At 30.5% G+C, this 137,842-nt stretch overlaps 24 protein-coding genes and 1 non-coding gene across 39 annotated transcripts; 6 read left to right on the top strand and 19 right to left on the bottom strand.

Moving 5' to 3' along the window:
* Window positions 1–6,523: 6,523 nt before the first annotated feature.
* LOC113869610 (AAA-ATPase At2g18193-like) lies at window positions 6,524–8,205 on the bottom strand. The gene is made up of 2 exons (XM_027506033.1): window positions 7,178–8,205; window positions 6,524–7,008 (listed from the first exon to the last, which is right to left on the bottom strand). The coding sequence occupies exons 1-2, from the start codon at window positions 8,168–8,170 to the stop codon at window positions 6,592–6,594; spliced, it is 1,410 nt and encodes a 469-aa protein (XP_027361834.1). The 5' UTR covers window positions 8,171–8,205; the 3' UTR covers window positions 6,524–6,591.
* A 2,051-nt stretch (window positions 8,206–10,256) lies between these two features.
* Window positions 10,257–12,079, bottom strand: LOC113869791 (AAA-ATPase At2g18193-like). Its single transcript, XM_027506263.1, has 2 exons — window positions 11,038–12,079; window positions 10,257–10,643 (listed from the first exon to the last, which is right to left on the bottom strand). Exons 1-2 carry the CDS (start codon window positions 12,040–12,042, stop codon window positions 10,257–10,259), a joined length of 1,392 nt encoding a protein of 463 aa, XP_027362064.1. The 5' UTR covers window positions 12,043–12,079.
* A 4,589-nt stretch (window positions 12,080–16,668) lies between these two features.
* On the bottom strand, window positions 16,669–19,632 carry LOC113868989 (AAA-ATPase At5g17760-like). Of its 2 annotated transcripts, none has more exons than XM_027505049.1 (2): window positions 18,544–19,632; window positions 16,669–17,348 (listed from the first exon to the last, which is right to left on the bottom strand). In XM_027505049.1, the coding sequence occupies exons 1-2, from the start codon at window positions 19,531–19,533 to the stop codon at window positions 16,839–16,841; spliced, it is 1,500 nt and encodes a 499-aa protein (XP_027360850.1). In that variant the 5' UTR covers window positions 19,534–19,632; the 3' UTR covers window positions 16,669–16,838. The 2 variants fall into 2 exon arrangements, with proteins under 2 accessions (XP_027360850.1, XP_027360851.1); XM_027505050.1 differs by having other exon boundaries at window positions 18,550–19,632.
* Window positions 19,633–28,476: 8,844 nt separating this feature from the next.
* Window positions 28,477–29,162, bottom strand: LOC113869993 (heavy metal-associated isoprenylated plant protein 43-like). The gene is made up of 2 exons (XM_027506577.1): window positions 29,068–29,162; window positions 28,477–28,823 (listed from the first exon to the last, which is right to left on the bottom strand). The coding sequence occupies exons 1-2, from the start codon at window positions 29,150–29,152 to the stop codon at window positions 28,477–28,479; spliced, it is 432 nt and encodes a 143-aa protein (XP_027362378.1). The 5' UTR covers window positions 29,153–29,162.
* A 2,242-nt stretch (window positions 29,163–31,404) lies between these two features.
* On the bottom strand, window positions 31,405–35,579 carry LOC113869841 (salicylate carboxymethyltransferase-like). Its single transcript, XM_027506336.1, has 4 exons — window positions 35,505–35,579; window positions 34,879–35,283; window positions 33,151–33,405; window positions 31,405–31,844 (listed from the first exon to the last, which is right to left on the bottom strand). Exons 1-4 carry the CDS (start codon window positions 35,577–35,579, stop codon window positions 31,464–31,466), a joined length of 1,116 nt encoding a protein of 371 aa, XP_027362137.1. The 3' UTR covers window positions 31,405–31,463.
* Window positions 35,580–43,480: 7,901 nt separating this feature from the next.
* LOC113870294 lies at window positions 43,481–44,062 on the bottom strand. Its single transcript, XM_027506885.1, has one exon. It carries the CDS (start codon window positions 44,060–44,062, stop codon window positions 43,481–43,483), a length of 582 nt encoding a protein of 193 aa, XP_027362686.1.
* A 3,253-nt stretch (window positions 44,063–47,315) lies between these two features.
* Window positions 47,316–50,202, top strand: LOC113869396 (lipid phosphate phosphatase epsilon 1, chloroplastic-like). Its single transcript, XM_027505701.1, has 4 exons — window positions 47,316–47,797; window positions 48,403–48,625; window positions 49,212–49,285; window positions 49,904–50,202. The coding sequence occupies exons 1-4, from the start codon at window positions 47,459–47,461 to the stop codon at window positions 50,126–50,128; spliced, it is 861 nt and encodes a 286-aa protein (XP_027361502.1). The 5' UTR covers window positions 47,316–47,458; the 3' UTR covers window positions 50,129–50,202.
* A 1,101-nt stretch (window positions 50,203–51,303) lies between these two features.
* Window positions 51,304–53,698, bottom strand: LOC113869518 (mannan endo-1,4-beta-mannosidase 7-like). Its single transcript, XM_027505875.1, has 5 exons — window positions 53,283–53,698; window positions 52,976–53,170; window positions 52,623–52,745; window positions 51,948–52,150; window positions 51,304–51,835 (listed from the first exon to the last, which is right to left on the bottom strand). The coding sequence occupies exons 1-5, from the start codon at window positions 53,604–53,606 to the stop codon at window positions 51,379–51,381; spliced, it is 1,302 nt and encodes a 433-aa protein (XP_027361676.1). The 5' UTR covers window positions 53,607–53,698; the 3' UTR covers window positions 51,304–51,378.
* A 4,725-nt stretch (window positions 53,699–58,423) lies between these two features.
* Window positions 58,424–62,518, bottom strand: LOC113868967. Of its 2 annotated transcripts, none has more exons than XM_027505007.1 (4): window positions 62,109–62,518; window positions 60,795–61,496; window positions 60,136–60,570; window positions 58,424–59,353 (listed from the first exon to the last, which is right to left on the bottom strand). In XM_027505007.1, the coding sequence occupies exons 2-4, from the start codon at window positions 61,492–61,494 to the stop codon at window positions 59,175–59,177; spliced, it is 1,314 nt and encodes a 437-aa protein (XP_027360808.1). In that variant the 5' UTR covers window positions 61,495–61,496; window positions 62,109–62,518; the 3' UTR covers window positions 58,424–59,174. The 2 variants fall into 2 exon arrangements, with proteins under 2 accessions (XP_027360808.1, XP_027360809.1); XM_027505008.1 differs by having other exon boundaries at window positions 58,710–59,353; window positions 60,136–60,558; window positions 62,109–62,517.
* Window positions 62,519–64,852: 2,334 nt separating this feature from the next.
* On the bottom strand, window positions 64,853–65,315 carry LOC113869839. Its single transcript, XM_027506335.1, has one exon. The coding sequence runs from the start codon at window positions 65,219–65,221 to the stop codon at window positions 64,853–64,855; it is 369 nt and encodes a 122-aa protein (XP_027362136.1). The 5' UTR covers window positions 65,222–65,315.
* A 2,641-nt stretch (window positions 65,316–67,956) lies between these two features.
* TRNAE-UUC lies at window positions 67,957–68,028 on the top strand. Its single transcript has one exon. It is a non-coding gene; the product is annotated as a tRNA-Glu (tRNA).
* Window positions 68,029–68,361: 333 nt separating this feature from the next.
* Window positions 68,362–70,816, bottom strand: LOC113869244 (gamma carbonic anhydrase 1, mitochondrial-like). Of its 2 annotated transcripts, XM_027505477.1 has the most exons (5): window positions 70,563–70,816; window positions 70,313–70,456; window positions 69,436–69,561; window positions 69,194–69,345; window positions 68,362–68,957 (listed from the first exon to the last, which is right to left on the bottom strand). In XM_027505477.1, exons 1-5 carry the CDS (start codon window positions 70,675–70,677, stop codon window positions 68,679–68,681), a joined length of 816 nt encoding a protein of 271 aa, XP_027361278.1. In that variant the 5' UTR covers window positions 70,678–70,816; the 3' UTR covers window positions 68,362–68,678. The 2 variants fall into 2 exon arrangements, with proteins under 2 accessions (XP_027361278.1, XP_027361279.1); XM_027505478.1 differs by lacking the exon at window positions 70,563–70,816 and having other exon boundaries at window positions 68,377–68,957; window positions 70,333–70,447.
* A 1,979-nt stretch (window positions 70,817–72,795) lies between these two features.
* LOC113868775 (soluble inorganic pyrophosphatase PPA1-like) lies at window positions 72,796–75,715 on the bottom strand. Of its 4 annotated transcripts, none has more exons than XM_027504657.1 (9): window positions 75,622–75,703; window positions 75,134–75,326; window positions 74,929–74,957; window positions 74,576–74,641; window positions 74,305–74,412; window positions 74,138–74,203; window positions 73,513–73,633; window positions 73,224–73,305; window positions 72,796–73,086 (listed from the first exon to the last, which is right to left on the bottom strand). In XM_027504657.1, the coding sequence occupies exons 2-9, from the start codon at window positions 75,258–75,260 to the stop codon at window positions 73,044–73,046; spliced, it is 642 nt and encodes a 213-aa protein (XP_027360458.1). In that variant the 5' UTR covers window positions 75,261–75,326; window positions 75,622–75,703; the 3' UTR covers window positions 72,796–73,043. The 4 variants fall into 4 exon arrangements, 3 of the variants coding, with proteins under 3 accessions (XP_027360458.1, XP_027360457.1, XP_027360459.1); XM_027504656.1 differs by having other exon boundaries at window positions 72,805–73,086; window positions 75,134–75,270; window positions 75,622–75,715; XR_003505423.1 differs by lacking the exon at window positions 75,622–75,703 and adding an exon at window positions 75,377–75,503 and having other exon boundaries at window positions 72,859–73,086; window positions 73,224–73,633; window positions 75,134–75,270.
* Window positions 75,716–79,154: 3,439 nt separating this feature from the next.
* LOC113870293 lies at window positions 79,155–82,546 on the bottom strand. The gene is made up of 8 exons (XM_027506883.1): window positions 81,359–82,546; window positions 80,714–80,824; window positions 80,290–80,467; window positions 80,013–80,194; window positions 79,753–79,889; window positions 79,568–79,663; window positions 79,356–79,425; window positions 79,155–79,259 (listed from the first exon to the last, which is right to left on the bottom strand). The coding sequence occupies exons 1-8, from the start codon at window positions 82,544–82,546 to the stop codon at window positions 79,155–79,157; spliced, it is 2,067 nt and encodes a 688-aa protein (XP_027362684.1).
* On the bottom strand, window positions 80,727–85,946 carry LOC113869022 (isoflavone reductase homolog TP7-like). Its single transcript, XM_027505113.1, has 5 exons — window positions 85,725–85,946; window positions 85,500–85,634; window positions 85,155–85,392; window positions 84,858–85,061; window positions 80,727–84,182 (listed from the first exon to the last, which is right to left on the bottom strand). Exons 1-5 carry the CDS (start codon window positions 85,905–85,907, stop codon window positions 84,016–84,018), a joined length of 927 nt encoding a protein of 308 aa, XP_027360914.1. The 5' UTR covers window positions 85,908–85,946; the 3' UTR covers window positions 80,727–84,015.
* A 2,658-nt stretch (window positions 85,947–88,604) lies between these two features.
* Window positions 88,605–90,046, bottom strand: LOC113869189 (isoflavone reductase-like). The gene is made up of 5 exons (XM_027505395.1): window positions 89,831–90,046; window positions 89,606–89,740; window positions 89,240–89,477; window positions 88,947–89,150; window positions 88,605–88,768 (listed from the first exon to the last, which is right to left on the bottom strand). The coding sequence occupies exons 1-5, from the start codon at window positions 90,044–90,046 to the stop codon at window positions 88,605–88,607; spliced, it is 957 nt and encodes a 318-aa protein (XP_027361196.1).
* Window positions 90,047–92,146: 2,100 nt separating this feature from the next.
* On the bottom strand, window positions 92,147–93,899 carry LOC113868882 (isoflavone reductase-like). The gene is made up of 5 exons (XM_027504849.1): window positions 93,597–93,899; window positions 93,366–93,500; window positions 92,947–93,184; window positions 92,654–92,857; window positions 92,147–92,522 (listed from the first exon to the last, which is right to left on the bottom strand). Exons 1-5 carry the CDS (start codon window positions 93,810–93,812, stop codon window positions 92,359–92,361), a joined length of 957 nt encoding a protein of 318 aa, XP_027360650.1. The 5' UTR covers window positions 93,813–93,899; the 3' UTR covers window positions 92,147–92,358.
* A 7,018-nt stretch (window positions 93,900–100,917) lies between these two features.
* LOC113868434 (isoflavone reductase-like protein) lies at window positions 100,918–103,089 on the bottom strand. 2 transcript variants are annotated; one of them, XM_027504009.1, is made up of 5 exons: window positions 102,907–103,089; window positions 102,535–102,669; window positions 102,185–102,422; window positions 101,650–101,859; window positions 100,918–101,135 (listed from the first exon to the last, which is right to left on the bottom strand). In XM_027504009.1, the coding sequence occupies exons 1-5, from the start codon at window positions 103,087–103,089 to the stop codon at window positions 100,984–100,986; spliced, it is 918 nt and encodes a 305-aa protein (XP_027359810.1). In that variant the 3' UTR covers window positions 100,918–100,983. The 2 variants fall into 2 exon arrangements, with proteins under 2 accessions (XP_027359810.1, XP_027359809.1); XM_027504008.1 differs by having other exon boundaries at window positions 100,918–101,150; window positions 101,656–101,859.
* Window positions 103,090–109,721: 6,632 nt separating this feature from the next.
* LOC113868433 (transmembrane protein 53) lies at window positions 109,722–112,356 on the top strand. The gene is made up of 4 exons (XM_027504007.1): window positions 109,722–110,362; window positions 110,466–110,568; window positions 111,329–111,537; window positions 111,676–112,356. Exons 1-4 carry the CDS (start codon window positions 109,773–109,775, stop codon window positions 111,947–111,949), a joined length of 1,176 nt encoding a protein of 391 aa, XP_027359808.1. The 5' UTR covers window positions 109,722–109,772; the 3' UTR covers window positions 111,950–112,356.
* A 2,003-nt stretch (window positions 112,357–114,359) lies between these two features.
* LOC113869653 (syntaxin-112-like) lies at window positions 114,360–120,658 on the top strand. The gene is given in 8 exon segments (XM_027506095.1): window positions 114,360–114,559; window positions 114,660–114,731; window positions 115,722–115,781; window positions 116,781–116,875; window positions 117,222–117,291; window positions 117,414–117,555; window positions 119,521–119,523; window positions 119,736–120,658. Coding segments are annotated over 8 exon segments (1,485 nt in total). The 5' UTR covers window positions 114,360–114,439.
* LOC113869652 (pentatricopeptide repeat-containing protein At5g66520) lies at window positions 119,216–127,739 on the top strand. 2 transcript variants are annotated; one of them, XR_003505487.1, is made up of 5 exons: window positions 121,151–122,932; window positions 125,817–126,265; window positions 126,346–126,571; window positions 126,641–126,953; window positions 127,052–127,739. XR_003505487.1 is itself a non-coding variant. In XM_027506093.1 (1 exon), exon 1 carries the CDS (start codon window positions 121,023–121,025, stop codon window positions 122,787–122,789), a length of 1,767 nt encoding a protein of 588 aa, XP_027361894.1. In that variant the 5' UTR covers window positions 119,216–121,022; the 3' UTR covers window positions 122,790–123,056. The 2 variants fall into 2 exon arrangements, 1 of the variants encoding a protein (XP_027361894.1); XM_027506093.1 differs by lacking the exons at window positions 125,817–126,265; window positions 126,346–126,571; window positions 126,641–126,953; window positions 127,052–127,739 and having other exon boundaries at window positions 119,216–123,056.
* LOC113869651 (serine/threonine-protein kinase Nek8) lies at window positions 121,205–127,898 on the top strand. 2 transcript variants are annotated; one of them, XM_027506092.1, is made up of 5 exons: window positions 121,205–122,932; window positions 125,817–126,265; window positions 126,346–126,571; window positions 126,641–126,953; window positions 127,052–127,788. In XM_027506092.1, exons 1-5 carry the CDS (start codon window positions 122,921–122,923, stop codon window positions 127,540–127,542), a joined length of 1,491 nt encoding a protein of 496 aa, XP_027361893.1. In that variant the 5' UTR covers window positions 121,205–122,920; the 3' UTR covers window positions 127,543–127,788. The 2 variants fall into 2 exon arrangements, with proteins under 2 accessions (XP_027361893.1, XP_027361892.1); XM_027506091.1 differs by lacking the exon at window positions 121,205–122,932 and adding an exon at window positions 125,304–125,503 and having other exon boundaries at window positions 127,052–127,898.
* Window positions 122,848–125,825, bottom strand: LOC113869654 (putative glucose-6-phosphate 1-epimerase). Of its 2 annotated transcripts, none has more exons than XM_027506096.1 (10): window positions 125,693–125,825; window positions 125,489–125,605; window positions 125,297–125,410; window positions 125,146–125,197; window positions 124,727–124,864; window positions 124,502–124,600; window positions 124,129–124,226; window positions 123,560–123,667; window positions 123,391–123,472; window positions 122,848–123,177 (listed from the first exon to the last, which is right to left on the bottom strand). In XM_027506096.1, exons 1-10 carry the CDS (start codon window positions 125,749–125,751, stop codon window positions 123,112–123,114), a joined length of 933 nt encoding a protein of 310 aa, XP_027361897.1. In that variant the 5' UTR covers window positions 125,752–125,825; the 3' UTR covers window positions 122,848–123,111. The 2 variants fall into 2 exon arrangements, with proteins under 2 accessions (XP_027361897.1, XP_027361898.1); XM_027506097.1 differs by having other exon boundaries at window positions 122,925–123,177; window positions 125,489–125,624; window positions 125,693–125,763.
* A 360-nt stretch (window positions 127,899–128,258) lies between the features above and the next one.
* Window positions 128,259–130,413, bottom strand: LOC113869650 (laccase-11-like). Of its 3 annotated transcripts, none has more exons than XM_027506088.1 (6): window positions 130,307–130,413; window positions 130,068–130,265; window positions 129,756–130,000; window positions 129,537–129,665; window positions 128,523–129,446; window positions 128,259–128,389 (listed from the first exon to the last, which is right to left on the bottom strand). In XM_027506088.1, the coding sequence occupies exons 1-6, from the start codon at window positions 130,411–130,413 to the stop codon at window positions 128,259–128,261; spliced, it is 1,734 nt and encodes a 577-aa protein (XP_027361889.1). The 3 variants fall into 3 exon arrangements, with proteins under 3 accessions (XP_027361889.1, XP_027361891.1, XP_027361890.1); XM_027506090.1 differs by having other exon boundaries at window positions 130,068–130,212; window positions 130,302–130,392; XM_027506089.1 differs by having other exon boundaries at window positions 130,068–130,219; window positions 130,306–130,392.
* A 2,454-nt stretch (window positions 130,414–132,867) lies between these two features.
* Window positions 132,868–135,418, bottom strand: LOC113869649 (laccase-11-like). 3 transcript variants are annotated; one of them, XM_027506086.1, is made up of 6 exons: window positions 135,255–135,418; window positions 135,011–135,155; window positions 134,659–134,903; window positions 134,416–134,544; window positions 133,318–134,241; window positions 132,868–133,088 (listed from the first exon to the last, which is right to left on the bottom strand). In XM_027506086.1, exons 1-6 carry the CDS (start codon window positions 135,370–135,372, stop codon window positions 132,958–132,960), a joined length of 1,692 nt encoding a protein of 563 aa, XP_027361887.1. In that variant the 5' UTR covers window positions 135,373–135,418; the 3' UTR covers window positions 132,868–132,957. The 3 variants fall into 3 exon arrangements, with proteins under 3 accessions (XP_027361887.1, XP_027361888.1, XP_027361885.1); XM_027506087.1 differs by having other exon boundaries at window positions 135,258–135,418; XM_027506084.1 differs by having other exon boundaries at window positions 135,011–135,162; window positions 135,262–135,418.
* Window positions 135,419–137,842: the final 2,424 nt, after the last annotated feature.

The raw sequence follows: 137,842 nt of genomic DNA, 5'->3' as shown, positions 1-137,842 counted from the left end.
TTTTGAATGAGAAGAGAATTTCATATTTATATTATCTATACTTTATTTATTTTAAATAAGTTTGTGATGTAGAAACAATGTTCTCGGTTCCTTATAAAAGGGGTCGTGACACTCTTAATATCTTTTTTTATTTATTTTTTTCTAGTTAGAGTTATTTCACAAAGACTTGTCGTAGTAAGGAAAAAGGGAGAACAAACATACTTGGAGAGTGCAGTACAACGAATAGTTGTATGTTGCGTTTGAGAAGAATGAATCGCTTTCAAAAAGGAATCTATTGATTCTCTCCCAATCGGTTAGACTTTAGGTGCATTGTTTAAGTTGATCTAGAACATTAGGAACGGTCTAAGCTCCATCAAATGTATCAAGCTTATTCATATTTGTAGAAAAGCCAATACTTATGCTGACAACCTAGCTAAGACTGAATTAAAAGATTATTTGTATCTCTCTCCTTTTGAGTCTGTCCCACATAATCTCATCCCCTTCCTCTACTCCCTTGGTACAGGACCCTGAAAACTCTACGTAATTTTATTGATTTGGGCTTTTAGCCTCTTTTTATAGCAAAAATAAAATAAAATGTTATTGTTACATTGGGAATGAAGTTTCATAACTCCCATCACTCTTATTAATTAATTTAGGATAAAGTACTTATATATTTTTTACACTCATTTTCATATTATAAGTGTTTTATATTACTTCCTTTCATTTTAGATATTAATTCATATTTAAATTGTCTTTAGTAAAAAATACATGCAGTTTAAACAAAAAATTAAGTATTAGTTAATATTATAAATAAAATTTATTAATTAAATAGAAAGTAAAAAAAATGTTTCAAAAAAATATTTATATTCATAAAAATAATATTTTAAAAAATATGATATCAAAATATTTCTAATAACATTCACAATAATATTGAAGGGATATCAAACATATTTTTAATATCTTAAAAAAATGAAGTTCACAGTAAACATGGTTTCCAAAAAAAACATGATTTTTAATAACTTAAAAAGATTTAGTATACCAAACAATTCCTTAATTTAATAAATAAACTAATAAAATTCAATAGAATCATTAATCCAACTAAATTAACCAGAGTTATTCTTCGATAATTTATTCTTACTGTCTCTATGTCAAAACTTTATCTTTTGACATTTTAGAAAACTATCATTTTAAAACTTTAACATCTTCTTTATAATTTATTTTTTGATTAAATATATTTTATTCCTTCAAAATACATTATATTTTATTTTAATCTTTATAAAATATTTTTTATTTCCTATATTTTTAAAAGCTTTTTATTTTATACTCTATCATGAATGTGATTTCATATGTAAATATTTGAGTTAGTCACATAATTATTTAATAGTAATTAGAGGGTAAAACTAATAATTAAAAAATATAAAATAAAAGATTAATTAATAATAAATTTTATTAAAAATTATAATATTTAATATCTATCTATCTTCTCTATCTATCTATCTATATATATGTAAAATTTACTACACCTACTTATTACTGGGTGTATTAAATTTTGAAACATAAAAACTTATTTCTATATGTGTAACTTCATCTACTTATTACTCTACACATTAAAATTCAGAATGTATAAAGTCACTTGCATTAACTACACTTACTTATTACTTTGTGCATTAAAATTTGAAACGTATAACTTACAAATTAAAATTATATTCTATTCACACTTATTATGTTTGAATTGTATTTAAAAAATATTTATTAGTATTGTATATCTATATCTATACATATGTGTAAAATTGACTACACCTACTTATTACTAAGTGTATTCAATTTTAAAACGTAACTTCATCTACTGATTATTCTATACATTAAAATTCAGAATGTATAGAGTCATTTCTATTGACTCCACTTACTTATTACTCTGTACATTAAAATTCAAAACGTATAACTTACGAATTAAAATTATATTTTATTCACACTTATTATGTTTGAATTGTATTTAAATAATATTTATTAGTATTGATTGTTATATTATGTTAAAAATGGAAACATAAATATTTATACTATAAATTAACTTAAATTACCGTTATTAAAATTAATTATAATATTTTTCATAATTTACGAATTAAAATTATTATTTTATTTTAATATAATCTATATTTTATTATGTACTTCAAATACTAAAATATATTTTTAATTAAAAAAATTAAACTTACAAAATTATTAGTTTATAGTATATGTTGTTAAATTAAATTTATAATAAAAGATAAATTTACATATTTAAATTATTTTATTAATTCATTAAAATAATCTACATTTCAATATGTACTTCAAATATTAAAATGTCATTTGAACTTCAAATATTAAAATGTAATTTGAATAAAAAATACACATTTAAAAAATTATTTGTTTATATTATATATTGTTAAATTAAACTTCTAAAGAAAATATAATTCTACATGTTTAAATTATTTTATTAAATATTTTAATATAATCCATATTTTAATATTTACTAATAATACTAAATTGTAATTTAGTTTAAAAATACTACATTTATCAAATTATTAGCTTATAATATATATTGTTAAAATAAATATCTAATGAAAAGACAAGTTTACAAATTTAAATTATTTTATTAATTATTTTAATATAATATATAGTTTAATATATATTTCAAAAACTAAAACTTACATTAAAATTAAATAAATTATACTTACCTAATTATTAGTTTATATTATATATTGTTAAGATCAAATAAAATAATTTAAAATTATTTTTATAATTTGCATAATTTGTTTATTATTTTTGAATTGTATTTAAGAAAAATTTATTAGAATTGATAATTATATAATGTTAAAAATATCAATAACAAAACTACTGTAATTAATATTTAATAAAAAATATTATAATTTATTATAAATAATTTAAACGAATTTCAAAATTTTCTATATTAAATGTTGAAATTAGAAAAAAGAATATTGATTAAATTGTACAAAAATACTTTTAAAAAAATTTCATAAAGTTCTCGATTTATCTTTTAATTATAAATAAAAATGTATTTTTATTTTTAACTTCTATTTAACATTTGAATGTTAATTATTGTTTTATATTATATATTATTAAATTAAATTTTCAATGAAAAGATAAGTAAACTATCATACAAACAAAAAGATAACTTTTATTATATTAATTTTTTATTTTCTGACTTTTCATATATCATTGAGTAGGACTTCATCTGTACTTATATAAGTCATGTTTACACAAATTTTAAAAACTTGGCTCACAGTTCTTTCTATTGTCATATTTTTTCTTTGTATTTTGCAATCAGGTCAGCTGTCAAGAATTACCTACTCACGTAAGTACGTGCATTTTCAAGTTTGATATTTTTTATTTTATTTCACTAAATTGTGTTATATATTTTAATTTAATTTTTTAAGTAAGCATAAAGATGTATTTTTTTTAAATGATATCATGTATTGAATTTTATTGTTAACTGATTAATTTGTATCAAATTTATTACTATTTTTCATGCTTTTGTAGGAGAACAACAAGTTGCAATGAAGATAAATGAACTTTTCTTAATGATTTGAATTCAACAACAGATGATTGTATCAAACCTATATCTCCAACTGTGGAAACAATAAACCAAAAAAAAAAAGAGAAAATTAATGTATAAATTATAAATTTATAATGTATTGTTCAAATTTTTTAGATAATATAGTAATTTATGTTTGATATTTTCTTTTAGGTTATAACTTGAAGAAGATGAAGTAAAAAATGAAAAATAAAAGGCAACAATAGAAGATTTAGAAGATTGAACCATTTTTATTGCAATATTATATAAATATTTTTAATATTATGTAGAATTTGAAAAGTAAAATGTCATCAAACATTTAAATTTTTTATAAAATAATTTTATTATCTTATTATATATATTTCTCTTACTTTATTATTATTATGTATTGACTTTATTTTTAACATAAAATTTGTCTAAATTTTATATGTGACTCATAAACTTTTTATTATATCAACTTCTATAATTTTAATTTATATAAAGATTAATATTTATATAAAATAAAATAATTTTTCTCTTTTAGTTTCTACCTAAATCTTAATTGAAATTTTTTTAACTATTATCTTTTTCTCTTCTTCTATTATTTTTATTTTTTACAACTAATTTTATTTTAAAATAAATTAATTTAACAAAAAATAAAATAATCGGGCATATTTACAGGTTATATATTAAAATTTGTAAACATGTTACTCATCGAAATTTACGCCCGTTAAACTCTGGTACACGTAAACACACGGAAACAAATAAAAAAACACATTTTGAAAGGCATGTTGTGACTGCACATCTTCAGCGTAAATAAAGAAGATTTCGAGCAACTTTTTAACAGCATAAAGATTTTCCCTAGTTCCTAAAATTAATGTTTAAAAGTAGGTGGCCGGCAAAAATTAAAAGATTAATTTAATTTGGCTATAGGAAAAATTTTTACACTGTTACTCACTTTATTCGATTCATGCATGTAATGTATTGTCATTTTCAGCTTTACTCTGTGGTGCCAAAGTTGATGGACCCATGATCATATACACAGATTAGAGAATGATAACTCAGACAGATTAGACTAGAGAATGTTAAAAAGCATTCTTTTAAAAAAAAAATATTAATTTGGTTATTAAAATTAATATTCAGTTAATTTAACTTTTCAGTTAATTTATAAAATAATAAAAAACAAAAAGTAAGAAATTATAAACAAAAAACTAAAACATTTATTTTATTTAATTTCATATAACATTTTAAATTCATACTTTATAACGCCAATATCAATAAAATTAATCTAAAATGCTTTATTAGATAGAATGCTAAATGGATTAAAAGTTTTTTTTTTTCTAAATGAATCAAATTTTATTTTATCGTTCGGGACATTTAAATAGGTTGTTTTGGATGTTTATTAGGTCAAGTGAATTTTTTATTGTCAGCGTAATCGACCGTGTAATGTTTTTTTGCTTTTTGTTTTTTAAAGGGATTTAGTTATAGAAAATATTTACTGTTTTTATTAATTCTATTTCTTATTTTAGTTTTAGAAAATATTTTTGTTTTTTATTATGTTACTTATTTTTTAAATTTGTACAGAGAATATTTGAAGTAATACTTTTTTATAAATCTTTAAAGAAAGAATAAAAACAAGATAATACTTTAATAAATAAAAATGAAAACAAAAAATTACAGGATCTACACAACTTCTTAAATTTACAGCATAATTAAGGATGGGTATGGATTGAATTTACACAAAATCAAACTAAATCTATTTTAAATTCAATTATATGTATTGAAGTTTAAATCAATCTAATTTATTTTATTTGAAATCAGTTTAAAATTGATTTTAAAAGATAGATTTGGTTTAAAATTAGTTTTAAATTCAATAAAATATACTATAAATTTTTTTAATACTATTATTGAATTATTATACTTAAAAAATAAATTTCATAATAATTAATATAAAATTATATTTGCATATATTTTAATAAATTAATAATATAATTTTTTACATTCATATTATATTAAAATTAAATTTATATTTTTTACTTTTCATCATTTATCTACCGCACAAAAATTAATTATATAGATTAAATTTTAAATTATTTTTTTAAACTAGTTTTAAATTTTAAATTTAATTTAAAATCAATTTAAAATTTAGTTTTGGTTGAAACCAAATTTAAATTCAATGATTTGTGTTAAGGTAATTTTAAATCTATTTTTCCTTTAAATTAGTTTTAAATTTAATTTTTAAAGTAAAATTAATTTTTGATATATTTGTAAATTTAGTTTTTAATGTAAAATTACTTTATTGTACCGCATCGTTGTATTAAATTACTGTATTTTAAAAGAAAATAGTAATCTTTATTAATTACATTATAAAATATATTATTTTTAAAACTTATTTTCATTAAGAAGAGTTGATGATAAAAATTTAAATTTTAAAAATATTATTTTAAATATTTAGTCGTAATTATAAGAATTAAAGTTAAAAAAATTAATTATAAAATGTAGTTATGGAAAAATTTTGTGAGATATTTAGTTGTAAATTTTTTGTAAAATATAAAAAATATCACTCTTAAAATATATACAAAGTCTAACAAGTTAGGACATAAAATAATGCATAATACAGATTTGAATAAAAAAGCCTAACTTAAAATAATATATCTATGCACAATGGATTTAGATAAAAAAAAGATTTTAGAAAATAAATTGAAAATATTAAATCAATTACAAAAAGTAATTGAAAATATGGTGAATAAAAAAATAGTTTAATATAAATTCATTCTTTTAAAATTAATTTAACATTAACTAGTTATGGATGAGGCTTGTATTACTGAATATATTTAGCTAGCACTGAGCATAATGCACAAAAACAGCCTTGGATTCACGCAAACGCAGATTAAAATTTGAAGTGTTACACCCGAATGTGAAGAACAAAATGATGGGAGCTTGGATTCACGCGCAGGTGGGAGCATTGCTCATCTTATCATACATTTTTTCCCTCCTTATTTCACTTTTAATTACAGAGATGACTAAACAAAACATGAACAAGATAGAATTTTGTGATCAATTTATTAGGCTACATTGACTAGTCCCGTATTCAACTGGCATTCTACTGGATTGTCCTTGCATATTTCTTCGAGAAATTTGACAAGTGCTTCCAAAGCCTCGTTGGGATCCTCACTTCTCATTAGATGCTCTGCTACAACAGCAGGGGTGGCTTGTATTTTGTCCAATAGTCCTTCAATTTGTTCAAAGAGAGGATGATCTCCTTCAATACCCAAATAATTTGAAGCCAATATTCTAAATGCCTTGCCTTTGAGGAAGGATAAATTAATGTGCATGTCCATACGACCGGGACGCAGCAACGCTGGGTCTATTTTCTCTTTGTGGTTAGTAGTGAATATTATAATTCTCTCCTCTCCACAGCTTGACCACAACCCATCCATGTAGTTAAGCAGACCCGACAGAGTAAACCTCCCAGGCTTAACCTACGCGTTTATTTTGAGAAAATCACTGTCATTACTTGGATACTCACAAACATTAATCAAGCAGTAACACATAATGTTAACATGGTCTTTTAAGCACAAACATTTTAAGCACGTGTTTGATGAATAGAAGTTGTGTTAATAAAACGGTATAGCATGATATAAAACAAACCTTGGCATTGGCACCCTCGTCGTCAGAGGAATCTTGGTCTGGAAGATCGTCTGCTTTTGATCGAGCATGCACCTCTTTGTTGCAATCTATGTCTTCAATGACAACGATGGAACGATTGGTTGTTTCCCTCATGGCTCGCATAAGTTCAGAGTTGGAAAACACAGAACTAAGCTCCAAATCATAGACATCAAATTTCAAATAGTTAGCAATAGCTGCAATGAGGCTAGATTTTCCGGTTCCGGGAGGCCCATACAATAGGTAGCCACGCTTCCAAGGCTTACCCACTTTCTTGTAAAGTTCCTTCCTCCTTAGAAACCGATCCAAATCATCAATGATAGCTTGCTTCAACTCAGGGGCCAAGGCTAGTGTGTCAAACGTGGCAGGGTGTGATAACTCACTTTCGTTCCAATAATCAAATAACCTTGAATAGATTTTCACAATTTTTTGCTCAGCTTTCATGGCTTCGTATGTTTTAAGCACGTGGGGTATATACCTATCCAACACTCTCTCTCTGTGCTTCTCATTGAAGGTTAATATGAAGGTAAACTTCTTGTTGCTACTAGACTCCTTTTCGGATCCTTCATCAAGCATCCAAGTGAATTTGGTGCCTTCAAATTCGTCCACCACTTCTTCACTTCCATCCACTGCGAGCTCAAGATGTTTGTGGTTTTCTAATTTGCCAACTTTGAGGCTTTTGTAGGTGCGGGTTATTCTAGAGGGAAGGTACTCATGGGCAGCATAGAACAGGTCATTGCGTTCTCCAACAGATTCATCCCAAAATTGGTTAATTTTGAGAGAGATTTGGCTGTTTGACTGACATTTGGAGAAGAAAGCTTCTAGCTTTGAGGCTATGAAGGACCGAATTGGTTGGGGTATTAGGTCATTGATTGCTGTTCTTAGGAGCATCATGAATGTGGAGAAGGCAGCATACACCTCGAACCATGATGATGTCGATCTAAAAGAGGAAGATAGATTTTGCATATACGAACCCATGGTGTTTCTATGCTATGCAATATGGATTGAAATTGTTGTGTTTTTGCCTGCAGCTTTGAGATTGTTTCGAACTCATTTATGCTGATTTCAATCCTTGCAGGGTAAGATATCCATTTTCGTCTTTTTGTTTTAAATTATTGATGCTTGTCAGCGGAACATGATTTATTTACCATAAAATAAAAAAATTAATTCTTAAAATAATATTAAATTTAAACTATTTTTTTATCAGGCCATTGTAAAGTATGCACTTAACAGATGTGATAATTTTTTTGAAAAATAAATATCGCCTCTAACGTATGTTATATTTAATTTTCTATTATTACTTTTTAAAGTATCGTTTCTACAGAAGTATTATTTTAATATCGTCTTACTTTTTTTAAAAAATATATTGTTGTTGATAGACAAGCAGTTTGGATTTAGTATTTTTAAGAATTATTGTTTTAATTTTTTTGGTAAATAGAAACTTGCCGTGCACATATTTCAAATTTGGTCATGTGTTTTATACATGTAAGAAAGTCAAAGTCATCACTAATTTGTAATTTTTGAGATTAAATTTGAATAAAAATTTTCACGGAAGCAAGGCGCCGACATTACCTTAGTGAGGGTTTATGAAAAAGTGATGGGACCTTAATCTTCTTATTTTGATGTCTGTGGAATCTTGGCTGAGTCGTCGACAGGCCATTCATGGAATTCCTCCATTCACACATCTTTAGATAGGCGACAGCACATACACCATAACTTCTCAGCCAAGCAGGGTAACAACGGGAAAGCATTAATCTTTTAAAATTTTTAATTAAGAAATACAAACATCTTTATAATCAAATATTATTAATGCATCTTCATTTTTAAAAAGTTATTTATTTGTTAATTCTTCCATCAAAATCTTAAGACATTTATTAACACGCTAATTTTTTTAGAGGAACACGAATAGCACAATAGTTGTTTGCTTCTTGGACGATCAAATTTTGTTTGAAAAATAAAAAGTGATTAATAAAATAATTATTTGCATCACGTTTTTTTAAATTTTTGGGATTGGGTTTGATGTATATGGATAGAGACAAGTTGATTGTTTAAACATTAAATAAATTTAGCATTATAAACAATTCAACTTTCTCAATCTTGTATTGGCAAAATATTAGGTACAATTTGTAGCTTTCTTTTGGGAGAGGGGAGGGGGCACACGTCGGTTTTTTTACGCCAATTTTAAAATATATTTATTAATATAAGAATAAAAGAATAAAATATTATATTATATGCTAAAAATTAATACTTGAGTTCTATCTTTTAATGTTAAAATTAAAATTTTATCTTTCTTCAAACAAATACCTTGATTGTTTATGATACTCTACAAATACCTTGATTTTGTGACATAGTTGTTGTTAGTATAAGGCATTTGTTTCTAAAAGAATGTTATTTGTTTCTAAAAGAATCCGCATATTATCATTTGGTTTGAGAAGTTAATGTGAATAACATAAGGAATATGGTCCAAATTGTTTTGACGCATTGGATATTTGAAACAGATCAATACTTAATTTCTCATTTAATCTATGTGCTTAATAAAAAAGTAAATGATTGGATTAGCTATAAAAGGATAAGCCCGAAACAAAAAGCAATTCAAAAGATTCAAATATTAAACCCTCCGAGAAATTAACTGCTAATTACATCTCAGGTTCCTTATCAACATACCAAATATCAATCAAAAGCCTGGCGGGCATGTAGGAGCATATCAATGAATCATCTTGTTATAACAAAGAAAGTTGTAGACAGCAAGTAAGGATAGAGACGATCCCCCCACATGGGTCTCCCCAGCATATGAGAATGATCATGATCTATAACTTCAATATTTAAGCGATTTTTATTTAAAATATTTTTTACTTTAGTAATAGTAGAAATATTTTACTTAAAATTATTTTTAAAAATAAGATTAACAATAAATACATAAAATAGCATCCAATAAAACTTAAAAATAAAAAAATTCCCCTGTAAGCAGTGTCATATTTTATATTCTTGGAGCAAAGTGGAATTTTATTCTAGGCGTGGCCATACAAGTGCGAAGGCTATAAACATGCTGAGTCAGAAGTCTAATTCATGATTCTAAAAGTAGGGTGTTCACATACATTTCCTCGAGAAATTTAACAAGTGCTTCCAAAGCAACGTCAGGATCCTCATTCCTCATTAGTTGCTCTGCAACAACTGCAGGGGTGACTTGTATTTTGTCCAATAGGCCTTCGATTTGTTCAAAGAGTGGATGATCTCCCTCAATGCCCAAATAATTCAAAGCTAAGATTCTAAATGCCTTGGCTTTTAGGAAGGACAAGTTAATGTGCATGTCCATACGACCTGGCCGCAGCAATGCTGGGTCTATTCTTTCTTTGTGGTTAGTAGTGAATATTATAATTCGTTCCTCTCCACCACTTGACCACAATCCATCCATGTGGTTAAGCAGACCAGACAGAGTAAGCCTACTCTTAACCTGTGTAACAATCAATTTCACAAAGCATTCTAATTACTTTAATGTCTATAAAAATGAATGAACAAGTAGCATATATACAATTATAATTTTTCAATTATTCTGCTATGTCACCCAATTACTACATTACTGTCGAGCAGAGAGAAGAGTAAAGTAAAATAAATAAAAGGTATAAAAGAAAGTTTAAAATTAACTGTTAAGAAAAATAAAAAGAATTTCAATTGTAAAAAATAATATTGAGACTAATTTTAAGTAATTAAAAATGTAGTTCTTATATTAAAGATAGTAAAAAAAATATAAAAGTTCAATTTTTTGTTAAAAATAACTATTTTTTAATAACTATTCCAAAGATTAATGTTAATCTAGGTGATATTAGCTAGTGATACAGAAAACATACCTTGACAGGCTTGGAGTCAGAATCAGAATCTGGATCTGAATAAGTGTCTGTGTTTGGTCGAGCAAGAACCTCTTTGTTGCAGTCTATGTCTTCGATGACGACGATGGAACGGTTAGATGTGTCCCTCAAGGCTCGCATGAGGTCGGAGTTAGAATACACAGAGCTTAGCTCCAAATCATACACATCAAATTTCAAGTAGTTAGCCATAGCTGCAATAAGACTAGATTTTCCTGTTCCCGGAGGCCCATACAAAAGGTACCCACGTTTCCAAGGCTTACCCACTTTCTTATACAATTCCTTCCTCCTCAAAAACCTATCTAAATCATCAATAATTGCCTGCTTTTGCTCAGGATCCAATGCAAGCGAGTCAAATGAAGCTGGGTGTGTTAAGTCACTTTTCTGCCAGTGCCTAGAGATCATGGAATGGATCTTTATCGTCCTTTGCTTTGCTTTGATGACCTCGTGAGTGCTTAGAACATGTGGAATATACTTGTTCATTACTTTATCTCTATGTTTCTCATCAAAGCTTAGCGTAAAGGAAAGTTGCTCGTTTGACTTGGGATGTTCAGGATGATCCCTTTTGTAACTACTTTCAATAAGCTTCCACTTGAGCTTGATGTCTTCAAATTCATCCGCAACCTCTTGTTTTCCATCCACAGCCACTACTACGCTCTTATGCTTTGGTAGCTTGCCAACTTTGAGGGATTTGTAGGTGTGGGTTATTCTAGCTGGGAGATACTCTTGGGCCGCTTGGAAGAGTTGGTTGGTTTGGCCTTCCCAAAACTGGTTGATCTGAAGTGAGACTTGATGACTGTTTTGGCGGTCTGAGAAGAAAGCTTTTAGCTTTGAGGTGATGAATAAACGAACTTGTTGGGGTATGAGATCGTTCATTGCGGTTCTTAGAATCATCATAAATGTGGAGAAGGCAGCATACACCTCGAACCATGATGTTGCTGAACGGAAGTTTGTAAAGGAGGAAGAGAGACTCTCAATTGAAGCTCTCATGGTGGTTGGATCGATGCTACCCTTCGATGCAGCCACCGGGTTTATATAGAGAGTGAGACACACACGCTGATTAGTTTGATCTTTGGTTTTGATCGCTTTCTTTTAGATTATGACATCCTGTTCAAGCTTCTACTACTAAAGAGTTTTATTATTTTGCGACAAAAGTAAAAATGAATAAATAAGATAAGTTCTGACAATGACTAACAGAGAGGGAAACAGACTCACAGTGTCTTCCATCTAAGCATCAATTCAGACTACGTACAGTCACACTTTTTTATTTTTCACAAAAATGTAGAATAAAGCTTCAATGTATAAAAATCCTTCTAGATGCATATTACAAGACTAGGAATTTACTTATACAGTTATTGGATTTTTTAAAAAACGAAAACTCGCAGCTACACCCAATAGTTCCTTTTATGTTAAAAAGTTCTGCACAAATCCCTTTCTTAGTTTCCCAGTCAAATTCAGACTCACGTTCCTTCGCGGGAATTCATAGATAATTTGTATCATTGATATGTAGAGAGAGAAAAAATGCAAAAACAATTATAAGAGAATTCACCTGTAATTTCGTGAAGTACCACGGTTCTTGCTGCAGTGGGACTAATGCAGCCTTCCGTTAGGCATACAACACTGGGCCAGAAGCATCTTTTAGTTTGCCATTCACACGTATGATAAATAATTTTGTGGGCACATGCGTAGAAGTCTCATATTCATGGGCAAATAACGCGAGAACATGACCTTAATTGTGGGAGAAATTTCTAAGTAGCTAATGGTATGTAGGATTTTATAATCATGTAATATGATTTTCAATAACAGGAAGCAAGATTACAACATAGTTAATTCTTAATTTTCATAAAGATCATGTGAGAAAATGTTTACCTTTCATGAGAGATTGATCTATATATGAATCGTAAAGAAGATAAAAAGTAAACTATTGTGTCAAACAAGCTGACAATGTATACTCGCTGGTACAAGGAACATTCAGATATATAATGACTTGCGTAGCTCATCACCGAAAAAAAATACTATGTGATTCTCTTATTTGTTTACAAGATTTTAACTTTTTTTTTTTTATTAGATTTTTTATTTTACTTCTGATTACGTTTTTTTTTCTTTGCAAGGAGTGATGATAATGATAATACAATTCAGTTAAAATTACTTAAACCATTGATAAGCGTTCGTTGTAATATGCAAAACAGAATGGATTTTAGATTTTAAATTTAGATTTTAATCTTTAAAATTAGATTTTTTTTTAAAGATTTTAAGAATTAATTCCAAACAACCTAAAATTAAAGTATAGGAGGTAAAATAATATCTTTAATATTCTACCTTCCAAGTAATAAATAAAATTTATTAACTAAAAAGTAAAATATTTAACATTTAATGAGATGCACATAAAATACATCAACTAATAAGTATTATATTTTTAAAAAATTATATATGTTAATTTAAAGACAAAAATTAGAGATGAAAATAATTTTATTTTTATCAAAGATAAAATTAGAGATAGAATTTAAATTTAGAGATAGAATTTAAAATAAAAGAACTATGTTAAATGTATTATAAATGGATGATGGATATTTTGTTTATGATACAAACTCTCTAATTTTTTATTAAAAACAAATTTAATAAATAATTTATAAATATTTTATTTAATAATAAAAATGTATTTATAATTTTTTTTAAAAGACAAACCTACTTTACTAGCTACTTGGGCATCAATGCTTCCAAAGAATTAAAAATCATAACTTTGCTTTGAATGTGACGTTGCAATTTTCTTCCAACATGTTGAAAAGAGTTCGAGCCGAGATTTGTAGCTGAAAAATAGGACTTTGCTTCTCAATAATGTCTTTTATAGGAAGGAAACGTCTCCCCTGTGCAGATTGTGATAAAATATTAATGTGGGAGAAATTATTGTTCAATGACAAATTAACGTTGATTTACTAATTACACTAACTCCAATTGCATGTTTAATAAGATTTAATTTTAAAAATAATATATTTTAAAAACATTAACAATTGATAAAAATAATATTTTTTAAAATAAATTACCTCAACCATTTATTGAATGGTTAGACCAACAACGCTGTTTTTTAAAAAGTTTAATCATAAATTATTATACTATATATGAAAAAAGTATTAATTTGAATTGTTTAAAGAAATAACAATAGAGCTAAAATACTATTTAACTTTTAAAAATATATATAAAAAAAAAACATGTGCGTAGATGTTATTAATAAAGATAAAACTATTTAATTAAATAATAAATAAAATTTCTTAACTAAAATGTGAAATCTTTAACATTTAATTAGATGCACGTAAAATTTATCAACTAATAAGTATTATATTTTTAAAAATAAATTATATATATATATATATATATTAATTTAAAAAAACAAAAATTAGAGATAAAATTTAAAATAAAATAAAAATATATACCAAATGTATTATAGATGTATGATGGATATTTTGTTTATGATACCATTTCCCTAATATAGTATAATCATTAATAATAAGATTTTATTCATTAATTTCTTTTTAAAAATTATAGATATCTCTTCCATTAATTTTTTTTCTATATCTAGGGATGGCAATGGGTAAAGTACCCGATAGGCACCCGCAAAATTTATCCACAATGGGTAGGGTATTTACCCGCTATACGGGTACGGGTATGGGTGTGGGTAAAAACCCACAAATTTTAATGGGGATGGGTGCAGATATGGGTATCTAAGTATCCACCCCGCCCCATACCCGCATATATATATATATATATATATATATATATATATATATATATATATATATATATATATATATATATGCTTGAACTTTATTCTACAATTATGAATTAAATTTTTGTATTATTATATTACTTATGTGAAGTTATATAAGATTAATATAAAAATATATTTAATAATAAAGTAAACCAAAAAATTTATTTTGGTTTATATTTTTAATAGAAAAATTTATTTACTATTTTATATCATTTAATTAGGCTAACACAATTTAATTATTACATAGTTAATATGAGATTGACTTTTTTTTAAAATATTATTTATATATGACACACATAAAATATTTTTTATACAAATATTTTTGTTAATAAAATCATATTGATGTTTAAATCATAAAGTGAATGATAAATAATAAATATATTATAAATATATTATAAATTATTATTAACACATACAAATATACTATTATTTTTCACATCATTATATATTACAAAAAATGTAATGTTTTTTCCACATATATAAAATAAATATTCTCACCAAATATAACATCATCTTTCTTATTAAACAAGTTAATATAAAATATCTACTTACTTCTATAATTTATTTAACAATATTTAAAAAATTAATACTTATTTTTAACATACACAAAAAATATTTATTAAATATTTATACATTTTAACTGCCTCTATTATTTTAAATAATTAAAACATTTCCATTTTAATAATTTATTAATAACAAAATTTCTAAAAAAAATATTTAAAATTGACTAATCTTAAATTTTTTTTTAATCTTTAAAAGTGCAACAATATTTCCCAACAATGTTTCCCTTCTTCTTTCAATGTGCTACCGTGAGTTTTGCACTACCATTTTATATTTCATTTGTGTTGAATAAAAGGAGGCAGTGAAAGGAAGTTGACCAGTGGGTAATAATGGTTTTGTCTCAAATATAGGCGAAATCACATGCATTTCGTCTCATATGTGGACGAAATCAACAAGATGCACACACGTATCCACATCCTAATGTTTCGTCTTCTTTTGAGACGAATTATAGAAATGTTGACACGTGGCGGTGGTTTTGTCTCTCGTTTATGCAAAATTATCTGGAGTGTTTTGCCTCTATTTTAGATGAAATGATTAATTTAAAAAAAAATTGATTTCGTGTTGTTTGAATACGAAATTGCTGCTTACGTGACAAAAATTTGCTCAAGACTGGAAATAATTTTTTATTTTATTTTATTTTGGTAATTATTTTTTAAATTAATATTATTTAAATCATTTACCCTAGAGATTGTATTAAAAGAACTTAAATGTTCAATAAAAAAAAATCATGAGACAATAAAAAAAACTTCTAATTCCGATACGACGATGGTTCTTAAAAACATTGATTTCAGATTCAAGATTCATTTTATATATAGAAGCAAAATTTTAAATGATTTTTATCATATCAGAAAAAATAGTTATTTTAATTTTAAAAAAAATTATATTAGTACTAGTATAACACGTGCATTTATTGAAAGTAATATAAATGGTGATATTATTTAAGAATTTTTATTTGTAGAAATAAAAATATACAAATGATATTTTGTCAATAATTAAAAACCTAATTCTTTTTTTTTAAAATCATTAGTTCTTTTATCTATTCTTGTTAAAATCTGAGATAATAATTATAATTATTTACAAAAGAAATAAAACAGGGGAGGAGGGGAACCTCATGCTAAACAGACTCAAGCTTTCCGATCATGGAACAGAAGAAAACCTTGTGTTGCCATATACTGGCCAGTGACCATTGTTAAGTCCCATTGCCAGTGACCAGGGTTAACATAATTACATGTACTTACATATAGTTTCCACGCAGAGATACTTGCAATCACACTCTGCCCCTCATTTTTTCCCCTCCTCATATACATGAAGGAAAATTCAAGCACAGTTGGATAGAAATGTACCCTCTTAGTAATGGATTAAAACTAACAAAAGCCAAAGGCCTAGATCAGCAAATTTAATTTCTGGACACAATTAGTAGCTATAACAACTTTATTTTATGATTCCATGTGTGACCAGTTGATTACAAACTACACCCTCTCCTAATTCTCCTTGTCCTCCTTTGGGTAACTACACCATTCCCAACACCACGCTTTTGCTTGCAACCAACCTTGCGCCTTTTAGATTTTTGATGAGAAGGTTCTGCTTTATCTGGACCATAGTTTTCACATACATCACCCTCCATCTTTTTCCGCTTAAGAAGCTTCACGAAACCTTCAAGTGTGGCCTCTGAGTCCTCATCCTTCATCAATTCCTCTGCCACTTGAGCAGGGGTTATTTGTATGTCCTCTATTAGCCCCTCTACCTCCCCAAAGAGGTGGTGATCAGAGGAAATTTCCAAGTAATTTGAGGCCAAAAGCTTGAAGCCTTGGTAGGAACAATAGGACATGTGAATGTGCATGTCCATTCTTCCGGGCCTTAACAGAGCAGGGTCTAGCCTTTCTTTGTGGTTGGTCGTGAATATGATTATTCTTTCGTCTCCACAACTCGACCATAGTCCATCTATGAAGTTCAGTAACCCAGACAATGTCAACTGCACCCATCCATAACATGTACGATGAGTTCATGTCAAAAAATTTGCATTCTAGTTAAAAGTCTAATCAATGGGAAAAAGAAAGTGTGTGCGCAAAAGGGGTTATAGAAAATTGAATGTGTTAATTTCCCATAAAAACCAATATAAAATGTTGGGGGGGAACATCATGTGACAAAATAAAATAACAGCAGTACAGTAATCCACCATAGACTTTGAAGCTTTACACGGAAGATATCATCCTATTTGGCATCCACCATCAGAATAACATAATTAACATATAGCAACAACCTTTGAGCAACAGGTAATATACACTTGCTCTCGCTATTTATCAAACAGAAAACAACAAACAAGAGGAAAAAGGACTAGGAAGTGTCTGAACAAATTGTGTGGATTGATTGTGAAATGTCTTTTTGGATTTTTCCAAGTGGGGTTTTGATTACTATTGTGGGATGATGATGTGGCAAATGCTTTGGATGGTTTTTTTGTAGCTTTACACTGATAACTATTAAATTACCGCCAAAACCGAATTTCTTAACCAATTATTAAACTGCACAGTAGTCCAAAGGTCCCCCACTTACCAATTCAGGTGCTTTTATAAACGGCATGTTTCCACTTACAAGAGAGAAGGGAGAAAAGAAAGTTTCCTCACTAAAGAGAAAATGACTCTAAATACATGGTAAAGTAGTGAACCTGTCAAGCTCTAAAACAAAAGCACAACCGAGACTATGTTGTATCTTTCGCACTTCAATCAGAACCCACGTGCTTGGCTTGGCATTTCGAAAACAACCATTTTAGGCTAACAACTCGCAGCTTGCTACCAGGAACAGAGACACTCTGTCTCCCTTTTATTTGCTTTTTCTTCTTCCGCTCAAGACTATGTTGTATTTCTCAGCTTGATGTTTTCATTTTTAAATTAGAAAAACAAGAAAAGTTATAAATATAAAGAGAAAATATTTTGATATACCAAACTAGTGAATTTAACCAAATTTAATTTACCTATGTGCATATATATTTGATAAATGAATTTAGTTGTATAATCTATAAACTGTGCGCATAATTAAAATGACATCGATTTAACACAATAAAAAATAATTTTTACGTTTCATGAAATCAAACAAGTATCTATTGCTATGGATATATAAGAGGAAAAAATAGAACTTGGAAGAGGGTATGATAGTGACTTAGAATTACTAACCTGTACGTCAGCTTGTTTACGACCATGTCCATCTCCATGGCGACGCTCAGGCAGATCCACACTGCAATCAATGTCTTCAATGACCAAAATGGACCTATTTGCCGTAGCCAAAAGCAATTTTCTGAGGTCGGAATCCCTTACTATGTTCCCAAGTTGTAGGTCATAGATATCAAACTTCAAGTAATTAGCCATAGCTGCAATCAAGCTAGACTTGCCAGTACCCGGAGGGCCATATAATAAGTACCCACGTTTCCACGCCCTCCCAACTCTCTTGTAGAACTCCTTCCTCTTCACGAACCTGTTTAGGTCCTCTATCACAGCATTCTTCAGCTCTGGCTCCATAGCCAGCGTTTCAAAAGTTGACGGATGCTCCAGATTAATGGAGTCCCATTTTACCCCAGAATAACAAAAGGAAGTGTTCAGAGTGTGCATCTTCAACACCCTTTCCTCATCTTTCATCTCCTTGGCTTTGTCAAGAATAAAGGGCAAGTAAGAGTCCAAAACAATTTCCCTCTGCTTCTTGGGGAAACTAAGCTCAAAATACCGCTTTTCTGACCTTATGGAGACGTTGTTATGATCGTTGAGGCTGTTCTTTTCTGTTTCTGCACAAATGAATCTCCATTTGAAGCATGCCCCGTCGAAGTAATCAACTACCCTCTCACCCTTCTCGAGCCGAATGGTTAGTTTCTTCTCCTTTGGACTCTTGCTGATTTTCAGTCTTTCGTTGTCGGGGCTGACTCTGGTGGAGAGATAAGCCTCTGCAGCATCGAAGACTTGGTTGCGAGCTATGCCGGTGGACTCTTCGATGATGAGGGTGAGCGTAGGCGAACGAGGCTTGATGAGGTAGCGAAAAGCATTGAAAAGGTAGCCACGAATTGGTTGGGGTACGAGTTCGTTGGCCATGGAACGCAGAAGCATCATAGAGGCTGTCATGGAGGCATAGGCAGAGAAGATTGAGGAAGGAGAAGGCATGTCTCTTGGGGAAAACATTGTTTCGTCGTTGATTTATGGTACAGATAAACACACTACAGAGTGCAGAACACAGAGCTTGGAAGGGACTATTTTCTAATTCTTCTATTCTGTGTTTCTCTTCGCATTTGTCGGTATTTATTGGGAATCACAAGGACAAGGTGCATGTATATGTGGAAATCCTAGTGCGTGTGTGTGTGTGTGTGTGCCTTTTCCTTTTTCCTACTTTTGATTCAATAATGTCTTCTACACGTTTCCTTATCTCATTTTTATAAGTAGAGGGCAAGAGCAGATGCTCCTCATTTCTGGTCATATTTATCCCCTGTTTGGACTTATGTTCATCTTTAAATTCCAGTAAATTTGATAACATACCAGTTCAATTAAGACTAAGCTTGAGACATTTAGCATATAAGATAGTTAAATTTTGTACTATACGGATCTATAATATATTTAATATCTTTCTTTTTAGATAACTAATTGCTTATATTGTATTATTGATAGTATTGAATATTTTTTATCCTTAGGACTCCGGTTTTGGGACATCTTGCAATTTTCTTGAACTTGACTTGTTTCTTCATTATCCTTTTAGAGAGCAGCCATTTTTTATGAACAAACTAGCCCGGAGACATAACCAAGATTCATCAAAGGAGCAACAATGAAATCGAAGCCACCAATTGATATATCTTAAAGATGACTTTGGTGTGTTAATATTATGTTATTTTTATTGAAATAAAATATTATATTATTTTTATAATTTAAGTGTTTTATTTTTTAATTGTAATTTTATATATAAGATGCTTTAAATTAAATTATGTAAAAACCTACAATTCTTTTTAAATAAATATTCATCAGTACTCACCGGTCAAAATAAATCCATCTGAATGCCCACACAGGTATATATGGGAGAAATGAGGCACATTTGTGCTTGTAGGGTGGGTAATAAGTATCTAGTATTCGTGTTGTCATGTTATATTGTCATTTCTAGTTGTATTAGATCAGTGATCACTGCATACAACATCAAGATTTGTTAAAAATAAATATCTGTGCCATGAAATTTGGTGAGAAAAAAGAAGAAAATTGTAAAAAGGAAAGCAAATTTGTGATGAAATTCCTTTGAAAGTGAAAAAACAATGATAAAGAAGATGAGTGAAAAATGAAAAAGAAAGAAAGAATGTACTCTCCTAACATTGAATAAGACGAAAAACTCCTCATTGGAGATATACTAGAAGCTTTGATATCGTATTGAGAAATAAAGTATACTTTACAGAATAAGGAAAAAAAAATTAGAGAATAAAAAATTTTGGAAATGAATGAATAAAAAAAAAGTTGTACTTTGATTGAAAAAAATGCAACTAAGCTATTAACTAACTAAATGTCACTACTTAATCACCTAAGTAACTACAAGTTCTTAGTCAATTTCTAATTAATTTTAAGTAAATAACAAACAATAAAAGACTGAATCAAACATGGTGTTCATGTGCTTCTTTTGATTTTATTGAATGTGAAAAGCCTTAAATCAAAAAGCCTTTGCTCCACACAAATATGTTAACAAAAGACATAGCAAGTTAAGCACGGAATTACTCAAAAAGAAATGAAAAAACGCAATCACCAACTTTATAAACATAAAAGCGATTCATGTCAATTTCACCGCTTCTATGGCACCCTAAAAAGCAATTTATTTCTCTTTGTGCATGAGAAGATTGACGAAACTAAAGAGAGATGAACTTTAGTTTGTCACCCAGACTATAAGCATGGAGACGTTCTTTTTAATTGCACAAAAAAATTAACCAAACTTTCTTTTGTAGCATAGTATCATTATTTGACAGTGATTGCGAATCATGCTGATGCATGATAAATTTTTGGATTCAAACTTTATGTAAATTTTTGGTCTTTCAATAAGGTTAAGTGTAAGTTCATCTTAGCATGCATAATGTTCATCATATATTTTGTATTAATTTTTTATTATAAAATGCTTATAATTATAGTATTATGTTTTTTTTTTCTAACGTGGAATTGACTGGAGACTTAAGTTAAAAGATTGTTGAAATGAAGTTTTGTTACAATTTTTGGAAACTCATGAGATTCAAATGTGAAAAACAGGTGACTCAAAATAAGGTTCATTCAAGTGCAAAGTGTGCTCATGCCTTACATCCACACATACGGAAGTGAAGAAGATTTTGAAGTTTCAGTGTTGTGATGAGAGGATGTGAACCACTCAATCAATCTGAAAGATCTTTTGATTGATAAGCTATATATAAAGAGATATTTTAGAAAGATGTTATTTTGGAGATATCTTTACCCATAAAATATTTTATTTAGATTATTTGGCTCCCTATTCTTAGATATTATATTTTATTTTCATTAAGATTGACTTGTATTTAAAAATAACGTTCTCTAAGTAGGTTTCGGAATATAAAAGACAGGAATGTATAGGCAAAGACAAGCTAAATTCTTTGTTACTTTATAATTTTTGTAAAGATCACGTGAAATTAAATTCTTATATATTATAGTTTGAAGATAATTAAATTTTGATTATTCAATAATTGTGACATCTAAATATTTTTATGTTTCTCTTCTTTTTTTAATATTTATATTCCATCTAAAATATTTATTAATTACTATCTATTGATTAATACTACAAATCGTCAATTTTTTTAGCTAGCAAAGAAATGTATAGCCAATTGACACATTATACCCGTAACTGTCTAAATATTTTAATAATTAGCGGTAACATAACAAGGTTTAATACAAGGCATTTTACTTTTATTCTAAATTAATTGAGCTTGTAATTGGCTAAGATTGTTGATGTCTCTAAATTTTGATGTTATCAATACAATGAACCCTAGTAACTTAGGGTTGTTTTTTGATAAGTGAAGTAGTTAAACAAAAAAATTATTTTTATTGTTGAAATAACAAGGAGAAATAGATTGTTAGAGTTTATTGATAATCATAACCAATCTGTGAAAAAAAATTAAAGAGTGAATCTTTGTATCATTGATCAATTTTAAAAATTGACACTAAAACTATTTCTTGAACTAAAGGTTCATATGTTAAATTTAATTAATCTTGTATTCTTGAGTTTTATTTTATTTATTTCATCTTTAATTCAAACTCTCGTTTAAAAATCATTTTAATAATTTTATAAATGAATAAGTTTTATCAACTTCAATTCAACCCATTCTTTATTATATACAAATAATTCATGTAAAAAGAATTAAATCAAATTTATTAATTTCGAAACTCATCATCATTGATCAGAGTATACTTTTAGGGTAAACAGTTTATTCTTTATTGGGGGGGGGGGTTTCTGATTACACATTAAAACATTTTCTTCTGTCTTATAGTTGCAATTGTTTCCTTGTTTTCTAATAAAGTGTTAAAACTTTCAACTATAATATTTCTATTGGTGACAAAGGCCCTGCCACGATGATGGTTCACTCACCAAAATGAGCAGCAGTTTTTGATCAGCCAATCTCAAGACTCAAACCAATCTGCGAGCGACACTCCCCCAATGACCACGCAGAGCCTCAGAGTACTTAGGATTTTAGTTGATGCGTGCGGTACACTCGGAATTTTCTGTGATCCCATCAAGAAAATCTTTACCATGCCTCTGAACTTTTCTGAAAAGAATCACCTTTCGTTGATTTAGTCACCCCAAAGACAAGATGTGTGTACCAACAACCCCTGCATTACAATCCCATGAAGAAACAACGTTCCACTTCTTAAAAGACTAGCCCTGTCTCTTCTCTGGTATGGATGCACAAAATCCATGTAAAAGAATTATTGAAACCTTGTCGTCGCTAAACCTTGAACCTCAACCTTACAACTGTTCAGAATATATATTTCTAATCAAATTTTATGAATTTTAATACAAGGAATTCTTAAAACCCTATTGGTTATTGTTTCATACATGCTTGCTGAAATGTATTCACTTTCCCACTGCGTATTTTATTATGTTAACTTTATGTGCATGCTTCAGTGGTGCCACCTATACTTTATTAATTTTTAAATGCTCGTATCTGAATGAATAATGTCCCACGCTTACCAACTTTCGGCGAGTTAACTTGAAGATTGGCTCACTCTGTTTTTTATAATATGGCATACTCAAACGTGACCTAACCTCATTGTTTTGCAGATGTCACGATGGGAAACGTCCACTGAACTGATGTATCTGTTATTTGCATTTAACCCAACAAATAATAAAATAAAATAAAGAATACATATTTAATTCGTTATACTTTTGTGTTTGACGTTATAATTCTATTAAGGAAAACTATTGTTCATTAAATTATATTTTTTTAATGATATTATATAATGATAAAAACTAATATATGATAAAGTACTTATATATATTTTAAATATTTGTAAAAGAGTGTTAATAATAAAAATATTTTAACCTAAAATAAAATAGAAAAGAGGAGGGAGGGGAAGGGAAGCATGTGACCTCGTCCTTGTGTACTGTGACTGCTGTCTATTGTCCAGTTCTTGTTTGGTTTGAATCCATATTAAAAATTATTCCACGACGTGTCGAGTACTCAAAACTCACAAATTCCTCACGAAAACGACAGCAAAAGGACTCCGATATTACTTAATGGAACATCCTTTGTCTTGTTCCTAAGAAAAGGAATGGTGCTGATGTAAGATGCTTTGTGTAATGAGTTGCATTAAATAAATCATAGGGCCAATTCTACCCATTGTCACCTATTCCCTCCTTTCGTTCAACGAGAGAAATTATAAGAAGTAAAGAAATAAAAGTGTACTTTACCAATATCATGCCATATGAGTATGCTATCCAAATGAATAAGACCCAACGTGTCCATCAACGTCTTTAATTAAAGTACTATTTGGGATTGTATTTGTTTACAAAGGTTGCAAATGAGAAGTTAGAATTGCTAAAGTTCTCAGTGGGAGTATAAAGAACTACTAGTTTAATTTGAGTAGCATTTTTCTACCTGAAATCCCGTAAAGGCAAGGAATAATTGAAGAACAAGGAGTAATGCTTTTGCTCTCAAGAGAATAAACAAATTGCGAGTCCAATGGATCAGAACATGCCACTGGAACGAGACAACTAAAAGTTGATTTCAAAAGAAAGCAGATTTAGCTTCTCAGCTCGTTGTCATTCTGATTCTGTTTCTTTCTTTGGCCGACCTGTTGAATCACTCTTTATATGCCTCAACTTTGTTTCAGTATATTAATATAAATTTTCATTTAATAATTTCTTAATGCTGACAAGTAATTAATGATCTTGTATGACTAAGAAATGCTTATCCGAACCACGTCAAGACAAGAGTGTCATCAACAACTACAGAGCAAAACCACAATTATTTACTTTCTCTGACTTCATTCGGAAAGCCTAAGAGAATTTGCCTACGAGCTACCACCCACAACTACAGGTTTGGAATGTAGATGAGGTCAATTATTCGTCAACTATTCAACTTAACTTGCTCAATTTATTAAATGTTTGGTATATAAAATATTTTATTTTTAATATTCAGCATTAATTATTATTATTTTTAATATTTCAATATAAAAGTATTTATATGATACTAATTAATAAATAAAATTTTATTTTAAATTTATTAAAATATTAAATAAGTTATAAACTAGTTAATCATATATTATAGTTTTTTTAACTAACTTAAATGACTTATTTACACTTTCAGTGACTAGAAAGAACACTATTTTTTTACAATGCAAACTTAAATGATTTTTTTATATGTTTGTATTTCTTTAAAAGGAAAATGATTTAATTTAATTTAATTTTCATAGCAATTGCGAATATTTTAGGAACACAATAAAAAAAATTGTATTAGAAACACAAAAAAAGTATATCATAATTTTAATTTCAAGAAATAACTCCAAATCAATTTCTAGAAATCATTTTTTTTATTTTCTTATTTCGCAAAAACTCCTTCAAACAAAAAAAATTATTACTAAAATTATAAAATCTTCTATTTACATTATTAATTGATATAAAAATAACTTGACACAATGTTTTGTATTTTTCCTTAAAGAGTATTAACTTCTAAAACTTTTTAAATAGTGACCGGATGATTTTTTTTTCTTTGGCGAATGCTGCTCAATACATAGCTTTTGAAGAACATTAACTAAGAAATTAAAAAATTAAAGATATTAAAAAAAATATTACTACATTATTTTCAGTATTTTGTTGCTATATCTTAATATAATTTTTAATAAAAACTTTAACGTTTAATTCTAATATCTTTAGAGTATTAATTTTGTTTAGCACACCTCATTGAACTTCTTGTGTTTATTATATAAAATACAAAGCGTTAGTTCGAGTTGCTCACAGTGTTACCAGTAATACGGAGGAAATAAATATGGGCTAGCAGGCCCTGTGAAAGAAGTACCTTGTTCTTGATCTCATCAGGAAAAAAAAAAAAAAACGCTTAATAAAACAAACAATGTCATTTCCTATCAAAGAAACTAGTGAATTAGTTATCACCGATCATCAAGTATAAAAAAACTTTCTACAAATTTTTTTTAAAAAAAAAAAAATTAATATTGATTATCAAAATAATTAAAAAAAATACATCTGTTCTAACCGAATCGACGTAGAAATGAAACTTTCTGAAAAATGATGAAGCAAAAAATATAAATAAATTAAAAAATTAAGAAAAATATTAAAATTTTAGAAAATAATTTTGTCTAAGTCTCCTTTCTTTTGAAAATTTATGAAATAGACATACAATTGTATTTCTACATTAAAAGTTATATTCCTTCAAAATTTATAATTATAAAAGAATGAAAAATTATAGAATATTTTACATCAGTTGGTAAATAATTAATATAAAAATTACTTTTTATATTGATTATTTTTAAAATTAACATAAAAATAATGTAAATTTAATTTTTTACATTGATATACTATATCACTTTCTAGAGTGGTTCTTTCATAATCAAAATAAAATCAATTTAAAAAGAAATATTTCAAAAGCATGTTTCAGTAAATATTATAAATTGAAGAAAATGAACATAAATTTTACTTACATTTTTAAGTTTTAATTAGTATTTTTTGCTATCTAATTAATAAATACAAATTCTTACTTGCATTTTAAGTTTTTATTAGAATTTTTAAATTTTGTTATTTACAAACACAAACTCTTATTTATATTTTGAAATGTCTATTAACATTGTTAGTTACGATATTGATGAATTTTATACAACATTGATGAATATTATATATTTTTTATTTATAAACTTAATAAAAATTAAATATCAAGTAAATATTGATAAATATTATATTTTTTATTTATAGACTCAACAAATATTAAATTATAAATAAGTATTGATAAAAATTAATGTTGACATTAACAAGTATTAATATCATTAAAAAATTATTTGTTAAAATATAAAAAAAAAATTGACATTATTGATAAACATTTTCAGGAAGTGAATATATATAATCCATCAACAAATTAATAACAAGATCAAAGAATTGATGAAAAATTAGTTGCATTAATTTAAAATTAATTAGAAATTACTTTGAACTCTTTTTAAAAGAATTTATTCAACTAAAACAAATTATTAAGACACATAAAAATATTCATTCATAAATGTTATCTTTACTCCCATATGCGAAAGTTGAGAGAGATAAAAACAAAAGCATTATAACTAAAATAATATTATCAAATGGCTTTTTATTATTACTTTTTTTCTTAAGATATATAATTGATATTATCCCTTTATGTTAATATGAGATTTGATTTAGTTTTACTTTAAATTTTGAGATAGTTTATCACCTAATTATTTTTAAAATATAAAAATATATTTAATTATTACCTAACTATAATTTAATCATGGTCAGACCAGAGAATTGTAAATAATATATTTACAAGTTCAGCATTCGACGTTTCAAATATTGACTAATACACAAATAGTAAAAAAAGATTGACTAATACACAAACCATTTAAGTTTCGTGGTTTTAACAAAAGGACTAATGTTATATATTCTTTTATAACATTTTTATAATATTAAAAATGTAAGTATTAAACAAAGAGGCATAAAAATTGAATATTTTGAAAATAATAATTTTACAATTTAAAATATATTACACTTAAGATATTAACAAAATTTTAAAAAATGAGAGTGAAATAAATAGAAATAGTTGTTGATGATATAAATAATAATTAAACTTAAATGTGGTGTCATAAATGCTTTTTAGTATTCTTCAATTACAATTAAAATTTTATTTTTGTAAATCACGTTAAAGATAGAAATAAATTTTATATTATTTAATTTTATTCAATCACTGAAATGAAACTATAATTTTATTAAAAACAATATTAAAATATGATTATATTTCTTATAAACCATAAATATAAAATCAACTAACAAGGGTTAATTTAAGAAAAAATTATGCATATATTTTTTTGAAAGTAAAGACTATATTTCGAGCCTTGCAAATGGACTATCTCACTTTTTTTTAACATCATAATTATTAAATAAAATAATTTAACTCAATTAACTTGGTTACCTTTAAGTTCATTCTGCATCGTGCTTAAAACAAATTAACTTTCTTGACATAGACGACATGAATTAGACTGTTAGAGCCAAGGGGATAATTAGTTACTAACAAAACATTTGCAACTTGTTGATTTGGTCAAATTAGGTATGGAATTTTCAAATATAAATTTAGCTTAGACTAAGGATTATGATCGAATACTTTTTTTTAACTAAACTAATTTTAAAGACGGCTACTAAAAGAACCAAGGACAAAATTACAAATTTCTCAATAATTGGACATACAATTATAGTATAATCTCCCTACAACACAAACAATAGAAAACGGAAGTGTTCTTTTTCATGCGAAGGAGCACGCTTCACTCAGGTACATCGGCATTGAATCTACCAAGCTAATCATGGTTATACCTTTTATTTTTCTTCAAGCCCGAAACCCATTCAAAATTTTGAAATTTTGGGAGCCTATTTTAACTTGAGCGTCATAATATAGTGCAAGATGGATTGGGCTCTTCCCATCTGTTCATATGCACCACCGCTACCGGTTGGCATGGTGGTGGGTAGTACTGTGGCATCTGCATGTACGGTACAATAGATTTTTGATCGAGATTCGTTGGATTTGGATCAGGCTTTTTCTTTTCATCGGGCTTTTTCTTTTCATCAGGTTTCTTCTGAGCATCGGGTTTTGGAGGGGCCGGAGGAGGCCCAATACTCAGAACTTCTGCATGTTTGCCAGCTTTTCTTATGCGAACTATTATTTCATATGGGTCTGCATCTCCTGTCACAGTCAGCGTACCCTTCCCTTCATCAGCTTCAATTTTATCTACCCCTGCAATTCAATGAATCAATGACAATATTAAAACTCTGCAAGAGGTTAATTGAAATCATAAATGATGTGTGTACCACTAAGGATTGTAAATTTTAATTGGGCCCATCAAACAGAGAGAAAGTGGAGATTAAGCCCATTATTAGTAACAGAGAAAAAACGATCATAATAAATTAATAAAAATAAACAAATTTTTTCTCAAAAATAAGTTGAACCAATCGCGTATAAAGAGCAGTGTTGAGGTTACCTTGAAGGGAAGAGACAGTTTTGAGGAGCTTCCTTTTACATTTGAGACAATCGATATTAACCTTTAAGACGGTCTTCTTGACCATGGAGAAATAATCACTGTGGTTCAGATCGCACTACAATGGTAAGTAAATATTTCAGGCAGCTTTGTGAACAACAACGTTGGTGTTGGAATATTTAAGGTTTATTTCAGGTGAACCAAACGAAGTGGAAAAAAACAACCCGCTTTGACAGTTTCTTTTATGAATTATGGTTGTTCACCGTCCTTGGCAAAATTTCAAGACTTATTTGTCTTTTGTTTTGTTGGCGCTGTAACCTTACAAGAGATTTCTTGTGTATGTTGGCTTTGCCGTCTCTGATTTGTTGCAACTTGCATTATCCTTGTAAATTGTGACCTTGCTTAAAAATGATAGTCACTCTACAATTGGAGTTGTATATAGAAATCCTATGAAAAGAGATAGCTCCAATTGTCAACTGATTAAAACGGAATTCTACTTTAAAATGAAAGTTTCTTCAACTTAATTAGATGGAGTCACCAAGAACGTACCCATTATTTGTTTTTCTTGATATTTGGTGAACTATATTATTTATTTCACATTGTCAACTCAGGTTACGTCAATGAGCATGCAGATGTAACAAAGTCTTTCTTCCTTTTTTATCTTCCTTTTGGATACAGAAGTCTTTCTAAACCCTTTAATATTTCTGTAAAATGAATAGGCTGGCTTATTTTTCAAGCTATGGAGTGACAAGTTTTTTAAATATAGCAAAACAAAAGGTATTAAGATTGACTGCAACGATATTAGAATTGGTATATAATAAAGAAATTAAATAATAACCCAATAAATACAATAATACATCAATTAAAGTTCTACATATTAAGTACGTGTTTCATTTAAATTATGTCGAATAATATCTTACTTAAAGTATTTTTCCAAAAAATAAATATATATATTTTTAAAATTAAGCTTTATCAAATGAATGAAGACATCGTTTGGAAGGCCGTAAAAAGCAGAGAAAATTTTAATAAAAAGAAAAAAATATTCTCTCCATTTCTTTTTGCACTGTGAAAAAATATATTAGAAATTAGGATATATTGATTTATATTCAATCAACTAACTAATTATCAAACAAGTTAAAAATAAATAGTCCGGTACAAAATATTTTTTAAGAAAAAATTGTGTACTTGTTTCTATTTGATTAAGTTCAAATAATTAAGTTGTGATCTATTAAATTACAAAATAAATGAGAAGAGTTGAGCCATTCAATTCTGGATCGTTGTTGCCACGTATATAATTTCATGTCGATGTAAAATCTCATTCATATAATGTTTGCTGTCTCGCAATTTTTCCATTTTTTCTTCGGTGGATGCCAACGTAGCAGCAACCCAGAAAATTTCTTCGTGGGCCTCCTTTTCCTTTCTCCATTAACATTTCCAAAGCTGGTTTTACTCCATGACTATGAATAGCCTCCAACGTTTTCAAATGCTACAACCACACCCACCAAAGAGGAAGCATACCAATCTACAATCACGTTTTTTTTTCGTATCTAAATAGCTTTTTCTGACTTTCTTGATTATTGACAGCTTCTGCACTCACATTTTTAACATTATTGAAACGTGATCAGAGGGTAATAAAGACGTGATTCAATTAATGTAACCTAAGGCCGAGTCTCCATTCATCTCGTACTTGCTAAAACCTGTCAACCCTGCATCTAACATTATGATCATTTTGCCATCCGAAACAGTCTATCTCCACAAGCCTCTATTGCTCCTTTGAATCCTTGCATCTGCCATATTGGTGGTAGAGGAGCACCCAACTTCTTACATACATCTAAGATTTCACTATTAACCACTACCAAGGAGGCAAGGATAATTTGACTCATTATGAGTTTAATGGTACGTACATGACATATTTCTATATTAAGTATTTAAATTAAGGAACTAATTTTTGTACAATTTTAGTTCTCTCCTTTATTTCAGACGGGCCAAGGTTACTCTCGAAGTTTTATATTGATGTTCCACCCTTGCATAAATATCACACAGGCCATAAAATGATGCATGATTATAGAACATGCAGTTTAGTTGATATCGACTCTTAAAAACTTGGTATAAAATCAATATTAAAAGTTAGCTTTTGCACAAAACCATCTTTTAGCGAGCTACGTAAATGAAAAATAATTGACCAACTAATGATCATCATCTCCACAAATAATTATTATAGTATATATAAGTCCAAATATCACATATGCAAATAATTGACCAACATAATAAATATTAGTTTAGGATAGAACACTTTCAAGTAAAATACTTGAAAATCGCAGACACGGCAATGGAGGTGATGAAGGGAGCTTTATAGTTTTGGTTTTACTGAGAAACCACATACGCAAACAACTTGTTACTCATGCTCTCCTGATCATCGATATGCTCACATTAACAAATTCAGTTTTCTCCTTCGACATTCGTTCAGTTAGGATTTCTTGATACCTGCCAAAAACCTCTTCAATGATAGCATCTCCAAAGTGACTGATCAGCAATGGTTCCGCTACGGCCCTCATGCACTTTGTTACATTGTAACCTCCAATATCACTGGGTGATTTAGATAAACTACATTCGGAATCAAAAGAATTCCAGTTATCGTAAGCATTCCAAGGTACTGTGGATACCTCCAGGCCGATAATGGTGAATGAACCTTCTTTTAGAACCTCTAATTTCACTTCAGATGGGGATGGTGTGTATTGAGGGATGTTGAAAGTGTCCATTTGCTCTTCTTTTATGGTTCCCTGTAGGACCAGGAATAATATCTTCACATATTCTGTATAAGCAAATTGATCTATATGCTTCAACGAAGAATAATGAATATGTATTATATTTAAGGTAGACTTAAATTGACACGTTTTAAAAGATATTTAATATGTTAAGCCATGTACAAAAAAGTAGCACATATAAATTTTACCGGTATGATTTCCATGACTAAATCGGTTCCTATCATATTTATACTTAATGAATTGACAAAAACATAACACATGTCGATGGATAGTTAAGATTTTTTAAGCAGTTTAATCAGGATATTTCATTACTAATTATGTTTATAAAAAATAATTACTAGAAATAAAGTCCAGTTTGCATTTTACTGATCTGTAAGTCTAAAAGGGATTGGTACATCTTGTCGTTGAGGGAGGGATATTATTCAGGGAAAAATATATTTACACTTGATGAAATGATAGAGATTTTTTAAAATTTCCTTATTATGATGTAGGCAACTAATTGACAGATCAAGAAAACTGATACTTGAATCAAGCTTGACGCCTTAAAAAGACCCTCATATTTTAGCCTTAATTATCAAATAAAGCTAAAAGAAATCTTCTCATTTCTTTAGTAAAATATTCAAGAACGGGATGTTACTTTGTCCAATCCTTTTATTTTTTTCTAGTAAATTTTAAATTAATTATCCAGATTATATAAATCAAATATTTTTTAGTTTTTGAAAATTTAAAACTATTTTATCAGAGCATTGAATTTTGTATAAAGCTATTCATTTTATTTTTTATTCTTTTATATAAAATTAAAATAAATAAAATTTTAATATTGAATTAAAAACCAACAGAAAATTTTTTAGATCTAAGGGACAAAAATGTCTTAATCATATAATCTTGAGAATTAGTTTAGAAATTTACTTAGTTTTTTCCTTCTTTATTTTTTCTTCTCTTTTTAAAAACATTTCAAATATATCATTTTCATAGTGCATACGTTTTCTAAATTATTTCACACAAGGAGATTTTCCTTCAAATTACATAAGCATTTTTCGAATAATAATAAATATTCTTTTGTATAATTAAGTTCAAAAAAGTAATAGAAAAAAGTTTTTAAAATGAAGAAAAACATGTGTTTATATTAATTTTCCACTGTTATAGAACAAGTGGTCAATAATTAGTCAGGTTTAATTAATTTAATAGTGGCGTAACTGATGTATTTTTACTTTCTGTTTAAACATGTACCAATGTGATCAATCCATGCAGTAATGTGCTGCTCGAACCACCCAACCAATTTCTTATGTCCGTATTTGGGAGGAAAAATTAATGTGTGTACCTTTGACACCATGTCATTAAGAGCCATGGCCAAAAGCTCCCATATATAGCAACACTCTTTGCTAGATGGGTCGTCACTTCTTCTTCCCAAAAATGTCAGAACCATACCACCCCCTTCAACAATCTCTTCTGCACGGCACTTCAGAAATAACGAGAAATCACTTTGAAATTGTTCATGATAAGCCTTAAGAACATTGGAGGGGCTTGTCCTGGCCATGTAAATATTGCCCTTGTTGTTCTCCATCTCTTCAGGAACCTAATTAATCGCCAGCAAACAATAATCGTAGTGCATGCACCAATAATAATATTTTCACTGCTATGCAGCAAAGAGAAAAGGTATGTTCTCGGATATTAAAAGTTATTTTTATTTCAACTTTATCACTTTTATTTAATAAAAGGTTTATTAAAACTTTCAGTGTATTTGTTTAACATTTAGAAAATAAATAAAAATTCAGATTTTGATTTGTTATGAACTACTCCAAGTTGCTTTGTTTTAAGGAAAAAACAGCTACAATTATGACTACTTTTGAAAAAAAAAAATACATAATTATTATCAAATAATATTAACTTCTATTTTATAAAAAAATATGAGATTTGATACATTTTTTACACTTTCTAAAAACAAGAATAAACGAAGTCTAAGTTAAATCAAATAATAGAAGAACCGGACTAGGCATCTAGAGCAAGTGGTGGTAGGAATGAGAATATCGTTCTTGGAGCAGGTAGTGTTGCCTATGTTCATAATTTGGCATAATAACAATAATAATTGTTAAATTATAAGCATATATTTAGGAAATTAATGAAGCATTAGACTCTCAATAATATTCTATGAAATCAATATTGCGTAAATATTATAATACAAAAAAAATTATTTATTTTTCCATAATAAATTTAAATTATCATTTTTAATTATAAAATAATATCAATATATATATATATATATTATATAATTTTCACTTAGTCAATAGCTTTTTCTTCTTTGATTAATTAGTTATTTCTTTAAAAAAGTATTTATTCATCAAAAATTAATTTAAAGGAAAATACAAAATTTACAAAAAAGAAAATGTGTCAGGTTGAATCAGATTTAATTGACTTCAAACTTGATATCCAATCGGATTAATTGAGTTTAATATTATTTTATTTGATATGACCCATTAAATTAGCTTAGTTTATTCCTTAATAATTTTTTTAATTTTTCTAAAATTTAAGAAAATAAATTGTTTTTAATTAATAAAAAAATTATACTATTTTTTCTATAAAAATTTACCTAAACTGAAATTTTGTTTCAAAAATTTTAAAGCCTTGATTTCTTGAGAAGTGAAAATTCTGTAATTTTCAAACAATTAAACTCTAAGACGAACATAAAGTTAATGTGGCCTTATTAATTTGTTAGGGTTGAGTTAATTTGATTGTTCTGAACTTTGATGATTCTTTAAAAAAATATTTTCTCCAAAAAGATATGTTTAGAAAGGGGGTATATTTTTTAATTTTAAATTTAAATAATTATATATTATTATCATTTATGATGATAAATGTATGATTATTATATTAAATTCATATTAATATATTACTTTATAATTTTATTTTGAATAAATATTAATTTTAAATATTTATTTAAAATATTCCTCTCCTTTTAATTTTTTTTTCAAACAGTCCTTAAATGAATAGTATAACCACTGTTAAGGAATACAAAAATTTAAATTATATAATCATGATAGTTATCATATACCTTGGATAGCCATTGAAGGCTGTAAGAGGAATGGACAAAATGCAGAGTTTTATTTGGAAAGATCCTGCCATAAAAGGAACCGGGAACCCCAGTGAAAAAGCATGGACCAATCTCGGCTTCCATTTCATTACTTAGTTGCTCCTTGAAACTGCCAAGAGACTTGAAAATGTTGTTGAAATCGTTCCCAGGAAGATCATTCATGAAGATCTGGTATTCGGGAGATTGATGATTCTTTTCTCGGCAAAGTTTGTCTACCAATTTTATTGCTTCAGATATCACAAAGAAAGTGTTTGGTCCCGAAGAACAACCCAAGTCTGCAATTGCTAGGCATCTCGGGAGTTTGCTTAGGTAGATGCTGGTTATGGCTTCCTCTCTCATACCCTTTGTCAAGGAAATCACCTTTTGCTGTATACATAACATTATTCATTCAGGGTTAAGTTCGATGTATAGCATAAAATACAAATTAAGGAATTAATACGTGATGGTGTATAAACTTAATTTTGCGTAGCTTTTTACTATTATTATCAATCTAAACTAAAGTTCTAACCCTTCTAATATGTGTCGTAATAGAGGAAAAACAAAGGACGAGATTTTGCTTGTTATGTATATAGTATACACATTTATACCTGAAGTAAGGAGTTGCTTGAATAGCTTGTTTCTCCGGTGCCTCCATTCATGTGCAGTACTTGTGTCACTTCCATTATTGGTTATTCTCTTTTCTCCGTTTTAGTACTCTTTCTAATAGTTTAATTTCTATCTTTTTATTCTATGCTTCAATCGATCAAAACCCTTATGACATCCCTATATATAGAATTTAAGGATCGATATCGACAAGTTTTGTTCTTGAAGAAGAAATTGAATCTTGCTTTTCATGCATGGGTGGGCTCAGCGTATTTATTATTCAGCTAACTGATATAACAGAAGCCGGGCTATGTCAAAATGAAAATGAATTTAACAAACCCAAGTTAGGTGTGAAATGATTGGAGTTACGTCTCGCTCACACAATTAACTAAAAATAAATATTACGGGACTTTAAAAATTGTTTCAAATTGCTTAATCGATTAAAAATTTTTGGCCTTATCTAATAATTCACAAATAAGTTTTATTTTAATGTACTGTTTACAAACTGTAACAACATTATTAATTAATTACAAGAAATTTTTACGATACCTTGTAAATTAAGAGAATATTTCTTAAATATATAATAATAATTATTAATTTTATATTAATAGATAGTATAGTTAATAATTTAATTTTAAAAAAATATAAATACTTTTAATTTTTAATATATTAAAAAAAGTACAATCATCAATTTAAAGAGAATATTCAACATCCTCCTCGTAAGTCTAAAAATATCATAGCAAGGACTTTAATTAAAATTCATAGAGTATATACATTTTTATATTAATTATTATAAAAATTAATAATTTTTATTAATACAGTGATCTACGATTAAATGACAATATTAAAAAAATTACACTAATGATATATTAAAATTAATTTTTTAATAAAAATATATGAAATATATAATAGATCATTACAAATTTGTAATATATATATATATATATATATATATATATATATAAACAACAGGGATTTATTTATATTTTAAACATTTCGTTTAATGTTTTTATATAAAAAATTAAATAATTTTCTTTACCAATATAAGCAAGAGAATAATATTTATATTTTTATTAATTATTAAATAAAATTTTAAATCAAGAGACTTAATTAAAATAATTGAGAAATTAGAAAAATTAAGTGCCAATAATTAAAATTAAGAGATCCAAATTACATATAAATTAAAGTGTTGGACTAAAAATGTAATTAAGTCAAAAAAATATTATTAAAAATTTGTCAATTGAAAACAATTAAAATAAAAAAATCATATTTTCTTATGCAATTTAGATCAATATTTTTTATTTTCTTGTTAAAAACTAAATCATATCAATCCAATCTAACAAAAGATTGAAAAAATTTAGTTCAATTTTCATGTTATTTTACAAAAAATTAAATTAAATTACAAATTTTTAACAATTAGATCAAATAATTTTTTAACCTCAAAAACTACTGTTATTAAAGAATATTAAATAAAAAAATATCTTTTTAAATAATTTTAAAATGTTTTATTTTTCAATAATTAAAAAAATTAATAAAAATATCATAATGTCATTCTTTTACGGAAACGTATTAGTATCCTTCTTTTTGTTTTTGTTGGGGAGTAAAATAATGGTGATTAAACGTTGAGTACCCTTCTGCAGAAGTTGGTCCCTTTTAAATTAGTGACGAAATCACAAGTTATGTAAGCAATCCAAATGACCAGAGCAACAAATATATAAATGCGTCAACGAACAATTGAAGATTAAAATAACATACCTTTGAATTTTCCTCGAAAATCATTAGAAGCTAATGCAAGGCTTTGGCTAAGCATGATCTGAGATATACTCGGACCCTTTTTTAAAAATAAATTAAATTAAACCTCTAATAACACCCACCAATTAAACTCTTGTTTATTTAAGTTTTTCTTTGAACTGGTTTTATGATACAAATTTAAAGTATTCATATATAAAGTATTCACATTACGATTTATTTGTCCCTATTAGCTTCATAGTGAGAATACGTCAGTATTTAGTAATATTTTAATTTTCGTTTTATCTGTCATTTACGTATAAATTAAGAAAAAATAATCGATTTATTTATTCTTATTGATATTTCTGTAATTTTAAACATGTAGTTTTACTATCTTTTTTATTAAAATTTGATATTTTATGTACCATTATTTTTCTCTTTTTTCATTAAAACTTTTATTTTAAAAATAATAATGTCATCTTCTGTTCTAAAATGACAGATAAATAAAATATTTTTCTTAAAAAATAAATATAATAATTACAAACAAGTTTGTAAACACTCGATATATTGCCAAATTTTATAAATTTTAAATTTTAGCGAGAAAATATTTAATTCAATCAATATAAATAATAAAAAAATTATATTTATGTTGCTCTTTAAAGAAAGTGTCACACGATATATTACTTAAATATTTTTCAGCCTAAAAATTTCAATAATTAATATTACTTAAATAATCATATCAAAGCTCGATAGTCTCACTGTCAAACATTTAACATAGATATTTCTCTCAATTAAAATTTAGACCATGATTTATTACTTCGCGAAGGACTAAAAAAACTTTCCCTTCTTGTAGAGCAAACCTTGTTGATCATCAAAAGTCTAAAATATAAAGAATTTGATTTTATTAAATATATAAGATCTCACATTCAAATAAAAAAGGAAATGCACTACAAAAATTGCCCTCTTAAATAAGTTTATGTGATTTGATCATCATCTAATTCAAATTAGTTAAAATTTAATTTAAATTTTAAACATTGTTCTTGATCTATCTTGTAGGCTTATAAATCAATCTTCAATTAGGTCTCACTGGCTGACGAAGGGGAATGTATTCGTAAAAGTTCTCTAATATTTAAGTGAATATATACTCTTTAATTGCTAAATATTCTTTAAAAAGTTGGACATGATATGAAAATTAGTATTTAGATTCTCTACTTTTAAATGTAGAAAGTTCCATATGATGCAAGCCAAATTACTTAATAATCTCTGATGACTCACCAACTTAACAAATGAGTTAATTGTATAAAATTATATATCGTACGAAATTTTGTTGAATCAAGCTTAATTGTATAAATTTAGGATAAATCTTATTTAAAAAAATAGCACTATAATTACTAAGTCTAACTATGCTGTACTGAAACACAATAGAGAAGTTGACAAATAAGTAATTGTGTAGTTGTCAGTTATAAAATACATGCATGTGGCAACTAAATGTTACTTGTTAATTGATTTATTGTATGTCACCTTACGTTTGCAGTAATTATTATATAATTGTTTGAAGTGTTTTTTATTTATTTATTTATTTCCTTCCTTTTTTGATTACAGTCATGGTTCACGTGTTACTTGTATTATTTAATTTTTTTTTTCTGATTAAACTATTTGTTGGTATTGATATATATATTTAATTAATAGTCTAAATACTTATTCAATTACTTATGGTTCATGTGATAGTGTATTGTTTAATATTTTTATAATTAAACTATTTGTTAATTTCATAAAGGTATTGATATTTGATTTAATTCTAAGTATTAAGTTTTGCAGTTAGATTATTTTTTTAATTTTTTAAAATTATATTTTTTTGGTGAATTATGTGATTTGAAATTTTTTTATATGAATTTTTAAATTATTTTTAATATGTCTTAAATATTATTTAAAATATTATATATATATATATATATATATATATATATTTGAATTCTTATTTTTATGTTTGGTTTAAACATTATTTTCGTAGAAATATTAACGTGTGTGTATGTTTATAACTCATATGAGTAATTAGGAATTACCAAATGTTAATCATGATAACAATTTAAATAATCATTTATTATAATAGAAAATTAGATGAAAGATGACAAGATGAAGAGATAATATAAGCCAAATTCATGTTTAAGGATATTGAGAAGTATAGTATATTTTTATATTATATACAAAATTCTACCTTCATGCCACAATGATTATTATCTGACGACTATTGAAGGCTGAGAATAAGTGTGTTTGAATTTGAATTAGAAACTTGGAAAATATAATTTGAATAAAAATTTAATTTAAAACTTATAGAAACAGAAATTCAAACATGGTGGTACCTCCAAAACTTATTATTGAACACAAATCAATTCCTTGTGTAATATAGAATAAAAAATTCACTATTATGAATAACAGCAAGGAAACGTTGCTGAATTTTGTTGAATAATTAATAGCTTCATAACAGCGAGACAGATTCATAAAAATGTCAGCGGTCAGCATGCTATGCTCATATGGTTTTCACGTCATTAGCAACCGTTTGATTTACGTGAGATTGCACTATCTGTCGACTCTCGTTTTTGTTTTTATTTTTATTTTTATTTTTATTTTTTATGTGGAACATGCTACCACTTGCCCTTTATTAGTTTAAAGAGTCGTTCAGCAGAACACTTCTATTTTTAAAAATATATTTTTGAAGTTTATCGATTATTTTTATTTTTTTATACACTCTTGTTTAAGTCATCTAAATCATTGTAACTTGTATTTGAAAAAACTTTAATAAAAGTATGCGTTACAGGTAAAAGAAAATAACAAAAATATTATGAAAAACACGTTAGAAAACCAAAATCTGCAGAGCAAGTGGATAGTAAATAATTGCATGAATATTTATTTGGCTTACGGCTTAACAAACCTCGTTTTGTCTCTTTTCATAGCTAAAAGTGTTTGGAACACTCTGCAACCAAAATAATATGATAAATAAAATGTGGATCATCCTAAGACTAGGATATATCAAGAATAAAATAGTGAGTTAGAAGAAAGGAATGAGTAGAAGAAAACTTTAATATTTATTATAACATGTTTGAATTAATATTTAAGAAATCTAAAATTTTGATTTGATAAAAAAATTACACTGTTTTAATTTTTTAATGAATTTAATATAATTAAAAAATGATAAATAATTTTTTGGTCACTAAAATAAAAATATTGATTGCTATTGAATTGGTGACTAATTTTGAGATAATTTTTGTGAGTCCTTGAATATATGATGGCTAACTATCATTAATTAACTTTAAAAATTGATTTAAAATCTAATTTTAGAAATTAATTTAGAGATTCATAAACTAATTTTAAATGTTGATTCCATGTTTCTAGATTAGCAACTATTAATTGACATACAATAATCTTATATTAAAAAGGAGTATAAATTCTCTATAATAAACATATATATCATCATTAATGAAAGGAATCGTGTATAAACACACATGATAAACATCAAAGTACATAATGTAGAGTTAAGAACATCTAGCACCTCTTGACTTGTCTTCGAGCCATAAGGTGAAGTCTATAACTAGAGATGACAGCTGGTTAGATTACTTAGCAAAAGCCTATGATTAAGTACACATCAATCTCAAGTCAAATCTACTTAATTTAAAAGATTAAATTTTAAATCATTTAAAAAGTATTCTAGATTTAATAAATCCACTTATTTAAGTAAATAATAATAATAATAATAATAATTTTATTTTACATCTAGAATTAAGTTTATTAATTTTCTTAAAAGTATGTTATTTTCATTTTTAAAAAGTATTGTTACAAAATAAAAATTTGAATAAATCTGCAAATCCAACTGAGCTTATTAAAAGGTTAGGTTAAACATTAATCTTAAAGTCGAGAAGTAAGATAAGTTCAAACCTTATAAAATATAATATAACTTATTTTCATCCTTAATAACATTTAAACAAGTCAAATTTTAGCCTTAAATAAAAATCAAATTAAAATTAGACTTTACAGAATTTAATTTAATTCAACTCCTTTTCCCCCTCACCCTCGACGAATCCTATGATATGGGTATTCAAAGGGCTGTCCAAGATTAAAGGGCCAATTTTATACTGAGAAAAAAAAAGGGCATGAGGTTTTTTTCTTGTTCACCAAAAAGGCCTCAGATTCATCTCATAATGGTTTAAAAGCAAGCTGGCGATTTTCAGCTTTCGGTAAGAGGCCACTTACTAAAGGGGTGGAAGACCACTGTGCCAATGTTCATTATTTTTCATTTGCTTTAGGAAGATGTTTTTTGTGTTTTCTATTTGTACCCACTAAAAGTTATACTAAATATTTGTTTCTAAAACACAGCAAAGGTTTTAAAAAGTTGGTCTTTCTTCAATTCGGTACTTTCATTATGCATGATCCATAGTCATGCAACTCCCTTTCATTTTCATTTCTGGAATTTATCCCAATTATTTTAAAAAATTACTTTCTTTATATATTTTTCGAGCTCCAAGGTGACGTCAACCAGAGATGAAGATATACACAACATGCATTTCATTATTTTTTGGAAGTTTATTTTCAAAAATTCGTTTCTGCGATTACGGAAATTTTTTTTTCCAAAAGTTTTGTTGACACACCACTATTTTGGTGTGGAGGAAGATGACGTTTTTTTTAATTGAGAATGATGAAGAAGAGTTAAGAGAAATAAATGGGTGTTTTCGTTTGAAATATTGAAGGGTGATTAGGTTAAAAAAAACTTAAAAGGTGCAAAAAGTAATGGCCTTTGCTTTATCCCTTCAACCGATTAGCATTACACAAAGATGGATTGGATGATCAGTTTATTTTATTAACAAATTAAGTTTTGCTGCTGTAATAAGCTAGGGAATCGATTTACGTCTCTCAAAAAACCTCAACAATCAAGTGAATATGATGCTTAAAATTAAGGATTATGTTAACTATGTATACGCACTGTTTAAGTAAAAAACTGAGTCCATAGAAAAAGAAGATATTATTTTCAATGTTTATTTAACCAACATGATTTTTTGATATCCATAAAAAAAAGTAAGATAAGAACCGATTTTACTGTTATTCTATCTTACTTTTGCAATCTTTTATCCTATCATATATGTCAAGCAAGATATATTAATCATGTAATAGTAAAGAAAATTTTAATAATGTTTGAAAAATTAGTCTTATATTGATAATTAATCTAATTAGAAAAAAACTATTGTATTGAGGCTGCAAGTTTAGTACCCAGCTCTTCTCCCTGATGCTCATCAAATATAAACTTTAGTCCCAATTGAAGATGAACTAAAATATCTAATAATATTTGAAGAAATCATACATTATATACGAAGATGTTATCCCGTCGCATATATACTTTCCAGGTCTTACTTCAAACCAAATCAAGCATAAGCCATTCACGTCATATTCACAATTTAATTCTATCTCTTAGCATTACCTGCATAATCAAAAGTCATAAGCAAGTTCTATAGTTCAAATACATAACTAAGGTGCAGAATAGGATCGGTTCGGTATTGATTCCTTTCAAAATCCGTATTTTACTGATCCACCGTATCCTTAGAATATATTCCTCGCGACAACGTATGATTCCATTCCAATAGCATGTCATTGCAAATTAGCACAGCCTTTTGCTTTTATTTATTTTTAGTTTTTAAAATCTTAGTATCAATTTTAAACTTTTAAATAAAATTATATCGCTTTTAATTATTTAAAATAAATTTTAAGCGTTAATATTATAAATTAAATTTTCTTTTATTCTTTACCACCATAGAAATTAAAAGCTACAACCGCTGGCAGAGGAAGACGTGAATGGTATGTGTAACAGTAATTAAAGTGAATTTTCATTTTATTTTACCCAGACACTCATCAATTATTGACACATACAAGACATCAATAAGCAACGTAAAAACTGTAGATCGAGACAACAATTCCTCAAACCGAAAAAAGGAAAAATAATAAAGGCAACTGAGATTCTTGTTGTTTAATTTAATTTTGATATAGTATGAACTAAGAAGCAAGAAAGGGGGAGAAAAGGCAGAAATTAACACTGTAACAGCAGTTGGGAGGTTAGTTGGGGACATTAACGCCTAACAGTAAGTAACAATAATCTATGTATCTCTTATTTATACCCAGAAAATCTAAATAAGGGTAGAAGGGACTGTGATTTTGATTTGTAGAGCCCAATTTCCTATATGTTAATTGTATGTTTCAGTTAACGTGACTTGTATTAATTACTAATCCTGAGGGTTGGTTCTGAAGTTTGAACAAAAATGGCCAAGGACTCTTCCCGCAACAACCTCGTTTGTTTGGCAATGAACGCCTCTATCGTGCGCCGGAACTCCTCATTGCTCAGCTTATCTTGCGGATAAAAATTCTCCCGCTCCGTCTCCGATCGCCGAAGTTCCTCTCTCACCGTTTCGTTCCTCTCTTTCAACTTCTCCGAGTCACTCCGGCGATGAACATTTTGTAAAGCAGGGGAATCATCGTCCGTACATGAGTAAGTGTCCCTGATCGCCTCTGTCACCGGTGCAGCGGAATCGGGTTCGTCGGCGGGGAATCGGCGGAACTGGGCGAAGAGGGCGGCGATGATTGCGTTGGAGATGGCGAAGACGAAGAGAGGGCTGCGGAGGTAATGAGCGGAGAGTCGGAGAGCGAACGGGAGGCGCGTGAGGATCCATGATAGGAAGAAGAGAGCGAGACACAGTTCGATAATGCGAAGCGTCTTTGCAATGCCACCGAAGATATTGTATCTTGGCATGGCGGTGCTGCCTTTCTCTGCTTTTACGTTGCTCAAGTCCAATGCGTACATGGCGAACTGAGCAATACACAGAGAGAGAAAGGGAGAGAGAGAGAACTCAACCTTTTATTTTTGCTTCAGCTATTGTTATATACACTCTACTCTGCCACCTCCATCTTTTTTAGAAAAAAAAAAAATCTGCACGATATTGAATTTTTTACCAAATACCCAATCAAAATATAATCTTCACTCAAGTTTCTATGGATACGAGGGAGTTTATATTCTTATTCTACTTTTTTTGAACATTTAATTTATATTTTTATTTCGTTGTATATGTATCGAATAAGTTACTTTATACTAAATTCATCTCTCGTTACTTATCCTGGTCGACAACAACCTCTGTAGATTCTTTAACCACCAAACAAAAAGAGCTCAAATTAAAAAAAAATAAAAAACCTATATTTAATTGAAGTGATAACAGTAACATATTTATTGCTTAGTTAGATGACAAGGAAAATCACAGTTGCAGGAACAAAAGTTCGATTGTATAGAATGTTTGATGTGTGGCTCTTTGGATATATTTATTATTTATTAAATAAATATTTTAATAGACCTCGTTTATAATAAAAAAAAATATTTAAATTTATTACTAAATTATGAATATTAAATATAAATTAACATCGTAAACATCAATTCTTTTAAAATTAGTTGTACGCACACCTATAACAAAACACTTGAATGGTGATAAGTGGGGGTTCTACAGAAATCCACAACAAACACTAATTAATGATAATGATGGTAAGTTGGATGCAGAATCCGCCGCGGTCGAATGTTGACTGGTTCCTAGCATGCATTGTAGTATAAGAAAAGAATCAAAGCTTCTCTATAACTGGCGTACCAAAATTAAATTATCAGACCTGCTGCTATCTACTCTCCAGTATCTTTTATAATGTTATTTTCAATTCAGAAAGTGATCTTGTTCCTGTACATCAAACTTGTATGTTAGATTTTGTGTTGTTGCTGTGGAACATGGATTAATTACAAGTTGTTTTTATTTTTCCAAGTCAAGGAGGAAAAGAGGGAGTGAAAATATGCGTGAAAGAGTGGGGAGATAAGAAGTGGCATTTCACGTGAGCACGTATCAGAGAAAAGTACCATCGCTCGTGCGCACTCTGGTTTGTTTCTTGAAAACGTTACTTCTTCAATCATACACTCGGGAGATAGTGTACCCGTTCAACTTTATACAGTCAACTAACCCATTTGTTCGCGTCATGTGGTAACATTCTGCCCAAACCACGTTTTGTGCTTCTCCTCTATCAAGAAACTCGATTACTAATAGCATCAACAAACCTCCTAATTAAACCCTTTTTTTTTTAACAAATGATCAACACCCTCTTAATTATCCATGGAACAGGTTACAAATACGTATACAATATGTGAAATAGATGGAAAGAAGAGAGGGTACAAAAGGAAAAATGATCAACCACATTACTTGTGATTCTAACTATACTTCTGGTGTCATACACTCTGCTATTTTTAATGTTATAGCTGACATTGAATGCAAATTAATTTCAGCTATAATTCTAGTGCGCAGTAGTTGGGAATAGTAGGTTTTGCTAAACAGGAATCATGCAAACGCGCAAGACGTTATTTCCAAGTTGAACAATACGAGGGCACTAGATTTGCGGTAAAAAGATGGAGCAAAGCATTATTTTACCATGAAAAAAGAAGCCTTAAAACAGAGCTACACTAATATCACTTAGGCTGTTTGAGAGCCTCATTGGTTTGCGTTTGAAATTAATTTTCGCAGAATCAATAAATAATAAAAATCGACGAAATTATTTTAGATAACGTTTTTATTTTTATGAAAAGTAAAATCGATTTTAACAGTTTCACAAGCAGGCTCTTTATATAATCAAGATGTTCAAGCAAAAACAATAAGTCAAATACAAAATTTATGTTAACTTTTACGATTTAGGGTAAATGGATACAGTCTTACTCAAGAATTAAATACAAAATTTATTTTTGGCAAATTCGCAATGCGGCACTGTCGTGTGTGTTGGATGTGTCGACGAGGACGAACCCTATATTGGTGTGCCGACGGTGTTGCATGTGTTGGCTTCCATGGGGAACTAGCAATTGTAAAGGCAAATTCGAATTTTATAATTTTTTTAAGTATTTAGTTAAAAGAACAATCCTAATGAGAATAGGGAAATTTTTTTTTAGTATTCACTCAGTATCTATTTCTTCTTATTTTAAAGTAAGAGGTTTAACATATGCATGGTTATTTTTTAATTTAACAATAAAATAAATCAAAATTATTAAATAAATTGTATCTCGGTAAGCATTTCATAATCTAGCAAAACTGCTTCTGTATTGTGTTTAATGTCTATTTGGCAATCTTTCGTTTCGATAAAAGTTCTTAAATTAAACTGTATCCTGTGATTTTTATATTTTGATTTATGTGTGATTTTAATTTTAATTATTTAATTTATTTTACAAAATATAATAAAAATATGATATATTTTTATTTTATATAAATTGATAAAATTATATATTTTTGATAATTTATATAAATTAGTAAGATATTAATTTTTGTTAATTATTGATTAAATTTTGAAATCAGAAGCTAAATTTAAATAATAAAAATATATACACTAAATATTATCAATTAAAATTAAAAGAACTATAATCACATGTATATTAAAATAGTAAAACTAAAAATATAATTAAACTAAATTATTTTTAAAAGAAAAAACAAGCGAAAATTCCATTTAGTGTAGTAAGTATTATTTTTGAACTTTTATAAAATATGCATTTAAGTTTCATCTTGCCATTATTTTCAAAGAAGTATATCTTTTAAATTATAGATTTGTATAAAATGCTGCAAAATAAATAATAATAGTTAAACTTACATACGACATAACAATTACACACCGAGTAATAAAGCTCACAGACTTAAAAATTTATTATTTAAGTACATAAATTTATGTTAACTCAGAAAACTATGAACTTTCATTATTCAGTGATTTTCATAACTGTAATTTAAAAGAGACGGAACAATTTTTTGAGAGAACGCAGAATTTGGTCCTTTAAAAATGAAATCGATGATTTACACTTAAAGAGAATTATTAATAAAAGTACATATTTAGATTTATTTATTTTTTTAGAAAAAACATTTATTTTATTTTATTCACAAAATTCTTAAAAACAACGTTTTTTTCTCTTAACCAACCATACATTTAAAAAAAAAAAAAATCACCGAATAAACGTTTTATTTAAGGAAAAATCGTAGTCGTTGCTCTTTTGGATTTGTGGACACAGAAAGAAATCGTTCGTTGGACTTTTCTCAACCTATGATCAGAAGCATTTGTTTTCGTAGAACACCTTTCATAAATAAATAGCTGTTGGGTTGGGAATGACTTGTTTTTCTCATGGAATGTTTTTGTGGGAGCACCACCCTCTCATATGGCGGCAGCAACCACAATTTGCTACAATCCCTCTTTTTTTTTCAAGGGGTCAATTTTGCTTAGACAAAGATACTTGAAAAACACTTCCTTTGCTTATAGTTTATCTGCTTCAAGATCATCACTTTCAGGGGGGTTTGGTCCAAGGAAACCTGTTTTGGGAAGAAACTCGTTCTGGGTATCAAAAACCATGGACGAATCCGTTAGAACTTCTGCTTCCAGAGATGGAAACAGTGATGAACACATTCGAGTGCTTGAACAAGAAGCTTTCATCGATGGGTCGGCCCAGTTTCGGCCCAAGTTTTTGTCTGTTGAGATGGAATACACGCTCAATAAACTGGTTGGTATTCTTCCCTCGTCTCTTCCAATCTTTTTTCTGACATTGCAATTCTGAATTTCCACTCATATGCTATTTTCCCCCATTTCACTGCTCCTTAGTGCACACCTAGACTCTACGGCTAAGGGTGTGTTTGGGTAACACCTTAATTAAGTCAATATACTCTTGTTAAAATAAGTTATTTTTTATTTATGGTATAAATTCTTTATGCAATAAGTTATACCGAAGAGCTTATTAAAATAAAATAAGCTGAAAAAATCTTACGATAATCCTAAGCTATTTTCATAAGCTCTCCTTGAGCTCTTTTAAACGCACCCTAATACTACTTATAAAGTAGAAACGGCTTATCAGAAAGTATAACATTACTTAAATGTTAGTAATGCATGACAATCGTGATTCTTATAAAGGAAATTTATTTATTGATTATTTAATCATTGCTTTTAGACTTACAAAAATAAGTTTAAAAAGACTGCTTGCTTATTTGATACTTGGATTTCAATAATCTGTTTGAATTAACCATCTTAAGGAGGGATTGTTGTAAAATTAAGTCAATATTGAAGTGTAACTATACTTTTATAATCTATTGCATTTGGTGCTGTTGTCTACAGAGCAAGTGGATAGTAACGGCCCTCTTTGGTGGTGTCATTTTTTGGAGGCATGACGCAGAAGCCTTATGGTTTGCCGCAGGATCTATTTTGAATGCTTTGCTTTCTGTTTGGCTCAAACATATACTGAACCAGGAACGACCTTCAGATCTGAAATCTGACCCTGGGATGCCGTCTTCACACGCACAATCCATATTCTTCACTGTCTTCTTTGTTATTTTGTCAAGTAATTCCCTTACCAGTTGTTTCTTTTTGAACAAATTACTCAGAGAAATGGTTTACAAATCTTTGTTCAGTATCCATTGTTAAATATGAAAAAAAAATCAAGATAGCACTGAAGTGATAACACATAACTCTACATTAAGTGTTTTCCTTTTTTAGTATAAGCTCCTTGTTCTGGAAGTTCAAAAGGTTCTTGGGATCAAACTTAGGAACTCATATTGGATTTGTGTTTGTAAATTTTATGAAGCATATCTTCAATTTTCTATATTGTTAATCTTTGAAGTGCCTGGTTTGAAATTGCTGGGACAAACTTAATTGCTTTCTCTGTTTTTGAACTTTTGTATTGCTTCATGTAATGAAAATTTTCATCATCATAGTCACCTTTCTAGTGGTTATAATAAAAAAGTGATTACCACAGCATTCATCTGAAAGATTCAAATGCAAGCAAACTTTTTTTATTAAAATTATGTCTTCTTTCTACCTCATCAAGGGGTTGATGTTATTTTTGGATTTCTTTGTTGTTTTTAATTGATAATGTTATAATTGTATAGCTTTACTATATAGATTTGTTTATTTCTATGATGCTGCAGTTGTAGAATGGCTCGGGCTAAATGGATTCACCATTGCCATGGGTGGACTGGCCTTGGCATTTGGTTCTTTTTTTGTAAGTAAACAGTATTTCCATTTTAGGTCATTGGTATAGCTTTGTTCCTGGTTTATAGGTAGTGGTACCTCAAATTTCTCAGTATGCCATATCTTCATTATCATTTGCATTATGTGCATCATTCCATAATTACTGAATAATTTTCCGGACTTACTCATGGCCTTGCGCCATTTGACAACTTATGTGATGTTTATTGTTCTCAAAGTACTCTGATCTCATGCTGGAAAAACAGTTCATAAGAACTATTATTGACTGTTAAAAGCAAAAAAATTTGAAACTGTTCAGAATATGTATATAAACGTGTGCTGTGTCACATTTATACAAAACAGTAAGAGTGATTGGGTCAGACATGAATATCTTGCTCACCTGTTCAATAAGATCAGTAAACTAATTTATCAATTAAAAATATCACTGAATTCTAAATTTGTCTATATGAGCTGTTTATGAGTTAGCATTGTGTCACATACTAGACATTATCCTAGCATCTTGAATTAATCAAAAAAATTTCTCCACTTATGAAATAATGAAAAACTCCATTACTCTAGGCAATTGATGCTGTTCATAGAATTCTCATGTACCTGGCATGGAAATTTATTATATTTATTTAATGTTTTCCAGTCATACCTAAGAGTGTCGCAACAACTTCATACAATGAGCCAAGTGATTGTTGGAGCTGCTATCGGGTCCATTTTCTCAATCTTATGGTATTGGCTATGGAACGGTTTCATGCTAGATGCATTTGTATCTTTTCTGTGGGTTAGAACCGTTGTTGTTTTGGGGTCTGCAGGACTTTGCTTGGGTTTTGTTTTATTTGCAATTCGTTATTGGCTTCAAGACGACTAGAACTTTAAAACGTGTACAACATTGCAATCTGATTTAATGGCTAAGACATCTCCTTTTGTTTCTTTCAAGATTGATGTCTTATGTTGCCTGGTTATCAAATGAAACTTGGTTGGGGCAATGCTGCGTTAAGTAATAAGAATTGAATCCGACATCAGATTAGATGCTGCCCTAGGAAGGTCAGTGCCATTACATTAGGTTATTGACAAACCGAAGATTAAATTAGACTAAAATAGTAAATCTTTTTAAATTGAATTCAATACAAATACTATAAACTCTTAAGGAATTATAAATAGTGGAATGCTCATTCACTTGAAGCATTTCTTGTAACGAAGAGCGAAATGAAACGTACCTTTCGGTTCTATCTTTCAAAACACGCCTAGAATTTTTCTCTATTAATCAGCCACGCCCTTTGTTACAGACTTTGTATATGTTTTTATTTTAAATTTGTATAGATAATTCTATGTAAACTTAATTTAACATAAATTTGTATGGATTTTGTTGAGAAACTGGATCCTACTAAGTTTTAGGGAGGCTTCGCCACTTCAGGGAAAAGGGGAACTTGACATGGATCTTCTATCAAGGAGTGTTGTATCGCTTATTGAGAATTTGAAAGCATTATTTCTCGGTTCGTGAATTTTTTGTTACAGAGGCCCAAAGGACAAATCCATGAATTTTGCTATCGTGATGTAGTTTTGAAAACACAAAAACTAAAAACTAGGCACAATTTTATGTAATTTATATTTTTTACAGCTAACTAGTTACTATAATTAAACAAAATGAACTATAATTAAATCTTATCTTTGGCCCAAATTCATTATGGCACGGGACCTATTGACCTTCATACAGTGCATATTTAACTTAAAACATGTTCAGACCAAATAAAAAAAAAATTACAACGCGTTTCACTTTTATTATTCGGATAAGATTCTCTAATGTTAGTAAAGATCGTGATCAAAATCATGTTATGAGAGATAGAGAGAATTAGAAAAAAGAAAGTGAAGTTAGCAATTAAAGTTTAGTAAAGTTAGGCCAATAAATACACGACACAGAAAAACTTACGAGCTGCTTTTGCTCTGTATAAACAAACAAACAAAAAAAAAGCCATCCTCCACGCCGTATATTGGCGAACCTTCCACCCAAAGGCTTATCAAACTAGGTAGAGAAACTGCTATACAAAACAAGTTATGACTGTCTGCACGTGTGGTTCACTTTCACACACTAATTGAGCAACAGGTGCGGTAGTTCCAATTTCAGTTGCCAATGTGGCTGTGGCGGCGGCGACCGTTTCCACCGGAGGCGGAGAACCCTCTCTCTCTCCTCCATCGGCGCGCGTCGGCGAGCCTCCCAAAGATCTTCCGAATGAGGAAGAGCTTGTGAGATTGACGAGCAATGACATTGGCCGTAGAAGAACTCTGGCCAAGCGTTATTCCGTAGCCGTCTTGGAATGACTCCATGCCCTCCGTCAGAAGCTGCCAGAAGAGTGCTCCTCCCGCTGCTCCTCCTCTTTTCGCCGACAAATATATCTTGTAGTACACTGAATTGAACACCTCATCCCTCTGGTACGTGCTGTAACCTGAATCCTTAAATGATTTCCCAAATTCTCCTACCATTATTGGCTTCCTTATAGCACGTTCCGCGTCTGCGAAGTGAGCGCTCAGCCAGTTGTTCAAAAATGAAACCTGATATTGCTCGCTTGAGCTTGATACCCTGTTTGTTACGTTTTTCAAATATTAATATAATTTTCAATACAATATAGAATAAGATTATAATTTAAATAAAGGCGACAACATTTGGTTGCATGTGGTGAATTTGGAGTTACCATTGATCAGGATAGCAGTGAACTGTGGCAAAATCAATGTTGGCGATTCGGTTATTTGCGATGAAGTCTGTGCCAACATCAAAACCAGGATTGAGTCTCTTTCTTTGTGGTGTTGATTGTCCATAAAACCCTTCTAGCCCAGCCTCTAATAAGTGATTCCTGTCTATGTACTTTACAACAGAAGCCATTTCCCTGATCCAAACCTTTGACGAAAAACAAATAAGTGTGTCAGTCGTGATCAAGAATTGCCTAGTACTGATACAAGTAGGTCACTGTGTGCTAATTAATTTGTCCAGATACATAATCCCAAAACATTTTAAGTCTTCTTCTACCAATAATAGTAGAATTCATACAAGTATTCTTTCACGAATAAATATTTTTTTTTAATTTAATAATTCTAACAATTATTTTTCACTGTTCCCTTTTCTCTATCCCTCTCTTCATTGCTTAGTACCATCGATTACATCTCATGTTTTCTCTCTCTTTCCTACTTCCACCTCACACCCAACAAAGGCATGTCAAACTAAAATTTTTCAAAGTTTTTTCGGTGCAAGACTTACGGGGAGCACCATCTATGAAGGGAGAAAAGCGAGAGTCCAAAGTCAAAAGAAGAAAGGGAAAGGAAAAAGAAAAGATAAGGGGTGGGAAAGGAACAAACAAGTAAAGATATTTGACCTGAATAGTCCTTCCTGAAGGATCCGAGGTGCACCTAGGCTCATTCATTAACTCCCAAGCCATGATTGTTGGATCATCTTTGTAATGGACGCCAGTAAAACTGTTGTATCTGTTAAGAACAGTCTGCGGATGATGTAGATAATCAGAATTTGAAATTTAGTTTCCCAACAAACAAAAATATATTCTTCCTATTCTCATATTATTTTACATTAATAAAATTCTCAGCAGAACAAGTGCAAAAGTAATTATAAATAAGAGAACTTGTGAGATTAAAGGAAGCAAAATTCATTACCAAAGGTTTTAATCGCTGCATATAAAATTCTACCAAACAAGACAAGAGAAATTATACTAACCTTGACATGGTTTATGTAGTAACCCTTAACAACAGGGCTCCTAAAGAAGTCATCGTCTGATGTCAAATACTGCCCGTGACTTCTAGCCCAGTTCACATACTGCTTCTTTCCTCCAAAATTTTCATAGTTGTTCACCAAGCTCAGTATGAGCTTAATCCTGTACTTTCTGGCCTCAGATATTACAAAATCCAACCCCTTCAAGACACAACAAACAGAGAGAAGATCAGAAAAATATGTCCAACAAGCAGATGAAATGTTAAAAGGCAAAAAATTCAAGGTTTTTGGTGTTGGAAGTTCTGAGAGATACCCTGAACATTTGCTCATTATAGAAGCCAGGGGAATATTGTAGGGCACCATAACCACCATCACTGAATGCCCAAGTTCTAGCAACAGTAAGGCCATGACTGGTTGCTTCACGGAAGGCATTTGAAACCTTGTATCTCTGAGATGGGTCAGAAGCTGTGTACATTAACCAGTAGGCATTGAAGCCATTTGCATAGAAAGGGTATCCGTTCAACATGAAGTGAATGCCTCTGGTTCTGACAAAATCATCCGTTGCTTCCACGCTGACATGGAAACACTCCTGAGGGACCAAAATGGCCAAAAGAAATGCTAAAGCAAAATGCTTCATCTGTCGTTCAATCTCTTACACACGCTGACTCACCTAATGTGTATGGATTATGGAGGGGTGTCCTCTTGTTCTTGTTTATATACTTAGTATAGAGATAAGAGAAAAGGCAAAAGTACGGCTCTTTGGCAGTTGCTAGAAGCCCGGAAAAGTGAAAAGGTTCAGCAAAAAGAAAAGAAAATAATTTGAAATTTTTAATCAATCCTATTCTAATAAATATTTCTATTACATTTTTATTCATATTTCATTATTTTTTTAATACTTTATAAAAATAATTATTTAAACATTTTATTTTAAATTTTTCATATAAAAAATTATAACAAAATTTTTAATAAAAATATTTTTAAATATTAATATATTTTATAATTATAATTTTTACCTAAAAAAAAATTTTAATTGTAAAATTATTTTAATGAAATTATAATAATTTAATATCAAATTTTAATATTATACATAAAAATATTTTTAATTTGTAATATGTATATACATATTAAAAATTATATTAATTAAATAAAAAACTAATATTATCATTTAAATATGAATTTTATTTTATTATTTTTTGTTTATCTTAAACATTATATATATATATATATATATATATATATATATAATATTATCTATTTTATTATTTTAATGTGCATCACATATATAATAGAATAAAAATTTATTATTCTCTTATCATATATTATGTTTATGCATCCTTTGACTTTTTTTTTCTTGTTATATTTATCAAACAAGTGAGTAAGATAATATAATTACTACAAATGTAAGTATAGTTGATTAACATTTTGTTTAATAACTTTTATTAAATGAAAATATATTCCTTAATTTAGTTATGTATGCCATTAAAAAAATTGTTTTGATTTAATAATTTTTAATATAATTTATTGAAATAAAATTAAAAATTGTAAATCAATTTTATATGTTTAAATGAGTTTCATAAAAGGTTTTTTCAATGTTACTTTGATGAGTGAAGGGGGAAAAAAGCAGGATAGAGAAAAGTCAAAGCAAGCAGTAGTCTTATAACTACCGACACAGGATTGGTTTATTGTGAAAAACAGGTAAACCAACTGCTACACTTTGTAACGAGCCATTATGGAAGGGAACAGTGATACCAACTTTTGCAATGGAAAATGACAAAACGAAACGGGAAAAAGGTTTCTTTTTAACTTTTTTAATGTATTTTTATTTATCTATTCATGTAAAATTTGAAATAATATTTATCAAAAAATGACTATAAAATTAAAACAAATTGATATTTATCAAACTGAATCAATTTATCATCATTCCGGTTCTCCGATCATCATGAAAAATATAGTTAGTCATGCATCCATCCAATAATAATAGTTGGTGCCGTGTAAATGACACCTAAGCTTGGGAAATTAATTGGTTCTTTGTTGGTCCATGTGCAATTAATTGGTCGAACTGCACCGACAGTAACCCTATGTGCTCAATGAATCAAAAAGATATGGAATACATGCATGCTTCAACAGACATTAGATTCCAAACATCAAGAGCCACTCAGAAACGCTTGTCTCCAAGTTGAAAAAAATATAAAAGGGAAAGCAATGGTTGAAGCTTTCTACCCAAGTTTATGATACACATCAGAATTGGAAGTAAGAACAAAAAAGTTTAGAAGGAAATTTCCACTCTTCATGTGAATAATTTTGGGCTCTTGGTTATGTTTTGCAATCTCTGTGTAGCATCTGATCCACCACGCGGCATGGTATGGTTAGTTAGACTTGGACCCATATCTTGCAGCGTCCTTCTCGGGAGGTCCACCCCTCCTTGTAGTATATAATGCAACCTTTGCTTTCTGTGTCCTGTCCCAACCATTTATGTTGCCATACTACGAATTAGACCTCGGAGTCGGTGGAAGATGGGATCATTAATGTCTGAGATTCAGTTTATCAAATGCCAACATTTGGGTGTAGGAATTTGGTTTTCATAGAATGAGAAAAAGTTCATATAAAGAATAGAAGGGTGGCACAAATTTAAATTTTTATTCACTGTAAATCAATGATGCTTTATTTTCTTTTTCTTTTTCATTTCATTCATTTAAATAAAACACAAGGTAAATGGAATCATTACTGGTACTTGTTTATTACAGGTATGTTGGTGTGGGAACAAAATTCGATACCTACTACTGCAAGAAGGTGCATTGATTGCAGGAGAATGTTAATAGATAGTAGTCTTCTTTAAAACATTAATTATAATTTGAAATTGATTGATTAATTAATTAACATTTAACAAAGCATCTTATCATGGTGTAATCACGGTAATGGATGGTGAGAGAGAAGTGATGTATAAGGAAAGTGTGGGTCAAACAGAGGCACGAGTGAGTGTGTTTGGGAGGGATATCTCCACGATTGGCGCAATAAATCAGCAAATCTAAAACACACTTCACGACACCGTCTCGTGCCTTTGTCTGCCTTCCTCGTGAAAGACACGATTACACGAATACCCTTTTTAACCAAATAAATTAAAACTTAAAATGTGAATTTGCAAAAACGAAAATATTCCAAACAAGACTTAGAGCCCACAAAATGAGTTACAATTTGTGAGTGAGCACGACTCGTTATTGAGTTAGGTTGTAAAAATTTAGAGTTCTAACTTTTCTGAGTTTTTATAGCTCTACTTATTCAACTTGTAAGATGAGTTAGTCAACTATTATAATAATAAAAAATTTGTTTCTGAAAAATTTACTCAATTAAATTAAGTTAAGACAATGGTAGAAAAATTAAAACTTTTAAAATTAATTAGTTGTATAAACTACTACAAAGTATTAATAAGCAATGGTAGAAAATAAAACTATCATTTTAAAAAAAAATTATAATTTTCATTTTTTATTTAGTGAGTCAACCTAATTGGATTAGTTAACTTTAAGCTCAACTCACTTTAATAATAATAATAATAATTGTTTTCTTTTAACTTTAAGGAATTGAAAGTAAGACAACATCGTATTTGAGTGACTTTCCTTATTTTGAAATGAAACATTATTTTAACTAAAATTTTATCTGTTAAAAAAATCTTATTATTCGCTTTACAATAAATTATTTTGAAAATTTATAGATGTGCTGTCTTCATAAGTACATATATATTATATTTAACTTATTTACATTTATTTAATATTTTAACACGTATAATTTTGATATTCTTAGTTTTAATCATTCATATTTAGTGTATTTAATCTTTTAAATGCTCAAATTATGTCATTTATCATAAAATTAAGACTTTTATTGTATTTTATATTTTTATTTAAATATTATATATATTTTCTTCATTTATTTGTATAAATTAATAAAACATCATACGTCTATTATATTTTTATAATTATTAGATAAAATTTTAAGCTAAAGAACTTAATTTAAACATTTAAAAAATTAGAGAGGATAAATATTAATAATTAAAGCTAAAAAACTAAAATCACACATACATTAAATATTGAGACAAAAACTGCAATTAAGCAATATATTTTTGTTATAAAAAGGCTATATAATTATTTAACACTTATGGTTATATTTTTAAAAGTTTTATTTGGAAAATCATAAATTGGAAAACAATATTCAAAATGATATTCGTACAGAAATATAAGTTAGAAAACAAAACTGTATTAAAAGTGAAATTAATCAGTTAGTTTGAATTTTCATCAAGGTTCCTATGATTTGAACTTTCCAACTCTCTCAAACAACAATCTGAGGAAGCTCTAAAGGCTACCAGCCGTTTAAACTACAGTAAGTTTCTGTGGTTGACATGCGTACAATAGACAACAAAGGCTTCTTTTTCCTTAAACTATTACGATTGCATTTAATGTTTTTGTCAATCTTAAATAAATTGGCATCACCATGAAACCCACGACTAATCCATTTTGATCAATGCCTTAATTGCTGTTCCCATTCATAACCCTTGCACAGCTGACCGAAAACGACATTATCTGACTCACCTTGGCCCCCTACGCCTTCAAATTAACTTTTTTTTCAGTCTTTTTTTTGTGGTAGAATCTTTGTTTCCGATTGGTGGAAGGAAAATGAGAAGATAGAAAAAAAAATCAATTTTAAATTGTCAAATATTAGAAATATCCTTAAATTGATTTTAATAATAAATTTCATAATAAAACGTAAGCAAGTGTAAAGACAGTCCAACTTCCGTGCAATAAAAACTGAGCTTCAATGATTCCACACACCGAAAGACAAAAAAATATCCTCAAACAGTGCCCCTTCCTGGCTCCTTTTAGGCTGCTACCGAATTCCTAAGGAAACACAAACCTTGAACGGTTGAACCCATACAACACACGACTCCCATCATTTACGCCACAGAAGCCCTTAGCCTATGCAAAACACCAAACCTTCAAACCTTAGTATCAGTCAAGTCTTTATTCTATTTCGAAAGCCCAAATCATTGTACGCGACTATACGCAGACATGGGCTTTTGTGAGACTACTGCAACCGAACTGCTTCCACAAAAATTGTCTTCAGCTAAACATGCCACAACAAGATAACCGAGGCTTAAGAAGTCCCTGGGTCTTATAGATAACGTCTAAAATAGTATATGCCTGCTTAAAATTGTTTAAAACTGTGATGTATTAAAAGTTGGATAAAAATATAATTACTCGATAGTAATTCAACAGTTAATTTATCGATGGTTTATCCTATTCAAACTTTGTCTACCTCTGGTTATGGAAAACAGCAAAGATTGAAGGCATTCACATACCAAACTTCAGTTTAATACCTAAGACGTTCAATTACATGGATTATGGAGGTGACATTCTAATTTTGATTAGAAAATAACAACGGCACTTGAATATTGCATTTGAATTTTGTCCATTCAACAAAAATTATATAACTAAAAACCAAAATTTATAACTTACCTACTGCAATAAGATGAATAAGCATTCTTTTTCCAGTGCAAGGTTCTGGAAAATCCAAATACTAGAATTGACTAAAACAGGAAAACCAATAGTTGATAGGGTTATTATTATCAACAATGTTTTATCTGAAACCCTAAAATAATGCATCTGTGACATATTTCGACCTGTGGTGTCAACGAATTACTATAATAAGTATTTTACTAATACACTAATTCAATAATAAGTATTTTACTAATACACTAATTCACCAATAAAAAAACCAACCCAGACAGCTCAAATAAGCCAGAATTCCACATTCTTCATTGCTCAACCAGATTACCCTTATCAGATGTCAATTCAATTCTATCTTGCTGCATGAGAATGGTGAGAGGAACGGGCTTGGACAATTTATTATAAATGCACAATGTGCTAGAGGTATGAGATGGCCAAACATATACTCCCGGCCTCAGAATTTCCATGTGAAACAGCTGGTAGCACAAATGCATAAGCTATGGAATATTTTATCAATACGAATCAAAACACTTCACTGAGCTACATACCAAGATTTCCAGCGGAAAGCACATGTTCATTATATATCTAATTTATGCACATACTCTGGAAAATTACACCTGATCAAGAGATAAGTTGACTAAACAGTGACGTGTAAACCTTTATTGTGCTGTCCTACGATAATACGCCACTGCAGTTAGTGGTGATGTACTAAATTACTTGGTTGTATCATCATGTTCTGGAACTAGACCATGATTGACAGAGGATGATCCTTTACCCATTGGGAGATAAGACCATGCTATTGCTGCAGTACCAAGAGCAATCACAGTTGTGATGGAGCCCCAAATCCATTTTTGCCTCCTGCTCCTTCTTTGCCTCTCACGCCGTGCCATCTCTAAACAAGACAGTAAAAAACATAAATAGATTAACAAGTTGATCAGGCTAAATATACTGGGCCATATTGACAAGGACGCATTTCACTGATGTATATAAATAAGACACTATGTTTCCATATCCTTGTACAAATAGAAGATAATCTAGTCAGTGGAGAAGTCACGGGAACACTTTCATCAGGAAAATTCTACCATCTTGGACAATGGACTCACTAAAACAAAAGGGGTTTCAGACAATGCAGACTTTTCTAATTAGTAACAGCTGTGGTTTTTTCCTCCTTTGTGCAACAAAGACCAATAAAAAATAATACCTCCCAAAAGACATCACATCAAGGAAAAAATAACTTTTAAACTAATAACAACCATCACACCTAAGAATGTGTTATTCCATCCAATATTCCTTTTTCTATTAGAAGCTTCTACGCACCTAATATGGAGAAGGCAATTGAGAAAACCAAGTACAAGTTAAAGCTTCAAACGAACATCAAAAGCATGGATATACAAATTTGAACAGTCAGCTAAACAACCACACCGCAGTCACAGTCAATGACCAGATCATACAAGATGCTCACTCAACATATATACACGTCCATCCACCTCTGTCTAAAATCATAGATAATTGTGCCAATCTAAATGCACAGCAGCATGATTGTGCAATGACAAAAATAATTTGACAAATCAAATTACCATGGCTAAATGGATATATATAATCTAATCAAAGGTAAAGAATTCCTTTGTTTAATAGATCAAACAATTCCAGACCAATTATATGACAAAGTCTCACCTACTGCTTCCTGGTTCCTCTGAGACATCTCCCTATTCATGGTCTCATAGCAGTGGAGACGTTCCAAGAGTCTAGCAATCTCAAAGTTCTTGGCCTCCAGTTGAGCTTCCATCTCTGTCTCTACCTCTGCCCTGGCAGTTCCTCTTCCAATGGTATTTGATATGAACCTAGCAACATAAACTTGCTGACATAGATCTTCCACAGGATCAAATTTCAGCTGCTCAACCTCAGCAACAGCAGTAAGATCGGCAGGCAAGATAATTCCTGCAGTATACAACCCTTGCCTAATACTTTCCCATTGGCTTCTCACATTGTTAAGGGATTCTTCAGCTTGCTTCCGTTTTTCTATCTCCATCAATAGGCTTAACCTCATTTCACGCAGTTCAGCTTCAACATCATATGTAGAATTTTGAGTCACACCTTCTGAAGATAATTCTGCAAGAAAAGAAAAGCTAAGTAAGCTAATCTAAAACGTGAAATATGTCTAAGAGACCTCATAAAAAAAGTAATATTCCTCACTTCATCCCATATATGATCAGTCATGATTATGCAACAAAAAATCAGGTTTTCGCTAAAATCAATAAAGTCCCATAATTAATTATGTGAATACATGTTCTGTTGTAACAGAAAGAATTAGAAGTAAAGTTAACCCAGTTTACCTTCCCATGCATCATAAAACTCCCCACCAGGACTACTGAATTTCACAGACAGTTCTGTCCCTGCATTGTCTTCACCATCTGTGTTACTTGTGAAACTCATTGAATCTTGAGGATCAAAAAAGTCTTCAGCCTCTCTATCTCTGTTCAAATTCAATGCCAGGGGCTTTTCCCTGAGTAAAGCATCGGCTAAGCTACTAATTCCAGTTTCTCTGCGTCCATTTTCATGGTCAGCATCAATGCTGCTATTAAGTTCGCCATCACAGACACCATTCACCTGCTCCTCTTTAACAAGTTCAGGGTTTGTAAAAGTGACATGGAGATCACCAGCTGAACTAGCGACAACAGTATCTAAGCACTTATCATTAACAATTTCACCACCACGAATATTCACTTCAGCCAGTACACTGGCCTCTGAAGAACTCTTGAGCAGGCGAGGGCCACGACGTTTGTGGTTGATGATGTATGGTGAAGGAGGGAATGAAGAAGGTGAATCTGGAAGCGGCGTCACTTCAGGAGTGGCATAAAGTGCTGGTTTTAATCGCGGACGAGGAACCTTATTTTTCTTGGCCGGTGCACTAGTACTCCTCTCCAGATTCTGTGAGTTTTGAACATGCATTGGAGTTGGAGCAGATTTATCAACTGGCACGGAAGCTCCAGGCTCTAACAACCTATCCAATGCTATGGCAGTAAAGGTCGGCATTGCTGTAGAAACCATAAGGAGGTAAAAACATGAATACTTTATACTTAATAACGTTTCCCACTCAAGCATACTTTTTAGCATTCTATCCACATCCCAAATGCAATAACTACCATTACTTCATGATTGAATCATTGTATCTAATCTAAATCGACCAAATTAATATTTGCTTTGTTATTCTGGGGAACAAGGAGACAACAAAGAGAAGCAAACGAAGAATGTTGCCCTTAAACCACGACCATGGCAGTAGAAATTCAAATTCAAGAGAGAAAAAATGGAAAATTTCTCAGATAATCCAATTTGATGCAGGTCGGAAAAATACAACTTTTATTACTATTATCCCTCTCTTGTTAGAGAGAGATTTCCAAAAACAAAATTTCTTGTAATCTTCCTCCTTCGTTAAAAAAATACCATATATCGTAACAATATTTACATATCGGTTTTCCTAGAAAACTCGGGAAATATTCATGAAACAGAAACCTAAACTAGTCCCAGAATTAGAATTCAAAATAATCACTATGTTCCCCCGCTCTCTGATAAGGCAAACAAAAACTAGACTAGGAAAAAAAATGTACCAAACAATCAATAGAAAGAAAAAAAAAAGAAGAGGAAATTACCTGGCAGAAGGAAGAAGAAACTGAGAAGTGAAAGAGAAAAGGAAGGAGAAGGCTAAGCGAGAAAGAGAGTGAAGAAGGAAACAGAGGTAGCGGCCTGAAACAGAGGCGTATGAGGCTGCATATTTTGCAAATGTTTCTTAACGTTAACGTCGGCGAGTGTTGTGTTCGGTTTTGAGTGATATATATTTAAAACAGTTAACACCCAACCTAACCTCTTCTCCAAGGAATCAAATCGGCAATTTCTTCGTGTTGTGTGTGTTTTTCTTATTAATTAATATTTATTTGAAGGGTTATTGCAATGACCGCCCTCCCTGTTTGAGTTTTGAGTTGTCGAAATTTCTCTCTCTTTCTGGAATTTGACGCAACTTTTCCTCCGCATTTGTTTGGGTTATTCTGTATCGCTCTTTCTCTCTATTCTTAGCTGATTTTAACTTTTATGGGTTCCTTCTTCTGTGGACCCTCCCTGGCCCAGACCCAGACCCAGACCCAGGCCCAGCCCATTCAAGTTCACCAAGTCTAATATGTCCGAAGTCGTTTTCTATTCTTTTAGAATTTGAATTTTTGAATGTTAGCGGCCATTAAATAAGACACGTAAAACGTTGCTTTTCAATTCTCAGCATAACCGCGAAAATTGTTCAGAAAACATGTCATAGTCATCTCGTTCTTTCTTTCTTTTTCTTTAATTTTACAGTTTCTTAATTGTGTTTAAATCTTTACAATCTTTACTAACTGAATCGGGAAAAATAATATGGAGTAATTTTTTATTTGAAATTTTTTATACTCTATTTGTTTATTATAAAATTTTTATAACTTTAATATATAAACATGTTTTTTCACAAAAAAAATTCTATTTATAAATACTTAAATTTAATAATAATTGACGGCCTTAAAATAAATATTGATTGGAGTGAAGTTATTGAAACGCATTATATATGCGTATATAGTATCTAGGACGGGTGTCCAAACATGACATACAGAATGGTGGCAAGTGTCAGATAGGGAATAACAAGAGTGCATGAGAATCTTCTAAAAAGTAATATTAGGGACTGTATATTTCCTTGGTGGTGGTGGGAATAATAGGTACAGTCACCATCTTTACAAGTTCTGTGCCACAAAACAAAATCAATAATCTGCACACTGTTTTGTAAACAAGTCCAAATGGTCGAATCAGACAACTAATAAATAATGTCATTATTATTTAGCCGCTTTAAGAATAATATTGAAGTTTCAAATTTTCTCCATATCCAATAAAAAGGTTAAAACAATAGATGCAGACCATTGCCTCAAAACCACACATAAATGCACTTTCTAGAAAGATTTACACCATCGTACTCATTGACCCAAAAGAAAAAACACCAATGCTTTTAATGCACCAATAGCCATTACAAAGTGAACGAGGTAAATTTTAAGTGAAAGTTTGACTTTATTAAACAATGTGAAGCATGAATTCGACTCATTTATGACTTGAATATTTATTTTTGTTTATCAAATTTGTCTTTTAAAAAGATTCATGTTTATTGGTTTAGTATTTAATGGACATCTTTATATTAGAGAGTAAAATAAAATAATATTTAAATATAATTTTATATTCATAAAGATGATTTAAGATTTTTTTTAAGTTATGGTCATTCGTTTAAAAAAATAACTTCTAAAAATTCAAAACAAAAAAAAAAGGTATATACAAGTTAACAAATAACAAAGCATAATTTTTTGAGTAAATATAATAAATTAAATGAAAGAGAAAGAGAAATATTTTTGTAAGAAACATTTGCTTGACGCAAGGTGTTATACCTTGGGGTGACAGAAAGAGGAAAAAATAATAAAGTGATAAATAATAGGATGAGTGATATATATATATATATATATATATGAAATAACAGAGAAATAAGGTGAATGCAAAAATTGAAATATGAAAAAGTCACGTTTGTGAATTTATTATGAAATCACGACCAATAAAAGCTTGATAGTGGTCAAATTCCTCGCTTGATTGTACGATGGCATTGGTCAAGAATAGTGGCCTCTGCACGCAGAATTTCTCATTGCATTAGTTGCAGAGACACATTTTTCTCGGGCTACCACATTCACATCCAATTTCATATCGGTAAAGATGGTTTCACACTCCTAATGGTGTATATACACAGGGGGAGAAGGAAGAAATGGAAGAAAGAGAGAGCGGTACATGATGATGGTGAATAAGGAAAAAGAGTTATATACTGAGAAAAGTATAAAATAGATGAAAATTTTGGTTGTGAAAATATCAAAATTGATTTCATATTTGGCATGAATTTCACATATATAATTGTAGGTGTCTCTCTCTCATCTATACAAAATTTTTCCCAATCATACCAACTAATACCGTATGGATAACGGTGTTCGATGAAATTTTACGTTTCATATTACTCTGAAACCTGAATTTAAAGAGTTTAAAGAATCATCTGTAATTAAATGAAAGGAATCATTTCACAACAAATGAGGCTAGCAGTATATTGTACAGTCTCTTTTTAATTATGTAAGTGTCTAAGAATTTAACTAATAACGTTAGAACATAAATTTATATCATCAAAGCCAATTGGAAGCAATAGGTAAATGAACATGTATGTCTGGATTTGATTCATATTAATGATCCATTAGAAAATCACTTATATCATTCTCTACATCTTCTGAAGGTGATTTGATATGAGAATCAAACTTTGATTCATAGAGAATACAGTACTAGCATTTAAGTAGGAAACCTTAGCAAGCTATCATTTATAATAGATTACAGGTTTATTGGAATTCAAATCCCACATGCCTCCTTCCTTCACATACTCAAGATACCTTGCAAATTCAGGCTTAGCTGTTGTTTTCTTCTTCCGGCGAAGATCAAAGAAGCTGAAGAGTGGATGACTCTTCTCCTTAGAATTACTATTGGCCTTTTTGGTGGGGTTTCTCTGTAGATTGATGTCTCCAAATGTTGAATCAATATCCATTTTTGTCGGTGAACTAGATGCCCGAGAGGGTAAACTTGTGCTCCTCTTCAACTCTTCATTCCAAGTTTCAATATTGACACCATTTTCTTTATCTAATTTCTCATACTTGGTAGGGCCTCTCTGAGTGCTCGTGGATCTAAACATGTTGGATCTTGTTGTGTGATAGACAATATTTTTTTGATTGATGGATTAGGAATTGAATGTATAGATGAAAGAAAAATGGTGGGTGAGAATTGTGAATGAGAAATAACTTGTAGCACTAAGCATGATAGAGGGCTTTAAATATTCATGGACTACGTCAGTTTTTTGGTAGCTATTTCTTCATTTATGTTTTATAATGTATTGTTTTGCTCTCTTGTTTCAATGTTAATTTGAATGCATCAACAAAGTCAGTGATGCAATTTTATTTGACTATTTATGCCGTCCCAATAAATTCCACCTACAATAAAATGAAAGTCATGAACTACATAGGACCAAAATAAATTAAAAAGAAAATTGTGAATATGACAGCTTAGTTTTTCTTGGTACGCCAAACTTGATTTCATTAGTCAAAGTACCCCCTAATTGCATGTCTGATTAAATATTTATTGCTTGTGCATGAAACGTTGGAACAATCAAACGAATTGCAAGGAAAGTAGACAAACACAGTATGACTGAAATTAAAATAAGAGAAATATTCATTAAGGAAACGAAAGTTACAAAACGTTTTCATCGAAAACATCCTCAGCTTTATAGAGGACATCCTTGTGTAAATTCTAAACAGTTATTACCAGTTTACGTTAAACACAGTTTCATTTTGCAATTGTATTCTCAGACCATAAAAAAGATTACGAGGAGCGCTTCAGACTTGAATGAATGAAAAATAGATAGAATTTAAGCACAATCTCCCTATCACTTTGAATACGGGTGCCCATTCTTGACTGTAATGTAAGGTTTTTTATCTGTTACACATTAGCGACTTTGTTGGGTCAAACACTAGAAAAAAATTATTAAAAGGAATGGTTGAAAAATGATTCCTGGACATTTTTCCCTCAGGTGACTTCTATATTTTTCAAATATTTTATTAATCTCAGTGTTTAGAATTAAATTTAAACATTTATAAATAAAAAATTTGTATGAAAAAATACACAATTATTGTATTAAAGTTATAAAATTATAATAAATACTTATTTTTTTAATTAAATTTAATTATTAATAGCTGCTTATACTCAACCTTAAAAGCTAAGGTTAACAAAATCTATTTTTCAATATGTTGCTTGCTGCTATATTTATTTTTGCACTTGACATTAATATTTACATTTTTAATAAATGTACATGGGTCAAATGCATTTCCAAAGCCAAAATAAATATATAAATGGAAGAAAATATTGGGAGGGGTTATTTTGGTAATTGAAATTGATGTTGATTGTTATATACTAACGGTAACTGTTTTTTTAAAAAATAGTTGTGTATACTTTTTTTAATTATTTATGTATTGAAATTCAATTTAATCTTGTATTTATGTGTATTCCTGGTTAATTTTAGAAAGAGAAAACTAACCTTAATTCATTTAATAAAAAAATATAATATAAAAATACGTCATGCTTAATTTTAACAAAAATATATATAGATTTTTTATTAAAAAATATGGGAATATATAAATTTTTATGATATCAACTTTTGTACGTATTACCATCTCAATATCTCACTGGAGCAAGCACAATACACCACGTTCAGCCCACAACCAATAGTTATGTTGTTCACTTTTTCTCACCAAACTTGATTAAAAAAGAATAAAAAATAGAAACACCTCACTTTTTTAGTTACTTGTAAGAAAATCGTTTATGCAATGTAATAATAGTACCCTCAAGGTTAAGTTATCCATTATTTGGCAATACGTAAGGGAGATTGATATATAAATTTATGCAATATAATAATCGTACCCGATAACTAATAATAAGCATTTAACATATTATGTTAACTTATCCTATCATATCTAATAAAGCGGTGTTTTATAAGTGTGACTTTGATTAAAACACAACGTGTAACAATAATTATACGTGTTATATTTTCAGTAATGAATTGTTATACTTATGTTACAATTATTGAATGCCCATCTCCAGTGGTTTCAAGAAACTGAAGGAAATGAAATTACAATTTTTTTTTTAAAAAAAATACTAATCCAACTATTCAAAATTATTTCTCGATCTAAAACGATGACACACATAAACGTTATATGTAGTCAATTCCCAGGTTGACTTAACTACAAGCTATTTTAAACTCGATAAGCAAAAACAGACCAAAGAGTCATGCGCCATGATAGAAGTCTCCAGTGGCTTATCTAATGAACGAGTAGAATAAATTATATACGCATGTATTGAGTATCCGTAAATATTTATGATAGATACAATATGTAAAAATTTCTTAGTAAATTTGAGTTGAATACAGGTAAATATTTATAAAATTTGATGAATATAAAGAATATTATAATATTTATATCTTTACTGTAATGCATTTATATACTTAAAACTAAAATTTTAGATAAATTCTTTTCTTGTAACTTCTGACATTTATTATTATAGTTTGGCATCTTATTTTCTTTTATTTTAAATGAATTATTGTCTATATATATAACTTATTTGATATATTTAAATAATATTTATATTTTATTAGTTCATAAAGAAGAGTATAGGTTATCCAATAAATAGATATAGAGATCAAAATTATTATTCATGCGAGTAAATGGTCTGCAGGCACGGGGGTAAATGAGATGGTCTATTTGTAAATAAGACTCATTATTTGCTCAATCAAGCTTATTTATTTAGTTAAATAAAATTTGCATATACATATACTTTTAAAATTCAAATTTGAGTTTATAAACTTCTGTAGGTTACAACATTTCCGTTGTCGTCCAGCGGTTAGGATATCTGGCTTTCACCCAGGAGACCCGGGTTCGATTCCCGGCAACGGAAAAGTTTTGTTTATAAAAAGTAATTGACTTTTAGAAGTTCAACCACTAAATCATGCATTATAATTTATTTTTTCTTGCAATAAAACAATGAATCATAATGCTATTTTACAAAGACGCAATCTCCTATGCTGAAAGAAGATAAACATTTTCAGAGGGGGGCCATTACACTTGGTATAGTATTTTACTATTTTAAGTTTTGTTGGCAAACAATCACGGAATACAACATAATTCATGAAATATCATTATCCAGGGCCGTAAACGGAACCGTGGTAACTAAGATACAAGACTACAGAGGTTTATGACGAAGGAAAAATATCACGATCCACGAAAATAGGTTCAACCAGCGTATATGAATTGATAATCTTTATTTTAAAATACATGTCCAACTACAGTGCCATAAAACTGTAGATGTATCCCTGGATGACTGAAGCATTATCAAATTGTTTCACTGTAGTCATTATCTACTAACAAAAAGTAAGGTTTCTAATTGAGTACAGAGATAAGTAAAGCCATACGCCAAGACGTGCAGCATGTTAATATTTGAGATAACAGTATGAGCTCCCAAACTTATTGGAAACAAAAGCATCCACTCTCCAGAAAATTGCCCATAAAAGATGCTAAAAAAAAAAAGGAAAAATGAAAAAACAAAAATTAAGAGGCCTTTGGAACTTTGTCTAGCAAAACATTATCCGGAACGTTAAGTTCTGGAGATGCTTCTCGAACAACACCCAGCACTGAATCATATTCCCCGTCCCGACGAGCAAATTTCTTGTTAAGAACTTTTACAAATTCAGTCTCATCAAGTTTTTTCGCATTTTCAACAGCATGAGCCTGAGCCAAACTGGAGTAATTTAAGGCAGATTGTGAGAAGAAGGTCATTTCATCTTCAGTGAGCTTCCTCAAGAACCTTGCCGGATTACCTCCCCAAGCCTGCAATTAAAAGCAGTCACTCAGTTTACATGATAATCCCCATGCCTGATGTAAATAAGGCAAAAGACCTCTTGAACTATTCATTTTAATATAGGTTGATTGTTATGTCAATTTCCAATGGTAACTGCAATAACTCATAAGATCCAAACTTCCATTTAATTTCAATTTTCAAGAGAGCTAGCAGCATGAAGCACATTCTCATTCTCTCTGAAAGAGAATAAAGGTTTCATACGAACCTCTCCATAGGGGATTCTTGTATTTTGCCTGACAAGAGCTCCAGCAGCAACCATGGCATGCTTCTCAACATATACACCATCAAGCAATGTTGCACCCATGCCAATAAATGCCTCATCCTCAACAGTACATCCTTGCAACACAGCACTATGACCTAGAATCACAGTGTCAAAACCTTAGATAAAGTTCACACAATACTATTCTAAAGTCATTCACAAAACAATCATACATCACTTTCACTCACCTACAGTGACATTATCTCCAATGATAGTCGGTAACACCTTTCCAGTCAAATTCGACTTAGCAACATGAACAAGAGAATTGTCTTGTATATTAGTTCCAGATCCAATAATAATGCTGTTAACATCACCTTCATGCGAAAAATATAATTTAGTTGACCATAGAAAACAGAAAAAGAAGCATAAATATCAAAAAGAGGGGAAATATCAGAACTCAACCCCCTGATATATTAAGAGTGCAAAATGCATGGAAAATTATTATGAGTGCAGGCATAGGCATAGCAATAAGATAGATACAACAGTTAACATTCCATGTAAAAGCAAGGAGCTGAACCAATGGAAAGTGAAGAAAATAAGTCACAAAAGGGTGGTCCTCCTTGTGTTACCCGAAGCAATCAAGAGGATATGTAGAGTCACTGAGTATGAAATAAATTTCCAACTCCATTATTAAAGGTAAGTATATCGTGAAGGCAGATATATCAGAGTTATATTTTTGTAAGGAAAAAGCACACGTTAGAAGCCTCAGTCATGGGTTTGACATTTCTGTTAAAGCCTTAGCCATACTCTCTAGTCTTTAGATCCATATGTCATACAAATATTGACAGTGCCCGAGAGGATGAGTCTCTGACCATTATGATTTATGATTTATGATTGAAGGTATGTTTGGTAGCTAATAATAGAAAAGGTTTCCATTTTAAATCCTTTGTTGCGTATGCAAATGGATAAAAAATCCTGAAGTGAATTGAGTCTCATTTCATTCCACCTAAAACATAATTTGATTTCTAAACCTAAACTTCACATTGCCAGTATTGAGCTGCCAAACCTAATCTGAGATGAACGAAACAGAGCGCAGGTAAATGAAAATAGGGTTAGTGAAGGTACCTCTGAGGACACATCCATACCAAATGGACGAAGCATTGCCAACGTGAACATCACCGACGAGGGAGGCACTAGGGGCCACAAATGCATCCCTATGAACGGAAGGAGCTTTGTCAAATACATTCATGAGAGGTCGATGCCTAGAAACTTGGAACAAACAAAATAATAATTAGCAATTTAGCATTAGCAGGTGGTTCAAATAAAATAAAATAAAACCCTAACTGAGAAACTGGGAATGGAGAAGGGAACGTACGTTGTTCTTGGAAGAGGTAATTGCCTTGGAGGCGAGAGCCAAGGCGATCGAGGGCTTGGCCGGTCTCGCGGATCCAGAATCCGACGGCGTAGAAAGCTCTTCCCAACGTTCCCATCTGCTACCTCACTCACTCACTCACTCACTCACTCACTCCGCACCGATCTACTCTTCTCTTCTCTCTACTTAGTCGAATGCTATCTCTCTCGCGGGCGCCACCTATTCTGCTTGTTCCCTCTTCAATTACATTTATTACCACTAATTTTTGGAACCCATTTTACAATTTACTCTCGTTCGTATAAACCAACGCAACGTTGTTTTTTTTTCATCAAAAGTATATTTAAATTATTCAATATTCGAATTTTGTATTTGTTTAAGTTGATAATAATAATAATAATAATCTCAAACTTTAATTAAAAAAAAAGTTGAAAGATCATAAAAAAAAATTTAAAAAAATAAAAAAATCATTACCATAAATTTAAAATAAATTTATAAATTTTGTTAAACTCAATTTTAAGATAAGTTATTAATAATAATAAAATTTTATTAAAAAATATAAATATTTATTATATTTTTATAATTTTAATACGTATATTTTTTTTTTATAAATTTTTTTATTTATAAATATTTAAACTCAACTTTAAAAATTGAGATTAATAAAATTTTAAATTTATTATCTTTTTTTAAGTGTATTTTTTTCTTGTAATAAAATCTATGTCGATGTCCATAAATTATTACATTTTTAGTACAAACATTTCATACAATTTCACAATTGCAAATTCTTCTTCTAACCTCTGTGACTGATCCTAGATAAGTCACTAAATACAAGGGATCTTTGTGTGACCAAAATTCAAAACACGAGAGCTTATATTTTTACCTTTTATTTTATTTGATCATCCTTATTTAGCTTATTGCAATTTAAAGATTACTATATCAACTAATTTAATTTCAAGGTTATTTTCGTTTGCGTTCAATTCATCTTGAAAAAGGTTTCACGGTTTTGGACAAAAATTGTCTTCTTTTTCTTTTTGTTAAAAATGTAAACTTAAGTCCTCACTTAAATATTATTAAAAAAGTACGAAAATTCAAATTTACTCTTAAATCGGTGTTGAAAGTGCTGATGGATCGATTTAATTAACTTGTTTTGTATTTAAAAATAGATTTTTATTAATCTTAATCCTTAGAAATAAAGATAAGTAGTTAATAATAGTAAATTTTATTAAAAAATATTTATTATATTTTTAATATAACTATATATTTTTTTTATAAATTTTTTTTATTTGTAGATGTTTAAACTCAATCCTAAAGGTTTAAGTTAACAAAATCCTTTAAAATATTATAATTAAAGTATTTTAAGAAAAACTCTAGTTAAAAAAATTACATAAAAATTAAACAAGTTTTTGTGCCGATAATATGTATTAAATTAATTTATTGTAAATCCTTTAGTAGCATAAATATAATTTTAATAACTTTATACAGTATTATTAAATATATTATTTAAATTACTTTTTTTATTTTGTTTGGTAAAACTAAATAACTATAAATTGAAGTAAGAAATTTTCAATTTAACCCTTTTCATATTATACATTTCAATTTACTTTATAATTTTTTATTATTTTATAGTATTTAAAAGATGTCCTTTTTTTTAAAGGGGTTCTAAGTGGTTAATATCAATTAAAACTATTAAGTCTTTAAAATTACAGAACTTATTTCACATCTTAAATAAACAACAATGTATCATGATTTATTTAACAAATACTTCAACTTAATAGATCCTTATACTTTATATTCATATGTATTTTTAAATAGGTTTCTAAATGTGAATAAAAAATAAGGAGGTAGAAACCATTAAAATTAAAAAGTGTAAGAATTTCTTACAAAAATAAATTATAAGCACTTATTCAGAAGTTTAATTAAACTATAAAGCCTATAAAATAATTTAACCTGTTCTTTAAATCTTAAAAAATTGAAGATGCTTTAATATGCATTTGATTCAACTCATTAAAATAAACTCGCCCATCTTTGCTAACTTCTTGAAAGAATTAGTTACAAAAATATAATTTCTCGTTATTTATAAGACCCAATAAATTTTATAAACACATATTCACATTGCAAAATAATTTTAATTTAAATCACTTTTAAAAAAATTAATTTCTTATGATTAATTTTTAAAAATTAATTTCATCAAAATCTAAACCAAGCTCGAGATTTAAGTTAGAACTAGTAAAACTTTGAGGAACTAGCTAAATTGTAAATTCATTCACGTCTTACTTCGACAGTTTCAGGCTTTCAAGTTCATTATTCAGTGGCAGCATAACCGTATCTTAAATCAGAAGATTCAGACACTGGTGGCTGTAACCAGGAGCCGAGTGGCACAAGTGCCATAACACAATGACACGGAAATCAGAATGTTTATGGAGTTTCATTCACATTTACAAAATTCATTAGAAATCACTGCAATTGGCTATTTTGCTTCTCAAGAAGTCACTGCCTTAAGCTCTCAACTATGTAAGCAGCATACAGGTCCCTGCAAAAGGAAACACCCATCCCAGAAAAATAGAACAAGCATTCAATCCCCAAGGGAAAAAGTAAAATCATTCAAAATTAGTACCCAAATCCAAAATTAGGCACAAATTTGAGTCACGGTGAAGGAAAATAGCTCACATGGAGTACTTGATGGCATCAACGGCAGATTCGGGTGGTAGAAAGTCTTCAACATCAACTTTTTTGTTCTCATTCTTCTTGTCTAGTGTGGCAAGCTAAGGATGCATGCAGCAAACCAGGGGATGTGGCATCGATAGCATTGATAGAAGAAAGTGATTTAACAGATTATTGAAAGATATGGGAGACTAAACTTTTGACACGCAAAAAACTAATCATCAACGTGAATAGTAGTCAATAAGACAATAACTATGTACGGTATGCATGTCTTTAAGGGCAAATAACAGGATACATTCCTCAAAGAATCTTCTGATTTCGGCTAGCCTATGTGGAGGAAGCTCCTTAATGTCTGTGTAGTGGCGGAACTCAGGGTCATCAGCACAAACCGCTATGATCTTGTCATCCTTCTCACCCTGTACCAAAATTCATTATAAATATTTATAATTTATCTCCAAATTTCTACTTTTGTTTGAGACAAAATTATTTAAATTGTACAATGTTGAGAGGCAAGTGAATAATGAAGGGTAAAAGGGGGCTGAAGTCACAGTCAGATCCCTCTAATGGTGTTGGGACATACATTTAACAGTTTTCCTTGAACATTTCAATTTTATTTCGTTTGTCCAAAGAAACGAACCTTCATTTCAATCATAACACTCTCCAAGCTAAAATTGCGCTAAGGATAGAAAGGTTAATAAATTTCACCATGACATATCAAATACAAAAAGGGGCAATGTTTTTGTCATTTCAATCGACTTGATATTTGATACACTAGCACTAACAGCAATTAACTAATTAGCTAAATAATTAAAAAGGCTTACTGGGTAGCCATTTTTTTTCCATAATAGACCCTCACATGGTTCTCTTTCATTGTCCCAATCAGAATGAAAGACACAAGACAAGGAAGAGGCAACTTTTACCTGGTCAATCATGGGCATTAGTCCAATAGCACGAGCACGAAGGAAGGAACCAGGCAGCACAGGTTCCTTCTCAAAACAAAAGTTCCAATTTTAATACAGTTGAAATTCAGGCTGAAAACAGACACTTCTGTTCAGTACCATGAACAAATATTTTTAAGCATTGCTACCTGCATCAGAATCAGAACGTCCATAGGATCACTGTCTTCACAAATGGTTCTTGGGATGAAACCGTAGTTGTGTGGGTAGACAACTGATGAGTAAAGAACACGATCAACCTAAGTTATTCAGCTCATGCGTTAGTTACCCAGTTAGGCTACAGACATGTACCAAGCATATGGAAATAATAAATGAGAATACGAAAGTCCTTCATATTTTGATAATGTATCAAGCATATGGAATAAAAGAAGGTGAATGTAACTAAAAAACTGGGAACCACACCTTTATAAGTCCACTTGCCTTGTCCAGCTCATACTTAACCTTACTGCCTTTTCCAATTTCAACCACCTGCCATGGAAATCCATTTATTTCTCTAAGAAAATTTTGTTAGGAAACAATAGTTCGATGAATTAATCTATGTTGGAAAAATGTAAGATTTGAAGTTCCAGAATGCTTGTGAGATGGCTTTATTTAAGTACTCCTCATCTCACGCCATAAAATGAGGATTCCATTAGCATCAAATCCTTGTTAAAGCTAAAGTAATTTTTTATCTGCACCCACTACAAGTACAAAGATTAAATATTTAACAGATTGACAGAAATAAGGTTTTCTCTTACGAAACAGCAAAAACTTACACAGTTGAAAACAGATGGAGCTCCTGGCCCTGCATGTACAGCATCATTTAAGAGTTTTCAGTCAAATATTGTTACATCCTTACCTTATAATAGTCATAGACTTCAGTGGAAGATGTGTTATTAAGACTAGAGAGACATTCTGGAAGCAAAATAATTTATTTTTCATTGAGGAGTGACATAAACAAAATCCATAAAGTTATTGTACCAATCTCTAAGTCGTGCCAGGGGTGAGCAGCAACAGTTCTCCGTGACAGAGAAGAAAGTATTCTTTCATTGAGCTTAGGGTGAGGTAAACCCGAATTCCATGCACTTGATTCTTCATGGTTAGCCATATTGACTTACCTACATAAGCATAAAAAACTATCACAATCACACACACAAAACAGGAAACTATCAATCTAAATCATTATGATCCCTCGCAATCAAAATAATAATTAGAAGAATCCACCTCAGTTTCATAAAAGGTTTATTCCAAAAGACCATGAATCTGTTTGTTCGAAGTATACAGTCACATACGTAATTGTTGAGGAATTAAGAACGAAATTGACAATCACGGGATAAGTAAAAAAGAAGCGTGAGGAGCTTAAAAATAGCATAATTGAAAAATCGCAACGACACATTAGATCGAGAAACAAAAGGAGAAAAAGGAAAAAGAAGCAGCGTAACAGTCGTGGAAAGGGTTAAAGGACTTACAGTGTGTATGAGAGAGAGAGAGAGAGAGAGAGAGAGAGAGAAGAGAAGCTTAAGACGGGTATCGCTCAGCTCAGCGCTCAGTCGTTGAGTGAATGTGTGTCGTCTGATTAAGTGGATGGGGATTTGATCAGACGGCTCTGGACGGAGTGAGTAAACGGAATATTCGGATTCGGACAACGTCACATGTCAGTCCGTGACTCGCACTATAAGTAACTAACGATAATTTCCTCTGCGCTGACTGCTTATGTTCCTCTCAGTCTCCGACTGCTGATAAAGTAACGCGGTAGGTTCAATGAATAAGGTTTTTTTTTTTAATAAAATATATTTAAATTAATTTGTGTATGTATTTAAATAATATTGAATAACTTTAAATTAATTTTAAATTAAGTAGGAATTTAATTAAACTTCTGGATATATATATATATATATATATATATTCTTAATTTTATTTTAAAATATTAATAATATATTTGTAACTTGTTTTTTTTGTTACAAGGTGAAATAGAAATAAATTTTATCAAGTGACATTGATTTTATATTTTGTTTAAAGAGTTCAATTCATTAACTAGGAAAGTTTATTATTTAATACTAAAATTTTTATTAATAAAGTACTAAGATTATGGAGCTAACAAATTTTCTCCTTAGGGTTATTTTATCTTAATCTTAAGTTAGTCATAGAAATTGTAGTTGTGTGAAACTTTAAATAAAAGAATTTTGAAGTTTTTAGTTATTTTTTTTCTCGAATTTAGATAAGGTGGGTAAATAAAAAATATTAAAAAATTATATTAACAACTTTTGCACTTCATTTTATACGTCATTTAAAAAAAATGAATTTAATATAATTCAATATATATAATCATGTGATGTCAGGTGATTTGGTGTCATGTGGGTTGGTATCTTTATTTTTTATTCATAATGACTAGTTATCTGCACACTTTACATGTACCTTAAGAGTGTGTAAGTATACAAGTTAGCTTGTTTGATTTTACAGGAAGAAACAAAAATTGAGCCAATTCAAATTAGTTTAGTTTTATAATTATATTTTTTTTTTGCCAATTACAAACTAAAATAATTTAATAAAAAATGTGTTGGTCTGGTTCGATATATTAAATTTGATATATATTTATATTTTTTAAATTAAAGTAAAATTCAAGTTAATTAGTTTGATTAATTATCTCTTTTAACCAAAATAATACTAGTTTGGGTATACAAGAACCAAAGATGTTTGAGTTGATTTTTTCAAATAATAATATTTGTTAGTTAAAATAAAAATAAAATCTATTGTATTTTGTTTAAGTGAGAGAATTTATTATCTTTTTATACACGTGAAATAATTGTTATTATTAATTCTATATTAATAAATAATGAAATTAGTGATTTAATTAAAAAAAATATGTTAATATTTTTTAATTTTAAGATAATAAAAAAATTAATTTAAAGAGAATATAAAATATTTTTTCAAGTTCTTAAATATCGTAATAAGTACCTAAAATAAATACAACATTATGCATATAAGTAGAAAGAAAAAAGAAAAATGAGGGAATATTTTTTTTTGAACTAATATATTCAAGTAACAAGTTGTTGAATTCTAAAACATGCATGTTTGTTTTCTATTTTAAAAATATTTTTCAATTTTTAAAAATAAAATATAATATAAATTTATATTCAGCTGTTTATAAAATAGAAAACAAACATACTTTAAATTACAAAATTTTTATCCAACTAAAAATGATTAGGTTTTTTAAATTTGATTTGAGATTTTGAATTTATTTAGTTGGTTCAACTAATAAAATACTTTCAAATGAAATAATAAAATAAAGTTATAACTGTGTTACAAATAATGCACGTTTAATCTATTTAATACTACTATACAAAATAAGGTTTTATTCTATGTGTAGAAAAAATTGTTAAAAGAAAGTAAAACTTGTTTTCGAAAATTATGCACTAAAAAAATACTTTTAAACTTTTATTTGAAAGATATTCTTATACACGCATAAAAAATATAAAATAATATATCTATAAATCAGTCTCAAATTACGTGTTAATCGTTATATTTATAATTATTCATTTTTCTTCTTGAAGTACAATTATATAATATTTTAGATTTTTTAATTAAAAATTTATAATTTTATGAATTTATGAAATTCATGGCAATTAGTTTTTTTCTTTTTACATATTTACCTGTTATCAAATCATGTTGTAAATTGAAAATCAAAATCCTCCAAGCATTGAGGCAAGTTTGCATTCTAAGCATGTTATATGTTAGAAATATAACCTATTTACTGTTAAAATTTAGGCATATAAAGCAATTGAGATGGTTGTTGCAATTTTTTGCAATTTACATTTTATACATTAATTGATCATGTTATATGTCAGAAATTAAGATAGTTTTTTACTTATGTATTTTTTATTTATTTGTTAAAAACAAGTTAACTACTGTAATTAAAAATATTAAAAAAACTAATTGATAAGTATAGAACAACACAAAATTGTTAATTGTGGGAAAGAAAAATTATGATAAGATAGAAAGAATAAAAATTCAATTTTCTAAATATTATATTTTGAGTCCGTTCTGACTGTGTACCCATCAATTTCTAATTTTAGAATTTGATTCTAATGCGTAAAGAAAGATAACAGCACCAATTATTTTTACAGAAGCAACTAACGCAAGAACCTCCATTCAACGTAGTAAATATTTTGTGCATGCATTTTAGAAAGGAAGATGCCTAACGTAAGTTACACATTTTAGCAGCACAAAATGTAGATAATTAGTTCACAAAATAAGAAAAGAAGCAGAAACTGATATAAGTCTTTTCCTTTGAGTAATGCTATTTTCACATGTTTCTCACAAGTCGCAACAATACTTACATTAAGAAAAAATGTACTGTCGTGAGAAATTGTTATATAGTATTATGATTCTGTTCTTTTGAGATCTCCACGTACTAAACTAATATCCTTTTGACGGGCTATGGAATAACGTTAACGTTCTTGCACCAAATCATTCGCCAATGTTGCTCACATCACATGAAATTGACATTCTTAACTGCGTCTCGAGTAAAAACTTAAAGATTCATCCTTTAGTGACATTCATGTTAAGCTACACATATTGCCGGCCACCGGAGCTTTTTCTGCACATGCTCATGAACTTGGCCACAAATTCTGCAGAGAAGAGCATATTAATCAATAATAATTTAACACCCAAAAAAAGAGAGAAGTCATGCATTTTAAGATACAATTCTCCAGCTCTTTTCCTTAATTTTTATGTTATTTTTGCTAAGCATTCTATATGGTTAGTTTAAACAGGATTAGAAGGGTAATTATTGTGCCTTACCTTCTAATTTTAGTAAAGCTGTTGTTCCTGGTGGGAGTCTTCTGTCCTGTTCATTGTAGCCTTTGGTTACCAATTTACTTAAAAAACACACTCATAAAATATGGGGTGGAGGAGGTTGTCTAGAATTATAGAGGGAAAAGGGGGAAGGAGCACAGAATTGGTATCATAGAAATGCTCCGAGTTCTTTAATAATTTACCATCCTTAAGGCAATTTATGGAAAGAGAAACTCACATAATAAGCATGCCAATAGTATAGTTCCCTTTTTAAGTTGGCCTCAATTCTTTTTAGGAGCTGTTCCACGAGTTTCTACATGTTTGATCATAATGTCCATTACGTAACAGTAATTTTGGTAAGCTGAACAAATTATTCACGGGTTCTTCTGATAAAAGTACTAATCATTACCTGGAGAATCAGTTTTGGGTGGACAAAATCCAGGAGAAGCATTTGAAATTTCCCTCGTATTGAGAGTAATCTGATAAAACCATAAAAATTAAAACTTCATACATAATCTGATTGACAATTATGAAGTTATAAAAAGCTAGGAAAATATGTTCTATGCTTCTAATTCTCTCTAATGTACAAAAAAAAATAAGATGGAAAGAGAAATTTCTTGCCGTGAAAATGAGGGATCAGCTACGATTTCTGCAGCAACTTCTATTACGATCTCCTCCCATCCAATTGAAATTGGTTGTTCTTCTGAAAATGGATAGCTGACATCATAGTGCTCCGGTTAGTCTTTGTAGACAAATATTTCTAGAACTGTTAAATAAATATTTTTTCTTCAGTCAAAAGTTTTTACTTGTGAGCTTTGCATGCTTCAAGAGCCATGATAGCTTGTCTGAGGTTCTGCTTAGACTTTGTAGCAATCTTCGCAGCAAAATTCATGGGTAGATCAATTTCCTCATTCTTTGCTATCTGAATAAGGACCTCAACAATCTGAAAAGTTGTAGGTTCATGTGAGTTAATTACTTTGGTATTTTTTGACAGTAAGTTAATTACTTCCTAGAAGTTATAAGATCAAACATTGATGTTTACTTTTTCTAAATATTTTTTGCTTACTTCAAGAGTTTGAGGAGCCTCAACTTTGATAACTTTGAACCGATTTTTCACAGGTTCAATGATGCATGCATCATCTTCAAGGCAGAGTACTAATTTGCATATATCTGAATAGCGGTCTATGGTCCATTTGATAATGTGCTGAATGTTATCTACTGCTTTGTGGACCTCATAAAGAACTATTACTGAAATCAAGAGAACCCAATCACGTTACCTGGGTTCACATTAAGGGATAAATCTGTTAAAGAAGTAAGCAAGCATTTAAGCTACTATCACTAACCTTTATAATCTGACTTGAAATTAATATTGCTGACTTCGGGGGCAATAGCATATATATTGCTAATTTCTTTGATTAATCCCATTAAAGCATATTTAGCATTTGGATCTGAATTTACATCGAGCTCCATGTGATGAGAACTGGATGTTATTGGAACAGATACTTTCATAAGCCTTTTGTCCTGTCAATGTAATAAATACTGTTACTCTGAGCTCTGCAATTAATTGGAGATGCAATTCTTTGAAATAATAATAATCAACTTTTTTTACTCATCATGTGCCAAACAAAACCTTGTGGTAAGAAAATTAGAAATCTCTACCTGAATAGGGAAATGTCTTAAATCATGCGACATCTGCAAAAAGGTCTGATAAAGTCAGCTTAGGAATATAAAACATATCGAGAAGGAAAATCACGAGAAGAAGCATACATTACAGCATGCATCACCGTATATCTCTCGAAGAAGGGCCATTGCTAGTTGTCTTTTCCCGGCACCGGAGGGTCCTTTGAGCAGAATATGAGGACAAGACCCCCGAGACACCTGAAAAACAAAGTAGGTTGAGCCAAAAACCATACAATTATAAGTAAGAATAAGAATAGTACGTGTCCATTTGCTTTATATTTTCCAAGGCCACTAAAAAGAAAACTTTTTAATCTTTTTATTGGGTAAAATTACCTTAACATGCAAAACTCACAAATTGTAAATGTGTTGAAACTGATGTTTAAATGGTCATAAATTCATGTTTATTTTAATACTATATTGACTTTACGTTTACAGATTTATCGAACATATTTTCGAACACACGTTGCATCTTATTTATACTACAAAAAGAAAAAAAGCAATTTTACTTTACTGTCTAAACAAAATCGTTTCTTCTTAATTCAATTTCAAAATATTATACTCTAAACACAAACCAATACTCTTAATATCAATTATATTAAGATTTAATCCAAACTGGCCCTAAGATGTCCTAAAAAGAAAAGGGAATTGAATAAATTTGTAAAATAAAGTGGGAAGTAAACAACTTATGGGATAGAATGGGGATCATATGACAGTATTTATAAAAATATATACCAATTCCTTGAGAAGTTGAGCTTCTTGTTTGTTGCAAATGAAGCCATTAAGTGAAGCAGGTTGGTGTTTATCTGCCCAGAATTGTGGGAGGTTTTCCACCACTGATGCCCTTCCAATGAAAGAAGCTTCATCAATTGGTCGACGTTCAGGCGATTTTCTTGTCGTTCTACAGTTTCCTGTTCTCATACAAGAAAACCATGCATCTTTCTGGTTCTTCTTTCGATTGGATGTGAATCTCTGCATGCTTGCAGTTGTCTTTACACTACCATCGCTTGTCACGCTACTTGGCTTCCCAGTGCCACTACCCTTTCTGCTTGTAGCAGCAGAACTTGTAGTGGTTGATCGAGACAAGACATTATTGGACGATGTTCCTCGGATATTCATATTGAGGTTAAGATCACCATTTTCTCTATTTTCAGAGGGAGCTCTCACGGGGGTCACCAATGGCCTTGGACTAAAATGACCACATTGTTGAATGCTTTTTGGCAATGAAGAATTCTTCCCTTGAAAGGCATTGCATTCGCGGGAAAAGAAAAGATCACCTGGTTGAATCGAATCTGTGCTTTCTAGCACCGATGAATAATCACTAGTGAGATTCTCATATAATTTCACCTGGCCTATCATTTCGTTGATTTCTCCAACTGAAGTTGCTTTGAAAGCTTCCCTTTGTTTGACAACCATGTCATTGGTTTTCCCTCCATGATTGCTCTCGTGCTCCCTCAACCTTGGAGCAGTCACTGCTCTTTTGTAGTGTGGCTTCTCGGTTGCCTCAACCACTTTTCTGTTCTCTCTAGAGGGTGTTCTTTGCTCGTGGCTTCTGCTGAAAGGAGACACGGTTATGGATGATGATGAAGCAGCATCATCACCTGCTACGCGCAGCTTATAGGGTGATTTGCTATGGTGTTTTCTTCGGGAAACTGAAGCTGTTGAGGATGATGAGATTGAGACTTCAGTTTCAAACCTTGTAGAGTACCTCCTGTGTAGTGCCATGGGGGTTTTGTTCATTAGAGTCAAAGCTTTTGTTTCTTCAGGACCTAAAATTAAGTTCCTTCTTTCTCGTTCGTGCCGTGGAATCTCTTGCCACTCGGTCTCTGTGTCTGATGGTTCATAACCACTCCTTCCTTTCTTGGTTGAGAATGTAGAATTTGGAGTATGAGAAAATCGGTTATCTGGGGATGACTGCTCCATGTAAAACTAAGGTTGGTTAATGATTTACTTTGCAGCCAAACACCAAAGATTGAGACAGTGGTTTTGAGATTGATTAAACTCAAACAGCAACTAATGAAACTGGTGTGGTGACTCTTAACTTTAGAAACTGAGAGTGGGTTGGTTAATTACTTTGTGATGCTATCTTGTAATGATATAGTGACAGAGAGGAAAAGACGAGTTTGTTACTTTGTGACAATGCCAGAAAAGGGTATCATGCAAATAAAATAAAAATAAAAATAATAAGAAAAATTGGGAACACAAGTGCGATGGTTTCGAAATGAGACTCATTTGTGACGATATTGACAACATGCTTACGTGTGGATAGATGAAAAAAATGTGTATCTTAGCCCATTCACATATCTGCACGAGCATGTCGTTTTTGTCCTTTTCTCTCTGGCTTTGGGATATTGCAGATTGCACAGGTATTTCGAATCATCTTGTCAGGTGCCAGCTTTCGGTGACGAAGTTACCCATCTTGTTATCAACGCTCTATCTTCGTCAAGCCTTCCAGAAATAAGCATAGTTTAATTCACCAACTAGCTTAGCATTAGATTAGTTGATCATGCTTTAATTTTAACATTCTTTTTTGTTCACATTACATAAAGAATTTATGCCCACAACCTTGTTTCCGACCATGCAGTTGTAGGAGGTCACGTTTTCCCATCAAAATATTGTGGTAATGAGGGCAAGGGAGCAAAAGTGTATTCGAAAGTAACGTGGAGTTTGGTTAGATAATAACAATTTATGCTTTAGGCTTCAGCAATAATTACAATAATGTTCTGAGTCTTTATACTTTGTTTTATGTTTTAAAAAATATGTAAGACAACAAAATGGTGTTTTCATCCTTGTTAATTTGATCTAGAATAATGATGCAGGAATGACACTTCTCTTTCCACAAGTATCTCATATTCCATGAAATTCACTGGCATGATACGGGAAGCACCAAAACTTGCATGAGAAATTACGACGTAAATTCAGCTTCGAGGATGCAAAACTGTAGTATCAAGTTATTTACTATAATATATCGGTTAAGTTGCTTCGTCGTACAGTCAGTTTAGGCAAGGAAATTGCTAAAAATTTCGTTCTCTTTCATAAAGCGTAAAGAAAATATCATTATGTAGATTGTCTATCCATTCCGGGGTCTTCATTTAATAATTGTTTGTAACTGCACGACAAATTTTGTATCACAATGAAAAATATTGAACAATTTGTTATACAACTTCAATACTTAGAAGAACTTAATTCTTTACATGTAAGTAAACAGCAATACATACTATACACACTAAAATACAACACGAAGGGATTATTTTGATGAAAACAAAGGCCAAGTGACTAACAAAAAGAACAGCTAAGCCAATTACACACAAAAGAAGCTGTTGTTTTTATTGATTTGGGTTGAGCTACTAGCACTTTATATAATTTCATACAACGCATTCTTTAGCGAGACTTCACACAAACTGGTCCAGGTAGTTGTCAATGGTGGTGTATTTCACCTCAGGATAAAGTTCAGAAGCCTCCACGGCAGAAGAAGGGTCAAGGTCGTACTTTGTGCAGTCTCCCTTTACCAGCATCGAGTGGGAAAATGCTAACAAGAGACTCTGAGGGAAAGGAGACTCTGCCAAAAAGTAAAAAAAAATCACCATAAATAAAATAATTTCACTAAATTGGTGTAACACAAAATACTCATATCTCAGTATGAAAATTACTATCATATGGGGTGTTGAACTAAGAATGTTTCAAATTTGGACACGACTCCAACGTCATACTACACTCCAATTCGTTTGATGTCAAATATAAATGTAAACATTGTTTTATAATACTAATGACGGATACAAAATAGTTTCTTAAGCAGCTAAGCAATGAGTGTAACTAACACGTCGTACAAGTCTTGGTAAAAAATGTGGCTGTTGATGTTATATTACGTCAAGCAAAAGAAGTGTGAAAAAAATAGAGACGTGAGAATATATTAAGTAGATATTTAGTATTTGAATTATTTAAAATTCACACTATATGCAAGATTATATATTAATTTTTTTATTTACGTATTTTGAAAATATTTTTTATTTATAATAAATAAGTACACTATTTTAGTGGTTCAAAAAACATTTCGCCTTGAAGTATTTAGATTTAACGTTATGCTACGTGTTTACCTATGAAATGAACTACTCTCTCTCTCTAACGTCATTTGTGCAAAGTGTATAAATCATTAACAAAATGAAAGAGACTAAAGTTGCTCATAGGTTGAATTTATGAAACTAGAACAGTCTGAAAGGAGTTATCTCTCACTAACCCTGGATATTCTTAAGAATTTGATCCTCTGGAACATAAATTTTCTGGAGGGTGTTCTTAATCTTGTTCTCCCACAAGGAGATGAGTTCGTCGAAGGTCAAAACATTGGCAGGGGGTTTTATGAGCAAAGTTTTCCTCAAGGTTCTTGGGTCGTCCACTGCTTTAATGGTATAAACCCCAACATCCTCCTCCGTAATATAAACTCCTGAAACAAGGAAATTGAGACAATTGAATTGCATATGCCTATTCTATCCATCATACTATATCTACCAAAAAAAATTATATATGTTAATGTTACCTTTGACATTTCCATCTCCTAGAATGACTACCTTATCCCGGGGAGGAGCTGTGGCATTTTGTTGTCCCATCGTAGGTAGGAAATATCCAGCAAGGGCATAGGAACATATGTAAGTATAAGGTATACCTTCAGCTTCAATTGCCCTCCGAATTTTCACCTTTTTCTCAAAAGAGCTAGCTGCTGGCTCTATTGCACTGTGATGGTCCACATCTAACCCAAATTCTGAGGGGAGAAACCTCTAATAACAAAAGGGTCACCACTTATATCTCATATTCAACCATTTTGTCTCAACATAAGAAGACCAATTAATAATAATTAAATAAATAATAAAGCTTATTTATGCACCTTGATGTTTCCAGCTTCTTTTATTGCGGCTATGATCTTCATTTGGTCATCTATTTGTGCTCCACCAACAGTAGAGATTACAACATCAACTTGCTTTATTGTCTTAACGAGGCTTTCATGATCAGTTATGTCACCCTATAAAATCATAGAGCGGGAAAGACAAGTTAGAATAGTGGGTTTGAACTATATTCTAATTAATTGAAGTTGTTATTGAAAGATACTAACATAGAGCACAGTGACTCCGGAACTTATGAAGCTCTCTATAAGCTGTAATTTCTTAGGATGAAAAACGGTGCTTTCCCTGACTAAGACAATCGTGGGATGTCCAGCTTTTGTGCTTGCCTCAACTATGAATTTTCCAATGTATCCTGTTCCTCCCAGGACTAGGATTTTGCTTTTCTCTGCCATGGAACCAAACTTCAAAATGCAAATTAAAGAAAGCAATGTGTTTGTAGGATGAAGTGAAGAAGTTGTGGCATTTATAGGACTGTTCCATGATGCGGAGCCTTACGGAACCTGAATTAATGAAGGAAAAGGTGAAACCAGTTTAGAATTCAAATCCTAATCAGTAATGATGTGTGGTTGTGCTATGAATATCTTTAAATATAGATAAAGTATGAATTATAGTTATTTAAAAATACTGAAGATTATTTTATTAATTATTAAAATTTAAGAAACTGTAGTTTAAAATTTCAATTTTGAATTTTTTTTAAATGAAATAATTTAATATAAATTTGCAAATGTCTCATTACTTATAATGATGATAAAAGAATTTTAATATTAGATAAAGATATTCAGTAAAAAAAAACCTCTTTTGAATAAATGATTAAGAGAAAAAAACTATTATTTAGTTTGATAAAAAAAGTTTTAAAATGTGTATTAATTGGGCTCAAAATAACCGGTAGAACATAAATTAGGATACGCAAGCATGAAACGGATTTGAGCAGGCCTAAGCTCAAGGTAGCATTGTCTAGATCAAAAGTGTTTTTGCTATTTCAAGTGGCCCATCACTCTACTTTTCCCTATTGGGCTTGGCCTAGTGAAATGCTATTCAGAGGCCGATCGACAGCCCAGTATTGTCCTCTTCCATTGTGAAACGAATATAAAGTTTCCTATTACTCAAATCATACCTGAAAATTTGTCATTAAAATAAGATACTGTGAAATAGTACAATGAATTATCTTTTCTAAGGTCAAGCTAAGTTGATAAGGGTGATTGGATGAAATATTAAATCATTAATTTCATAGAAATTTAATATTTTATCATATTTTCAGTTGCATTCAGTATTTGTTTATTTAGAGGTCGGTAACCAGCTATTAAGATGTCTCTGTCAATGGGAGAATGGGTTCTTAATCAATTGTGATTTGCATAATTTAATAAAATATCGTTGACAAAACAGATCAATGAGATTATGTATCTTTTGAAAATAGGAGGTATTTTGTGATTTTTTTGTACATTAAAATAAATCTTATTACTTTTGATCAAATATTCTCCATACACACAATCAACAATTGATAAATAATTAAATTTCTGTTGACATGTTTAAGTGACTTAATTATTTATCAACTATGTTAAGTTTTATAGGTGAAAATAGATGGAAATTGACGTATTAATTTTTGACAACATTCAAAGATCTTAAATAATGGATTAGGATCTAATTGAAATTAAACATAATTCCGCTTGTATATTATTCCCTTTGCAAACTATGTTGAATTTGGTGCTCAATAATGCTTTTATAAGTTTTGAGGGGCTTGCATAATGGATACGTTTTAATAAAAAAACAAAATCAATGGCAACAATAAGTTTCGGTCAATGAGGGATTGAGTTCTCAATTAAAGAAGCAAATTTGGAATTAATAAAATATTTTTGACAAAAAGAGACAAATGAAATGATGTGTCTTTGAAAAAGAAGATATTTCTTATAATCTTTTTTTCTATTTAACGGAGTTAAAAAGTCTAAAGAAAAACAAATAACCAAAGCAAAAGCATATCTTCTAGTTTGATATCTTAAAATTTATGTGTTTAGGGTGAAAAAGAAGAAAAAGAAAGCGTTAAGACTATAAATGAAAAAAACAATCTTGATTCATACAATTAGTTGAAAGAGAAAAAAAGTATTTAAAATAATATGTTTTTCTTAAATAATATTAGAATTGTTTTTTAATTAAAAAAAATCACATTTATGTTATCACCACAAATTATTAAATAAAAATAAAATTTTAAATATGAAAATTGTACGGAAAACACATAAAAAAAATCGTGGCTAAATAAACACCACAATATAACTCTAATTAACTCTTTATTTCTAAGGACTTGTGTCAAGAAAATGCTGGAAGCGAGCTACTCTTTTTTAGTTTATCACAAATATCTTTGGGCTCGCCTAGTTATATTACATTATATTTTACGATATAATTGTTTATTTTAAAAAATATGTTCTTTACTTTTAACTTAATAAGCGAAGTGAAAATTTTAATTTCGTTTATCTTTAATTTTTTTCATATTTATCTTATATTAATTTAAAATTGTATCATTCTCTTGTCACTATTTTTTAATTTATATTTTTCTTATTTACTTTCAAAACTAAATAATGTTATATATAATTAAAAAGATATTTTTCTCTCCTGAGAAATTATTTTCATACGTATAATTAGGAACTGAATCCATGTTAACATGATTAAGAGACCTAACAAATCTACAAGTTGTGTTAAGTTTTATTGGTAATAAGCAAAGAAAATATTTTTGAAAAACGAAAATATTTGTTTAGTTAAATAAAAATAGGTGATTAATTTTAGTTAAATAATTAAATCAATCGCCTCTATATTTCTCTCTCTCTCTCTTGACATGTAAATAATATCGTTACCTAGTGTTTCTAAATTGGTTATATCTTGCAGAAAATGAGAAGTGATACATGACAAAGAATATAAAAATTTGAAAAAAAAAAATATTTGTTTAAAGTTGAGGAATAACACATTAACGTGAGGGGATAATTGACTATTGAGAACAGGACAAACACAAGTAACGACCAATTAACAACAGTAGTACAAAGCCATCAAGGTCATTTTTATTATATATGAAAATGAAAAAGAAAAAGAAAACGTTGATTTCAGAATTAGACAAACTGATCCAAATACTCGTCGGCGGTGGTATACTTAACGTCAGGATAAGATTCATAGGCCTCAACGTCTTTGGAAGGGTCAATTTCATATACTGCATCTCCCTTTATCTGTTGTGAGTGGTACAACGCCAGCAGGTAATTATTTGGGAAAGAAGACTCTGTAGTAAAGCAAAAACATTCACACCATAACTCAATATATGGTTATTTACCTGAATAAAATGTAACACGATAAACATATCCTTTACTATAAAAATATGAAGTTGAATTTTTTGAAATGATTACACAAATTCAACTTCATTGTTATTGTATAAATCCAAAGAGTGTTGTTATACTGACCCTTGATGTCTTTAAGAACTTCTTCCTCTGAAACATTAGTTTTCTCGAGAGTCTTCCCAATCTTTTTCTCCCACAAAGAGACGATCTCGTTTAGGGTCAAATAATTAGAAGGGAGTCTTATGTGCACCGCTTTGTTCAAAGTTTGAGGGTCGTTCGCTGCTTTGACGGTGTAAGTGCCCACATCAGCCTCAGTGACATATGCTCCTAAAACAAGTAAATCAAACGTAAACAACCTGAAGCAATTGAATTATATGTTCTGATAACTATTACTTGTAATAAGTATAAGTTGTTACCTTTGACGTTTCCATCTCCTAGGATTAATACCTTATCCCGAGGAGGAACAGTGGCATCGATTTGTGTTAAGTTACGTAAGAAGTAGCCAGTGAAGGCATGGCAACAGAGGTAAGTGTATGGAATTCCTTCAGCTTCAATTATTCTTCGGATTTTTGCTTTATCCTCGAAAACTTCTCTAACTGGCTCAACTGCATGGTGACGGTCCACATCCAGCCCAAATTCGGATGGGAAGAATCTCTGTTGACATAGAAATTAAGAATTAATCAACACTAAATAAATATAACTATTGCTGCTCTAAATATTGAAGGAACTACGGGTGTGGAAAAATTTATATATATCAATGTAGAAGGGACAAAAGAGCACACCTTGACGTTTCCAGCTTCTTTGATTGCTGCAATGATTTTCACTTGGTTTTCTATTACTAGTCTACCAGTTGCGCATATAACAATATCAACTTGCTTGATTGCATTAACCAGACTCTGATGATCATTTATATCACCCTGCAGAGTCAAATAAAATAGTAGTAGAAATTATTGTTTGAAAATAGTAGTTCGAAATAGGAGTAGAAATTTGTTATTGAAAACACATACCACGAGAAGAGTAACCCCGGAATTTTTGAAGCTGTGAATGAGCTCTTCCTTGTTCTCAGGATTTGCAGCAGTGACGAGTCTTACTGTGCTGGCAGAGCCAGGGGTGTTCCTAACCAAAGCAAACGTGGGATTCCCAGCCTTAACACTTGCCCAAACTATGTGTCTTCCAATGGCTCCCGTGGGTCCGAGGACGAGGATCTTGTCTTTCCCAGCCATGAAAGAAATCTAGTCAAAACAAGTAGTGAGTGTTGTTTCTTGTTTTGACAGGTAATCAAACTGGCAATGGGTTTGTTTTGTGGTGCTGAGCAGAGCAATACTTTCGTTAGTATTTATAGGGCCACCAACTTTCATCTCTATGATGTTTCCCCCTTCATCTATCTTCATCACACTATCATTTGATTCATTCATACACTGTTATTTGATTGATTGATTAATTAATTAATTAACACTATTATTTTCCCTCCAGCAACCGGCGGCGCCCTCAATTTTGGACCAACCATTATTTGATTCATAGCTTTTAATTAAAATTCAAGCCAATCACTTGCTAACTGAGCCTCTAAAGATATTAATTAAAGAGTTTATACATAATAAACTATTATTAAAAATTACAATAAAATATATTCAAAATTATGAAAGTGATTATCTTTTTATTTTTATGGATTTTTTATTTTATTTTTCCATATATGAATTGATACCAATTTTTTTTTAAAATGGTTTTATATAAAGTTATTATTACTAATACACTTTTAATATGTTTTTTGCGTAATTTATAGTAAAATTTACTAATTTAGAAGTAGAGTTAGCTTAAGGCATATATTATTAAAAGAGGATAAACCTATAACAAGTCGTCTATGATGCTATCAAACAAAATTCGTTTTCATATTTGCACCATTTTCTCCCCTTCTTTAAAATAATAATCTTTTAAAAAGGTGATTTGTATTATTACCTACTTTAAATATTAGAGGCTTAAAATTTTCTTTAAAAGAAGTACAACCCCTATATATGTTAAGTTGGATATCCAACAAGCATGGCTACGTAAGTATTTTCTCCGGTTACTATGTTCATCGGTAAAACAAAAATCATTATAATTTCAGCCCAATTTACTTTTAGTACGCCCATTGATCAACCTTGTCGTCTTATAAAAAAAATTTTCGATTTAGATATATTTTTAAATTTTTAAAATATAATTTTTTTTTATTTTTAATTTTGATTTTTATAAAATAACATCTAACATTGTTGGGTCAGTAATAACTTATAAAAAAAATTATCACGTCAACTAATTTTTATATTTCTTTTTTATAATTTGTTTTTTTTTCTTGATCACGTGTATGTTCTGTATTGAGACAAAAAATAACTATTTTAATAATATTCATATAGCTTAAAAAATTAGTAATATCGATAAAAGGCACTTTACAAACAAATTCCAAAGGGTAAACTACCGTATTAGTTCCGAGAGTATGCGAAGATTAACTATACAATTAAGCAAAGACTAACAAAAAACTGAAATCATTCTTGCTTTTTTATCTTTGAATCACGCAATCTTGTTTATGTATATTTACAACTATATACTTCGTACACCTGTTCTTTTGTATTGAAAGAAATTTAGTTGTAGCAAATATTTAAAATTTTAATTGTAATTAAAAAAAATTAATATATTGGCTTTAATACAATAAATTTCAATATTGTAAATTAAAATATTTTCATATACTGCTGCAATTAATGCATATTCATCAAAGTAATTCTTATTTGTCATTCATGCCACGATGATCATCTGGTCAATCCCATGGAGAGGAGATTCAATTTTATTAAATCAAGCATTTAATTATTGAAAACGACTCTTCATTTGAATAACGTTGTTCTATTGCTTTTACAAAATAATTTATCTACCCATCGACTATCGTTTCACACACATTTTAGAAACGAACACAATATATATATTTTAAAATTAAAATGAAATGAGAAAGTAATATAAATTATTTTTCTAAAAAGTAAAATAAATAAAAATATAATCAAACAAAACAATTCAATTACGTCTTTTCATTTTGTTTTATTCACGCAACAAAGTCTACGGTAGGGTTTGTGGTGTTATATTTTTCAAATGGTCATACGATACAATCAGTCCATTCTTGTGTATCCTTTAAATGATTTTTTATGTGAAGCTGAACATTATCAATGACACCTAATAAACGGTGATGTAAAACTTTGAAAACAGCAGCACACGTTACATTATTACTGTATTTTTACTTTAAAAATTCTATTTATACATTCTTTATAAATAAAAGAAAACAATAAGTGATATAACATAAAGAGATAAAGAGAAAATAAATTACTGTATAAATATAGTAACTCTTATTTACTTTCAGGTTAAATGAATATTACATTAACGTGGAGGTATTCTTGAGGACAAGAGAAACACAAGTAACAAAAAATGAAAGTGGTACAAAGCCTACAAGGCAATTTTTTGAAGAGAAAAGAGATTTTGATTTTATTGGCAGAATTCAAAAAACGCATTCCTCAGATCAGAAAATTCAGACAAATTGATCCAAATATTCATCGACGGTGGTGTATTTCACGTCAGGATAAAATTTATAGGCCTCAGCATCTTTGGCTGGGTCAATCTCATATACTGCATCCCCCTTTATCTGTTGTGAGTGGTACAACGCCAACAGGTAGTTCTTAGGGAAACCAGACTCTGCAGTAAAGCAAAAGAATTCACACCATTAATCAAGAGATTGTTAACTTCCCAAACTTAATGTAACATGAAACCCATATTCTATACCATAAAGTTTAACTTGTGGGTAAAAAATTAATGTTGTTACTGACCCTTTATGTCCTTGAGAACTTTTTCCTCTGAAATATAAGTCTTCTCAAGAGTCTTCCCAATCTTCTTCTCCCACAAAGAGATGATCTCGTTTGAGGTCAAATAATTGGAAGGAAGCCTTATGTGCACGGCTTTGTTCAAGGTTCGAGGGTCATTCGCTGCTTTGATTGTGTAAGTGCCCACATCAGCCTCAGTCACGTACGCTCCTAAAACAAGTAAATCAAATGTAAACAACATGAAGCAATTGAATTAATATGTCTGTTAATTATTACTTGTTATTAGTATAAGTTGTTACCTTTGACATTTCCATCTCCTAGGATGAATACCTTGTCCCGAGGAGGAACAGTGGCATCAAGTTGTGCCAAGTTACGCAAGAAGTAACCGGTAAAAGCATGGCAACAGAGGTAAGTGTATGGAATTCCTTCAGCTTCAATTATTCTTCGGATTTTTGCTTTATCCTCGAAAACTTCTCTAACTGGATAAACTGAATCGTGACGGTCCACGTCCAGCCCAAATTCAGATGGAAAGAATCTCTGTCAACAATAAGAAAGTATATTTATATCATTCACTTAATTATATCTGGCTCAACCATTTAAGTCAAGAAATTATTGCCATGAAAAAATTATATCGATGTAAAAGAGCATTAAACTAATAATTTAATGTAAAAAGGATCGTAATTTTAGTTCATAATTTAATAGGGACCAATGCACGGACCTTGACATTTCCAGCTTCTTTGATTGCTGCAATGATCTTCACTTGATCTTCTATTAGTAGTCTACCAGCTGCGCATATTACAACATCAACTTGCTTGATTGCATTAACCAGACTCTGATGATCATTTATATCACCCTGCAGAGTAAAAAAAAGACACCCCATCAGATCTATCATTTTGTTTGAAATATTAGTTCGAAATAGAAGTATAAAATTGTTATTGAAAGCACATACCACGAGAAGGGTAACCCCAGAATTTTTGAAGCTCTGAATGAGCTCTTCCTTGTTTTCAGGATTAGCAGCAGTGACAAGTCTTACGGTGCTAGCAGAGCCAGGGGTGTTCCTAACCAAAGCAAACGTGGGATTCCCAGCCTTAACACTTGCCCAAACTATGTGTCTTCCGATGGCTCCTGTTGGTCCTAGGATCAGGATTCTGTCTTTCCCCGCCATCAAAGAAAACTAGTTCAAACAAGCTAGCAGTGTGCGTTGTTTCTTGTTTGGATAGGTAATCAAACTAGCTAGCAACGTGTTTGTGATGCAGAGTAGTATTTCAGTTGGTATTTATAGGACCACCATCGTTCATCTACATGCAAAATTTCCATTCATTTCCGTTCAGCCTAGCTACTGGCGGCTCTCTGAATTCTACACCCACCTTTTGACTCCCAGTTATGCAAAGTTGGAATATATTTAATAAAGAAAAAAACAGGAATTATGATTATTAATTAAAAATAAGTATTTTTTAATAATTTTATAATTCATTAAATATATAATAGGATTTTGCTGATGACTGTTTTCAGGATACTAATTCAAAAATTAGGTTAAGATATGTAGAAATTTTGTTAAACAAATTTGTGTATGTATGCTAACAATGACAGCAGTCACGGGAACCGACTACGCTTTTATTGAAACAACATATGCAATTCACGTAGAGAGACAATATCATGTACAAAAAGCAAATGGTATATATATATTATAACTCCAAATTCTTTAATAATTTAAAATGATTGTCTAATTATTAAAAATAATTATACCTAGTTTTTCCCAGAAAGTGGTATAAGCTTTAGAATTTCCAGTACTTGTGTAGTGGATAATATTGTAATCAAAAGGGCAAATAAAATCATAAGTAGACAGAAAAGTAAACTTCACAGTAAGATTCAACTCTTGTTTTTGTTTTTTCATGACTCGTAAAAGCTACTAATACTAGATTAGTAAACACGCTGCTGTCATGATCTTTTATTTTGGAGGCATATCTTGTGGCGGCTAAGTATTTATCAACAAAGTCGGAATAGGAAAATGACTGTTTGAAACTTAAATTTGGAGCGTGAAATAGATAGAAAAAGAGAAAGACAGGTAGAATATATATTAAAAAAGTTATTACACAACATGTGACTAAAAAATTAAAAATACAAGTGTTGTTAGGAGTATTACAGTATTTGCTTTGATGTATAAATTTCTCATTTTAATATTTAAAATTACAAGCGTTCCATTTCAAAAGATATTTATTTTAAATATTTTTATTACATTTTTACTGTCATCTTTTGTTAAAAAAAATTATTTAATGATATATTTGCACGCTCTAAATAAAAGAAAATTATTGAAAAAGTCTAATTATTTTTTATTTAACCTTGCTAAAGTCTAGCATATATGTACATGCTTCCATTAAGCACTTTCTGGAAATATTTAAACATTTGGGCATGGAGTGTGGTCACTTAACGTTAGTTATGGTCGTGCTCATCGTGAAAAGTAGCACAACACATGTTGCTGTTGAGTACTCCCTCTTTAAGGAGTTTGTTGAGTCAGCTCAGGATATATTGACTTGAGTAGCGGCATCCACATTTGTTTCATTTAATAATTTCACAAATTCTTTGTTTTTTTAATGCAATTTTTTTTATGATTTAGTCCATGTTTATTAACTTATACTGTAATCACTTTTTATAATAAAATAAAAGTGTAATTGTTAAGACATTTCAGTTATCTAATTACTTATTTTGTTAATAAACAAATTTATTTAACAAAAATAACTTTATTTGATAGAGTAATTGGATTAATATTTTTGAACTCTAAAACTAATTAGTATTTTTTTTAAAGTATTATTTTTTAGTTACAAATTGAGAGTAAAATTTGTTTATTTTTTTCATATTATCAAAAATACTCTAAAAAAATTATTTGTAGAATGATGTTACAAATAATATATAAATATGTTTTTATTTTATGAATATTACACTTAAAATAAACTAAATGAAACTTAAACAATACAGTTTTTTATATTTATAAACAAATAATTAAAATTAGAGTTATATCTTTACAATTCATGAGTTAGTTAATTTGTAAAAACAAATTATGAGTATACTAGTTTGAGTTATTAACAATACTCTTGATCGCTTTCTTATTTTTGTCGTCTATTTTTTCCTTTTTTTCATAAAAAAATTATATAAGCCTCTCTCATACACTTCATAAACTAAAATTTACATTTTGAACAAAGTCACAAAAGCAGAAACCTAACACACTTTGACTTGTTATTTGAAGAGATAAAAGAGCATATTTTACAAGTTATTTTGACTAAATTATAATTTTTTTGATCAATTTATCAGTTTATTTAACTAAAATAAAAGTTCTTATCTCATTAAAATATTAAGTTGTGTATGAGACATGCAACTTACTTTTGTTATAAAAAAAACTATATTAAAAATACACACGTATTATTTGAAATATACAACTTTTATTACATTATACTTTAATAAATTCCCCAAGTCTACATGTATGACTCACCCTATTTTATTAACAAAAAATTAAAACTAATACCTACCAATTTGACAATCATCACATGAAATGCGCCGTATGTGTAAAAAAAAAAAAAAACACAAAAAAAGCTTTTAAAAAAAAACTCACAAATGCTATTCTTAGGACTTCAAATGTACAAATAGATACAGACACCAGCGGATCCTTGATCTAATGAAAAACAATGTTTTCACTAAACATATTTTACAACAATTTATATAAAATATATAAAAGAAGACATTTAATATTTTTTATATATGTTTTTAAAATTAATGAAATTTGACATCTGATTTGGATTTCTTCTCACTACTGTGTGGTAGGTAGTACCACGTGACAAGAAGTTGAAAACCAAACACGACTTATTTTATAAAGTTAAAGTAATTTTTTTTAAGTTAATGATTAAAATAATAAGTGCTTATAATTTGAAATATTTAAATGAATATTTATTTGTTTATCAATTTTAATTTTGAATATCATTTTAAATTTTTAACCCGTGACATCGATGAATATGAAGTGTATCGGTTTTGTTAATTCATTTTCTATTTTTGTTTATTTTTAAATTTATATCTCTTTATTTAACCATATTTAATATAATAAATATTCATTATTAATGATAAACATGTATTATTATTTACTTTATTTTTATTTATAATTTCATTTAAATTCTAATTTAAAATTCAATTATTTTTATCATAAATTATTTTGAAATGAAATTGAACAATATAATCCTCCACTACTGTTCAACCAGTGTGTTTATAAAGAAAAAGCAAAGCATAACATTCAACTATGGAGGCTTCTATTTATTATTTAGGCAGACATTCAACGATGGAAGTTTCTGTTTGACCGCCATTATTATGTTATACCGCAGTTGACATCTCTTCCAACCCCAAGCACACTGGTGCAGAGAATAAACTTAAACACAATAGTTGTTCTTATTGGAAAATATATAATCATAAAAATTGTTTATTTATCTATTTTACATTTCCTCTTAATAATGAAGTTAATTTATCATATATAGGTTTTATAATAATTTTTTATATTTAATATGCCTTGACGCCATGAATGAGCTCCAAGTTCAATAAAAGTTTATTATATCCTTTCTTGTTAAAAGGATTTAGCTCGCATTTTACAAAAGCAAAAGTAAAAGTTTAAAAATTAAAACATATTCTTTTAATATTTTTTTTCTACTTATCGAGCTACTAAAGTCAAAAAAGTTAGTTAACGAGACGAGGAAAAATAAGGTCATAGGCCTCTTCCCTAAAAAAAATGGAACAAGAGTAGGAGGAGAAGATATAATGGGATGAAATCTTTAACTATAATCATGAACAATACTAGCAAAATAATTCACCCTCCCCGATTTGCTTATTTAAAGATATAAAACATGTCAACTATATTAAGCATCTTGACAAGGTCATAAAAGTTTTTAACAAGAGAAAAATAATTATGAGAGGTGTCATAACCAAAACTTGGCGAGATGCACCACTACCTTAAAATCTATCTCAATTATAATAAGTTGGAGATTGCAAGTCTGATAAATTTGAGACATTCAAGAAAACTCCAAAGTTCTGCTTTAATTATAGAGCATGTATTAATCTTGCAAACAAACTTATACATAAATTTACCTTGATCATCATGGATAACTCCACAAATAACTTTAAGAAGAGAACTAAAAACTAAACAATTAATATTGAGCTTTAAGAGGCCAATAATAAAGATACTTTAAGAAATAAGAGTCTCAAATTTGAAAGATCTGTTTAAAATCTTTTTAAAAGAACGGTTAAAAAAGATCTTTTAAATTGTTTTTAATTTTATATATATTTTTAATTAAATCAATCCTTTATTATTTAAAACATCGTTTTGCTTTTGAACAAATTGAATCATTTACCAGCGGTCAAAAAAAAGATTAATAAGACGTTATTCTAAACTATAAATTAAATTTATGTATTAGATTGGATTCATTTTTCTTTATGATAAAACTGTTAAAATTTATTACATTAATTAAAAACGTGAGTAGGTTGATTATATATATATATATATATATATATATATATATTATTTTATTTTTGTAAGAGTTGAAAACTAATTTTCTTCTAACAATAAAAAAACATTTGATAAAATATTTTTTAAAAATACCAAGAGAAAAACGCAGAATATATACTCATAGGAAGGAATTTCATTGCCTAAAATTACTTGAAAGAGACATTTTAATTATCAATTAAAAGTAACAATTAATATTACAGACATCTATATAATAAATAAAATATGTAATCATTAATTTTTCTTTATAGTTTATCAGCAAATAAAATATAAAAGGCTCTTCATTTTAATTAACCATGTCCAAAATAAAAAATAGGTTTAATTATATTTTATCTCTCTAATCTAGATTTTGTTTAATTTTAGTGTTTTAAGTTTCTTTTAAGCTGATTAAATTTTCTTACTTTTAAATTTTAGTCCTCTCTCATTTTTTTTAATCCAGAAACTCTTAAATTTCCATTTTTTACTTAATAACTTTAAAAATTGGAATGATAAAGTGTCTTCTATTTAAAACTGACTAACCAAAAAGACTAAGTGTGTGTTTATTTGAAATTATTTCTATTAATTATGGAGAAAAATTGAAAACAAATACTATTTATTATTGTCTGGAAATTAAAAAAAAAACTATAAAATTTCTAACATTTATTTATAAAAAACAACTTATTTAAGATAAACAAAATTTTGGAGTTTGTAATTAAAAGTTATCAACTTTTTTTTTTGTAAACTTATATTTTTTATAATTTATCCTTATTAATTAATAATTTTAAATACAAAACAAACTACTATGGATAATTTATAAAATTTTAAATTTAATATAAAAATAATTATTTTATATAATTCAAACACAGAACTTATTTTATATAATCAATTATTGAAATAATATATATTTTTAATTATATAGTTCATATACACACTAAATTTGTATAATTTTAAAACTAAAAATCAATTAACTATACTTGCCACACTAGAGTAAAAGAATTACGTACCTTTGAGCATAACATGTTTTAAAACTCATTAAAAGTACGTTAAAATACATTTTAAACAAAAAAAAAAAATCGCAATTTATAGTATTTAAATAGATCAATGAATTTGACGGCTATACAAACAGTGGTATTGTCTAAAAAAATGTCTTTTGCTTGCTCATTTTGTGACGATAAAATGAAAATGATAAGAAATTTATATGGAGAGAGTTATATGATCCTTTGAAGAAATTATAAATAAATATTATAAAAAACACTGTCGAAGTAGAAAGATCATATTACTTTAGTTTTTCAAAATAAAAAAAAAACGAAAACATATTCTAAAAATATATTAATAAAAAAATTCAAATGCAAAATAAAAGCGACATCAAAATTATTTTCTAAATAAAAAAATAGAATATTGTAAAATTTAATAATTATTTGAGTTGATTTTATTTGATATGTTATTATAATATATATGTGCACTTCAGATTTAGCTTTATATACATAATTCAATACTCGTGAATGATTTTTTTTTTCGGTATAGTGTTTGAATTGTTTAAATGACTGATCCGTTTTCCGTTATTGTATTTACATAATTGTTAACGGATCGAGTTCCCAAAGGTCCATTCACGAAAGAAGCAATATTGGATCGAGGTCTACTCGGGTCGAGTTTCATTGCAACTACAAGACCCGATCCAGAAGTAAGTTCGCCCCCCCCCCAAAAAAAAGATATATATATATATATATATATATATACATTTAAATATATTTATATATTTTAAAAATATTAATACATATATAATTAAATAATTTATAATAAAAAATATTTTTAGTGCATTAAAGTTTGTTTGTTTTTAATTTTCCTACACCTTTTTTTATATTATCTTTGTCGCTATTATAATACTCATTATCACATATTTTTAAAAATAATATTTGCTTCTATTTTGGTATGCATATAATGAGTAACAAATTTGATTTTTGTACCTATATCAGTTGAGATGTCGCACTCTGATTTAGATTAATTTTGAGGTAAAAGTCATCTAAACTGATAGTATATAATTTTTTCAGTGACATTCTTTTAATTGAAGAGACAATACTTACTAAACAGAGAGATAAACATGCAATAAATATAAGCAAATAGTTAAAAATATTAAATCTCATTATAAATCACACTGTCTAAATTATAAATCACAAGTCAATTTTTTAAAAATTCAATAAAACACATTCTACGGTAGTGTTTATATAATAATAAAATTAATTAATATAAATTTAATTAATTACGAATTAAAAATTAAATTGACCTACAATAAAACGAGATTATTTAAATTAATTTACAAAAAAATTGTCTACATATATCAAATGGAAGTTGTTTTTTTTTTTGAGAGACTAAAAAAGAACAAGTACTGACCATTGTATCCATAATAAATGGACAAAATTTAAATATAAAACCCATTTGATCTTTTGAAGAATTAACGCACTCTTATTATAGTTTTTTTCAATGCATTCTTAATTTGATTTCCGATAATAATTATTTTATTTGTTATTCGTTAAATAAGATATTTGTTGAGAATAATATTCATACACTGGCCAATAGAAACAGATAGATAAACAAATGGTAATATAAGTTATAGAACTTGAATATCATAAGAACTTTCAAGCTGCACACAGTTAAGGTACAGTGAAAGTACGGGAAAGACTCTCTTGATAACGACACGAGAACAATTGACTATTTAACAGAAAGACAAAAGTACAAATTCTAGACCAACACACAAGACGCTCTGGTAATGGTTTTATTGATTTGAGTGAAGACAGAAGTAGTTTATTGCAAACAATGCATTCCCTGCATTTCAGACAAACGCATTCAAATAGTTGTCCACAGTAGTGTGTTTCACCTCAGGATAAAGTTCGGAACCTTCCACACCGAAAGAAGGTTCAATCTCAAAATTTGTACAATCTCCCTTTATCATCATTGAGTGGCCTAATGCAAACATCAAATTCACTGGGAAAGGAGACTCTGCCAAGATTAAAAACAAAATCTCAACGTAAATACGAGATATATACATTTTAAATATATGTTGAAATACTTCAAGAGCCATCAGTTAACCATTTAAATATCAATCAATGAGTCTGTTGTTTGGATGTTATTAGCTACTTATTTTAAACAAAAATTGAATTTTATTGTAAGTGGGGAGCATTTTACACTTTTCATGCCCAATGAGCTTTGGCGTGAGGGAGTATCTAGATATAAAAAACAAATCGTTCACACGTTCACCTAACATCTTAATCCTTTGGGTGTCAACCTTTTTTGTAGTATATTAGTTTCTTTTGCTCATGACAAAAGAAAAAAAAAATATAAGATGGGTATGTTTAAACGTTTCTATCATTGAATAGAACTCATCCTCAAGTTGTTTTAAAAACTCGAGAAAAACAAGACCTACTCTAAACTAGTGGCATGATCAAATAATTTTATATGTTGTACTTGTGACGGTAAAAAAGTCATAAATGAGTGACACACTGACCTTGGATGCTCTTAAGAAGTTGATCTTCTGGAACGTAGATTTTCTCAAGGGTGCCCTTAATCTTGTTCTCCCACAAGGATACGAGCTCGTTGAAGGTCAAAACATTGCCAGGGGGTCTTAGGTATACAGTTTTGTTCAAGGTTCTTGGGTCGTCCACAGCTTTAATGGTATAAGCTCCAATATCTTCCTCCCTAACATAAACAACTGAAATAAGGATTCAAACGCATGTCAGCAGGACGGGAGTGGGTTGTATACTTCCTTATTAATGTTTATTAGATTTATTACAAGTTAATAGATTAAAAATATAAATTATAAAATAATATATAATAAATTTTTATCTCATCACAATATAAGAAAAATGTAATATTTTAAATATTGAATAAAATAATATATTTTATGTGTAATATTTTAAATATACAGCAACAAGAATCAAGCCTTAATGTTTGTAAAAGAACTAAGCAATTGAACTGGATGTCTAGTATCTTTTACGTGTAGGAAAAAAAATGATTGTAAAAGATTAATTTGGTACCTTTGACATTTCCATCTCCAAGAATGACTACCTTATCCCGGGGAGGAGCTGTGACATTTTGTTGTCCCAGTGTAGGCAAAAAGTAACCAGCAAAAGCATTTGAACAGAAATAAGTGTAAGGGATTCCTGCAGCTTCAATTGCCCTTCGGACATTTACTTTTCTCTGGAAAAAGCTAGCCACTGGCTCAACTGCATGATGACGCTCCACGTCGAACCCAAATTCTGATGGGAGGAACCTCTGATCACAGAAGAAACACCACTTAATATGGCTAATTCAAGTATTCAACCATTTTTAACTCAGCAGAAAAGATGGCCAGTTTTGTTAAAGAAGGATTTATTAATTTGTGCACCTTAATGTTTCCAGCTTCTTTTATTGCTGCTATGATCTTTACTTGGTCATCTATCTGTGCTCCACCAACAGTAGAGATTACAACATCAACTTGCTTTATTGCCTTAACCAGGCTTTGATGATCATATAGATCACCCTATAAAATCATAGACCGAGAAAGAGGTGTTAGAATAGTTGGTTTAAACTTTGAAGCAGTTATGTGAAAGACAAATCTTAATACATGATTATATGTGTTTTTAATGTTATCTAATAAAAATTAGAGTTTCATCTTACTAAAGTAGCGTTAGCATGTACATCTATATAATATTGTATCTAAGTTTTTACCTTGTGAAAATTATAAAAAAATAAAATTTGTGATTGAAAGGGCACATACATAAACAAGAGTAACTCCTGAGGTCTTAAAGCTTTCAATAAGCTTAGACTTTTCAGGATGAGAAACCGTGCTCTCTCTAACCAAGGCAAACGTGGGGTTTCCTGCTTCTGCGCTTGCCTTAACTATGAATTTTCCAATGTAACCTGTTCCTCCAAGGACTAGGATTTTGCTCTTCGCTGCCATGGAACAAATGAACAAAGTGAAAATCAAAACAAGTAATGAGTTTGTTAGTGTGGCTGTGATGAGCAAAGGAATGGATTTCCATGGTATTTGTAGGAGAGTTTCGATCCCAACAAGAGCCTAGGCTTTCCCAATCAAAGTCAATAGTCAATATAATATTACTATAAAAACTGCTACCAATCTCATCAATTGTATGCATTCGTCGACTTTCATTACCCTGATCGTGATATGTGAATTCCTTAAACTAATTGCCTTTTAATAAAATAATTAAAAGTTTAATGTGCTCTTATTTTTATTTAGGCAGTGTTTGACAAAGTAGGATAGGAATCGGTCCAGAATTCTAATTAATTATCAATATACTCATTAAAAATATTACATTAATGATATATGAAGTATTGCAGTGGTTTGTTTTCCTTGTCTCCTTCATTTTACTCCTTATACTATCATTTAATATTATGGGTAAGATGCTTAAGTTGCAGTATTTTACTATTTTTAAGTTGTTCAAATTTGACGCTGATTTGGTCCTTGCAAAGAATAACATCAATTATTTCACTCAAAAAAACGTAATCACTATGTCATAACTTACGCTAACAAATAAAGGTCTATTTAAAAAAATACTACAGTTAAATTTTTTTAAAATGATGCTAAAAAATATTTGAAAGTGTATTATTAAAATAGTGTAAACATAATTTGATAAAGCATCTGCTCCTCCTCATACATAGAAGTTAATTGAAATTTGTGAATTGGTAAAAGGGGAAAGAAAAGTAGCAAAACTTGTCTCAAAACTACAGGCAAACGCACATAGAATGAGACATATATAGTGTTACTAAGGTCATCAGCGCAATCCAACTAACCAAAGCCGCCATGGCGCATACAATTGCCTAATTTTTGCAAGCAAAATAAAATTTGCTAACTATTGCACTTTTCAAATAATTAAAAGGCCAATTAGTGTAAAGCAGCATTTACATCAGAAAAGTCACCGCTACTTGCCATAAAGTGTGAATTAGGAATTAGGATTAGATTAATTATAAAAATATTTTAACAATTGATTGTAGATAGAAATTAGAATTGATTAGTAGTATTATAATCAATTGTATCAAATACATATTATATTTACATATAAATTTCAATTTTACTTGTTACTAGTATAAGATTTTCATATAGTTTATAAATTAAAGTATATGATAAATATGACTTTTAAATTTATCATACAAATTTATATTTTTTGTTGATACGAAATTTTTTAATTAAGTATTGTATAAAAAATCTTTAAATTCTGAATGAGCTATAATTAATTTTTTAAATGTATTAGATAAAAAATAATTTCAAGATAAAATTTTGTTTAATTTTTTAAAGCGAAACTTTTTTTATAATAAAATTAAAAAAGAGTATGAAATTATTTGCAATAGTTGATTTTTCATTTAAAATAATCAATTGTTAGGAATAAAAGAGGAATGTAAAAGTTGCCTGAAATATTATCTATATTAATTTTTAATCATAATCATTACAACCTTGCTTATTAAAAAGAAATTTTTTGTTCTAAACAAATCTAACATTATAATATTATTTATACTAATATTACCAAGCGGAAGAAAACAAGATTATTAACAATATTTTATTGAAATAAATAATAATATCTAAAAATAATCTAACCAAAACACATCCTTAATAATCGAAAACTTATATCAATATAAACACTACAAATCTCCTTCAGCTTTGCCAATATTTAGAAGTGTTCCATGAATTGGATTAACTTAATAAATTTGACAAACCGAACCAAATCAATTAAATTAGTTATTTTTTAAAACAATTACAACTAACCTGAACCGGACTATGATATAATTTGATAATTTCAATATTATAACATGGTAAATTAACATAAAGTTAATATATTAATTATTTAAAAATATAAAGTTTCCCTTCCCTTTTCTTAAAACCTCTCCCAAATAATCTCTTAAATAAATTATCTAAGCAAAAGTTCTAAGGGTGTAGATAATTGGTCTCAAAACATTCTGTCCTGAAGCATCTCTTCCTTCCTTAAGGACTTGTCTCAAAAGTTGTACATATTAAATAATTTTTATTTTATTTTCATAGGATTCAGCTTTATCGTATAAATAATAGATATTCACAATGACAGAAACAAAGCCACTAAAACCGAGTAATTATCGAAGACTTGTTTTAAGAAAATGGAAAGCTCATTCAGAAGCATCTATTGAGCGGTAGGACCTTGTCACTTTCTTTCATGTGTTTATTATTATTTGCATTCATTTATTTTATATAAAATGCTCCTATTAATAATATGATTATAAAAAATAAAATATTAATTTTAAACAAAAATAGCACATAAGAATGACAACAATACTATTTTTCATCCCTCCAGTCGAGAAATACAACGGAATGCAGCAGCAATGTATATTTTGATTTAATAGTTTAGAAAATAAAATTAATATTTATACCCAAATTTTTTTTAAAAACCCAATGAAAATACCTTTGGTGATTTTGTTGCGACAGGAAATATAAGTAGCCGTAAGGCCAACGACAAAGAGAGCAACTAGGCCACCTAGCAGTACTTCTGGATTCAGGTTCTCAGCAAATGTCATTCTGAATGGCACTTCCAAATGCTGCTTAAAACCTTACTAATCCACAACTGCCCTTTATATGTGCACAAACTCAGGGGTATATATGGTAAGATTTGAGAAATCAAAACAAAAATAAATCTTAATTATATAACTATAAACTCTATGATTAAGATGTACTATATTTCCATTTCTTTAACCGATTAATTCTTTTCTTCTTGTCATGATGCTCATGAAATGAAGCATAGAATAATTCCAAACCTCCTGCACATTACAAAGGATAGAAATTAAAAAATTGTAAAAAACATAGATGAAAGCATAGAAGTTAATAAAATTATAAACATCTTGGCACCAAGAAAAATATTAAAAATCTAAAAAAGTATACATGCATATCATCAATTTTTACCATTGTTAGAGAAGAAAGGAAAGAAATAACAACTTTCAAGTGTAGATCACTGTAATGCAATTTAAAACTTTAAAATAAGAGGAATAAGAGCCTATCTCCTTATAAACTTCTCAGTTTACTCATATCCTAATTCATTTTAATTTTATTCACATTTAATATCAACACATTTAACCTTCTATTCTTTCATCCAGACACCTATACTGCAATCTTACTTTGTTGGATTAATGCGACTCGTCAACAACTGCAGAAAATAACATTAATGGAAAGAATTATTTTAGTGTGTTAACAACATAGTTGTGAAATTAATAGACTTGAAAAATTATAGCATAAGCAAATTTTGAAACTTTTACACCCCATAAACTTGAATATAGTCAGTAGATTTAAGTCTAAATCGAAACAAAAGAATTGCTGAAGTGCAAGACATTCCTTCGACTTTTATTACCCTTCAAATTTTGACTTTTTTCTTTCCGCATAAAGTTGGTCATTGGCTTCATTCTTACAATCCACATCAGTACCAGATTCTGATGAGGGAAACCTCTGATTTTAGATAAATTAAGCAGCTCTTACTAATTCAACCATTTTAAGTAACTAGACAAAAAGAAGAGCAGCGCCAGTTTCAAATATTGGTTATCTTTGTAAAAATAAAGCTTATGCATGCATGCTCTTTGATATTTCCAGCTTCTTTATTCCTGCTTTGATGGTAATTCCCTCGCTTGTCGTTGTGTACTCCTACAATAGAAATTTGAAATTACATCATCAACTTGCTCCATTGCCTAAAAAACAAGGCTTCCCTAATTAGTTAGATCATCCTTTAACAAATTTCAAAATGAGACCCTTTTAAAATAAGTTGCTATAATAATTCATATTTATCTTTCAAGTTATGTGAAATACACATTATTTATAAAATTATTATAATCATTTTCATTTAACCGTTTAATTGCAACTGACAATAAATAGCTAATATATACATTTTCGTCTTATTTAATTGATCATGTCAATTAGCGTGTGATTTTGTTCTTTTTAATTTCTTTCTAAACTTTTGATTCTCAAAATAATTAATCTAAGTGTTTCGCTATTGAGAGGTCCACTGTTGTTAAGTTCTCCGCTTATCTTATAGACAACAACAATATTGCTGTGAGCTATCAAATAGAACAAATAAAACGTTGAAAGATGAAAAAAATAAAATAAAATAGGCTACAATCATTTTAGTATTATCTTAATTAGAACTCGAGAGTATTTGTTATGCCTATAGAAAGGTAATGGTTTTTGGAGTTTACCGTTAAAAATGTTAAATGATAAAATATATCTTTCAATTAAAATTGATTGTATGAAAAAATCAATTAATGATTAAAAAATCTAATTAAGAAATAAAATAACGAATGAAAAATTTCTTTTTTTTTGTTAAATTCACTATAAAGGTGAACAAAGATGGTGTGACTAAAGGTAATATTGGTATAACAGGATGCAAACTTATTAGAAATCATACTCAAAGGGTAATTTAAAGGCTGTGATTAATCTCTTTCAGAATCATATGGCAAGTAATGTTATCCACAACAGTTTAGTTAAGAGAATTATGGAGGTTAACTAATACTATTAGTGTTCAGAACACATTTACAGAAAAAAGAAATTTCGATTCTGATTGTATGACTAATATAAATCTTTGATGGTACTTTTAAATATATTTTTTACGATACTATGAGGAAATATTATATATATTTTTTAGATCAAGGTTGTTATTTTTTTAATATTTTAAAAATTAAAAAAATTATATATTTTTTAAATACTAACTTCAATGTAAAATTAACTATTATGAAATACTCTCTCATTTTACACATTATCGTGGATTTTTTTTTTTTTTAAATCAACTCCCAATAACTAAGTTGAAAATATTGCTTAATAATAACTATGAGTATGGGCAAATCTTCTTAAGAGTGGGAGGGGCCACAACTCCTCCAAAACTTATAAATCTTTTAATAATTATAATATATATATATATATATATATATATATATATATTACTAGTTTTACATATTACAACTAATTGATAAGATAAGACGTGAAACAAATATATATACTTTTATAGAATAAAGTGAATTGTGACAATGCTACTCATTTTAATTTTAAAAGTTAAAAAGCTTTTTATACATAAAGCAAATAATACATAAGTGAGAGAGAAGAAACTTATTTAAGAAAAAACTTTTTAGCTTTTCCTTCCATGATTTTGTTTATGCTAGACATAGTTGTACATTGTTTGCAAATTGTAACTTTAGCTACTGCAAAAAATGTGCATTTTTTTTATTATTTACTTTCAATTATCAAACTTATTTATGAGTCATAAGTTGAAATTGTCTATAAACTACAACAATAAAGTGCATTCTTTTTTTTTTATCATTTACGTAGATAAAACTTCTATTTGTCTAAAATAATAAAAATATATATATACACTAATAATTTTTCTATAATTTTTATTTTTACAAAATATATGTTATTATTACTATTTCATTATTGATTTATTGTATTAATTTTTACCTTGTAGTGATTTTGTTGATTAATATTGTTATTTTTTTGAGTTTTAAAAGTTTGAATAATATAAATATTAGACTCATTTATATAAATAAAAATTAGTGTGTTGATTTATATTGAAAAAGAGATAGCTGAAATAATGTAAAGATTGTGAAATAAAATGGAGGATAAATTTTTAACAGGTATTATGTTAATTCATATTAAAAAAGAGATAATTGAAATTTTTAACTTTAATTTAATTATTAATAACTTCAAGTCTCAAAAGAATAAAGAATGACATCTTTAATATAGGTAAACTTAATTTTTTTTATATTTATTACTATTTTGTATTAATATATTATTTTTAAATTCTACTTAAAAAATATAAATTTTAATTAAATTATTTGATTAATATTTATGACTTTTCTTAAATTTTTAGTCAAAATTCGTGACTGACTATGAGATTATTATACCCGTATAGATAATGGATAATTTTGAATCTTAACTTTATTGAATATATATATATATATATATATATATATATATATATATAAATAAAAAAGTAAGAGTACAGTTTTAATTTTAATTAATAACATAAAAAATTTAAAAATAAAATTCCAACAGTACGAATTAGTGCACATCATCAAAACGTGTCACCATAATGTGAAGCAAAAAGCAGAAGAGTATATTAAAACGTGACTCATGTTAACGTGTAACTCACATTAATGTACATAAAAAACATATAAAATTAAGGAATAATATCATGAATATTTTTTGTGTTTTTTAATTTAATAAAATGTAAGAACATTAAATTCACATTTTTTTATTAATCAGTCAATAAATAAATAACACTTAAAAATAACATATAAAATTTTATAGTTCAACAATAATTAAAGGAATTCTGTTATATCTTTTTATAAATATTAATATTTTTTCAAAGATATACACATATTTACTATTTTTATTTTTATTTAATAATTAAAAATATATACATAGAAAGTTTAAAATTAAAAATGATTCTATCGAAAACTAATTTCTTACATTATATAAAATCTTTGAGTAAGATTGATTTGTGGAATTCAAAATAATTTGAGGAGAATGTGAATGAATTATGTGGCTCATAGGTGAAGAAAACAAAGGCTTAGTTCAGTTAGCATTGGATGTAAATTCTGAGCACTTGGCTTCACCGTATTGTATCAATAATGGAAGCCCAACTGAGAGCGTTTAATCCCTTCATTTTGCGTCGTCACATACTCTGCAAATCCACCTCACACCCTTCCCTTTCCTACCAGCGCGTCACTCACAGGGTACCCATCTCCTCCACTCTCACCCACTCGCCGATTCCTCCAAGTTGGGATCCCCGCACCTTCTTCTTCTCCTCCCTCACCTCTTCCCAAAACCTCAATTTTTCTACCCCATCCTCCAACAATCTCAACCCATTTCTTTCTCACTCCCAAGGTGGTGGCTTTGTCTGGAACCCCGCTTCAGAGACCGGAAACGCCCGGCTTTACGGAGGCAAAGGCCGTGTTGCCACGGTGGTTTTGTTGGGGTGGCTTGGAGCCAGGACGAAGCACCTCAAGAGGTACGTTGAGTGGTACAATTCGCGTGGATTTCACGCGGTCACTTTCGTCGTGGACGCGAAGGAACTGCTTCGATTTGACCTTGGCCATATACTCGAGAGCCGAATCTCTCTGTTCGCCCACCACCTCGTTTCTTGGGTATCTCGTCCTGAACATGATGGCAGAGAACGCTGTTTGCTTTTTCACACTTTCAGCAACACGGGCTGGTTTATGTATGTCGATTCGTTCGTGATTATATATGCTATGCTCTTTCGCAATGCATCTTCATTTTTTGCTGTAAATATTGTTAGGTGATTTTTTATTTTTATTTTGTAGCTATGGTTCCATTCTTGGGAAAATGCTGGGTAGCGAGGATCTCATGGAGAAAATTAAGGGATGCATTGTTGATTCGGGAGGGGGAGAGCCTTTTAATCCAAAGGTTTTGAATTGCAATTGTTCTACTTTAATATTGTTTGATTGTTGTATCCTTTGCTTGACTTGAGAGAGGGCATGCAACAGAAATGCTGTTTAAAAAGATTACATTTTGGAGTACATTTGTGATTGTGTTTTGTTTGCTCTTGAATTTGTTAGAAGTTCTCATTGGTTTTAGGACTAGCGCTTCTACTAGCTCTTTAGTTTCCCTTGTACCGTTTTATGCTAGAAGGAGGATTGTGTTTTTGTGTGTAAAACAAAGTGGATCATCACTCACACCATCAGTGTGGAATGCATTAATTTTGTCTAACTATGGAAATAATCTACTTTACTTTTGATTGTTATGTGAGGCTTTTTTTTGTGTTTCCCCTTCCATTGGTCTAATTGTTAAAAACAGGATGGAATGCAGTGAAATATGATGGAATGAATTGTATCAAATTCCATCCAATACCCTTTTTTTTCTTCCCCTCTAATTTGAGGGGCAAGGAATGGAATCATTATTTTTCCTGTTCCATAATAAAAATAGTCATAAAATAGAATGATAATTTTGTTTCATTCCATTCCACTACACTCCATTATGTTCCATACCATTTCATTATTTCATTCCGATCCACTTACCATTAAATATCTAAACATAGCCTTAAGTCGTTTTTGTTTAGATTTGTTGTTTATTGTTGGCTGATAATTCCTTGGATTATAACTATCAAATTGTTCTCTCACTCTTGTTTTCTCTGTCAATATGGGGAACCTTCATCTTTATATTGTAGGTCTGGGCTGCTGGCTTTTCTGCTGCTATATTAAAGAAACGAAGTTCTTTAGCCCAACCTGTAGTTGAGGTAGAAGACAAGCATACATCAGAGACTGAAGTTAACTTGTCAAAGATTCAACAAAACGAACCTTCGACAGTTGAAATGATGGTCTTATCACTATTAGAGAAGCTATTCTCATTTGTTTTGCAGCTGCCAGATGTGAATCAGTAAGTGTCTTCCCTTCGATTATGTTCCTTTATAATTCTTGTTGCATGTAAAGCAGCCTCGTTTAATTTTGTTAATGGAAACTCGTATATACTTCAAAATGATAGGTGTTAAGCACATTTTTGCTGTCTTAAATGCAGGAGATTAACAAAGATTGTCAATGTCCTCTCAAAACACCAGTCTTGCCCTCAGCTTTACTTGTACAGTACGGCTGACAAAGTAGTCCCATTTCAATCAATAGAAGGGTTCATTGAGGAGCAGAGGAAGATGGGAAGGAGAGTAAGGTCCTTCAACTTCGGCTCATCTCCCCACGTGGATCATTATAGGACATTTCCGGACGTCTATTTATCACAGCTTACTGAATTCTTGAATGAATGTTTTGCTGTAAGCCAAACGATCACTAACAACTCTTAAGTGACCCTTAGAAGTGCATTGTATTAGTTTTCCGAGAGGACAAGCCATTCACTCTCACAAGGTCAGGGAGGGAAATGAGTAGCGGCTTTGATAATACATTAACTTGCAGACAGTATTAGAATAATTCTTTTGATGATTGTTACAAAGATTAAATGACTAAGAGATATTGAACATGGCCTAATGGTGAGGCATTAGGTGCTACTCTTGTTAGATTGATCAAGAAGTCTGTCTACATGAAGCCAAAATTGCCTGCCCCGACTTCAAGCATATTGCTTCACATATGTCGCTTCTAGGTGAGGGCTGTGCATTAGTTTGGACCAACTTAAACACAATATCAAACCAATGATGTTGGTTTGGTTTTGTTTATATTTTTGAGATTTGAAATTGAATGCCCAATTATTTGAATCAATCAACCTGATTTTGATCGTCCTTTACTCCATTTATATGTATGCACAATATCTCGTCATTTTGATTAAAAGGGATTATTATTGAACTAATAACTCATTTTTTTTCTGCTTTTATTTTACTTATATATACACGATATGACATTGTTTTGGCTATAAGGAAAATCATTTGGATCAATCAACATAAACACCATTTAAAGAGTAAAAAATATTCAATTGGTTCAATATAAGCAAAACATGGCTTTATGGAACATTTTTAAAAGTAGGATGAACCTTGACAGTTGGAACAGTGGTCTTACTTAATACGGGAACTAAAAATTGCCAGATATGGTCATGTTTTGTTTCATACTCTCAATAAGTTGGGTATGGAGCCACTTTCAGGTTTCAATCATGTTCTAACAGGAGCAGGTATACGCCAAAGGAAAACATTTTATACATTATTCAGAGTAGATATTTAAAAGTACTTTTATATATTTAAAATGTATGTGCATATAATAATACTCTGTCCAGTCTTTTTTTATAAATTACCTTCTAGAAGGTTTTAAAATTTTTTTATAAGGTACTTATTTTTGATAAATTATTTATTATATATTTTTTATTTGTCCTAAATAAACAGTGTTTGTGAGAAATTAAATAAAATTTAACAAAAATAAATATTGATGGTGAGGTTAGGTATAATAATAATAAATGAGGTTAGGTATAATAATAATAAATGAGGTTAAAATTGTCATGGTATGGTAATTTTAATAATTTTTAAATGAGGTTAGGTATAATAATTTTATTAGTTTGTATAATTGAGTTGAAAATTCTTTATAAATATTCAAACAAAATAATTTAGTTGGCTGGCGTAATTTATTTGAGAGTGCTTTATAAAAAATCAAGAAAATCAATAAATTTAAACTAGATAATTATATTAGGTTGTGTAATTTAATTAAAAGTGTTTCATAAAAAGATTAAAAAAGTTTTAATGAGTCGACTGATGAAACTCTAGAAAAGTAAATAATTGACAGGAGTTTCACAAAATTTGCTTCTGTCTCGCGATATTTTTAAGCATAACTTGTTTAGCCACCTCCAGAGTCACTCTCGTGGTAATCTAAAAGCAGAGTAACCATCGCAATTCTCAATTCCTTGGTTTGTTGGTTTGTCTTTATTTTATATGCTAATAGTCCATTTTATGAGTGCAATGTAGCTGTACTAACTTGAACATGGATCTGGACATCCATGTTGTCTCCATACGTGATTTCTTTTCACTGCATTATATTTTCAATGTTATAACTTATGTACTCCATTTATAAAATCGATCAAACGTTATATTACTGTACCAAAAACTATTGCTACTTGCTATCGCTGTTGTATGTTTGGATATACGGAGAAAGAACTGGGAGGTAAGTATGGAGGTGGATTTCTTAATAGTATGAGTTTATAGTATAAAAAAATTACAAACAAATTGTGTATATTGATAATTTGTATTCAACTTATTCGTATGATGTAATATTTTGTAAAATGCTTTCTTAAAAGTGGGACAGAAAAAATAAAATTAGATATCCATAAATAATTTAAAAAATATGACGCAATTATTGATTTCTGTTTATTTAGTGAACGGTTTAAAGTTCAAAAACCCTTATTTTGGTCCAAAATTTAAATATTTGGGTTGGTATGACATTTGAGTATTGAAAGATGGAAGGTAGTGATGAGTTTTTGGTGATCCCACGATGGCAGCTTTGGATTTGATAGTCATTGTTGAGGCGGCTGAGTTTTTCTACTTCTATCCAAACACCGGAAAAGCAGAGTCACTCTGTTTGCCCTTATCAACAAACACACAACTAACCACCCATTTACTCGACACTTGATAATGATGTATTTTGATAAGAAATACACATTTATTTTATTAATACAAAATATATATTTATTTATATAAATAAAGAATGAATACATTGTTCATGTAAATTACATTATAAATATATAAAAATATTAATAATTAACGTCCATAAATTTTTATATTTTTTTTTAGATTCTCTTCATCCCCGTCCCTTCTCGTCTCACACATAACTCCTCCTCTGTGCTTAGACGCTAAGCTATTCATTCAATGGCGGTTCACGATGACCCCATGGTCGTTCCCACCCTCTCTCCGCCCAACACCTACGAAGCCGTGGTCAACGGTGGAACCTTTGACCGATTGCACGACGGCCACCGCCTCTTCCTCACTGTCTCTCTCTGTTCCATCTCTATTATCTCTTCTCCTTTCTTTCAAAAATTTCAATTTTTCTTAAATTTGGATAATGTGAAAGGGTGAAACTTGTGTGCAGGCTTCAGCGGAGTTGGCTAGGCGCCGGATCGTAATTGGTGTTTGCGACGGCCCTATGCTGGCAAAGAAGCAGGTTATCTTTTCCATTTTTTACTTTTTATTTCTTATTTTTATGGTTTTGGAATAAAATAAAGAATTCCCTTGGTCTATTAACTGCTAAACTAATTAAACAGAAACCTGTATGTATTTTAATCTTCTTTTTAATCCGCTTAGGTGTTTGAAGAATGAATTTTTATGTAGCCACAATTATAATAGTGTTGCAGCTACAATTTTTTAGGTTTTCAACTGAATAGCTTAAACTCCACTATGCAATCCCTATTTCAGTTCAACAGAGTTGCGTTGATAGATTTCACTCTTGTGAACCAGCGGATTTTTTTTCTTCTTTTTTGTCTTTTCTTGAAGAGGAAAATTGTTGCATAGAATGACCTGCTTAGTTATATTGAAAATATTCACTTTTAGGTATTAATTCTCTCTGTTCCATCCATCTGTTCTGCTTTGGCCGGTTAAGTTTCACATTTGTTGACAATTCAAGTCATAGTCTAATGCTGAAGTCTGAACTTTGCTTTTATTTTCAAGAGTCATATTCTGTTGCTGAACCCTTACCAACTTCAGTCTATTTGCAGTAAATTAATTTTATTGTGGATGAAATTGACAAAGGAGCCCAAATCGTTTATAAGAGTATTTTATTGTTGAAAATAAGGTCAATATGTACCAGTTAGTTTGCAGAATTTCAAACAGTCAAACTGAATTTAGCCGAGAACACTATTGAGTGCTACAGACGAAATGCTTCAAGTGTTCTGCTCTTAAAATTCACTGATCAGATTTTTCATCTCTATCAAAAATATCTCTAGCAATTTGGGAGCTAGCTAAATTTAAGCCCTTGTGCTAATTGATCTTGTTAGTTGAAGATTTTCGCCACATGCTGAAGATCACCTTATTTCTGCATGACAATCTAGTGGCTTGTGGATTCTTATACATAAAGGAGCCCCTTTCTATCTTTGTGTGCTACTCTAATGTTTGAATTTGAAATTTTACTTATATGATCCTTCTACTACTTTTGCAGTTTGCTGAGCTGATACAGCCCATTGAGGAACGGATGCATAATGTTGAAACATTCATTAAGGTACTAGTCCAAGCAATGACAGTTTGTCTTCTGCTCTAAATATATGATTTATGAAAAGAATCTCCTTTGTTTTGTTGTTTTTTATTTAAAAAATTATTTATAATTGTTTACTAGAATACTTGAAGCTTTCATTTTTGCATGTTAATGTAGAACATGAGTGGTGGATTGTAAACATCTTTTATCATCTTTTTGACAACAACATATATTTTCAAGTAGCATTATATAAAACCATTTTTTGTGTCTTGAACTAATAGCTTAAGCTTTTTGAATAGTTCTATGGCCAAATGGTTCAATCTTGCTGCTCTAATTCTTCTACTAAAAGCTTGAATTGAAGCTCAAGATAGATGGGCCCCTTCACTCTTCACACACAAGGTAGATGAGCCCATGCATTATTCATGCTTCAAGTCTAAAGGGTTTCATTTGTGAGGGGGCATGTTAGAGTGATCGAACACAAATTTAAAATAGATAGAAATAGGATTAAATCATACCAGATTACATGAATTATAACAATCTCCTGCTATCTCAGAGTTTAAGAACTCCTACAAAGATTATCTCTATCTAACACATGATAAAAGTGCCCCCCTAGCACAACCACACCAATGCAAATGAAAATGAACTACCGTTCCTTATAGGCACAGTTACGTAGCAGTTATTAAAACCAAGTCTGAACATGGCAGTTATTAAAACTGTAGTAATTTTTAAAACTAAATCCCATATTTCCTAGTTCCAAATTATTGGTCTCTGTTGTTGGTTTGACTCCTTATCATAGAGTTATGATATAAAACCTTTCATTTGTCTTCATCCACTAACTTGAGCTTTTCGGAATAGTTGGTTCATAACATTATGTCAGTGAATAGGTGAGAAAATAAATGATATATTAATCTGTGTCTTCAAACATAGTGGTCCATCAAATGTGTAGTAATTCTTTAAGCAGGATTTAAATGAAAATGCTTTTTTCTTATCAAATTTTTTATTGATATTTTTGAAACTTAAATGCAGTCTATCAAGCCAGATTTGGAAGTGCAAGCTGTACCAATCACAGATCCGTTTGGCCCTTCCATTATAGATGAAAATTTGGAGGCTGTGATAGTAAGGTTGGTAATAAGGCGACCTCGTGTCTGTGCCATCTTACTATTTGGTAGTAGTATGAAGCGTGCATTCGATTATATATCCATAGACAGCATATAAAAAGTAACTTATGATTATCTCATTCCTATTGGCTGCTTTCAACTATCGGCGTTCATGATAATTAAAGTGTTGTTTTGGCAGCAAACTTAACTGGGTATCTTCTTTTATTCCTTGGTCCACTGTTGCCATGATTTTGTTATTTCTTTTCAATTCTATTTGCAGTATAAACACCTGAACAGAACTTTGTATATTTTGACTTTAAGAAGTTTCATTATTTAGTTAGTAACTTACTAGTTTTTGGTTATCTTACAGCAAAGAGACATTACCGGGTGGATTGGCAATAAACAGAAGAAGAGCTGAAAGAGGCCTTTCACAGTTGAAGGTCTCAATTTATTGTTTATGTGATTTGGTTATAATCTATGATATAAAAAAATTGGGGAAATGTATTTCCACTTATCAAAATATTTTGACACATTAGAAATTGTTTTCGTGGATCTTATGCAGATTGAAGTTGTAGATTTGCTTTCTGGAGAATCAGGTGAAGTTAAGCTGAGTTCATCTATGTTACGAAAGCTGGAGGCTGAAAAGGCCAAACAACCAAGCACAATATCTCAGACATAGTACGAAGAATTTGTTTAACTTGTTTGTTTTTTCTTTTTAATATGTATTTAAAGATGAGTTTAAGATGTCCCTTAAAGCAATGACATGCGATTGGATGTTATGGCATTGTTTTAGAGTTTAAAAGGCAGTCAAATTCTTTCGGGAAAATATTGAAATGATGCATCGTTTTATTTTATTTTTAATGCATGCAACAAAACCATTATTAGGTTGTTAGGATAAATATGTGTTGTATATGTTTTTGATATTTTCCATATTTTTCAAATTGCAATAAATTAAAATTTGAAGCAGTTATTTAATTGTAAATCGCGTTATTCAAACAGATACCCTTACCTGAATTTATATAGATAATGTCAAACTAAAAACATAGAAATATAATAAATAAAATATGTAGCTATTTGTCAAAGTAAATAAATTTTCTATAAGTAAATTATAAAATATAATTGTATTTTTTTTTTATCAAATATTAGAAAATCAATGTTCAAGTAAATGTTGTTTCATTTAAAAAACTTCATTGTCAAAGGAAAAAAATCAATTGCTTGCTGGGTTAAAATGTCATTTTTTAAATACAAATTATTTTCATTAATATTAGTTCTATCAAAATTAATTATATTAAAATCAAAGAAAAGCGAGCAATACCAATTAAATTAATTGGTTTGGATTTCTTTTTCTTCCTTGAAAAAAATAAAATTAACCCGTGAACTGTTATTTATACTTTAAGTTTTGTCAACTTGAATGAAATTCTAGTAATATTTTTCTCGAGTTTGAGTAAAAGATTTGTTCGTTCTTTTTTACTACAATTGTGTTTCAACTTTCTGCTCAAACGTTGATGGTTTAATAGACTAACACATATGCTAACATTACTTTTTAAATATTTGAAATTAGCGAATTTTTATTAAAAATTATTACATTAGAAATATAAAAATATAAAATCACATCTTTAGATAAAGTTCATTGATACTTCATAAGAGAGAATTTATTAATAAATAATAATATGCAAAAATAATTAAAATTTTGTGCAATTAATTTAGTGTATTTGAAACAAAAGAAATATTAAACAAAAACAGATTATTAACTTTGCTTTCCTTTCACTTATATTTTGAAGAAAGCAAAAACCTTCTTAAACATTCTAAAAATTGTACTAAAAAAAATTCTGATAATAATATAAAGTTAACTTTTATTTGGTCCAATTGTGTTTTCTCACTTTTAATTGCATTTCATTTACTATTATTAGATCCAATCATAGATTAAAATAGTGTTTGTTTAACCTTAGCACTTGACGGATTTAAGCTCAACATCTGTTTAGTAAGAATACTATTTTTCTTCTTCGTTTACTCATATCCAACAAGTATTTTTCTAAACACAAAAATTTCGAATTCTAACCGGTAATTATGGTCAGCTTTTTATACACAATCATTTTTAATAAATTTTTATTAAGTATAATTCATGATTAATATTTTATTTCTATTTTTAATATTCCATAGCCATCAAGGTGGAGCTCTTATAAATAATGAATTCTAATTAATATTTTTAAATATAATTTATAAGTAATTTTTTATTTTTAACATTTTATGACCATTAAATAGTTTGAAAATTTTTATCTAATTGTTTCTCATTAAATTTTTAATTACTTTTTTTATTAAATTTTAATAATTATAATTTAAGTTTATAGATAACAAGGTTATTTCGTTATAAATATAAATACGTAAAACATTAAACATGTTTTGTAGTAAATTTTACATAGATAGATAAATATAAATAAATAGATTGAGAGTCAAAAGCTCAGATTGTCATCATCTTCTCACTGAATTGTTAGCACTCTAAGAAAAAAAAAAGATAGTTGGTTTCTTCAAGGTTCAATCACACTCTTCTCTTCTTCACCCATTCAACGTTTCCTATCTTTTCAAAGTTTTACCACTCGGAAACTGCAAGACTAGTTCTTTCATTTTTTCTTTTGTGTTTTGAAAATGGCGGTTATTTTCTGGTCGCTGAGTTTGTGTTATTTTTCGTGTAGATCACTTGGAGCGTTGTTTCATGACAAAAACTTAGCGTCCATTGAGAAATTGACTCATTTCTTGAATCTGTCCAAAAGGGTATGATATTCTTCTCTTTTTCTTTTCCTCGTGACATTCACAAGCATTCCCTTGCATTACATCTTAGAGTTAGAAGTTCTCATTTCATGGATTCATGCTTTTGTTGCTTTTGCAGGTGCGTTTTTGCCAAAATTTGCAAAGATGAATGATTTGATGACAAAATCGTTCCTAAGTTATGTTGAACTGAAGAAGCAGGCAAGGAAAGACGTTGAAAACGATCTTGACATTGAATTAGGGAAACTCAACCCCACGGAAGACCATAACCTCTCTCAGTTCTTCCAAGAAGTTGAAGTAACCAAGGTTGAAATGGAAGAGATCACCAATCTCTTATGTGATCTTCAGCAACTGAATGAAGAGACAAAGTGCACACACAGTGCCAAAGTTCTACGTGGTCTAAGGGACCGCATGGAGTCTGACATGGTTGCCGTGCTTCGCAAGGCAAGGTTTATCAAGGCAAGGCTTGAGGCTCTTGACCGATCCAACATAACCAATCGCACTTTATCAGAATCCTACAAAGAGGGTACCTCCATTGATAGAACAAGATTGACTGTGACGAATGGTTTGAGGGTCAAACTTAGGGACATGATGAATGACTTTCAGTCCTTGAGAAACAAGATTCTATCGGATCACAAGGAAGATTTGAAGAGAAGGTACTATACGGTAACGGGTGAGGTTCCCACTGAGGAGATCATGGAGAAAATGATCTCAGGGAGTCTCAAAGTTGAGTTTTTGGCTGGGAAAACGGATGCTGATTTGGGCACTCAGGTTAGGCATGAGGCTGTGATGGATATCCAAAGGAGTTTGAAAAAGCTTCACCAGGTCTTTCTTGATATGGCTATTCTGGTGGAGACCCAAGGAGAAAACGTGGATAACATTGAGGATAATTTAGCCACTGCGGGTAACTTCATCCATGGGGGAACTAACAGTCTTTACTATGCCAACCAGATGAAGAAGAATAACAAAAAATGGGTCTGTTGGGTTTTTGCTGTGGGGCTGATTATACTACTGGTGTGCATTGTTTCAATGTTGTCTTCTTGACTGGTGCAATTGTGAGTAAGTGGTTTAGAGTTGAGACTGTAAAACTACTTTTCCTTCCTTTTTAGCCCGTCAATGGTTCTTGGATTGTAGGGACAGTTACTCTTAATTGATTCAAATTTGTTCTCGGGAAACTAAAGTTGGCTGAATAGAATAGATTGATAACATGCCGGTATTATTTTCTTCCTTTGTTTCACTTTTGTTGTGTTTGTTTGTCTTATTTATGCTTCCAGTGAGTTTTTCTCTCACTACCTTAAGTAGAGTGTGAAAATAGAACTACAAATAGGCAATTACTACAACGCCTTGTAATATCTTAAACTTTGTAATTTTCAAAGTCTGTCGTTATAACTGGTTAATACTGATCGAAATGGCTACCAAGTACATAGAAACACCCAAAGGAAGTCTAACATTTTGGCCTTTTCTATCTAAAACAGGATATTGTATTCCGTCTACAAATATCTTATCCCAAACTAGTGTAAACAAATTAAAGCCACTAATTTTGAACAACGTCTTCTTCTCTTTTACCCAAATCATTTCAACTTCTCTTTGGAGGATAGTTCGATTCCTTTGCACTATGATGGTGGCCATGCTGCTCCAGCAACCAAATGCGGAGCAGACCCAGGCCTTACTTGAGAAATGTTCAAATATAAAAGAATTGAAGCAGATTCATGGCCAATTGTTGAAGAAAGGCGTAATCAGGCACCAGATAACACTGAGCAAGCTTTTGGCTTCATATGCATCAATAGAGTTGGGTAACTTGGTCTATGCACGTATGGTTTTTGACAGAATAAGCTCACCAAATACTGTCATGTGGAACACCATGATCAGAGCATACTCAAATAGTAATGACCCAGAAGCAGCGGTGCTTTTGTACCATGAGATGCTCCATCATCCAGTGCCTCATAATGCTTACACTTTCCCTTTCCTCCTCAAAGCATGTTCTGCTCTCTCAGCCTTCGAAGAAACCCAACAAATCCACGCTCATATTTTCAAAAGAGGTTTTGGTTCAGAGGTTCATGCCACAAATTCCCTTCTTCATGCTTATGCAATTTCAGGCAACATACAATATGCACAAGTACTATTCAATCGGCTTCGCTCACGTGACATTGTTTCATGGAATACAATGATTGATGGATACATAAAATTTGGAAACTTAGACATGGCCAACAAGATTTTTCAAGCTATGCCAGTGAAGAATGTCATCTCTTGGACAACCATGATTGTTGGCTTTGTTAGGACATGCATGCACAAAGAAGCTCTTTCTCTTCTACAGCAAATGCTAGTTGAAGGCATCAAACCTGATAGTATAACCCTTAGCAGCTCTCTTTCAGCATGTGCAGGCCTTGGTGCATTGGAGCAAGGCGAGTGGATTCACACCTATATTGAAAAATATAAAATAAAAATAGATGCAGTTTTGGGTTGTGTTCTTATAGACATGTACGTTAAATGTGGTGAAATGGAAAAGGCCCTTTCAGTGTTCAGTAAGTTGAAAAAGAAAGGTGTCTGTGCATGGACGGCTATAATCGGTGGCTTTGCAGTGCATGGAAAGGGAAAAGAAGCTATAGATTGGTTTATCCAAATGCAGAAAGCAGGAATTAAGCCAACTTCAATTACTTTCACTGCAATACTGACTGCATGTAGTCATGCAGGACTAACTGAAGAAGGAAAGTCCCTCTTTGAGAGGATGAATGTTGTTTATAACATTAACCCTTCTATGGAACATTATGGATGCATGGTGGACCTTCTGGGTCGCGCAGGGTTGTTGGAAGAAGCAAAGGAGTTCATAGGGTCCATGCCCATAAAGCCAAATGCTACAATATGGGGAGCACTGCTCCATGCTTGCCACCTACACAAAAATTTTGAGCTTGGTAAAGAGATTGGAAAAGTTCTGATTGAATTGGACCCTGATCATGGTGGCAGGTACATTCATTTGGCAAGCGTTTATGCTGCAGCTGGAGAATGGAACCAAGCGGTCAGAGTGAGAAGCCAGATCAAACATAGGGGGCTGGTAAATCTCCCAGGATGCAGTAGCATCACTCTTAATGGGGTTGTCCACGAGTTCTTTGCTGGGGCTAGTTCCCACCCACATATCCTCGAGATATATGACATGCCTAATCTTCTTCCAAATAGATAATAGAGGAGAATGAAAATGGATTTAGCGAATATGGGACGATAGAATAATTGTTTTTCTCCCCCTGTTTGGATGTAATTAAATTGGGAGGAATGAAATGAGAAGAGGTGGTTTCCATTGCGTGGAAACTAGAGATGAAAGAAAAGGTTATTATTGGTTTATTTTTATGGTACAATCATGCAGCGTACGATCTCTCGCAAACTATCAAATGCATCACCACTAGCCTATTATTAGTGGCTTAAAAAATTATTAGTACAGGAGATACATATTGTTGGCAAATCAAAATGAAAAAAATAAAAATAAAAATGTAGAAGCGCAGTGACGATCATGCAATGCTAAGATGCTGCACAGCTGTCCAAGTTTGTTCTGGTTCTAGCTGGACACTTCCAATCTGATGCAATTATGAATAGTAGAAATTATAATTCAGAAGAATCAATAGAGAAGACTTGAAAGTCATTCAGCAATCAGGATACAGCATTACTGGAGGATGTTCAGAGGTATATTAAAAAATCACTTGTCTACATAAATTCAATAGCTTCACATTGTAGTCAAGAAAAATACAAAACCTAGCACGGTCTTTTTAGAACGTTTGAAAATTCATTACCTTGGCATTTTCAACGCAAACAAAATCTTTGTAACATGCTTCCATTTGAAGATATGGATTCCACAGCACAGCATCTGACCAACTACATGGGTAAAAGGCAAATGAGTGTAAGCAAATGACTTGGGCAAACCAAATAATAAATTTATAATAGAAGCTTAAAATTACATACTTTGTGTTCTTGATAGATATTAGATCTCCCAAGCCATTGTCGAATTGCAACTCATCGGAAGCATCAAGATAAATGCAATCCACAAATCCAGGGAAAGTGACCTCATCCCTGCATTATAAAGATTACTTTCAATTACGTTAAATTAAGAAACTTAATGCCAAGATTTGACTCTATTATTGAATGAAATTTTGGTTTTACATGAATTATATTGAGACAAAATATACATGTCCATTAGATGAAAGATGAATAATGAGAAAGAAATGTGAATTGAAAGAAACGAAAACAGAAATTGGTCACTAAATGAATGTAATGTTGCAGAATTCTAGTTTAAAATAAGGAAAAATGAGGGAAATAAAGTTGGACTTCAGGTAAATACTTGAAAATGTTAAGTTATCAGGAATGAACTAGAAAAAGCATGTTAGTTTATGTCTTGCACGGTAGAGATCATTTGAAATACTAAAAAATTAGGTAGCACCGCTTGTTCTGCAACCCCGGGACTGAGGTCAAGCAAACTTTTACGATGTTTTATTTCTATTTAAGAATTCCCAGACAAAAATTATGATACAGACCTTTCTTCCCTACCCTCTACTGGATTTTTAGGATCTGGGTCTTTGTTCAGAGATTTGCAACCTTTCAACCCCTTTACTGATGCACCACTCACAGAAGCCTGCATGACAATGCTAAAATGATTGCTTCTCCAACTTTAAGCAGCAAATGGAAGCAATGAAATTAGTTGAAAAAACTGTGTCAGACTATTGAGTAATACTAATTGATTCACAATATTATTGAAAATATAAACGCTTGTTAATAGATTGGTTGCTGAGTTTTGGTTCAGATCTCCAGCAAACCCTATAATGTTAACACTATATTTAAGCACAAATAGAAAACCTCATTTTAATTATGCCATGGTGATTATTCAAAATTATGACCTTCGTCACTTACTCGAAAATATGTGTGCAAGGCAGTACTAAATGAGAATGCCTTATTGTCTGTATTCTTAACTGTTAACTCAGTCAAAAGACTTTTAGCATTTAGCGTGACCTGTAGAAAGGAAGCACGATTTTGCAACATCATTAGGTAGCAGAACATGACAAGCACGAATACAAGTAGTTAAGCAGTATTGCAAAGGTGAACTGTGGTTGAAGAAAATAAGCATGAGGCCTAGACCTTGTATAAAGCATGGAAGCTGAAATCCCACATAGCACGACTGTAAGGAGCATCCTTCAGTTCCAGTGTTACAACAGGATTTCCTTCCACGTCTTCAGAATCAGCAACAGTCCAATCCATATTCCGTGCAAACCCATGCTGTCAAATACTCAACCAAGCAAATGATTTAAATGAAAGTGTAGTACACAACAGAAAAGAAGAGTAGTGTAGTCAAGCCATCACACCACTCGTGATTTTACTGAAGAGCAGCAAGTTTTACTAACCAAAAAAGATGTAACATTTAAGAATCAGAATAACATAGCAGTCACAGCATGACCTATTACCCAAGAAACCAATGGTAGTTCACCGATATTTCCCTCATGTTTTTGTCTTTTTTGTAAAAAGATAAAACATGAAGAGCAAAGAAATAGCATTGATACCTGCTGAATTGGACCAGGACCAAACTGAGGAAAACAATGTGGGATTCCTCCGCTGCCCCAATAGAAAATGAATCAGTGCTGGGGGATCCAAAATTAGTAAATTCCAATCCAATAAAAGAACAAAAACGATATGATTTGCATGAGATTGAACCTAATCGGTTTTTTCTTATTAAAAACAGCGTCAGGGCGAACAAAGAGGAGGTCCTTGCCATCGGGAATCTTCCAAGAGGTAATGCAACCTCCGAAGAGGTATATTTCAGCCTCACTGCACAGATTCAATTTGACGATGAAATTCGTGCGCACGCATGCTTGTGAATGGAAAAAGAGCTATAGAATCACGCACCTCCCGGCCGGTGAAGTAAGCACAAGTTTTGGCAAATTCCCCTCTCCTTCTGTAACTCTCACTCCCAAAGACGCGCTTTCTTTGCCGCCCAAACTTGCAAACGCCATTCCATGACACCTTTTTTATCACATCCAAACTTTAATAAATCAAACTACAGATCAGTTTCCATTTTCAGTTAAACGAGAAATTTAAAATTTGACTCACCTGTTGATTCGGCCAAGGTTCGGAAAGTTCGCAGTGAATGGCATGGAAACCATCGCCATTTGTTTCCAACTCACACTATTCTGCTCCCACCGCCACTAACATTTTTCTTTTCTTTTCTTTTCAGCGGAAATTCGGATATTCCGATCAGATTCGGCAAGAGAACCCGAACGGGCCCATTACTATGTTTGGCCCAATAAAGCCCGAACATGTTGAGCCCAAGATACGAATAACGAAATCCAGTAGGGAATCAGGGACAAGCGACGAAAAGAAAGAAATGTGGCGGTCACTGAAACTGGCGAGGAAGGTGAAACCGAAAGTGGTAAGTGGGGTCCATTTGAAATGGATGAGCACAGTGATGAGTTTCGGAGATGGAAGCCATGGTGCGCTTGGTCTTGGATTACCCGCCGGTGTGGAACCAGACGCATACGAGCCTACTCCTGTTCCTGCTCTACCTTCCGATATTGTTAGCGTCCATGCCGGCCATTATCACTCTCTCGCCCTCACTTCTAATGGCCACCTCTGGGCCTGGGGCAGAAACAACGAAGCCCAACTTGGCCGTGGCCTTATCTCTTGGTAAGTTAAAAAAAAAATTACTAATGTGCATACCCTACCCCTCTACCCTAAATTAATTGTTAGTAATTGATTTTGCGTAGCGGAGAAAGAGAATCATGGCACGAGCCTAAAAGAGTAGAGGGATTAGAACATGTGAATGTGTGTGCTGCTTTTGCGTCTGGGGTTGTTTCTGCTGCTGTCGGGGATGATGGTTCGGTATGGGTATGGGGGAAGTCTAAGCGTGGCCAACTTGGCCTAGGTAAGAATATTACCCAGGCTGTTGCACCTACCAAGGTTGAAGCACTTTCTGGACAAAACGTAGCCAAGGTACTTTAATTTGATCCCCTTGTTGTCACACTCTCAATTCGTAACTAACGTGTTTGTGTGGTTGAACAGGTTTCGTTTGGTTGGGGGCATGCTCTTGCCCGGACTGTGGATGGAAAGTTGTTTGGGTGGGGGTATTCAGCAGATGGTAGGATTGGGAAAATGGGGAATCACTTTCAGACATCTCCGTTGGAATCCACGTTTTCAAATAATGCAGAAGAACTATCGAGTTCAGACGTGGAAGTTGCCGAAAAGAGAGTCTTGGAAGGAATGGAGGAGGAGAATAACATGCCAATAATATGGGAACCTACATTGGTAGAAGAACTCCATGGGGTTCATGTTGTGGACATTGCTTGTGGACTTGATCACTCTCTGGTTCTTTGCCGTAAGTAACACCAACACTCTTAACACATCAACTCAATTCTTGTGTTAAAAGATGCAATGGGGTTTCTTTCCTCTTAAGTTTTGATTACACTGTGTCAGGCGACGGTGCACTCTTGAGCTGCGGGAGCAACGTTTATGGGCAGTTGGGACGAGCTAAAACGGATTTGGGAATTTTCCCTGTTGATACGAGTTTGAGTCCTGTTTCTATAGCAGCAGGGCTTGGGCATTCTTTGGCAATATGTCAGCTCGCTGAATCAGATGGTAGTGTTGGTGTGGGGACTACAAATGTTGCTTCGTGGGGATGGAACCTCAGTTCTCAGCTTGGAAGGGAAGGGGATGGGAACCTCCCCTCTTTGATTGATGCATTGGATGGGGAAAATCCTGTCTTTGTTTCAGGAGGCCGTGCCCATTCCCTTGCTCTCACCTCAAAGGGAGAATTGTGGGCATGGGGCTCTGGTAAAAATGGCAGACTTGGATTTCCAAGTTCTGCTGACCAAGTTGACCCACTTTGCCTTGATTCTTTAGAGGGTTTTCAAATTTTACAGGCTGTGTCAGGGTTTGATCATAATCTCGTGCTAGTTGCTGGCTGATCTGGTTTCAACACATGCCTTGCTTTTTAGGTTCCGAAAGTTTAGTTTCGGGGGAAAGAAAGGAAAAACAGATTATTGTGTAACTAGGAAAAAATGTAGAGATGTCTTTCAAGCTTGAACTTAAAGGTGGAGCTTATCCGTCTAAAGACAAATCTAAGCACCCCCCTTGGTATAAATGTCAGATATGTTTATCTTTACGGTTTTATATGTTTCATTGCATAAGCTTAAACTTCATCGTAGTGTTGTAACCAAAAAAAAAAAAAACTTCATCTTGGTGTTTCAGACAAACACTCGAGCTTGTATTTTTTCTTGATAAATAGTTTGATCTGTATAATAGAGTGAATTAAATATTGCATAGAAGGTGAGGACAGTAAGATTATCACATTTACGAGATTAACATGGGTCCTTGCTTTTCAGCGGGTCTTGACCGTGAATTCGTGAGGTGTTTTAAGACATGTTGGTCCAAATAGTGGAAGCGAATTTAAGAGATATCTGAAAAATGAAAAAGGCAATACTCTCGGAAGTAACATAAAAAAATGAATCATATTTTAGGAATTTAGTTGCAAGAAATCCTCGAAATCTCTCCTTACATGTTTCCACCCATTTTGTATAACAACTAAAAACCTTTTGCAACTTCAACAGAAAGATTGAGCAGACGAAGACACAATACTGAGAAATCTCAAATTCAAACTCTTTTGGCTATACTATGTGGATGGCTAGCAAGTTGGAAGGCCCTTAGGTGGAGGCAGAACAGATTGATCTTGTCCTGGCCCATCTTCCACAACAAAAGCCGTTTTCAACCCCCAACCAGTGTGTAGCTCCAAATGACAATGCATGAACCAAACACCTACAATGAACAAGAACAACATGACATTATTGCATAATATACCTGTCAAATATCAGTCAACATCAGGACATGCTTAGATTGGCTTTACAGTTAAAAAGTTTATAGAAGTTTTGGACTAGTTCACGAAACATGCCTGGATTATCTGCCCGAAAACGAATTGCTGTCCAACCACCTGTAGGAACCCCAACTGTGTTCCTCTCAATAGGATCTACCAAATTGTACTTAGCGGGGTCTTTTGCAGGATCAAAGTTACCAATCCCGGTTCCAACAACAAAAAAGTTATTGCCATGAAGATGGAATGGATGTGACTCAACTGTGAGGAGATTAGTGTCCTGCAAAACTAATTCCACTGTGGAATTGAAGGCAATCTTGCTAACTCTTGTGCCTGTTAAGGTGGCAAGATTGGCGGTTAGCGGTGCACCAGTATAATTGAAGGGAATTGGAGGACGATCAGGAAAATCAGTCCTGAAAACCCCCTTGATGTTGAAGTAGTGAGCTTGAAGAAGTGCAGTTTGAGGCATCACAAAAGATACATTGTTCAAGGAAGCAAGTATCCGTGTTCCATTTACACATGTAGGGCAAGAATTCTTGCCTAAACCAATAGTGTACAAGAGGTTTCTATCAACTTTGAGAGGAACATTAGCGGGGTACTGAGCAGAGTTTAAGCTCCTTAATTTCTTGTTGTAACTCAAAACAAAACCTGTGTCATTGCTAGCTGGCAACTGTGGAAGGATAGGGAGGACAGTGCTTGGGACGCCTTTGTATTGGAGTATAGCCGTGGCAGTTTTGTTGTCAACTTGAATTGGAGCATCCATAAAAGCCTTGGTTCCCACGAAGTATCTGCTTGAAACTTGGTTGGCTTGGACCAGAACGTTTGTGGTTTGACCAGGTGCAATTAGTATAGCCCGAGTAGTGAATGGTTTTGTATAAACAGCATCAACCTCCACCACTGTCAAACTATGACCCGCTATGGCAAAGAAAAGATCATCATTGAGGGCGGCATTGATGATTCTCAGGAGGTAAGTCTTCCCTTGTTCAACCTCCATTGCAAATGTGTCTAAAAATTTGAAACAGAACTAAAGTTAAACAAAAATTTCATTCTTTCCAAACTACAATCAAACACTAAGCTTGGGCTAATTGTACTTACGTTTCTCAGAACATGGAAATAGTGGTCCTGGTTTTCCATTTATCGTATGTGCATCAGACATATTGGGTGGCAACCCCATTTTCTTCCCTTGCTTTTCAATCTCTTCTACGTCATTGTTCCACCATTCACCTATTGCGTGCACAAACAATTGTTATGACTTATAGCAAATTTCTTCCTTTTCATCTTTAGAATACTAAGAATAGTGACAATGAAATTTACCTAGGAGAATTTCAAATTCTCTGGCTGGCTGTGGGAAAGGAAATGTTGTTCCAGGTTTAGGCATAATTACTATTGCACCATACACAGAGGCCCTCAGCCAGAAAATGTGTGCATGCCACCATAGTGTTCCCCTCTGCCCAGTAACATTAAAATCGTAAGTATAGCTGCTTCCTGTTTGTATTGGACACTGTGTGATATAAGCTGGCCCATCAGCCCAACCATTACGATATTGTTTAAGTCCATGCCTATAATACGCAACATGTTAATATCAAAAGCTTCATCTATGTTTTTGATATTGCAAAATTGACCTACCAATGAATCGACATGTTGTATTGTGCATGGTTGGTGACATTGACCAGCACTCTATCTCCTTCCCTTACATATATAGTTGGCCCTGGGAACCTCCCATTTACTGTTACAATGGGTTTTGCATGGCACAGTCTACTCACATTCTTCACTTGAATCTGTAGAAATAACAAAATGCTATCAAGGGAACTTTGCATAGTTAGGCATGTTGATTATGGTATCAATTAATAATATTGTTACTCACATCAAACTGGTATTTCTTGAGGGCAGCTTCAGATGAAGAAGACATTAAGCCAACAAAGACAAAAAAGAGAAAGGTTAAGACACACATGAAACAGCCCAAGCCTGCCATTCTCTTTGATATCTTGGCTTGTATGGTGCATATATATGTTACAAGTATTTATAAGAATAGTGGGAAGGTAAAATGGGCTATCAGTTTGTTGCATGAAGAATTAAAAACATCTTAGGCTTATTAGGTAGTGCTTTAATGAGCTGTGCGTAAAAGCTTGTAAGCGAAATGTGAGATAAAAATTTGAAGGCCGTGGCTGAGGAAAAAACAATATTTAGAGATGTTATAATTTTTATACTACACGTTTCCAATATTTGAACTGAAAGTGAGAGGTACATGAAACCAAACCTTGTAATTTACCTTAATATACTATGGCTACATAGGCTTTATCGTTAAGGAGAAGTAATGGCCTATGGGTGAGTGCTAATGCCAAATCCTTGTGCCGCCCAAGTGCCAGAAAACTGCTTGCATTCTAAAAGAAATGTTTATTTCAGTTATTCAGGTGATGCCATTATGGTATGGTAAATTATCACTGTTAAAGGCTGCTTCGGGTGAAATTTTGCTTAAACTATATTTTTATTTAATTATTGATTTCTACCAACTCTTTTGCTTGTTTTAGGCCATGCATCGTTAGTTCCATTATACCAAAAAGTTTTGTCTACGGAAACCAGAATCTCAGTTCTTTTTTACAAATAAAAAAAAAAGTAAAGATGTAGCAGCCTTTAAGAAAAGAAGTGTAAAGTCCCTGGACTGTATCTTCTGCCGCATAAATGAACTCGATTTCTTCAACTCTTATGACACGCTTCTTCTGTTCTCTGCAGGTGCATTATCAACCATATGAGTAATGACAGAGAAACCCGATGCTGTGAAGCTTTAAAAACGAATAATTAAAAATGCTTATTCGATTTGAACTTATTTAGAAATAAATCCAAATTTAAGTAAGTTTTATACGCGCATAGTTAAAAAAAATAAAAATCAAACCAATTCATATGTGAACTTCTCCAAAAATTAAAATTAATTCTCAAATTTGTGATTGCATGTTGTACGGAAAAATCTCGGCATGTAGAACGGGACTATGATCAAATGGACAAGCTTACAACCTGGATTTTTTTACACATTAAGAAGCTGTTTCATTGTGAATCGATTTCTACTGCTTCATAAAGAGTTAAGATTTATTATACTTCCACAATAATTGATTCTGCATTTCATAGAAATAGGCTCTTCATTTTACATTTATTTTAGATTTTCCTATTACATTATTCGTTATATTTATCATTTCTTTTCATTCTCTTTAATGGTCTCTCTTTCTTTCTAAGATATATATACTGAGTCTGTGGGTCGATACTTCGGTTCCCGCACCCCAGAAGCAATTTGTTATTAATACTTTATATACAATTTCAATCCAATCCAATTTTTTTCTTCCAACCACTCTTATCTAATTTATACTTATTTGTGTTAATACATATGCATCTTGTCAGTGTGTCGAAGATATTAGTTAAATAATTGAAAATGATTTATTATTAAAAATCATGCTAGTTTATATTAAAAATTATAATATTTATAGTCAGTATTAACTTATTAATTAATGATTTTTATCAATCTCAACTTTCAAGATTAATTTAAGCTATAAAAATAATAAATTTTAATTAAAAGATATAATATTTATTATATTTTCATATTTTAAAATAATATTATTTTTAAATAAATGTTTAACATTTTTAGTTATTTATCTTCTTTCTTAAAAAAACTTATGTTAATAGTTTACTATTTAAATTTGTATTTATCATACATACTCATTTATTATTTTTTGTCTTTTATTACATCAAAAGCAAAAAAAAATGTGGATATCATTCGGTGGCTCACGAGAGGGTAGGTAAAGAAATATTTTTTATTCTAAATATGTGAAAGCATTTGATTTTGATATTGATATTTTATAACGAGAAATATTGGAGATATACTATTTTAAGTATTCTTTTTTAATATTTTTTATAAAAAATTAAAATAATTATATTGTTAATTATTTTTAAAACTATTTCAAATTTTTAAAGAATTATGTAATTAAAACATAAAATATGTATTTAAAAAATTATATTTAAAAGAATGTAACATCCATCTTCTAGAATATATCATACTTTATTAGTCTATTGCCTCCAACTCTGATTAATGAGCAATAAATTTTTTAATACTCACAAGACAGCATACTTATAAAACAAATAAATTTGTTAATGTCTTGCATGTCAAGTTATCAACGTCAGTTATTTGATTCTCAAGAATTTTTATTTTCAACTTTTGAAAGTCTCAAATTGGAGACTTGTAAAATAAAACTGTAACTCGGTGTAGCTGGAGCCGAATTTGGATCCAAAAGAAATATTTAGTTTATAAGTCATAGTAATAAAGATTCAAAGTTTATACGTGTCAATCGAATAGCGATAAAAAGAACAAGTAAATTTTATACATGTTCCAAACTTTGCTTACATCGTTAACTCGTAATTAAAATTCACTGCAACTTTTGCAGGAAGTATTAACAGATGATAGAAGTTAAACAGAATAGTGTTGTTCCATACGATACAAATAACAATCCAAGGTCGTTGACAATTTCTCTTTCGGCTAGCATGCTGGAAGGTCCTTCGGTGGAGGCAGAACAGATTGATCTTGTCCTGCTCCATCTTCCACAAGGAAAGCCGTTTTCAACCCCCAACCAGTGTGGAGCTCCAAATGACAATGCAGGAACCAAACACCTACACAACCATATGTGCAAAAACATATCATCATATATTAATCGGATTTGTCAATATAATGTCTTAACTTTATTAGTCGACTCACCATAGAAATTATTTATCCCATAATATAGTTTGTAGTTACTTATAATATCTCACTCAACACTTAGACAATCCTTAAATATTGCCTTCCAGCTTAATATTTTAGCAGTTTTTAAGGTAGTAGATGCACTTAACGAGCCCTACAAACCTGGATTATCAGCCCTGAAACGAATTGCCGTCCATCCACCAGTGGGAACTCCAACAGTGTTTCTCTCAATAGGATCAACCAAGTTGTATTTAGCTGGGTCTTTTGCAGGATCAAAATTACCAATCCCAGTTCCAACAACAAAGAAGTTATAGCCATGAAGATGGAATGGGTGAGACTCAACAGTGAGGAGATTAGTATCTTGCAAAACTAACTCCACTGTAGAATTAAAGGGAATCTTGCTAATTCTTGTGCCTGTTGAAGTGCCAAGGTTAGCCGAGAGTGGTACACCAGTATAGTTAAAAGCAGTTGATGGCTTGTCAGGAAAATCAGTTCTATAAACCCCCTTGATATTGAAGTAGTGAGCTTGGAGAAGTGCGGTTTGGGGCATCGAAAAAGACACGTTGTTTAAGGAAGCAAGTAACCGGGTTCCATTGATGCATGTAGGGCAAGAGTTCTTGGCCAAACCGATGGTGAAAAAGAGGTTTCGCTCAACTTTGAGTGGAACATTAGCGGGGTATTGGGCAGAGTTTAAGCTCCTTAATTTCTTGATGTAACTCAAAGCAAAACTTGTGTCATTGGGAGCAGGAAGTAAAGGAAGAGAAGGGAGGACAGTGTTTGGAATGCCTTTGTATTGGAATATAGCTGTTGCGGCTTTATTGTCAACTGGGATTGGAGCGTCCATAAAGGTCCTTGTAGCCATGAAGTATCTTCCAGCTACTTGGTTGGCCTTGACTAAAACGTTTGTGGTTTGACCAGGTGCAATTAGTATTGCTTGAGTTGTGAAGGGTTTTGTGTAAACTGCGTCAACCTCAACTACTGTCAGGCTGTGATCAGCAATGGCAAAGAAAAGCTCGTCATCAAGGGCAGCGTTGATGATTCTCAGTAGGTAAGTCTTGCCTTTCTCAACCTCCATTGCAAATGTATCTAGGAAACAAAAGAAAAAAAATTTCTAGTAAGGGATAGCGAATGAAATGTGCTTCCAAGCTTAGTTTTCTTTGGAACAAAGATATATACTTAAATTCCTAGGCATATTTACCCAGACGATATACTTGTGACTTTTTCTTTACATAATCACAAAGTTGAGCAAATTTTGCTTACGTTTCTCTGCGCAAGGAAAAAGTGGTCCTGGCTTCCCATTGATTGTATGTGCATCTGACATATTTGGTGGCAACCCCATTTGATTCCCTTGCGTTTCAACCTCTTCCACGTCATTGTTCCACCATTCTCCTGTTATACAGTTAAGTTACCAAAATTATAATTTGTTTGTATTAATTTATCAGATGTAAACTTGGACGTGGTTGTTCCCTTTGCACAATTATGTATTTCAGAAACTGAACTGACCTAGCAGAATTTCAAATTCTCTGGCTGGCTGTGGAAAAGGAAATGGAGTCCCTTGTTTAGGCATGATAACAATTGCACCATACACAGTAGCTCTCAACCAAAGAATATGAGCATGCCACCACAATGTTCCTCTTTGCCCTGTGACATTGAAGTCGTAAGTGTAGCTGCTACCGGTCTGGATTGGACATTGTGTAATATAAGCTGGTCCATCCGCCCAACCATTGCGATATTGTTTAAGTCCATGCCTATAATATAAACAACAATTCATATGCTTGTGAGAATATCCTATTCATAATTGCATGTGTAGACACAAAATTGTCAACTTTGTGTCTGGTAAATACAATTGTCCTACCAGTGAATTGACATGTTATATTTTGCATGGTTGGTGACGTTAACTTGTACCCTATCTCCTTCTCTAACATAAATCGTTGGCCCTGGGTACCTCCCATTTACTGTAACAATGGGTTTTGCATGGCATAGTCTACTCACATTCTTCACTTGAATCTGTAAGTAGAATATATAATGTCATCAACAATTAGTTTATTTCAAATAGATAGTCATGCAAGCTGATTTTGACCGTATATGCATATATATACAACTCACATCAAATTGGTATTTCTTTATGGCTGCTTCAACTGTAAAGGAGCATAAGCCAACAAAACCGAAGAGAATTATTAACAAAGATGTGTGACTGCGGAAGCCCATGCCAATCATTCTAGCTTTTCTCTTAGACAACTTCACTTGAGTGTGTATCTTTGATTCTGTGTTGATGAGATAATGTTGGAGAAGAAAAGTGGTGACATAGTATTTATAGAAAGTGCTGCTGAGGTAGGTTGGACTAAGCAGTTTATTAAAGACGTGATTAGGTAACGAAATTGTTTAACATCAAGGCTTGTAAGCGATATGTTGTTGATAAGGACTTGAAGGTCTTTAGAATGCCGTAGAGGCTGAGATTGCCAGGCCAACAAAAATATTCGCACGCACGATTCAGTTTTTTTTTAGTGAATTTGTGGTATGTTGAAATGTGGACTGAAAGTGAGGTATACGGGGGACCAAACAAGCCTTATAAATTGGGCTAATCTTTTTCGTTAAAGGGAAGTAATGTGTTAAGTGGTAAAAAGTAACTGTAGGGAGAGAGCAAAGATATATATTCTATGTGCTGCCAACTCAATCTTTTGAAAATTTAGCATATGCTATCTCTTAATTGATAATTACTAATTAGCATGTGGTTGAGTAACTCATGGCCGGTTTTAGTTGTAAGCATTTTGTTTATTAATGATAATTTACTTTGCTATCGTAGAATATTCACCTAACAGAAAGTTTTGCTTGTTTTAGGGCGTTCATCCTTTCTGTGAATCCTTCATTTGTGGACTTTCTATTGCTTGGGACCAGACTAGAATGCCGTTGCAAGTAAATAGCAGAAGTTTTAAGATACTGCTACGTCAAACCCAAGTTAAGAAGAGTGGCAAGTCTAGTCATTGATGATCTGTACATAAATTTACAGAAACAGCTTACAATTAAATTTAATATCTTAATTATTCATTTTTAAATGTAATTTGTTTAATTAAACATGGGCTTGATTAGAGTTACAAATCATATTAAAACAACAAACGTATCATAGTTTATATATACACCGAAAAGATGACACTGATTTTTATTATTATTCTTATTTTCTCTCACTGTAGTTCTTTTTAGAGAATAAGTATATATGTTGTCAATGTGTCATAGTGAAATTAAGCTGAAAATTCAAAATATTTTCCACTGCCTTAATTCCAAACTTTTCTGTATAAGTGAAAAAAATTTAAACATAAGCAAACCTTGGTTTCAAAAGGATTCAACGGTGGCAGTCTTCTACAGTTATTATAAACACCCAAACAGTTGCATGTTAAATTTGAGTCAAGACAACAATACAGTCAAATAAGTTAATACATTTTAACACTTCTTATTATAACCTCATGATTTCAAAAGATTTTATTCAGATGCCGAAATTAAATTATTTTTAGATAATGGTACTCCAATGTTTAATTAATTAAGGGATTCAAATAGATAATTTTTAAAAAAAAAACTCCCTCTAAATATAAATATTTTAAAATAATTTAACCTTTATTACACATTTATCCTATATGGTTATGAATATTAAACCTTAAACTGAAAATATTTAGATAGATAAGCTGTAATATGAGAAATAACATAATAAAAAATGATATTGTAAACTAGTTTATTAAAGACCTCTGGGGTAAAAAAAATTACATAAATTTTATTTTAATAGAAAGGTTAAGAAATAAACTAAAAGAAGGAAATCATTAAAAATATTTTTTTTTTAATTTCCGTAGATGGTCGTGGTGTCTCTACAAACATGGTAACAAAGTGCTGGGTTATTGGGAAACTATATGGGTTGGGCACAGTTTTGTACAAATTACAATTCAAATATTTAGTAGCCCAACCCACCAACTGGGGGGTCCAACACCACGTGCACTATGCCTCACCCCCTGCCATTTTTCATTTGTTATGTACGAAAGAAACCAAATACGCTCATTAATCTATAAATATATTAAAAAAAATTTAATGAATTGTAAAATTATTTAATGAAACTCTTATCTCTAAATTAATGCAATTTTCTATTTAGCCATTAACATAAGGATAGCGCAATCAAAATTAAGCTTTGGTTGTAACTATTTTGCCTTTTTTTTTTCTTTCCTTTCTTAATTGTATATTCTTTAATTTACAATAACAAAAAACGCATAATAATGAAATAAAACCGGCCCATCTTGAACGGCCCAACACCATTGAAAACCGTCTTTTTCAAAAGCACATGATGTCAGTGCCAAGTATATGTATTGTCATATCTATCATCGTCATCTGAGCCCACGTGGCGATCTCATGAGCGGTGATGATCTCGTTGCTGCACTTGGTTTTTCAAAAATTTTAAAATATTGTATCATTTATTATTTGAATCAAAAGTTCTGGACTTAAAAAAACTCGAAAGTGTTTATGAATGATAAATTTGAACCCACTAGTCTTGATAAAAAAAAATGAGGAGAAAGAAAATTAAACATTTATATTAAAGTCTATTATTATTTGTAAAACTCGCTAATTTAGTATTTAATTATTTATTTTTAATATAACATTATCATATTTTAATACGAGAGACGAGAATGTTGATGCATGAGTAGTTAAGATTATT

The sequence above is a fragment of the Abrus precatorius genome, unplaced genomic scaffold, assembly GCF_003935025.1.
Source record: "Abrus precatorius isolate BTA unplaced genomic scaffold, Abrus_2018 Scaffold6, whole genome shotgun sequence".
Taxonomy (NCBI): Eukaryota; Viridiplantae; Streptophyta; class Magnoliopsida; order Fabales; family Fabaceae; genus Abrus; species Abrus precatorius.
This window is presented reverse-complemented; position numbering and strand designations above follow the sequence as displayed.

Coding starts and splice junctions, on each gene's coding strand:
- LOC113869841 (XM_027506336.1), bottom strand. CDS start 35,579: ATGGAAGTGACACAAGTACTGCACATGAATGGAGGCACCGGAGAAACA. Junction 35,284..35,504: donor CAAGCAACTCCTTACTTCAG/GTATAAATGTGT, acceptor TTATGTATACAG/CAAAAGGTGATTTCCTTGAC. Junction 31,845..33,150: donor TTAATGACATGGTGTCAAAG/GTACACACATTA, acceptor CTGGTCCTACAG/GGAACCATAAAAGAAGAGCA.
- LOC113869244 (XM_027505477.1), bottom strand. CDS start 70,677: ATGGGAACGTTGGGAAGAGCTTTCTACGCCGTCGGATTCTGGATCCGC. Junction 69,562..70,312: donor GTATGGATGTGTCCTCAGAG/GTACCTTCACTA, acceptor TTTCGCATGAAG/GTGATGTTAACAGCATTATT. Junction 69,346..69,435: donor TGGAGATAATGTCACTGTAG/GTGAGTGAAAGT, acceptor CTGTGATTCTAG/GTCATAGTGCTGTGTTGCAA.
- LOC113869022 (XM_027505113.1), bottom strand. CDS start 85,907: ATGGCAGAGAAAAGCAAAATCCTAGTCCTGGGAGGAACAGGATACATT. Junction 85,635..85,724: donor CCGGAGTCACTGTGCTCTAT/GTTAGTATCTTT, acceptor ATGATTTTATAG/GGTGACATAACTGATCATGA. Junction 85,393..85,499: donor AAGAAGCTGGAAACATCAAG/GTGCATAAATAA, acceptor TTTTGTTATTAG/AGGTTTCTCCCCTCAGAATT.
- LOC113870293 (XM_027506883.1), bottom strand. CDS start 82,546: ATGGAGCAGTCATCCCCAGATAACCGATTTTCTCATACTCCAAATTCT. Junction 80,468..80,713: donor ACGGTGATGCATGCTGTAAT/GTATGCTTCTTC, acceptor TTACATTGACAG/GACAAAAGGCTTATGAAAGT. Junction 79,664..79,752: donor GAAGCATGCAAAGCTCACAA/GTAAAAACTTTT, acceptor CTATGATGTCAG/CTATCCATTTTCAGAAGAAC.
- LOC113868775 (XM_027504656.1), bottom strand. CDS start 75,260: ATGGCTAACCATGAAGAATCAAGTGCATGGAATTCGGGTTTACCTCAC. Junction 74,204..74,304: donor ACGTTCTGATTCTGATGCAG/GTAGCAATGCTT, acceptor TGTTTTGAGAAG/GAACCTGTGCTGCCTGGTTC. Junction 73,087..73,223: donor GATGCCATCAAGTACTCCAT/GTGAGCTATTTT, acceptor TTCCTTTTGCAG/GGACCTGTATGCTGCTTACA.
- LOC113868967 (XM_027505007.1), bottom strand. CDS start 61,494: ATGCCGACCTTTACTGCCATAGCATTGGATAGGTTGTTAGAGCCTGGA. Junction 60,571..60,794: donor GTTTTATGATGCATGGGAAG/GTAAACTGGGTT, acceptor CTTTTCTTGCAG/AATTATCTTCAGAAGGTGTG. Junction 59,354..60,135: donor GAGGAACCAGGAAGCAGTAG/GTGAGACTTTGT, acceptor TGTCTTGTTTAG/AGATGGCACGGCGTGAGAGG.
- LOC113869839 (XM_027506335.1), bottom strand. CDS start 65,221: ATGTTTAGATCCACGAGCACTCAGAGAGGCCCTACCAAGTATGAGAAA.
- LOC113868989 (XM_027505049.1), bottom strand. CDS start 19,533: ATGTTTTCCCCAAGAGACATGCCTTCTCCTTCCTCAATCTTCTCTGCC. Junction 17,349..18,543: donor GTAAACAAGCTGACGTACAG/GTTAGTAATTCT, acceptor GGATGGGTGCAG/TTGACATTGTCTGGGTTACT.
- LOC113868433 (XM_027504007.1), top strand. CDS start 109,773: ATGGAAGCCCAACTGAGAGCGTTTAATCCCTTCATTTTGCGTCGTCAC. Junction 110,363..110,465: donor AGCAACACGGGCTGGTTTAT/GTATGTCGATTC, acceptor TTTATTTTGTAG/CTATGGTTCCATTCTTGGGA. Junction 111,538..111,675: donor CAGCTGCCAGATGTGAATCA/GTAAGTGTCTTC, acceptor TCTTAAATGCAG/GAGATTAACAAAGATTGTCA.
- LOC113869649 (XM_027506086.1), bottom strand. CDS start 135,372: ATGATTGGCATGGGCTTCCGCAGTCACACATCTTTGTTAATAATTCTC. Junction 134,242..134,415: donor TTTTCCTTGCGCAGAGAAAC/GTAAGCAAAATT, acceptor TTTGTTTCCTAG/ATACATTTGCAATGGAGGTT. Junction 133,089..133,317: donor TTTCAGGGCTGATAATCCAG/GTTTGTAGGGCT, acceptor ATGGTTGTGTAG/GTGTTTGGTTCCTGCATTGT.
- LOC113869791 (XM_027506263.1), bottom strand. CDS start 12,042: ATGAGAGCTTCAATTGAGAGTCTCTCTTCCTCCTTTACAAACTTCCGT. Junction 10,644..11,037: donor CTGACTCCAAGCCTGTCAAG/GTATGTTTTCTG, acceptor ATTGTTACACAG/GTTAAGAGTAGGCTTACTCT.
- LOC113869189 (XM_027505395.1), bottom strand. CDS start 90,046: ATGGCTGGGAAAGACAAGATCCTCGTCCTCGGACCCACGGGAGCCATT. Junction 89,478..89,605: donor AAGAAGCTGGAAACGTCAAG/GTGTGCTCTTTT, acceptor CTATGTCAACAG/AGATTCTTCCCATCCGAATT. Junction 89,151..89,239: donor AGGAGATGGAAACGTCAAAG/GTAACAACTTAT, acceptor TACTTGTTTTAG/GAGCATATGTCACTGAGGCT.
- LOC113869518 (XM_027505875.1), bottom strand. CDS start 53,606: ATGAAGCATTTTGCTTTAGCATTTCTTTTGGCCATTTTGGTCCCTCAG. Junction 53,171..53,282: donor ATAATGAGCAAATGTTCAGG/GTATCTCTCAGA, acceptor TGTGTCTTGAAG/GGGTTGGATTTTGTAATATC. Junction 51,836..51,947: donor CACTGCTATCCTGATCAATG/GTAACTCCAAAT, acceptor CGTAACAAACAG/GGTATCAAGCTCAAGCGAGC.
- LOC113869650 (XM_027506088.1), bottom strand. CDS start 130,413: ATGGCAGGCTTGGGCTGTTTCATGTGTGTCTTAACCTTTCTCTTTTTT. Junction 130,266..130,306: donor CTCAAGAAATACCAGTTTGA/TGTGAGTAACAA, acceptor ATAATCAACATG/CCTAACTATGCAAAGTTCCC. Junction 129,447..129,536: donor ATTTCCATGTTCTGAGAAAC/GTAAGTACAATT, acceptor TCAAATTTTTAG/ACACATTTGCAATGGAGGTT.
- LOC113868434 (XM_027504008.1), bottom strand. CDS start 103,089: ATGGCAGCGAAGAGCAAAATCCTAGTCCTTGGAGGAACAGGTTACATT. Junction 102,670..102,906: donor CAGGAGTTACTCTTGTTTAT/GTATGTGCCCTT, acceptor ATGATTTTATAG/GGTGATCTATATGATCATCA. Junction 101,151..101,655: donor ACTTCTTAAGAGCATCCAAG/GTCAGTGTGTCA, acceptor TAATCTTGGCAG/AGTCTCCTTTCCCAGTGAAT.
- LOC113869610 (XM_027506033.1), bottom strand. CDS start 8,170: ATGGGTTCGTATATGCAAAATCTATCTTCCTCTTTTAGATCGACATCA. Junction 7,009..7,177: donor ACGAGGGTGCCAATGCCAAG/GTTTGTTTTATA, acceptor ATAAACGCGTAG/GTTAAGCCTGGGAGGTTTAC.
- LOC113869652 (XM_027506093.1), top strand. CDS start 121,023: ATGGCTACCAAGTACATAGAAACACCCAAAGGAAGTCTAACATTTTGG.
- LOC113869651 (XM_027506091.1), top strand. CDS start 125,378: ATGCAACCTCCGAAGAGGTATATTTCAGCCTCACTGCACAGATTCAAT. Junction 125,504..125,816: donor CGCACCTCCCGGCCGGTGAA/GTAAGCACAAGT, acceptor TTTTCTTTTCAG/CGGAAATTCGGATATTCCGA. Junction 126,572..126,640: donor CTGGACAAAACGTAGCCAAG/GTACTTTAATTT, acceptor GTGGTTGAACAG/GTTTCGTTTGGTTGGGGGCA.
- LOC113868882 (XM_027504849.1), bottom strand. CDS start 93,812: ATGGCGGGGAAAGACAGAATCCTGATCCTAGGACCAACAGGAGCCATC. Junction 93,501..93,596: donor CTGGGGTTACCCTTCTCGTG/GTATGTGCTTTC, acceptor TTTACTCTGCAG/GGTGATATAAATGATCATCA. Junction 92,523..92,653: donor AGTTCTCAAGGACATAAAGG/GTCAGTAACAAC, acceptor GCTTTACTGCAG/AGTCTGGTTTCCCTAAGAAC.
- LOC113870294 (XM_027506885.1), bottom strand. CDS start 44,062: ATGTACGCATTGGACTTGAGCAACGTAAAAGCAGAGAAAGGCAGCACC.
- LOC113869396 (XM_027505701.1), top strand. CDS start 47,459: ATGGCGGCAGCAACCACAATTTGCTACAATCCCTCTTTTTTTTTCAAG. Junction 47,798..48,402: donor AATACACGCTCAATAAACTG/GTTGGTATTCTT, acceptor TGTTGTCTACAG/AGCAAGTGGATAGTAACGGC. Junction 48,626..49,211: donor CTTCTTTGTTATTTTGTCAA/GTAATTCCCTTA, acceptor ATGATGCTGCAG/TTGTAGAATGGCTCGGGCTA.
- LOC113869654 (XM_027506096.1), bottom strand. CDS start 125,751: ATGGCGATGGTTTCCATGCCATTCACTGCGAACTTTCCGAACCTTGGC. Junction 124,601..124,726: donor GCTTCCATGCTTTATACAAG/GTCTAGGCCTCA, acceptor TCCTTTCTACAG/GTCACGCTAAATGCTAAAAG. Junction 123,178..123,390: donor TTTGCGTTGAAAATGCCAAG/GTAATGAATTTT, acceptor TAATTGCATCAG/ATTGGAAGTGTCCAGCTAGA.
- LOC113869993 (XM_027506577.1), bottom strand. CDS start 29,152: ATGGTCAAGAAGACCGTCTTAAAGGTTAATATCGATTGTCTCAAATGT. Junction 28,824..29,067: donor AACTGTCTCTTCCCTTCAAG/GTAACCTCAACA, acceptor ATTGAATTGCAG/GGGTAGATAAAATTGAAGCT.